Source organism: Delphinus delphis, chromosome 12 (assembly GCF_949987515.2).
Source record: "Delphinus delphis chromosome 12, mDelDel1.2, whole genome shotgun sequence".
Taxonomy (NCBI): Eukaryota; Metazoa; Chordata; class Mammalia; order Artiodactyla; family Delphinidae; genus Delphinus; species Delphinus delphis.
The window spans coordinates 27,379,936-27,524,114 of record NC_082694.2 but is presented as its reverse complement, the minus strand read 5'-3'; the positions used below and the strand labels follow the sequence as shown (position 1 = coordinate 27,524,114).

General features: G+C 40.6%; 6 protein-coding genes and 1 pseudogene across 12 annotated transcripts; 4 read left to right on the top strand and 3 right to left on the bottom strand.

Annotated features, from left to right (window-relative positions):
* The first annotated feature begins 12,459 nt into the window (after positions 1 to 12,459).
* On the top strand, positions 12,460 to 23,427 carry LOC132435649 (putative ALMS1-like protein). Its single transcript, XM_060027758.1, has 5 exons — positions 12,460 to 12,588; positions 13,643 to 13,826; positions 15,980 to 16,043; positions 22,036 to 22,135; positions 23,383 to 23,427. Exons 1-5 carry the CDS (start codon positions 12,517 to 12,519, stop codon positions 23,425 to 23,427), a joined length of 465 nt encoding a protein of 154 aa, XP_059883741.1. The 5' UTR covers positions 12,460 to 12,516.
* A 1,257-nt stretch (positions 23,428 to 24,684) lies between these two features.
* On the bottom strand, positions 24,685 to 25,291 carry NAT8 (N-acetyltransferase 8 (putative)). The gene is given in 2 exon segments (XM_060026367.1): positions 24,685 to 25,140; positions 25,142 to 25,291. Coding segments are annotated over 2 exon segments (606 nt in total).
* Positions 25,292 to 32,833: 7,542 nt separating this feature from the next.
* Positions 32,834 to 40,345, bottom strand: TPRKB (TP53RK binding protein). 3 transcript variants are annotated; one of them, XM_060027519.1, is made up of 5 exons: positions 40,198 to 40,345; positions 37,878 to 38,037; positions 36,847 to 36,969; positions 35,333 to 35,509; positions 32,834 to 34,422 (listed from the first exon to the last, which is right to left on the bottom strand). In XM_060027519.1, the coding sequence occupies exons 2-5, from the start codon at positions 38,016 to 38,018 to the stop codon at positions 34,336 to 34,338; spliced, it is 528 nt and encodes a 175-aa protein (XP_059883502.1). In that variant the 5' UTR covers positions 38,019 to 38,037; positions 40,198 to 40,345; the 3' UTR covers positions 32,834 to 34,335. The 3 variants fall into 3 exon arrangements, with proteins under 3 accessions (XP_059883502.1, XP_059883501.1, XP_059883503.1); XM_060027518.1 differs by lacking the exon at positions 40,198 to 40,345 and adding an exon at positions 39,927 to 40,163; XM_060027520.1 differs by lacking the exon at positions 40,198 to 40,345 and adding an exon at positions 39,538 to 39,802.
* An 8,739-nt stretch (positions 40,346 to 49,084) lies between these two features.
* DUSP11 (dual specificity phosphatase 11) lies at positions 49,085 to 76,347 on the bottom strand. 2 transcript variants are annotated; one of them, XM_060027756.1, is made up of 9 exons: positions 76,124 to 76,347; positions 74,657 to 74,732; positions 73,562 to 73,693; positions 70,453 to 70,576; positions 67,004 to 67,064; positions 60,761 to 60,807; positions 60,070 to 60,145; positions 59,659 to 59,847; positions 49,085 to 49,659 (listed from the first exon to the last, which is right to left on the bottom strand). In XM_060027756.1, exons 1-9 carry the CDS (start codon positions 76,222 to 76,224, stop codon positions 49,464 to 49,466), a joined length of 1,002 nt encoding a protein of 333 aa, XP_059883739.1. In that variant the 5' UTR covers positions 76,225 to 76,347; the 3' UTR covers positions 49,085 to 49,463. The 2 variants fall into 2 exon arrangements, with proteins under 2 accessions (XP_059883739.1, XP_059883740.1); XM_060027757.1 differs by having other exon boundaries at positions 49,088 to 49,659; positions 59,659 to 59,841.
* On the top strand, positions 63,386 to 64,048 carry LOC132435647 (RING finger protein 11-like; annotated as a pseudogene).
* A 4,554-nt stretch (positions 76,348 to 80,901) lies between the features above and the next one.
* LOC132434794 (uncharacterized protein C2orf78) lies at positions 80,902 to 99,782 on the top strand. Its single transcript, XM_060026366.1, is given in 8 exon segments — positions 80,902 to 81,001; positions 83,850 to 84,544; positions 84,546 to 84,597; positions 85,888 to 86,166; positions 86,169 to 87,029; positions 87,032 to 87,391; positions 87,394 to 87,782; positions 99,525 to 99,782. Coding segments are annotated over 8 exon segments (2,994 nt in total).
* Positions 99,519 to 133,894, top strand: STAMBP (STAM binding protein). Of its 4 annotated transcripts, none has more exons than XM_060027508.1 (10): positions 99,519 to 99,549; positions 101,414 to 101,631; positions 121,319 to 121,394; positions 121,707 to 121,802; positions 122,965 to 123,328; positions 124,375 to 124,499; positions 125,382 to 125,519; positions 130,897 to 131,009; positions 131,578 to 131,677; positions 133,237 to 133,894. In XM_060027508.1, exons 2-10 carry the CDS (start codon positions 101,429 to 101,431, stop codon positions 133,291 to 133,293), a joined length of 1,272 nt encoding a protein of 423 aa, XP_059883491.1. In that variant the 5' UTR covers positions 99,519 to 99,549; positions 101,414 to 101,428; the 3' UTR covers positions 133,294 to 133,894. The 4 variants fall into 4 exon arrangements, with proteins under 4 accessions (XP_059883491.1, XP_059883490.1, XP_059883488.1 ...); XM_060027507.1 differs by lacking the exon at positions 99,519 to 99,549 and adding an exon at positions 99,558 to 99,623; XM_060027505.1 differs by lacking the exon at positions 99,519 to 99,549 and having other exon boundaries at positions 100,728 to 101,631.
* The last annotated feature ends 10,285 nt before the right edge of the window (positions 133,895 to 144,179 follow it).

Below are 144,179 nucleotides of genomic sequence, written 5' to 3'. Positions count from 1 at the left end.
TAATCAAACTGTAAAAAATTAAATACAAAGAAAACATATTAAAAGCAGCAAGGGAAAAACAATAAATAACACACAAGGGAATCCCCATAAGGTTAACAGCTGATCTCTCAGCAGAAACTCTGCAAGCCAGAAGGGAGTGGCAAGACATATTTAAAGTGATGAAGGAGAAAAACCTGCAACCATGATTACTCTACCCAGGAAGGATCTCATTCAGATTTGTTGGAGAAATTAAAACCTTTACAGACAAGCAAAAGCTGAGAGAGTTCAGCACCACCAAACCAGCTTTACAACAAATACTAAAGGAACTTCTCTAGGCAAGAAACACAAGAGAAGGAAAAGACCTACAATTAGGAACCCAAAACAATTAAGAAAATGGGAATAGGAACATACATATTGATAATTACCTTAAATGTAAATGGACTAAATGCTCCCACAAAAAGACACAGATTGGCTGAATGGATACAAAAACAAGACCCATATATATGCTGTCTACAAGATACCCACTTCAGACCTAAAGACACATACATACTGAAAGTAAAGGAATGGAAAAATATATTCCATGCAAATGGAAACCAAAAGAAAGCTGGAGTAGCAATTCTTATGTCAGACAAAATAGACTTTAAAATAAAAACTATTACAAGAGACAAAGAAGGACACTACATAATGATCAAGGGATCGATCCAAGAAGAAGATATAACAATTGTAAATATTTATGCACCCAACATAGGAGCACGTCAATATATAAGGCAAATACTAACAGCCATAAGAGGGGAAATCGACAGTAACACATTCATAGTAGGGGACTTTAACACCCCACTTTCGCCAATGGACAGATCATCCAAAATGAAAATAAATAAGGAAACACAAGCTTTAAATGATACATTAAACAAGATGGACTTAATTGATATTTATAGAACATTCCATCCAAAAACAACAAAATACACATTTTTCTCAAGTGCTCATGGTACATTCTCCAGGATAGATTGTATCTTGGGTCACAAATCAAGCATTGGTAAATTTAAGAAAATTGAAAATGTATCAAGTATCTTTTTCGACCACAACGCTATGAGACTAGATATCAATTACAGGAAAAGATCTGTAAAAAATACAAACACGAGCTTCCCTGGTGGCACAGTGGTTGGGAGTCCGCCTGCTGATGCAGGGGACGTGGGTTCGTGCACTGGTCCGGGAGGATCCCACGTGCCGTGGAGCAGCTGGGCCCGTGAGCCATGGCTGCTGAGCCTGCACGTCCAGAGCCTGAGCTCCGCAACAGGAGAGGCCACAGCAGTGACAGGCCTGCGTACAGAAAAAGAAAAAAAAATACAAACACATGGAGGCTAAACAATACACTACTTAATAACGAAGTGATCACTGAAGAAATCAAAGAGGAAATTAAGAAATACCTAGAATCAAATGACAGTTGAGACAAGATGACCCAAAACCTATGGGATGCAGCAAAAGTAGTCTAAGAGGGAAGTTTATAGCAATACAATCATACCTTAAGAAACAGGAAACATCTCGAATAAACAACATAACCTTGCACCTAAAGCAATTAGACAAAGAAGAACAAAAAAACCCCAAAGTTAGCAGAAGGAAAGAAATCATAAAGATCAGATCAGAAATAAATGAAAAAGAAATGAAGGAAACGATAGCAAAGATCAATAAAACTAAAGCTGGTTCTTTGAGAAGATAAACAAAATTGATAAACCATTAGCCAGATTCATCAAGAAAAAAATGGGAGAAGACTCAAATCAATAGAATTAGAAATGAAAAAGGAGAAGTAACAACTGACACTGCAGAAATACAAAAGATCATGAGAGATTACTACAAGCAACTCTAGGCCAATAAAATGGACAACCTGGAAGAAATGGACAATTTCTTAGAAATGCACAACCTGACAAGACTGAATCAGGAAGAAATAGAAAATATGAACAGACCAATCACAAGCACTGAAATTGAAACTGTGATTAAAAATCTTCCAACAAACAAAAGTCCAGGACCAGTTGGCTTCACAGGTGAATTCTATCAAACATTTAGAGAAGAACTAACACCTACCCTTCTCAAACTCTTCCACAATATAGCAGAGGGAGGAACACTCCCAGACTAATTCTCCAAGGCCACCATCACCTTGATACCAAAACCAGACAAGGATGTCACAAAGAAAGAAAACTACAGGTCAATATGACTGATGAACATAGATGCAAAAATCCTCAACAAAATACTAGCAAACAGAATCCAACAGCTCATTAAAAGGATCATACACCATGATCAAGTGGGGTTTATTCCAGGAATGCAAGGATTCTTCAATATACGCAAATCAATCAATGTGATACACCATATTAACATACTGAAGGTGAAAAACCTATGATCATCTCAAGAAATGCAGAGAAATCTTTCGATAAAATTCAACACCCATTTATGATAAAAACCCTGCAGAAAGTAAGCATAGAGGGAACTTTCTCAACATAATAAAGGCCATATCTGACAAACCCACAGCCAACATCGTCCGCAATGGTGAAAAACTGAAACCATTCCCACTAAGATTAGTAAGAAGACAAGGTTGTCCACTCTCACCATTCTTATTCAACATAGTCTTGGAAGTTTTAGCCACAGCAATCAGAGAAGGAAAAGAAATAAAGGGAATCCCAATCGGAAAAGAAGAAGTAAAGCTGTCACTGTTTGCAGATGACATGATACTATACATAGAGAATCCTAAAGATGCTACCAGAAAAATACTAGAATTAATCAATGAATTTGGTAAAGTAGCAGGATAGAAAATTAATGCACAGAAATCTCTGGCATTCCTATACACTAATGATGAAAAATCTGAAATTGAAATCAAGAAAACAATCCTATTTACCACTGCAACAAAAGGATAAAATATCTAGGAATAAACCTACCTAAGGAGACAAAAAACCTGTATGCAGAAAATTATAAGACACTGATGAAAGAAATTAAATATGATACAAATAGATGGAGAGATATACCGTGTACTTGCATTGGAAGAATCAACATTTTGAAAATGACTCTACCACCCAAAGCAATCTACAGATTCAATGCAATCCCTATCAAACTACCACTGGCATTTTTCACAGAACTAGAACAAAAAATTTCACAATTTGTATGGAAACACAAAAGACTCCGAATGGTCAAAGCAATCTTGAGAACAAAAAACGGAGCTGGAGGAATCAGGCTCCCTGACTTCAGACTATACTACAAAGCTACAGTAATCAAGACAGTATGGTACTGGCACAAAAACAGAAAGATAGATCAATGGAACAGGATAGAAAGCCCAGAGATAAACCCACGCACATATGGTTATCTTATCTTTGATAAAGGAGGCAGGAATGTACAGTGAAGAAAGGACAGCCTCTTTAATAAGTGGTGCTTGGAAAACTGGACAGGTACATGTAAAAGTATGAGATTAGATCACTCCCGAACACCATACACAAAAATAAGCTCAAGATGGAATAAAGACCTAAATGTAAGGCCACAAACTATCAAACTCTTAGAGGAAAACATAGGCAGAGCACTCTATGACATAAATCACAGCAAGATCCTTTTTGACCCACCTCCTATAGAAATGGAAATAAAAACAAAAATAAACAAATGGGACCTAATGAAACTTCAAAGCTTTTGCACAGCAAAGGAAACCATAAACAAGACCAAAAGACCCTCAGAATGAGAGAAAATATTTGCAAATGAAGCAACTGACAAAGGATTAACCTCCAAAATTTATAAGCAGCTCATGCAGCTCAATAACAAAAAAAGAAACAACCCAATCAAAAAAATGGGCAGAAGTTCTAAATAGACATTTCTCCAAAGAAGATGTAGAGACTGCCAACAAACACATAAAAGAATGCTCAACATCAATAGAGAAATGCAAATCAAAACTTCAATGAGCTACAGAACACCTACTGGATTCAGGCAGAAGACCTCAGACCTCCCCAAAGCCAAGAAACTCCACACGTACCTGCGTAGGGCAAAAGATAAAAGAATAAACAGAGACAAAAGGATAGGGATGGGACCTGCACCAGTGGGATGAAGTTGTGAAGGAGGAAAGGTTTCCACACACGAGGAAGCCCCTTCGTGGGCAGAGACTGCAGGTGGTGGAGGGGGAAAGCTTCGGAGCCGCGGAGGACAGCGCAGCCACCGGGGTGCGGAGGGCAAAGCGGAGAGATTCCGGAACAGAGATCGGTGCCGACCAGCACTCACCAGCCCTAGAGGCTTGTCTGCTCACCCGCCGCAGCGGGCGGGGCTGGGACCTGAGGTTCCGGCTTCGGTTGGAGCGCAGGGAGAGGACTGGGGTTGGCGGTGTGAACACAGCCTGCAGGGATTAGTGCACCACGGCTAGCCTGGAGGGAGTCCGGGGAAAAGTCTGGAGCTGCCGAAGAGGCAAGAGACTTTTTCTTCCCTCTTTGTTTCCTGGTGCATGAGGAGAGGGGATTAAGAGCACTGCTTGGGGGAGCTCCAGAGTCGGGCGCTAGCTGCGGCTAAAAGCGCGGATCCCGGAGACAGGCATGAGACGCTAAGGCTGCTGCCACCGCCACCAAGAAGCCTGTGTGCGAGCACAGGTTACTATCCACACCCACATTCCGGTGACCCTGTGCAGCCCGCCACTTCCAGGGTCCCGGGATCCATGGACAACTTCCTTGGGAGAACACACGGCGCACCTCAGGCTGGTGCAATGTCCTATCGGCATCTGCAGCCGCAGGTTCACCCCGCAATGCACTCCGTGCCCCTCCCTCCCCCCGACCTGAGTGAGCCAGAGTCCCCAAAGCAGCTGCTCCTTTAACCCCATCCTGTCTGAGCGAAGAACAGGCGCCCTCCGGCGACCTACACGCAAAGGCGGGGCCAAATCCAAAGCTGAGTCAGGGAGCTGTGAGAACAAAGAAGAGAAAGGGAAATCTCTCCCAGCAGCCTCAGAAGCAGCGGATTAAAGCTCCACAATCAACGTGATGTTCCCTGCATCTGTGGAATACATGAATAGACAACGAATCATCCCAAATTAAGTAGGTGGACCTTGAGAGCAAGATCTATGATTTTTTCCCCTTTTCCTCTTTTTGTGAGTGTGTATGTGTATGCTTCTGTGTGAGATTTTGTCTGTATAACTTTGCTTCCACCATTTGTCCTAGGGTTCTATCCGTCCTTTTTTTTCTTAATAATTTTTTTATTTTAATAACCTTATTATATTTTATCTTTATTTTATTGTACTTTATCTTCTTTCTTTCTTTTATCCTTACTTTCATCCTTCCTTCCTTCCTGCCTTCCTCCCTTCCTCCCTCCCTCCCTCCCTCCCTTCTTTCTTTCTTTCTTTCTTTCTTTCTACTTATACCAATTCTTTCTTTCTACTTTTTCTCCCTTTTATTCTGAGCTGTGAGGATGAAAGGCTCTTCGTGCTGCAACCAGGAGTCAGTGCTATGCCTCTGAGGTGGGAGAGCCAACTTCAGGACACTGGTCCACAAGAGGCTTCCCAACTCCACATAATATCAAAAGGCCAAAAATCCCAGAGATCTCCATCTCAACACCAGCACCCAGCTTCACTCAATGCCCAGCAAGCTACAGTGCTGGACACCTTATGCCAAACAACTACTAAGACAGGGCAACAACCACACCCATTATCAGAGAAGCTGCCTAAAATCATAATAAGTCCACAAACACCCCAAAACACACCAACAGACGTGGACTTGCCCAACAAAAAGACAAGATCCTGCCTTATCCACCAGAACACAGGCACTAGTCCTCTCCACCAGGAAGCCTACACAACCCACTGAACCAACCTTAGCCACTAGGGACAGACACCAAAAAAAACGGGAATACGTACCAGCAGCCTGCAAAAAGGAGACCCCAAACACAGTAAGATAAGCAAAATGAGAAGACAGAAAAACACAAAGCAGATGAAGGAGCAAGATAAAAACGCACCAGACCTAACAAATGAAGAGGAAATAGGCAGTCTACCTGAAAAAGAATTCAGAATATTGATAGTAAAGATGATCCAAAATCTTGGAAATAGAATGGACAAAATGCAAGAAACAGTTAACAAGGACCTAAAAGAACTAAAGGTGAAACAAGCAACGAAGAACAACACAATAAATGAAATGAAAAATACTCAAGATGGGATCAATAGCAGAATAACTGAGGCAGAAGAACGGATAAGTGACCTGGAAGATAAAATAGTGGAAATAACTACTGCAGAGCAGAATAAAGAAAAAAGAATGAAAAGAATTGAGGACAGTCTCAGAGACCTCTGGGACAACATTAAATGCACCAACATTCAAATTATAGGGGTTCCAGAAGAAGAAGAGAAAAAGAAAGGGACTGAAAAATATTTGAAGAGATTATAGTTGAAAACTTCCCTAATATGGGAAAGGAAATAGTTAATCAAGTCCAGGAAGCACAGAGAGTCCCATACAGGATAAATCCAAGGAGAAATATGCCATGACACATATTAATCAAACTGTAAAAAATTAAATACAAAGAAAACATATTAAAAGCAGCAAGGGAAAAACAATAAATAACACACAAGGGAATCCCCATAAGGTTAACAGCTGATCTCTCAGCAGAAACTCTGCAAGCCAGAAGGGAGTGGCAAGACATATTTAAAGTGATGAAGGAGAAAAACCTGCAACCATGATTACTCTACCCAGGAAGGATCTCATTCAGATTTGTTGGAGAAATTAAAACCTTTACAGACAAGCAAAAGCTGAGAGAGTTCAGCACCACCAAACCAGCTTTACAACAAATACTAAAGGAACTTCTCTAGGCAAGAAACACAAGAGAAGGAAAAGACCTACAATTAGGAACCCAAAACAACTAAGAAAATGGGAATAGGAACATACATATCGATAATTACCTTAAATGTAAATGGACTAAATGCTCCCACCAAAAGACACAGATGGGCTGAATGGATACAAAAACAAGACCCATATATATGCTGTCTACAAGAGAACAATTTCAGACCTAGAGACACATACAGACTGAAAGCGAGGGAATGGAAGAAGATATTCCATGCAAATGGAAACGAAAAGAAAGCTGGAGAAGCAATTCTCGTATCAGACAAAATAGACTTTAAAATAAAGACTATTACAAGAGACAAAGAGGGACACTACATAATGATCAAGGGATCGATCCAAGAAGAAGATATAACAATTGTAAATATTTATGCACCCAACATAGGAGCACCTCAATACATAAGGCAAATCCTAACAGCCATAAAAGGGGAAATCAATAGTAACACACTCATAGTAGGGGACTTTAACACCCCATTTTCACCCATGGACAGATCATCCAAAATGAAAATAAATAAGGAAACACAAGCTTTAAATGATACATTAAACAAGATGGGCTTAATTGATATTTATAGGACATTCCATCCAAAAACAACAGAATACACATTTTTCTCAAGTGCTCATGGTACATTCTCCAGGATAGATTGTATCTTGGGTCACAAATCAAGCATTGGTAAATTTAAGAAAATTGAAAATGTATCAAGTATCTTTTTCGACCACAACGCTATGAGACTAGATATCAATTACAGGAAAAGATCTGTAAAAAATACAAACACGAGCTTCCCTGGTGGCACAGTGGTTGGGAGTCCGCCTGCTGATGCAGGGGACGTGGGTTCGTGCACTGGTCCGGGAGGATCCCACGTGCCGTGGAGCAGCTGGGCCCGTGAGCCATGGCTGCTGAGCCTGCACGTCCAGAGCCTGAGCTCCGCAACAGGAGAGGCCACAGCAGTGACAGGCCTGCGTACAGAAAAAGAAAAAAAAATACAAACACATGGAGGCTAAACAATACACTACTTAATAACGAAGTGATCACTGAAGAAATCAAAGAGGAAATTAAAAAATACCTAGAAACAAATGACAATGGAGACACGATGACCCAAAATCTATGGGATGCAGCAAAAGCAGTTCTAAGAGGGAAGTTTATCGCAATACAATCGTACCTTAAGAAACAGGAAAACATCTCAAATAAACAACCTAACCTTGCACCTAAAGCAAATAGACAAAGAAGAACAAGAAGAACCCCAAAGTTAGCAGAAGGAAAGAAATCATAAAGATCAGATCAGAAATAAATGAAAAAGAAATGAAGGAGATGGTTGCAAAGATCAATAAAACTAAAAGCTGGTTCTTTGAGAAGATAAACCAAATTGATAAACCATTAGCCAGATTCATCAAGAAAAAAATGGGAGAAGACTCAAATCAATAGAATTAGAAATGAAAAAGGAGAAGTAACAACTGACACTGCAGAAATACAAAAGATCATGAGAGATTACTACAAGCAACTCGAGGCCAATAAAATGGACAACCTGGAAGAAATGGACAAATTCTTAGAAATGCACAACCTGCCAAGACTGAATTAGGAAGAAATAGAAAATATGAACAGACCAATCACAAGCACTGAAAAAATATGAACAGACCAATCACAAGCACTGAAACTGTGATTAAAAATCTTCCAACAAACAAAAGCCCAGAGCCAGATGGCTTCACAGGTGAATTCTATCAAACATTTAGAGAAGAGCTAACACCTATCCTTCCCAAACTCTTCCACAATATAGCAGAGGGAGGAACACTCCCAAACTCATTCTCCGAGGCCACCATCACCTTGATACCAAAACCAGACAAGGATGTCACAAAGGAAGAAAACTACAGGCCAATATCACTAATGAACATAGATGCAAAAACCTCAACAAAATGCTGGCAAACAGAATCCAACAGCTCATTAAAAGGATCAGCTCATTAAAAGAATCAAGTGGGGTTTATTCCAGGAATGCAAGCATTCTTCAATATATGCAAATCAAACAACGTGATACACCATATTAACAAATTGAAGGAGAAAAACCATATGATCATCTCAAGAGATGCAGAGAAAGCTTTTGAAAAAATTCAACACCCATTTATGATAAAAACCCTGCAGAAAGTAGTCATAGAGGGAACTTTCCTCAACATAATAAAGGCCATATGTAACGAAACCCACAGCCAACATCATCCTCAGTGGTGAAAAACTGAAACCATTCCCACTAAGATTAGTAAGAAGACAAGGTTGTCCACTCTCACCACTCTTTTTCAACATAGTTTTGGAAGTTTTAGCCAGAGCAATCAGAGAAGAAAAGGAAATAAAAGGAATCCAACTCAGAAAAGAAGAAGTAAAGCTGTCACTGTTTGCAGATGACATGATACTATACATAGAGAATCCTAAAGATGCTACCAGAAAAATACTAGAGTTAATCAAAGAATTTGGTAAAGTAGCAGGGTACAAAATCAATTCACAGAAATCTCTGGCATTCCTATATACTAATGATGAAAAATCTGAAAGTGAAATCAAGAAAACACTCCCATTTACCATTGCAACAAAAAGAATAAAATATCTAGGAATTAACCTACCTAAGGAGACAAAAGGCCTGTATGCAGAAAATTATAAGATGCTGATGAAAGAAATTAAAGATGATACAAATAGTTGGAGAGATATACCATGTTCTTGGGTTGGAAGAATCAACATTTTGAAAATGACTCTACTACCCAAAGCAATCTACAGATTCAGTACAATCCCTCTCAAACTACCACTGGCATTTTTCACAGAACTATAACAAAAAATTTCACAATTTGTATGGAAACACAAAAGACTCCGAATGGTCAAAGCAATCTTGAGAACAAAAAACGGAGCTGGAGGAATCAGGCTCCCTGACTTCAGACTATACTACAAAGCTACAGTAATCAAGACAGTATGGTACTGGCACAAAAACAGAAAGATAGATCAATGGAACAGGATAGAAAGCCCAGAGATAAACGCACGCACATATGGTCACCTTATCTTTGATAAAGGAGGCAGGAATGTACAGTGGAGAAAGGACAGCCGCTTCAATAAGTGGTGCTGGGAAAACTGGACAGGTACATGTCAAAGTAAGAGATTAGATCACTCCCTAACACCATACACAAAAATAAGCTCAAAATGGATTAAAGACCTAAATGTAAGGCCACAAACTATCAAACTCTTAGAGAAAAACATAGGCAGAACACTCTATGACCTAAATCACAGCAAGATCTTTTTTGACCCACTTCCTAGAGAATTGGAAATAAAAGCAAAAATAAACAAATGGGACCTAATGAAACTTCAAAGCTTTTGCACAACAAAGGAAACCATAAACAACACCAAAAGACAACCCTCAGAATGGGAGAAAATATTTGCAAATGAAGCAACTGACAAAGGATTAATCTCCAAAATTTATAAGCAGCTCATGCAGCTCAATAACAAAAAAACAAACAACCCAATCCAAAAATGGGCAGAAGACCTAAATAGACATTTCTCCAAAGAGATACACAGACTGCCAACAAACACATGATAGAAAGCTCAAGATCATTAATCATTAGAGAAATGCAAATCAGAACTACAATGAGATATCATCTCACACCAGTCAGAATGACCATCATCAAAAAATCTAGAAACAATAAATGCTGGAGAGGGTGTGGAGAAAAGGGAACACTCTTGCACTGCTGGTGGGAATGTGAGTGGTTCAGCCACTATGGAGAACAGTATGGAGGTTCCTTAAAAATCTACAAATAGAACTACCATATGACCCAGCAATACCACTACTGGGCATATACCCTGAGAAAACCATAATTCAAAAAGAGTCATGTACCAAAATGTTCATTGCAGCTCTATTTACAGTAGTCCGGAGATGGAAACAACTTAAGTGTCCATCATCGGATGAATGCATAAAGAATATGTGGCACATATATACAATGGAATATTACTCAGCCATAAAAAGAAGCGAAATTGAGCTATTTGTAATGAGGTGGATAGACCTAGAGTCTGTCATACAGAGTGAAGTAAGTCAGAAAGAGAAAGACAAATACCGTATGCTAACACATATATATGGAATTTAAGAAAAAAAACGTCATGAAGAACCTAGGGGTAAGACAAGAATAAAGACACAGACCTACTAGAGAATGGACTTGAGGATATGGGGAGGGGGAGGGGTAAGCTGTGACAAAGCGAGAGAGAGGCATGGACATATATACACTACCAAACGTAAGGTAGATAGCTAGTGGGAAGCAGCCGCATAGCACAGGGAGATCAGCTCGGTGCTTTGTGACCGCCTGGGGGGGTGGGATAGGGAGGGTGGGAGGGAGGGAGACGCAAGAGGGAAGAGATATGGGAACATATGTATATGTATAACTGATTCACTTTGTTATAAAGCAGAAACTAACACACCATTGTAAAGCAATTATACTCCAATAAAGATGTAAAAATAAATCATAATATGATTCCAAAACAGTTTATATCACCTTTCATCTCTGCTTGCGTTGTCTTTTGCATTCATTCAGAGCACTATCTTCAACAAATATTTTTACATAACGATACTTGTTAAAAATGTGTCTCAATGATTGTTTTGAATATTTTACCAGATTTATTCATTTATTTATTTATTTTGCCACACTGCGCGGCACGTGGGATCTTCGTTCCTCGACCAGGGATCGAACCTGTGACCCCTGAAGTGGAAGTGTGGAATGCTAACCACAGGACCATCAGGAATTCCCTATTTTACCAGATATAGATATGAAAATTATAGATCTTCTCAATTCGTTTTCTTTGCAGAATAGAAAATAAATGATTAATTTTTTTTAAGTTTTCATTTACTGACTTGAATATACCTGTCAATCGAGTCTCAGGGCTCTTCCCAGAGATAGTTGTGATCGTTTCCCTTAGGTATCTTGGAGATTGTGAATGGTGTCAGAAAACACACTCGAGATGTTGGAATGACTTTCCGAACTCCAAGTTCTAGCGAGGCTACAGTAGAAGAGGACAGTGATGTGACTTCTTGGTCAGAAGAAAAGATAGAAGAGAAAAGGCTCCTTACCAGTTATCCTGGGGAGAGAAAGTTAAGGAAGAATAAGCAGAGCTGCTGGGAAGGTCAGTTTCTAATTCTGCTTTCTCAGTAGAAAAACTAGTGAATTTCAAGTCTTTTGCAAAGCTAAGATTCTTTGTTTCTAAATGATTTAATGTTGACCCTATCTTTCCCCAGCACCACCTTGGCAAATTTTGAAAGTACAGTCATCCCTCCGTATCTGCAGGGGATTGGTTCCGGGACCACTCATGGATACCAGAATCCATGGATGCTCAAGTCCTTTATATAAGATGGCATAGTACTGCCCCCTGAACCCAAGGATTCTGTGTACATGGATACAGAGGGCTGACTGCATCCAACACTACAATTCCTGAGTCACACCTGCAGTTAAGCAGACTCCAGGGCCTCCTGGTGGCCGCTGACAGCTGAGTCCCTGAGAGCCTATATTATGCACGTCTCTGATGAAAAAAGTGAAAAATCTTCTTTTTTTCTTAAAAATAATTCCTATAGGAGTTTCATGGTTTGTTCCTGTGGAAAATGTGAAGTCTGGTCCTAAGAAGGAAAACCTGCCCAAGTTTCATGACGCTTGTGTCTCCTGGTTTGTACCAGTAACCAACACCACACCTTGGAGGGAGCCACTACAGGAAAAGAACTGGCAAGGACAGCACATGGACAGCCACAGTTCACTAGCAGGCCCAGGCAGAGATCCACTGAAGCCATTTGTGAGAGCAACCCTACAGGTACAATGACATTGAGTTAATTTTAGCCATATGTTTAAGAAGGAAGAAGGGGCAAGATACAAAAGAGTTAAACCCGTGACTGGCTTTCTGAAGTATAGTCAACTGATCCTCGTTTCTAGCACCTCCACAGTTCATCTGTTCTCACACTCGTTAATCAAAGGCTGCCTTACTGTTAGCCGTTATAAATTGTGCATCACCCTCAGTATCTGGGGCAAGGCACTAGAAGGGAGGATGTTGTGTAGCTGCTCATTGGGTTTGTAGATACATACCAGCACGTGGAGTGCAGTAGAGGCCTGATGTTTGCGTCAGCCTTATATTTGTTCCTGCATTTACATAACTCCTATTTCTGCTTAACACAGGGTTTTAAAGGCACCAGCTCTCTTCTTTATAAATACCTGGGGAGCTAAAGGAAATGTTTTTGTTTTGTTTTTAAATTTCATTTATTTATTTATTTTATTTTTGGCCGCATTGGTTCTTCACTGCTGTGCGCAGGCTTCCTCTAGTTACGGCGAGTGGGGGCTACTCTTCCTTGCTGTACACAGGCTTCTCATTACGGTGGCTTCTCTTGTTGCAGAGCACAGGCTCTAGGCGCGCGGGCTTCAGTAGTTGTGGCACAAGGGCTTAGTTGCTCCACAGCCTGTAGGATCTTCCCGGACCAGAGATCGAACCTGTGTCCCCTGCATTGGCAGGGGGATTCTTAACCACTGCATCACCAGGGAAGTCCAGAAAATGTTTTTTTTTAATGACGTATTTCTTTGAAGGGAAATTAAAAATAGCACAACGGGCCAAGCTTTATCCCATCAACACTGGGGAGAGTTGTCATTGCCACAGTCTTAGTTCTTGGCTTATTCCAAAGGCATTTCTCTGATCCCTCTGATTTTCCTACTGGAGCTTTCCCGCACAAGGAGTTGTTAGATAATTCTTCAACTCTAGATATTTTCTATAAGTTACAAACAGGCTTTCCAAACCTGTTAGGCAGGTACTGTTTTTTCTAGGCCCTTGGAGAAAAGCCTATATCATTAATGTGAGGTTGGGGGCTTTTTCTCCTCCTCAGGAATCACTGCAACTTCACAGACCTGACTTCATCTCCCGCTCTGGGGAACGGATAAAGCGCCTGAAGTTAATAGTCCAGGAGAGGAAGCTGCAGAACATGTTACAGAGTGAACGGGAGGCACTGTTCAACACTGTGCAAGAATGGCAGGGCCACCGGGACGCCATGCACCTGCTCCCTAAGAGAGGTATACTCTTCCTGTTCACTTTCCTATGACTTGGTAGAGAGGGCAAGGTCTGCTTCATGCAAGGCAGCACTGCTCAGTGCCAGGCTAGTTACAGATCAAAAAGTGACCTTTTGCTTGTTGAGACTCAAATCTCCTTAGGTAGCAGAACCGACCCAATTTAGCTCTCAGCATTTTCACAATCCAAATAAGCCCAGTTACTCTTGCTCTGTCATTACACTTTAAAAGTGAGAGTGTGCAGTGAGAATGGTGTTTGGGTTTGTTTTTGTTTGGGGGGTGCCACGTGGCTTGTGGAATCTTAGTTCCCTGACCAGGGATTGAACCCGGGCCCTCAGCAGTGAAAGCACAGAGTCCTAACCACTGTACCGCCAGGGAATTGCCAAGAATGGTGTTTTTAAAAACCAGCTCTGTCACCATGAGCAAGTTAGTTCCAAACGTATAATGTTTTGAGGGGCTTGGGGCTGATTCCAGGCTTGCCTTCCTCATAGGGTAGCAATAATAATAATAATAAATACTTATATAGCCCTTATGTTTTGTCCAGACATTGTTCTTGTTTAATGCTTCCAGAACCTCTCTGAGGTGATACTATGAATATCCCTATTTCACAGATGAGAAAACTGGGCCAAAGAGAGATTAAGTACCTTGCCCAAGATTTACACACCTGTTAAACTGGGATTTGAACCCTGGTGGGCTGGTGCTAGAGTCTATTCTCTTAACAATTATGCTAGATGTAAGATCTCAATAAAATAATATGTGAAATCCATGAAAACTATAAAGTACTACCTAATGCTTTCATCACAGCCTTACCTGTAAACTGGTCAGTGTTTCAATGCACACTGTCTAGTCTGTGCCACAGTGTTGTGTCTTCAGAAGCCTCAGGCTGCTATCATAGTCATCATAGTCTAACCCTGGCCTTGGCCTTGGCCATTACTCACCACCCAGCACTGCCAGCTCAGGGTAGGGGTGCAAAGTCCCAGCAGCTCCCTCTCACAGTTCTTGAGCAACACAGCCTTCCTTATTAAGGCACAATCCCCTGTTACTGATCCCCTAAGTGTCGGGGACCCCTCAATGGGTCCTCTGCCTAGAGTCACAAATGTCAATTGAATGAGACCAGGTTCGACATAGCAGAGCATAGACTTTATTCATTGATCAAGGAATGGAGAAAGGAGAGCTCATGTTCTAAATATACTTTCTCCCTGAAGGGAGCAGAGTAAGGGATTTTAAGGGTTAGGAGGCAGATAGGTCATTAGGGCTTGAGGAAAGGGGTGGAGATTTTCAGGGGCAGCCGGGGCCAGCCAGGGCATGCACAGTCTTCCATGGTCCTTTGCACATGGCACAGATTGTGCCTAGCAGAGTACAAATGCCCCCTTTGAGCAGAGATCATAGCATGGTAACGAAGCAAAGGTAACTTTTGGACACTTCCAGGTTTCATCCGCGCACGCTTATTGTTATGGTCAAGTCAGAACTGGTTTGGGGGAGTTCACCACTATATATCTCTCAAAGCATGTATCTTTCAAAGTACAGCTGCAAAACACCTCTGCCAAATGCCAGGTACTTTTGAAACGAACACAAAGATAAATCAGGGCAAGTGTCCTTCAGCTCTCAGGGGCTGGTATGGAAACAGAGAGATAAATCAAGTCACAGGTCCTTCAGTTTTTAGGGGCTGGTATGGGTGACACCACCACTGCTACTCAGCCATAAAAAAGAATGAAATTTTGCCACTTGCAGCAGCATGGATTAACCTGGAGGGTATTATGCTTAGTGAAATAAGTCAGAGAGAGAAAGACAAATACTGTATTACATCACTTATATGTGGAATCTAAAAAATACAACAAACCAGTAAATATAACAAAAAGAAATAGACTCACAGATATTGAGAACAAACTAGTGGTTACCAGTGGGGAAAGGGAAGAGGGGAGGGCCAAGATAGGGGTAGGGGATTCAGAGATAAAATAAATAAGCTACAAGGACATATTGTACAGCATAGGGAGTATAGCTAATATTTTACAATAACTATAAATGGAGTATAACCTTTAAAATTGTGAATCACTATGTTGTACACCTGAAACTTATGTAATATTGTAAATCAACTATACCTCAATTAAAAAAAAAAAGACACAGTCCATTAAAAAAAACCCTCTTCTTCTTTTGCTTAGACTTCCTGGCTGCCCAAAAGAAAAGGCCTGTTGGAAAGAAGGAAATGATTCAGCGGTCTAAATGGTATGGCCAAAAGAATAAGTAACTATAAAAGTATAAATCAGGCCACCAAATGGTCAGGAGCTATAGCTTGGCCCCAGAATAAAGGCATTATGCTCTAGGTAAAAAATTATGAGAGATAAAAAAACCAACAAACAATACATTATGAGAAAATTAGTTATAAAAATAGTTTCTCACTTATGGCACTAAAAAAGAAATGAAAAATAGGAGATCATGGTATGGATGCCTCATATATAAAAAAGACAAAGAATCGCCACTAATTTGTTTGCCTTAATCAGGCTTGTGTTTGTTAGAAACAAATATAAATAAAAAATATTTTTAAATAAAAGTAAATATCTGGGGCCTTACATCTAGGCAATCCTTTTACTAGGAATTGTATCCAGTACAATGAGAGATAGGGGAATAGTTTCCAAGACACAGTAAATTAGGCTTAAAAAAAATCAAGTTTCAGAAGCATGTGTACACTGCCACCATTTGTATAGTCTTTAATAAAAAAGTATTTGTGCTTACATAGATGCATATACTTGTATATGCATAGACTATCTCTGGAAGGATACCCAAAAAATTGGTAATAGTTGTTGCCTTTGGGACAAGGAACTGAGTGACTGGGGTACAGAGGTTGGAGAAAGACTAATTTTTTACTTTTTAAAATTTTGTGCCTTTGCATTTACTAGCAATTAATTAATTAGAGATATGCATATATTGCTCATGAGACTGCCATAGAATAACTAAGTTAATGGTTGGTTACCTCTTAGGGGGTCATTGGAGACTTCCTTTAATAAGAACAGTTTTATAGTTGGCATAGTGCTTGAAAACAATTTATCTTAGGTAATTAAAGCATTCCTCTTGAAGTCTTTTTACTCTCCATTTAGTAAACCATTTCCTTATAGGTATTTCAAAGGGATGCTTTAATCAAGTGGTTCTCAAAGTGTGGTCCATGGGCCTCTGGAAGTTGCTGAGGCCCTTTCAGGGAATTTGCCAGGTCAAAACAAATTTCAAAATACTACTAGGATATTATGTGTCTTTTTAACTGTATTGACATTTGTACAGATGATGCAAAAGTAATGAAGGGAGGACTAAAACTGCTGATGCCTTAGCACTATTTGGGACAGTGGACCAAACTGCTAGTCTAGTTGGCATTTTATTCTTCACAGCCACATGGCAGCAGTGTAATGGAAGTACACATAAAGCACTTCTGCTGCATACCAAGATACGATGATTGGTTCAAGGAAAAGCCTTGGTTTGTGTACTGAGCTGAACTAGCTGCCTTTTTCATGGAACATAGGTTTTACTTGAAAGAATGACTGATAAACTAATTATTCCAAATTTGGTATATGACAGATATTTTCTTGAAAATGAGGAAGTGAATCTGTCACTTCTCCAGGAAAACAGCTGACAGTATTTATTGCCAAAGAGAAAATCTGAGCTTTCAAGCAAAGAATAGAATTCTAGAAAACTTGTGTCTACTAATATGAGATTGACTATCTCCCAGTACTTAGACTTTTCTGATGAGATCAGCAGTGACATAAATAATTGTAATATTTTTCATATTATATAAGTAAATATGTCAACATTTAAACTACCACTTGTCAAGATTTGGTATAGTATCAAGAAAATCAGGGAATTCCCTGGTGGTCCAGTGGTTAAGATGACGCTTTCACTGCTGAGGGCGCAGTTTCAGTCCCTGGTCGGGAAACTAAGATCCTGCATCCCGAAAGCTGAGCGGCCAAAAAAAAAGAAAATCAGCAATTATCTGAAAAGAATATTAAAATACTCTTTTCTTTTCCAATTACATATGTGTGTAAACTGGATTTTTTTAATGTACACTTTAACCAGAACAACATATAACAGCAAACTTAATACAGAAGCAAATATAAGAATTCAGCTGTCTTCTGTTAAACCAGACATTAAAGAGATTTACAAAATATGTATAACATGCCACTCTTCTTATTTTTGTTTTGAAAAGTATATTTTATATGTTAGCATGTAACAGGCTTATTTTTTAATAAATTAAGAAAAAAGTTTTTTTATTGAAGTATAGTTGACTTACAATATTAGTTTCAGGCATAAAACATAGTGATTCAATATTTTTATAGGTTATACTCCATTTAAAATTATTACAAATAGTAGCTATGTTTCCGCATGCTATACAATATATCTTTGTTGCTTATTTATTTTATACATAGTTTGTATCTCCTAATCCTATACCCCTATTTTGCCCCTCCCTCCTTCCTTCTCCCCACTAGTAACCAGTGGTTTGTTCTCTGTATTTGTGAGTCTGTTTCTGTTTTGTTATATACATTCATTTGTTTTATTTTCTGGACTCCACACATCAGTGATGTAATACAGTATTTGTCTTTGTCTGACTTGTTTCACTAAGCATAATACCTTCTAGGTCCATCCATGTTGTTGCAAATGGCAGAATTTCATTCTTTTTATGGCTGAGTAGTATTCCACTGTATATACGTACCACACCTTCTTTATCCATTCATCTGCTGATGGACACTTAGGTTGTGAAATAAGTATTTTTTAAATTCTTTTTAAATGTTTTAATTTCTAATACAGTAAGTATCAATAGATAAAGTCCACATTCACCAAAATTGCCCTCAATTTTTAGGAGTATAAAGGTGTCAAAAGTCCAAAAACTTTGAGAATTATTGCTTCATTCTGAATGTCACAAAATTTAATTAATGGACATTACATAGTGTTCATTGTGTGGCAGCTAATAACACTCTCACCTCAGCAAGAGGAGTCCTTGCTATATGGGACTATGAAGCTTGCCTGCAAGAAGGTAGGGCATCTTCTGAAAGGTATCTGTGCTTTAAAATATAAGTATAGTTGTAGGGGTGGATTAAGTACCCATCTTCTAGGAAGAGACATGTTTTAAATTGATACATTTTCATTAGAGTACTTCTGTTCCATTTTATTTCTGATATGGCCCCCTTTCAAAGACGCCATCTACTTCCATGTGAGAATCATAGAGTTGAATGGGATCTTAAAGATCATCTAGTCTACCTTTAACTTTTAGGAAACTGTAACCCAGAGAGAGGTTGCCAGGAAGTCAGGGCCAGAGCTGGGGTTAGAGTCCGGCAGCAGGCTCCCCACCCAGTACTCCTTCAACTGTATCATGTGGCGGACTTGGAGCTCTGGAGCTCTGTGTTACTCATCATCTTTTCCCAACACCTACCTCTACCAAAGATGTTTAAATGTTTCTGATAAGAGAAAAGATTTGGAGAAGAGAGAACCTGACTCTCTTAACTTGAAGCATTTCTTCCAGTGTGTCCTTTAAGAGAAGTGTTTTCACTAACTTATTAATGCGTATATTTGGGTATGCGCCAGGCACTGGACTAGGTACTACAAATGAAAGATAGTTGACTCCAGACCATGAGCAGACAGACAGTCCCAATAGTATGTAGTAATTGCTTTCAAGGATCCATTTACAAAATGCAATTTCTGGCTACTCTGATTAGCCCGACTCCCAGCTTTCCAGCCCTAGAATACAACCTTTACTGGCCCAAGCGGATTTTCTCTTCACATCACATGTTCTCCTTGGGATAACTTGTCTTTTTCCAATGGACTTTGTTATCCCTTCTCTCACCATGACTTTCTTTCCAGCTTTACTGTGATATAATTGATATTTAACATTGTATAAGCTTAAGCTATGTAATGTGATGATTTGACATACATGTGTATTGCAAAATGTTTACCACAATAAAGTTAGTTAACACATCCTTCACCTCACATAATTACCATTTTATTTTTCTTGTTGTTGTTATAGTGAGAACATTAAAGCTCTACTGTCATAGCAACTTTCAAGTATACAGTGCAGTGTTGTTAACTACAGTCACTGTGCTGCATATTTGCTCCCCAGAACTTATTCATCATAAAACTGGAAGTTTGTACTCTTTGACCAGTATCTCTCCATTCCCCCATCCCTCAGGTCCTGGCAACCACCATTCTGTTCTCTGTTTCTGTGAGTTTGATGCTTTTAGATTCCACATATAAGTGAGATCATACAGTTTTTTCTTTCTCTGTCTGACTTATTTCATTTAGCACATTGCCTTCACGGTCCATATATGTTGTTGCAAATGGCAGGATCTTTATCTTTTCTTATGGCTATTCCATTATATGTATATATATCACATTTTCCATTATATATATTCCATTATATGTATGTTCCATTATATGTAGATATATATATATCACATTTTCTTTATCCATTCATCCGTCGATGGACACGTACGTTTCCATGCCTTCACTATCATAAATAGTGCTGCAATGAACATGGGGGTGCAGATATCTTTTTGAGATCATGATTTCATCTCCTTCAGCTATGTACCCACAAGTGGGATTGCTGGATCATACGGCAGTTCTATTTTTAATGTTTTGAGGAACCTCCACACTGTTTTCCATAGTGGCTGCACCAGTTTACATTCCCACCAACGGAGCACATTCTCACCTCCTCACCAGCATTTGTTATCTCTTATTTTTTTGATAATAGCCATTCTAACAGATGTGATGTGCTATCTCATTGTGGTTTTCATCAACAGTGACTTTTTAAAATATATGTTTGTTCTTCTTTGATCTCTTTCCTGACCTCCACTTTTGTGTTTTCATTTAGTGATTATCCTCACTGTGTCCAAAGTGGAACTACCCATTTTCCTCTCCCACACTTACTTGGGCCACCCACTCACCCACTGGAAAAGCTGGGGAGCTATTGCCTCCAGCTCCGTGACCCTGCACTGTACGTGCAGTCGGCTAGTTCGTCCTGGAGACTCGCCTTCATGATCGCTCTGGAACCCATTCTCCTCACTGCCTTGATGCGGGCTTAGCCTCCTCTCTTGGAGGACTGCTCTTCTCCCCCTTCTGCTCTTTATCTTCTCTAATCTCTTTTCCACAGAGCCGCTACATCATTATCAATGATTTCTTTTTCAGATTATAGAAAACTTTGGAAAATATAGAAAAAATCAGAAAGAAGAAAATAAATGTCATTCATAATTCTTCCATCTAAACATAACTAACACTAGTCCTGTTTCTATGGGGATTTTGCAGAGACCTGTGTTAACACACTTCTTTCTCCCCAGATTGTTTATCATACTATATATACAGGTTTGTAGCCTGCTTTATTTTGCTTAACATTGTATTGTGAACGTTTTCCCATAGCATAAAAACTATTTGAAACATTTTATGCTTTGTAATAATTTTATTATAGCCCATAATTTGTTTAACTGTTCTTTTGTTGGAGATTTACATTATTTCCAGTTAGAGTGTATTTATCAAATGAATGTTTGATCATGTTCCTCCCTACTTAAAATCAGTGGCATCCAGTTCCTGATAGGACAAAGCCCAAGGTTTTCACATGGCTATGAGACCTTCACCCCATCTGCTTCCCTCCTGTTCCCCTACACTATCTCCGTGAAGCCTTGACTCCCTTCTTACCAACACTCCCTTCTCCCCACCTCCCCTTTCTGTTCCTAACTATTCTTCAAGACCTACCTCAAGCTTAGTCTCTTCTCTGGTCTTCCTTGACCTCCTTCAATCAGAATAAGTTCTGTTTCTTTTCCTATAACTCTATGTAGCATTTTGTAGATATGATGATATTGTATTTTCTTTTCCATTATTTTTCATGCTTAAAAATATGGTAGTAATACGAAGTCATTATCTTATATTGAAACCATACATTTTTCCATATAGAGTGAAAAGAAGTTCATCTCCACCCCTCATTCCACTTCTTTCCCATAAGTAACCACTATTAGCAGGATTTTATTATGTTTTTATCTGTATCCCTTTTCAGATCATGAGCACTCCAGGCCAGGGTTCTTTGTGTCCAATTGTCTAACAAGAAGCAGGGCACACAACAGGCCCACAGCCTGTCTGAGGGACTGAGTGCCTGGAGAGCAGTAGAGCTTAGGGAGATGTGGGGAGGAGTGATCGTGTGCCTCTGTGGTCAGGTGGCCTCACTGCTTTCTGTCTTCCCATCGGTGCCATTTCTAAGGATTTATGAACAGCTTCCAGAAGTACAGAACAAGAGAGAAGAGGAAAAGTGGAGATTGGAATATAAGCCATACTGGCTGCAAGCCCAGCTATATAAAAAGGTCAGTCAGTCCTAGAGCAGGATTGATGAGATTTATCAGGGGAAAGAGAAATTGAGAAAAACACATCTGACCTATTTGAATTAACCACATTTGGAGAGTGAACTTAAGCTCATAACGCATTGTACCACTACTAAAATTTAGAAGATAAAAACACCTGTAACTAGAGTTCAAATCCAAAAATCTAGAAAGGCAAATCCGAAAAAGGCATCTTCCAGGGACTTCCGTGGTAGTCCAGTGGTTAAGACTCAATGCTTCCACTGCAGGGGGCACAGGTTTGATCCCTGGCCAGAGAACTAAGATCCCACATGCCGCATGGCACGGCCCCCCAAAAAAATTGTTTTAATGTTTTAAAATTGTTTAATAAATAAATAAATAAGGCACCTTCCAGGCATACATTTGGAATGAAACCAAATTTCATACTTGGGTGTCAGTTTAGACGCCATGCTGGAAATGCCCACACCTTTCAGAACTAATGAGTTTTCATCCAGAGTCCCAAATGATAGTTTTATGCCCCTTATGGGTGAATCATATACCACTAGAACTTTTTAAATAAATTGGAAAATGTCCAAGTGTAGCATACAAGTTGGCAGTTTGGGTACTCAGAGCCTTGAAGCCACTACCATTTCCTGCCCACAGCCCCAGTAGAATCAGTGGTACTGCAAGTTTTAGAACCTCACAGGCCAGGGGACTTGCTACCAATTAATTCCTTGAGAAAGCAGATGGGCCACTATGCCTGAAGGTCCAGATCCTTCAGTGTTCTCATTTCTTTCCCAGCCCCCTCACTTCACCCCCAGAGGACTCTGAAAGTCAGAAACCAAGAGACGAGTTCATACCAGACTGATGTGGGATTGGAGAGCTGCTTCTGGAGCACATACTGCAGCTCAGGCTGGGCTCCCTCAAGTGAGGACACCCCAGGCACTACATGGCCTGTCTGGTGTGTCAGCATCACAAGGCCAGGCCTCTTATTGTGCTTGTGTGTTTGTGAACTGATGGATGGATTAGTCTATTAGGATTATATTAATATTATATTTCTGTATAGACTATAATAGACTACAGATCATCTTCCCTAAACACTTCAGGAAGTATTTTTTGTATAATTACCATAGTTTCTGTAGCTGGGAAAGAGAAACAAGATTTGGGGAGAACGACACTGGTCTCTTCAGCAACATGTCTGGGGTGAGGAGTGGCTGTCTGCCTCTAGTGGCAAGAGTATCTAACCTCTTTCCTGCCTTTCTTTTCTTCCACAGAAAGTGACCAATCAATTCTTGGGGAGAAAAGTTCCTTGGAACTGACATAAGTATTTTCCTCAGAGCCTTGGAATTATATTTTATCAGCCTGGAGGAGCACAATCCTTACTTTTATGAGTCTGGTTTAATAAAACTTACCTTGTTGTCCATGTGTAATTTAGAAGTAGTAACCTTCTGAAGAGTCTTGGGTAGAATGATGACTAAGATTATTAATGGTTTAGGAGCAATACTTTCTCCACAGTGGCCTTGCCCACAGGGATGTTTGTTACAATGGTATTATCTTAATTCTAGGCAAGAGTAAGTCCCTTTTTGTTTGTGTTTTTATAGAAAATAACTTCTGATTGACTCATAGTAAAGCAAGCAGCAGAGGGTTATTTATTTCCCATCTGTAGAGGTGCAGGGAGCTATGCAGTGTCTCCCTGAGGTGTGTGGGGAACTTCAATCTAAAAGCACCAGTCAAGGAAAAGAAATACAGCATAACACGGTGAGAGCCCTTTTGTTGACTTGGTGTCAGGCAGTGTCTGGTTAGGGTAGCCATCAGATGGGCCCAGAGACTCTCAGCAGACACAGGTGCCTTGGGTCCAGAGATACCTCCTAGCCTCATTCCAGCTTCCTTCGGGAACATTAGCCTTTAGTAGACACAACTCAAGAGGCAACAGAAGCTTGACTTAAATCATGACCTGGCCCTGGCCAGTGGGATGTGGGTTGTGCCACTTCTAGGTCTAGTCCATGTCAAATCCCACACTCTGCCCCTGGCTGCCTTTCTTGCCCTTCAGCAGCGACCTTGGAGGCCATAGCAGACTGATGGCATCATTGGCCCTGATCCTTCTCACGTGGATTCTTCTCACACTCCTTCTCCACGCCCTTTCCACATGACTTCGCATTTCCTCTCACTGAAGAGGCAGGGCATGACACCTGGAGATCTAAGGGGTGGCCCAGCTGAGCTCAGCCTAAGCTGCTGACCCACAGACTCATGAGCTAAAAAAATGTTTATCATTATTTTGTGGTGGTTTTTTATGCAACATTCTCGTGGCACTAGATAAATGAAACAGTAGCAACCCCAAAAACTGAATGGAGCAGAGCCACCCCACCACCAAGGCCATCGGGTTCCAATGTGAACAAGCAGTAAGTTTTTACTGTGTCGTCGCAGTGAGACTTCAGGGTTTGCTTATTACTGCAGCAGAGCCGATCCCTCCTAACTAATCCACAACGACACAGATCATAGGCCCCCTTCTTGCTCCAGTGCCTGAGAGACCTGAGCAGAGGGGAGACGGTAGATAAATTGAATTGCAGGGACAGCAACTAGCCTATAGCTTGTGGAGAAGAAAAACTAGCCCATCTTCCAGAAGCCGAGGCGCTGGTAAAGGGCCAGGGCAGAGTACTGCAGTGTGCTGGTGCTGTAGCCCTGGTGCCACACAGACTCAGACAGTCCTGACCAGGGCTTTTACTTATCACCTGACCACGGTGCTCCAGGGCCACACGTAGGTGAAGCAGCTGCAACTGCTCATTCCACAGGGTGGCCTTCTGAATGGGCAGCACTCCCACCATGCCCACCACCTGCCCCCCAGACTCAACCACCCAGAAGCAGGAGCCACTCTCACTGAAGTAGGATTTGGTGATGTCAGACATGTCTGTGTGCAAAGACATGACCTCAAACTGGATCCAGGGGTGTTCGGCAAGAAACCTCAGGGCAACAAGGAGGGCGGGGCTGGCCACGAAGTCCAGGACCCAGGAGCGAGAGACCAGGAATAGGGCAAGGGGCCCCCGCAAGCAAGAGCACAAGGGTTCAGGGCAGCTTTAGGATGTTGTGGAAGGTGGTGGGAAGGTGCTCGGTCATCACCTTGGAGAACAAACCCACGACCCATTTGCGATAATTTTCCTGGTATTTGTGGATTTGATAAGGAGCCATGGAAGACTTCTGTGTCTGGATCTCAAAGTTCAAGAGAGAGGTAGGAGTCCCTGTATGACTTCCTGGCAGCCCTGGGGGAGAGAGAAGAAGCCATGTGAGTGGCTTATCCTCCCACCCCCCAGAACCGGGGATGACCCTGCTCAAGGATGTGTCTTTCTGCTTACCCAAGAGGAAATAGGCCACAACCACTGGGAGAAGGTGTAGAGTCAGCAGAAAGGTCTGCATTTGGTCCTGTCTCCATGTATGACCTTGGGCATGTTCCATAATCTTCTCCAAGAACCTGCCTTCTGAAGTTGTTTAGAGGATTTAATAAAATAACATATACAAATCTCTGGTTATGAAGTACCCTCCCCTCTCCCTCTTTCCCCTTTCCCTGGCTCTCAGCTTCTCCATACATTGGGGTGGCACCATGCAGCAGCCAAGCATGTGTCCCTCTCCCAGGGACCATACACTGCAGTGGTCCTGTGTTTCCAAGTACAAGTTTCAACAAAGGCTTCTTCCCACTTGTTTGCAAATTTTCAGGCTGCTGAGGTAGCATAAGAGCCAAACACCAAAAATAGACCAGCCTTGAGAACCAGAGGAGGGTCCAGAGCTCCAGGCCACACCTAAGAACACTGTCCTTCCACCCATAGCCTCTCACCTGCTACCACAAGAGCCTTGAGTGTCCAGGGCAGCCGCTGCCCTCAGCCTCCAGCTGGCATCCAGGAGAGACTGCAAGGGCACGCTCCACTTCCAGGCCCTGGATGGTACCTCATTGGCCAGCTCCTGGATATTCGTTCATCATAAATCCCAGGCTCAAGTAGCTGGGCTATGATGGAGCAGGGAGTCCATTCTGCACTCTCTGATCACTGGGGAATCAGCCTGGAGGGGGCACGCAGAGTCTGGAACAGCTCAGGAATCCTTGCCCTTGTGGACGGCCTACACCCCACACCATGGCAGTTCACCCAGCACCTTGGTGCTCCCTGATGTCCACCCTCAGCCCCTCCACACAGCTGCTATGACCCTGGGGAATTTGCCCTTCACCCTGTGCTCTGTCATCACAGACCAGAGTCCAAGTCCCCTGGCTCAGCACACAAGGTGCTTCACAGCTGGATGAGGGCAGCAGGGACCTGGCCATGCAGGGCCTATCATCCAGATTAGGAAGTTTGGACTCTATTCCAAGAACACCAGGAGGCCATTGCTATGTTTTTAGCTGGGGAGTAACATAACCAGAGGTAGGGGTGGGGTGTGTGGGGTGTGTCTATTACTCTGGCTACATGTGGAAAATGGATTGGAAGAGCCAGGAATGGAAGCATATATTCCCCTGCCCCCAGAGGCTAGCACAGCAGTCCAGGCAAAAGAAGGGCCTCCAGATACAGATATGCAGGCTGCTCGCTGTAAAAGAGCACCTCGCCCAAGAAGGCTAGTGGGAACTAAAGTCCATGAGCCCTGGCACAGAGCTGAGTCTGACCAAAGGAAAAGGCACCTTTTTCTTATTTGCTCAAAGGTGTCGCTGCTCACTGAACTGTGTTCCCAATAGGTTGTGTCTTTGTGAAGGGGGTGCCTTGTTCTATGTTCACAAAGGAGCCATCTAGGCTAGCAGGGGTCCTACGAGAGAAAGCAGTGACTTGGACTGGAGTTGGGCCATGGGTGTGACCTGGCCCACTTGGAGGTGCACTTTGGGGGCAGAAATGGCAGGAGTGGATGATCTGAGGATGAAGAAGTGGTCAGAGATGACAGCCAGATTTCTGGCAAGAGCATCTAGGAAGACGCTGGAGAGAGACCAGACTTGGAGAGACAGATCATGACCACCCCAAAGGTGCCATCCTGGCAGCTGGAATCCAGGGCTGGTGACGGAGACTGCTGAGGCCCAGATCTTTGGCACGCAAAAAGCCCACAAGGGTTTAACTAACATGAAGGGAGGGTGGTGAGCCATGGGTGTGTTACATTGTTTTCAGTACATTTTAATATTTTTTAAATGTTAAGCAAAACTTGAAGTAAGAATCAAAAAATCAAAAGAGAATAGAAGGCTCCAAAATACAGCTGAGTATCCCTAATGAGTCTATCTAATAACAACTAGTCAGAAACCTAATAGTCCAGCTGAGGGGCCAGAGGTCCTTGATCTGTCCCTGCCCTCTCTTTCCTGTATTCTCACCAGCTTCTGTGGCTTCCTCAACACCCAATGGCCTTGGTTTACATTCAAGCTTTTCAACCTTCCTCATAGCCATGAATAATGAGGAGGATTTATTGACATGAAAAATAATTGTCAAAATATAGCACCAACCTATAAAGGTTATAAAACAGTATGTTTTCATTCATTTTTGGAAAAATATAACAAAAGTAACTTATACACACAAGCATGCAGAGAGAAAAGTCTGAATGGTTACACCAAACATTGGCAGCATTTGTCTCTGGATAGAGGAATTATGGGTAATTCTCTGTGGAAGAAATGAAGTCTGGAAGTCTCAGCACATTCCAGACTCTTGGCCCTGCATGCAGATGATGAAACTGAGGCTTGGGAATCTACCTGTCTGCCTCAGCCAACTTCTTTATTTTATTTTAAATTTATTTTATTGAACTATAGTTGATTTACAATGTGTTAATTTCTGCTGTGCAGCAAAGTGATTCAGTTATACATATATGTACATTCTTTTCCAGATTTTTTTCTACTATGGTTTATCATAGAATACTGTATATAGTTCCCTGTGCTATACATTAGGACCTTGTTGTTTATCCATCCTATATATAACAGTTTGCATCTGCCCATCCCAAACTCCCAATCCATCCCTTCTCCACACCCCCTCCCCCTTAGCAACCACAAGTCTGTTCTCTATGTCTGTGAGTCTGTTTCTGTTTCGTAGATGAGTTCATTTGTGTCATATTTTAGATTCCACATATAAGTGATATCATATGGTGTTTGTCTTTCTCTTTCTGACTTCACTTAGCATGATAATCTCTAGGTCCATCCATGTTGCTGCAAATGTGCCTCAGCCAACTCTTTTTTTAAAAATATTTATTTATTTTTGGCTGCATCGGGTCTTAGTTGCAGCACGTGGGATCTTTGGTTGTAGCACACCGGCTTCTCTCCAGTTGTGGTGCACAGGCTCAGTAGTTGTGGCGCAGACTTAGTTGCCCCACGGCATGTGGGATCTTAGTTCCCTGACCAGGGATCGAACCCTTGTCCCCTGCATTGGAAGGTGGATTCTTAACCACTGGACCACCAGGGAAGTTCCCTCAGCCAACTCTTAAGAGTCTAAAGAGACCCAGCTAAGATTGTGAACTCCTAAAGGTAAGGCGGGTGTGTTATTTTATTCTATTATTTTAATTAACCATTTAAATGTGTACAATTCAGTGGCATTTAGTACATTCACTATGTTGTGTAACTACCACCTCTATCTAGTTCCAAAGCATTTTCTTTACCCCAAAAGGAGACCTGTTAGTCAGTAGGTAGTCACTCCCTATTTCCACCGCTCCCGAGCCCCTGGAAACCACTAACCTGCTTTCTGTCTCTATGGATTTACCTATTCTTGATGTTTCATTTAAATGGAAACACGTAATATGTGAACTTTGACGTTCAGCCTCTTTCACTTTTGTTCTCAAAGTTGACCCATGTCCTAGCATGTATCAGTTCTTCACTGCTTTTCACGGCTGAATAATGTTGCATGGTATGGACAGACCACATCTGTTCATCCAGTCATCCACTGATGGACACTTGAATTGTTTCTGCCTTTTGGCTATTGTGAATAGTGCTGCTATGAACATTCTGCACAAGTGGTTGTTTCAACGACTGTTTTCAATTCCTTTGGTATATACCTAGGAGTGGAATTGCCGGGTCATATGGTAAGTCTATTTTAACATTTTGAGGAGCTGCCAAACTGTTGTCCAGAATTTTCCTTTCCCACCAGCAGTGAGTCTTATTTGGTTTTACTATCTGCCTCGGCACTATGCAGGTACATACAGGGAAGGAGAGACAGCTGTTATTCACTGAGATATTAGATGCCTGGCACTGTGAGAAAGCACTTTTCCTACGCTGTACTATTTGATATTGGCAGCAACCTAAGAGCTAAGGTTGATACTGTTTCCATTTTACAAATGGGAAACCGAAGCCCACAAGCCTGAGACATCCAACCCACAACCCCATAGAAAATGGCAGGGTGGGACCCAAGCCTTGGCAGCTCTGACTTGAAGGCCTGAACATTTTGCTTTTTCAGTACCACATGCTGACCCCATCAGGCAGCTATCTGACAAGTGAATTATTAAGTGGTGTAAAGCACTGTATTCCAGGAGAACCAGCTCTGTCTGCTGGGATGCAAGAGTCACCTACAAGCCTCATTACGCCCCTATCACCAGCGGTCAGACCATACTTGACCAAATTCCAATACGTGACTAAGGCTCTGTTCTTTCTTCAAGATCCAGTTTAGTGCTACCTTCTCCATCAAGACTTCTGACCCCTCCCAAGCAGATGGATCTTGTATCTGCTCCCTCTTTGAAGCCTTTGCACTTCTCATTAAGCACTTATATCACTGTTAATTTGTTACTTGCTTAACAAGTAACTGTTAACTTATTACAGTTAAACAGTTACAAGTAACTGGATAAATTATTTTATTTTTATATTGCCTATAGGAGCCTGATTATAATAGGTAATTATATTTTTGAAATCACTGTTATTCCCAGAGTTGTGGGACCTGAGAGCAGCATGTCAATGAAATCCCATGCTTGCATTTATGAAGAACACTTGCCTAATAGACCAGCTCAGTCCAGAAATGGGCCAATGAAATGGAAGGTAGACAAGACTCATAGTGTTTTCGAAGCCTCAGAAAGAGAAGGAAAATGACCTGGAAAGAACATCATCTCCCCTGATCTCTCATTGGGGCTCCCAATAACCTAGCCTCAGGTCAATGCCCTGGTCTCCCACTGAGAACTCATAACTTAGACAAATGAGAGGAAATAACAGCAAATTATTTCAAGGGGAAAGAAAGTGGACTAATAGGTCCTTGGCAGGATGTTCAGAAATCCTAGAACAATGATTCAGCTCTACAGAAATGTTTCTAATCTAACCTAACCTTTTAACAAATTTAGCAAAAGGGAGATGCTATCAGCACTCAAATTAGGATAACTCGAGCTGATTTTACAGATATAGATCACCAGAGGGCCAAATTATGAAGGTGTGGATGGGTAGAGGGGAACCAGACGTGTTATTGCTCAGAGGCCTGAAGTGAGGCGGAGGGAGAGGTGACAGGAGCCTGACCCAGGAGTTGAGTAGCACAGACCGCCCTGAGAGGTTCAGGGCCAAAGCCAGCCTAGGGGTCCTTGCAGGGAGGGGCCAGGAGAATAAATACCCTGGCCTTGTTCTCCTGCTAGCCTCCCCCCTTCACACACACTGGCCAAACCCAAGTAGAAGCCATGGGGAAGGGAGGACCTCTTGCTGGGTACATGGTAAGTCAGCCTCCAGGGCAGAGAGAAGAGTGGAGAAAGATGAAGGGTGACCTGGAGGGAACAATGGGAGACTACTGGCACAGAGGATATGAAAACAAGAACAGGCAAATTTGATGAATACAAACTTTGCTCATTGCACCCAATCAACCTAGAGATCTGTGCTTTACTCAATATTGTAACATGGAGTACAGATGGCACGTCAGTCAGCAAAACAAAGCCAGGAGCAGAGAAGCAGCTGCAACCCCAGCACAGGTTCCAGGGCAGAGGAATTGACTACTGTAGTTTGCAGACAAGTGGAAAGGTCATCAAGGGGAAAAGCAGAATGAGAATGGCAAAAGGAGGCCTGAAATAACCTGTGAGCCATGAGGCTCCTTCTAAAAAGAAGGTGCAGGGCTTGGGAGCAGTTCTTGTAGTTCTTCTGAGTGTGTGGTGGGGAGGGGAATAGGGGATTAAAGACGATTTCACTGTAGTTACAGCCTTAGTTGTTCCCAAGACTGGGGAGATGGGGAGCAACAATGATTGCCTGGGTAACAGAGCCCCCTTCCCTCACCTTATCCCAGAAACAGCTGGCTTTTTACTTTAATACGTAACGCTTGACTAGGGAGCCAGATAAGGGTGTCCTACCAAACTGCATCCCTTTTCTGCCAGCACCAAAGTCCCTATAATTACAGCTTGCTTTTGCTGGGGAGCCTTTAGGCTCTGAAGCAACCTGGTTAATTTAGGAACAAAGAACGTTGTTCCTAAATTGCATCAATTATTTTAGAGAAAAAGCTTACGTTACCTTCTTTCCCAGGAAATGGCATTACTTTTTCTTTTTTCTTCTTCAGCCAAAGGCTCACAAAGAGTTGAAAACATTATAAATAGTTACAGAAATAACTATTTATAACACTTTCAAAACACTCTTCATAACAAACTAATAAACAGTTCAACTTCACCAGTAGTCTGACAACTCAAAATGGTGAAAGTGTTGAAAGGTTAAAAGGCATTGTTGGCGAGTCTGCTGAGACTGGCACACTTGTGCCAATTACAAGTGCAAAATTGCACCTTTCTGGTATTAAAAAATTTATATCCTCTTCCCTAATAACTCCACTTCAGGGAAGCTATCCTAAAGAAAGAGATGTGTACAGAGATTTATTTGCAAAAGCGAAGTGAAAAATTGAAAGCAATGTCATTGTATAAAAATAGAATTACATATGTGATGTTTCACATGGATAAAAACATGTTTGAGAGTGATGGCACGGGAAGAAGCAGTGTGATGGAGTCATTAGGAGCATAGAATCAGGGGTCACTCAGATCTGAGTTTTAATTTTGACCACAAGCACTTTGAGCTTTACAGCAGCTTTGACTCCCTAAGCTTCAGGGGAAAAGATGCCTTCATAATGGAGAGGTCCGGCAGGGGGTGGGGACCACCTTAATGAAGTGACCAAACTGTTATCGCCAATGATGAGGCCAACTGACATGATGTGCCTCCCAACAATACACAACTGGAAGGACACGAAATCTATCTACTATCATTCCCCCAAATTTTTAAACTGACTCAAATCATGAACAAACTCATTCTGAAATTCTGAAACACGTCTAGGGTACTCGTCAAAGAATGTCAACATCACTTAAAAAAGAAAGAAAGAAAGAAAGATTGTTCTATGGGACTTCCCTGGCGTCCAGTGGTTAAGACTTTTCCTTCCAATGCAAGGGGTGCAGATCTGATCCCTGGTCGGGGAGCTAAGATCCCACATGCCTTGTGGCCAAAAAACCAAAACATAAAACACAAGGAATACTGTAACAAATTCAATAAAGACCTTAAAAATGGTCCACATCGGGACTTCCCTGGCGGCACAGTGGTTAAGACTCTGTGCTCCCAATGCAGGGGGCCCACGTTTGATCCCTGGTCAGGGAACTAGATCCCACAGGCATGCTGCAACTAAGGAGCCTGAGTGCCACAATTAAGGAGCCCACCAGCTGCAACTAAGACCCGGCACGACCAAATTAAATAAATATTTAAAAAAATAAAAATACTTATGAATAAATATTTATAAAAAATGGTCCACATCAAAAAAAATCTTTAAAAAAAAGATTGTTTTAGATTAAAGGAGACTAAGAGACATAACAACTAAACACAATGTAGGGTGAAGTGCCATGAGGTCTGCAATTTACTTTCAAATATTTCAGAAAAGCAAACAAATGTAGCAAAATGTTAACAAATAGTGAAATCACATGAAAGTCACATGGATGTTCATTGTATTATTTTCAGTTGTTCTGTAGGTTTGAAACCTTTTGAAATAGAGTTCAGAGACTAAATTTGCTTCCTTGAAGGTGGTAAAATCTCTTAGGGTTGTAGAGAGGACTATGTGAGGCAGTGCATATAAAGAGCTTAGCGCAGCACCTGCAAGAAACGCTAACGATGTGCTTTGGTACCTTATTATTTATGACCACATTGGAAATACATGTTTGTCCCCTAAGGATTTCTACCTCTCCATTCTCTATCATGGTGCAGGATCGCACTCCCCCACCCCTTTTGATGTTGGCACGGCCATGTGACTGGACAGTGAAACATGAGATAAGCGATATCTGTCACTTCCACATGGGAGCTTTAAGAGCCACCATGTAACTCACAGCATAACTTCCAGCTGCGCAGTGACCCACAGAGCACATGCTGACATAAAGCCTTTGGCTGACTGGATTCCTGAGTCACTGCAATGAGTCTTCCTACTGATTCACAGTGGCTATGTGGAGTGAGCAAGACAATCTTTTGTCGTATGAAACCAATGAGCTTTAGGGACCCTAAATTACAGCCCAATCTAACCTAGGAGTCCAGAAACTACTGCCCTCTGGTCAAATCTTGCCCATCACTTATTTTTGTAAATAAAGTTTTACTGGGATACAGCTGTGTGTATCATTTATATACTGTCTGTGGATGCTTCAGCGCTACAACAGCAAGAGCTGAGTAGGTGCAACAGACACCATATGGCCTGTAGAACCGGAAATACGTACTACCTTGTCCTTAACAGAAAAGTTTGCTGACCCCTAACCTACTCTATCTTGACTGACACAATCATATTTTAAGACAAAATAGAAAAAAAACCCCAAAAAACCAAAGCATTTATAAAACATGACTTTTAGCTGTAAAACCTCGGGCAAGTTATTTATTACTTCTACAACCTTTTAGTTGCCTTTGTGTAAAATGGGAGTATTAACAGTATCTACCTCATATGATGCTGTGATAATTAAATGAATTCTTGCATGTAAAAACTTGGAACCAGGAGGCTTGGAACAGCAATGCTGGAGTAGCCAGAAGGAAGTGCAGGAATATGAGCTGAGGGATATAAAGTCATGAAAACAAGAACTCAGTACATTGTAGACACCCAATAAATGTTAGCAATTATTCCACTTACATAAAAATAAAATATATTTGAACAGAAACAGAAGACTAGAAGGCAGTAACAAATAACAGTAACCATGGTTATCTTTTAAAATATTAAGAGATAGGATCAGGAATGGTTTTATTTTTTTTCCTTTGTTACCATTCTGTGCTTTAAATTTTTCTACAACAAACATAATAGATTTTATAATCTGGAAAAAATAATGAATGGTTTTTATAATTGCTGAAAATTTTTAATATTTCTGTCATTTCACAAAACATCTTTTGTTGACATCCTACAAATGATACCATCCAATAACGTCCCAATTCTTTCTTCTTGTGAAGATAGTTTATATATCTGTAAAAATAAAAGACAGATTATGACATGCTGACATATTCATGTACTACTAATTTTCATTACACGAGCATGTATATGTGAATTAACTTATTACTCAATTATTGGGATAATGGTGTAAAATCACAATGTGTTTAAAGTTTGGAAAATAGATGACAATTCATCACTTACATCAAAAGTTTCAATTGCAGTTATGGTGATAACTCTCTAAACATAGAAATACATTTGTACCAGTTTTAAAAGCATACATCTAGACATTAACTTCATACTACATTGTGTAAGATATAGATATTTAAATGTACTGTGTAACATATAGATATTTAAAATTATCTATTCTTTTAAAAAGAATGCATTGGGCTTCCCTGGTGGCACAGTGGTTAAGAATCCGCCTGCCAATGCAGGAGACACGGGTTCGAGCCCTGGCCCAGGAAGATCCCACATGCTGCTAAGCAAATAAGCCCGTGAGCCACAACTACTAAAGCCTGTGCTCTAGAGCCCACGAGCCACAACTACTGAGCCCGTGTGCCACAACTACTGAAGCCCGCGTGCCTAGAGCCCGTGCTTGGCAACAAGAGAAGCCACCATAATGAGAAGCCTGCGCACTGCAACGAAGAATAGCCCCCGCTTGCCGCAACTAGAGAAAGCCCGTGCGCAGCAATGAAGACCCAACGTAGCCACAAATAAATAAATAAAATTATATATATATATAAAGAATGCATCAACTAAGTTTTTAATTATGTTACATAACCCTGCATTTCCAATTCTTTGCATCTATAATTATTTTTCAAGTAACTTTTAATTATATTAACCTTTCTTAAAAGTTAAAAATATATATAGAAGCATTGGCGTTCAGTAAACGAACAGTATTATTCCACATCTATCATGCTCTTTCTAAAAATACAGGCTTACAAACCTTTTTGACTTCCGTAATATTTGTTATTTCAGGGAGATTTTTGAGAGAAACTTGATGACCTTCTACCTGAGATATTAGGTATTCTTGATTTATTTGTTTTTCTCCCTCTTCAATATAAGCAATCAGAACTGAAGTGTCATTTGCCGAGATACCAAACTTTTTCAAGGCCTCTGAAATCTAAGGGGGAAAAAAAGACAATAAAACCAGTAGTTTCAACATCTGAAATCTCTCCCCATTTGTGCTCTTTCCTGGTCAGATTCTTATTTTTCATATCCTAATGGTTTTCTCTGTCTACAGTTTTTCAACAATCCCTTCCTAATATCTACCAGCTCTGCCTCTTGAGTACTCCCTGCTCAAAGTTGCACTTCATTCCCATAGACTTGGACTTGGCATGGCGCACAAACACCCACTCCCCCTGGACCTAAGTGACCCTCTAGCCATGCACTCCTGCCCTCTAGCCAGTCGGGACTGTTTGGGGCTCCCGTCATTTCATACTTTTTTGCCTGGGCTCACACTTTGCCCTCTGCCTGGAGTGCCCTCATCTTTCAAGGTCCAGTTCAAATGTCACTCCCCTTGCACTTTCCTCCTTACAGAATGAATTGCTTCTTTGTTCCCACAGATTTGCATTATTATTCCCATTATATCAATTATCTTAGGGCATTTGGACTTTGTCTTGTTCATCTGCCTTCCTCAGAAACATATTTGTTTCTTCTGCCCCTACAGCTGGAACAGACACAAGCTCAACAGATGTTTATGAATTGTACAGTCTCCTGAGTTATTTCAGTGATCTCAAAGAAACAATAGTAACCCAGTAATTTTCCCCCAGGTACTGCGGAATTCTATCACCACACATTTTATAAACTTTTCAAACATCTGTATTTGAAACTATGCCATGGGTTTCCTAACTTTTCTCTTGATGTCAGCACTTGATTGTGTTGTTAATAGTAGTAGTAATACTAAAACTTTGTCAGCAAAATTACATTTTTTTTCAAATGTGCCCCAGGTAGAATATTTTAAACTCAATAACTTTGATTACTATCAGTATCTCAAACCACAAACTCTTCCTATGCACTGGGTGTGTGAGCATGTGTTAAAGGGCTGTTCTAGGTCCCAGGCAGACTTCTGGTGTATGGAAAAGACATGGGTTCTATCCTCAAAGAGTTTATGGGGAGAACGAAAGATACACATGATAACACACAAATATCCATGCCTAATTTTTATCATTAGATTTAAATATCACTTAGAGTGATCTTCCTGACTCTATATGGTCAGGAAGGACAAATAAAACTATCCTCACTTAATTTAGCTAAACTTTAGTTTACTCATATGTGAAGTGACTCCAAAGCTTATTTGTCTAGTAAGAGGCAATACTAAACCTCAACTCTCTGTCCAGCATTCTTTCTTCACTATTATTTTTGTTTGTTACTAACAACAGGCTCCAACCCAACAATAAGTACAAAGGCTACCATGACAAGGTCAAAAGATATAAAGTAAGTAAATTCCATATTAATTACATTGTTATTTGGGGAAAGATTGAAAATAATTTCAGTAGATAGAGTTCTTGTCTTCATTTTTCCCAGTTTGTAGAGGTGAACTGCTTTGTTTGCTGCCACAAGTATCTGAAATGGATCGACAATCTATCAAAGAGAACAAAAAGAATTACATACAGAGAATCTGGAGTACTCTGAAGACATATGCCCTATATCATGGTAACTCCAGTGTCAGGCTGTTTTACTTCATCACAATTCCTACGGACTACATTTTCAAAATTTTCAAAATCTCAAGGGCCTACGGTGTTTAGAAAATCACAGAATTTTACAGCTGCAAGCAACTTAGGTAAATAGTAAAAAGTTTTAAAACAACACTTATTGAGGGCTATTATTATGGGAAAGGCCATATTCTCAACATTTTACCTTCATTTTCTATACTTCTCAAAACGACCCTATGATATCTGTATCATTATTCACATGCAATAGATGAGGAAACCAAGGCAAAGGATGAGTTGGAATTCCAGTTCTGTCACTTACCACCGAGGGAACCTGGGCAAATTCCTTAGTGTTTTATCTGTAGAAGCAGATAATCACCATACTTACTTCACAGGGTTGTTATGAAGATTAAGTGAGTTAGCGGTATATGTAAAGAACTTAGAACAATGCCAGGAACCAAATTAGCACTATATAAAGGTTGGCTACCACTTGCTCAAAGTCATAATAAATGGCATATCTGGGATTTAAGTCCTGCTGATTCTACCACTATGCAATGTCTCCTTTACAGAGATTTTCTAGTTCAGAAGAGAAGATGGAGATCCAGGCATCTGCCATCACATCAGAGCTAGACCACCTTTCACATCTCCAAGGGCAGGCCCTGGCACTTCGGCTTCTAGTCACTGTTAAATTCAAGGCTGGCCAAATCTGATTCCACTCTACAGCTTGGACAAGAACTTTTTGCCTGAAGATAACAATTTTAGGCTAACCTATTAACGTCATGAAAAATCATCATATTCTTAAATTCCCCATGTAGTTCACTCATTCCCACGAGTACTTACCACTGTAGGATTTATTAATGAGCCATCAATGGCACCTTCCATGGCCTTTTTTCTCAAGTCTCCAGCATTTTTTACATCTTTAAATAACAGAAGGGTCACCCTGTATTCGGGAAATAGGTCCAGCTGATGTGTTAACTGCATTTCATCGATAAGCAAGATTCTATTGCACAAGACCAAAAGACCAAAAGTTAACAACTGTAAGTCACTAACAAACAAATATCCTTACTAACAATTAAATATATTAAAGTAACTTGAATAATGAGATGTAGAACTGTTAAACTAGAAAAATCCACCCCAAAACATTTGGCATTCTCATGAGACACTGTCTTCCTAACCCTGCTGAGCTGTTTCTAGCTTCCTTTACCATTCCTGGGAAAGGATCAAGGTTGACACCTGGCCCCCTGGCTGTGCAGATAAGGCAGGCTCTGATGCATGGAAGAAGGGCAGCTTCCCAACAGACAACTAGGAGCAGAAAACCAAAAATTGTTTAGACCACAGGTTACTTATAGCATTAAGGAAACCTCACTCTAACTTGGTCTTTTTAGCTTTCTGATCTCACCATTTGTTTATATTTTAGCAGAACCTAGACACAAATATAAAGAAAATAATCTTATAGAAGAAAGTATGACACAACTCAAAGATATTCATTTCACACATGGGAATTTAGCCACGAGGGTACAATTCTTAAATAATAATACTGACCCTTTATAGACGTAAATTTAACAAGGACATAAAATACAAATAACTGGAAAGACATAATCTATCTTTGAAATGGAAAAACTAAGCACTGCAAAAATCTGATCTTTAAAACAATTTCAATTACAGTCCCAATGAGATATTTGGGTGAGGCAATTTTATAGGTTCATTTTATCCTTTCACCTAGGTTCCATTGCTAATATTTTTCTTAAGGAATAAATTGGCAATCTGAAGATTTATGTAATAAGATGTCCTTCTCATCATCCTAAGAGTAAAAAGTTGAAAACCTACCTAACTAGTAACAGGGGATTGGTTTTTACTAAACAACCACTAAAAACTAGTCTTGAAGAGTAGTTAAGGATGTGTAAATATAGCAATAAATAACATTAAGTACTTCACATCTGATTGGAAAACAAACACAAAATGTGACACAAATTGTGGGGTTTTTTAAAAGGTACACAAAAAGAAAAAATATTGAAAGAAAAATACAACAAAAAGTTATCCTTGACTTGCTGGAATTACATCTGATCTTTTCTGTTACAATCAGGAAAGAAGAAAATTTGTGAATAACGTCCTAGCACACAGCAGTTCAACCTTTATTATCATGATAACGTCCAATGGAAAAAAAATAGATACAGACAGAATGTATACCCAATTATATAAAAAGATGCACTCAGAAAGCAAAAACATAAAGGAAGCACACCAAAGTACGGCCATCTTGGATAGCAGAATTGCAGGTAATTTTTATTGTTTTCTATAAAAAATATTTTTGTGTGTATGTTCTGAAATTTCTGCAGTGTGCACACAAAATATAATGAGTACATATAACTAGGGAGGAAAAATTTTTTGTGGTTTTTGTTTTTACACTAGGGGAAAAAGGCCTCCTAGCAAACGTCAAATTGGTTTGTTTTGTTTTCTATAATTCACTCAGGTCAGAAACTTCGAATCATCGTTGGATACTAACCTCTCACTCAAATCCCATATCTAATCCAAAAGTCTTGTCAATTTTTAATTATCATCTCGACAGCTCCAATTTTCTCCTATACCCACTGCCACCACCGTAGGCCACCATCTCTCATCTACATCTGTGACCTCCTAGAAGTGGTCGCCTCACCATTCCTGCCCTCCTACCATCCAACCTCCACCCACGGGCGTTCCAAACTCAATGATCTGGCTTCCTCCCTCTTCGGCTTCCTAGCGCACCCCTCCCCTGATCGCGCTCATTCCGCCACCGCCGCACTCGACTTCTCAGCTTCAATTCACCAAGATCCCGCCCCCACGCGCCCTCTAGGACAGGCAGTTCCCCTGATGCAATCCTCCCTCCCTTCAACTCGCCGGTAAGAGCCCATTTACCAGCACGCCCAGAACCCAGGACTAGCTCCCTATTCTACGAGCTCCTCTGTCACAACTTTGATGAGTCGCGGCCTTATCGGGATGATGTATCGTCAGCTGATACATCAGGGAGAGACTACGCAGATCATTGCCGGGCTGCATCCTAGGGCCGGGCCTCGGGAGGCGCTCGATAAACGAGGAAGCCGAGGATCACACCCGTTGTCTAGAAAATGGGTGCCGGGACTGCGTCTTCCGTTCCCGCCCGGCCAGCTCTTGCTCGGCGAGGACTCACCGTCGCGTCCCTGTTCGTCTCGTAAGATCTTCCCCACGGAAACAATGCCCTGAACTTCCGGAAGATCGCCCTCAGCTGCGCCCCTTCTCCGCCCTCCCGGCACACCCTTCTTCCCCGGCTTGAATCGCATCAGCGGACGCGAAGGAGAGCCGGGGCTCCGTCCACCACTTCCGGCGAGGGAGGAGGCGAGATTCCTCCGGCAGGGCCGGAAGCTGGGGGATCCGTGGGCTCCGCCCGGTCCTTAAGCACCTTGACTTTGGACGAGACGTCCTCAGTTTCTTCCTGTGCAAAGAAAAGTATTGGCTTCAATGAGCTCTACATACGTCTCCGCTACTCGAGATTCAACAGTTCTTTTTCGAGGCAGGCGGGATTTAGTTTGCTTCTTGTTCTGGGTACGCTCACTGGGGAAGGATCTCCTGGAGCCGAACGCAGTCGGCGACCTACCTGAGGTACTTCAGAGAGAGGTGACAGTACGTTAATGGAGTCAACCTCTTCATCCAGCAGGCTCACAGATTTGACTTGTCATCCTTAAGTGTATCAGCCTCTAAAAGAGGAGGTAATCCGCTGAACAGGCTGTAGAGAATTATTTTCCATGTTTTTTATGCTTGGGGCTCATGTTGGTCAATACTTTTCTTTAAACAAAAAGACAGGTAAATAACAAATAGGGTGGATATATGCTATGGAGAAAAAACCAGAGGAAATGAGGTAATGTCAGGCCGTGGGTATTACTATTTTAAATAGGATGGTTAAGAAAGATCTCACCAAAAAGGGCCATTTGAACAGTGACTGGAGGAGGTCTGGAAGGAAGTTCTGTGTGTATTTGAAGAGCAGCATTCCAGGCAACAAAGAGTGTTCAAAGGCTGAGACAGATACGGCCTTAGCCTATTTAAGAAAGAGCAAAGAACCTTGTGGCTTGAGCACAGTGGGAATGTATATGAAAAAAAAATTGTTCTGACAGAAGACTGGAATCCAGATTATGTGAAGAACTCCAACTCAAAAATTATGAGCCAACCTAATTAAGAATAGGAGACATTTTTGAACACACTTCACAAAAGATATATGAAAGGCCAATAAAAACTTGAAAAAATGCTCAACATCATTATTCATCAGGGAAATACAAATTAAAAACATAATGAGATACTATTACATACCCGTAAGATGACTAAAATTTAAAAGACCTTAAAATTTTTAAATACCAAGTGTTGTCAGACATGTAGAACTAGAACCCTCACATGTTGCTAGTCCGAGTATAAAATAGTATAACCACTTTGGAGAAGAGTTTGGCAGCTTCTTAAAAAATTAAATGTGTTCTTACCATACCCAGCAGTTTCACTCCTTGGTATTTACCCAGAAGTGAAAATGTGTCCACACAAAGGCTTGAACGTGAATGTTCATAGTAACTTGACTCATAATAGCCCCAAACTGGAAACAACCCAGTGCCCAACAACACATCAATGGATAAACAAATTGTGGTAAATTAATGTCATGAAATACTATTCAGTAATAAAAGAAATGAACATACTTGCAACAATACTTGCAACATGGATGAATGTAAAAACATGCTCAGCAAAAAAGCAAGAAACTAAAATTATGTTACTGTATGATTCCATTTCTATAACTATAGGAATTGCAAATTTATTCTAGAGTGAATGAAAGCAAATTAGTGGTTGCTAGGAATGGGCAAGTGGGAGACACTGAAAAGAACCCCCAAGGGAACCTTTGCATTCACATGAAGCCAATGTTCTGTATCTTTTTTTTTTTTTTTTTTTTTTTTTTGCGGTTTGTGGGCCTCTCACTGTTGTGGCCTCTCCCGTTGCGGAGCACAGGCTCCGGACGCGCAGGCTCAGCGGTCATGGCTCACAGGCCCAGCCACTCCACGGCATGTGGGATCTTTCCAGACCGGGGCACGAACCCATGTCCCCTGCATCGGCAGGCGGACTCCCAACCACTGCGCCACCAGGGAAACCCCAATGTTCTATATCTTGATGTGGTGTTAGTTAAAAGGGAGTATGAATTTGTCAAAATTCATTAAATTATGTACTTTTAAAGAGTACATTTTATAAAATTATGCCCCAGTAAAGTCAATTAAAAAATAGACATAGAAAAAAAAAGTTGTCCCAGTTCAGTGACTTGTCTGTGACCACCAAAAGCTGGAAATGACCCAAATGTTCATCAAGTGAATGGACAAACTGTATATCCATACAATGGAATACAACTTGGCAGTAAAAAGGAAATCAACTATTGCTACATAAAATAACATGGATAAATCTCAAAATAGTCATGCTGAAAGAAAAAAGCCAGACATAAAAATAGTGTATACTGTATGACTCCATTTATATAAAACTAATTTATAGTGACAAAGCAAATCACCAGTGGCTTGGGTAGGGGGCCTGGGGTGGAAAAGGAGAATTACAAAGGGGCACTAGGAATCTTTGGGGTAATATCAATAGATGTGTTCTATCTTAATTGTGGTAATGGTCTCATGGATGTATACATGTCAAATTTATCAACCTGTTCACTTTAACAGTTGTACAGTGTATCATACGTCAATTATATTTCTAAAGCTGTTTTAAAAATCACAACACTACATCTGTATTAGAATAGCTCAAAGAAATGAAAAAACTGACAATATAAGTGCTGGTAAGAATGTGAGCAACTGGAACCATTCCTGTGTCATGTGAAAATAACCCCCCAAATGAAACTGTATTTCTTGATAAACTGTTACTTGATGTCTCTGTATTCCTAAAAGGTATAAATATTTGTAGGATCTCAATGTCAAGTCAGTGGAAGAGCTCTGGTACTTCTTGGTCTCATATGTGTGGTTGAAAAATTAATAGCTATGACTGCCAGATTTATTAACAAATAATAAATTTATGAATTTTATTATTTTAAAATTTTATTTATTACTTTTGGCTGCATTGGGTCTTTATTGCTGTGCACAGGCTTTCTCTAGTTGTGGCTTGCAGATGCTACTTTTTGTTGCAGTGTATGTGTTTCTCATTGCACTGGATTCTCTTGTTGTAAAGCACGGGCTTTACGTGCACGGGCTTCAGTAGTTGTGGCTCACAGGCTCTAGAGTGCAGGCTCAGTAGTTGTGGCGTATGGGCTTAGTTGCTCCATGACACGTGGGATCTTCCTGAACCAGGGCTCGAACCTGTGTCCCCTGCATTGGCAGGTGGATTCTTAACCACTGTGCCACCAGGGAAGTCCCTACATTTATGAATTTTAAATGTGTTACATTTGTCTTGCTGAGGTCCTCTAGAAAGCAGAACCTGAGGCAAGGATTAAAATGCTGGTATTTTATTTGGGGTATGTAGGAACAGAGTTGTGAGGGTGAGGAACAGGCTTCACAATGAGACAAAAAGCCACACAGTTGTTTGGTATATGTGTTCACTCAGCAGGCTGGACTTTCTTTGGGAGGCTTGAAAGGAAAAACCATTCCTGGGTGTAATCCACAGAAGGGAGAGAGAAGCGGGAATTTGCCTGCCAGGCTTCCTCCTGTCTTACACGTCTCATTAATCAAGGCTCCTTCCATGGAAGCCAACTCCTCTACACTTCTGTTCATCATCTCACCCTTCTCTGGCAGCTCAGAAAGCCAGAGTTGTGGCCTGATATGTAGCATTTCCTCCAACTCTAACATGGAGGGATGGCTGAGAATGGAGAGGGCTTGGTATGGAGGCCCAGAGTTTAACTTGGGCTCTAGTCAGCTTAGAGAGTGTTAATTAGGTTTGCTGGCAAAGGCAAGACCAGGGAGTGTGGTCCAGGTGGCAGATGGCATCTTCAGGGAGGAGGAGGAGGTTGAGGGAATCTGAGACCATTCTTAGAACCTGTGTTTCACATAACAGGAGATATAAATGAAATAAATGCTAAATAGTGATACAAGGTACCTTGTAGAAAAAGAGCATAATTCAGTAGGGGGGTAGGGCTGGGAGAGAAGGCTTTACTGAGGAGAGGGGGCTTCAAGAATGATTTGTTCACAGAGGCTGTAGGAGAGCCATTATAGCCAAGGGAACAACCTGAAAGACAAAGATACCGTGGCATAAACATGTACAATGTTGTGGTCAAGAAACGGCTGGCACACTGAAGAATGGAGTGGAACACAGCAGAGGCTTTGAAAAGTCAGCTGGGAGGCAGATCACACAGGGCTCTGACAAGGAGTTGGAAATGGAGTCTGAAGGCCGTAAGCCATCAAAGGTTTCCAAGAGGGGAATAACATTAATGAGCTTGTTTTAGGACATAATTCTGGGGCAGTTGTTAGAATTACATTAGAAAGGTGGCTCAGACAGGATCTAGATAGGGCCTACCTCCATAGCAGGAGTGTTTGTAGTTGATTTTGTGGGTCCAAATCATGACTTAGGGCACTGAATGGCCTACACTCCTGGGACATGAGGCATAAAAATCAAGCTTACCAGACTAAGGTTAAACCCAAAACCAACTTAAGTGGCAAAGTCTCATTACACTGGCTAGATTGAACTCATGCCTGTATCTCTACTCTTTACTTAAACCCTACCAAGAAGATAAGCCTCCTAAAGATTAAGAACTCACAAGAGGATGGGAGGGATGATGAATGGTAGACAGAGAGAGAGAGAGAGAGAGAGCAATAAAAATTTCAAATATATTAACTCTCAGAATGGAGAAAAATAAAACCTAATTGTGTGCAGCAAGGGGAAGCTAAACAAAAGTCAAGGTGACTGACCACCTTATTACAAGTCTACCATACACTTCCATCAGCTCTGAGTGCCTCAATCGTAAGTACTAAATGACAGGCAAAGATCACCAGATACTTCAAGATCACATCTAACAGGAGAGAAAGGCATCAACAAACAGGAAAAAACAAAAACAGCTGACACAGGGAACAGAAGAAACTTAAAAATTGATAACTTTAGAGAGAGAAAAGATAATGCATTCATTTAAAAAATAAAAGAATGAAGTGCCTGGGAAAAAAAACACTCAGAAAAGAAGAGCTAGCTCTTGGAGATTAAAAACATATAGCAGGGGGCTTCCCTGGTGGCGCCGTGGTTAAGAATCCGCCTGCCAATGCAGGAGACACAGGTTCGAGCTCTGGTCCGGGAAGATCCCACATGCCGTGGAGCAACTAAGCCCATGCTGAGCCTGCACTCTAGAGCCCACGAGCCACAACTACTGAGCCTGCGAGCCACAACTACTACTGAGCCCACGCGCCACAACTACTGAAGCCCGCGCGCCCTAGAGCCTGTGCTCGGCAACAAGAGAAGCCACCACAATGAGAAGCCCGCGTGCCGCAACACAGAGGAGCCCCCGCTCCCTGCAACTAGAGAAAGCCCATGTGCAGCAACAAAGACCCAGTGCAGCCAAAAATAAATAAATAAATTTATTTTAAAAAAAACATATAGTAGAAAAAATATGTATATAATATGTAGCAGAAAACCTAAACAATCAACAGAAGGGTGGACATAAAGCTGATAAAATTCTTGTGATTTAAAAAAAAAAGAAGGAAAGATTAAAAATGGAAAAAATATATATATATAATTAACTTAGAGGTACATTTCAGAAAATCCAATAGTCAACTAATAGAAGTTTCCCAAAAAGAAAATAGAGAAGATAAAGTGAAAAGAAAATTTCCGAGAACTGATGCACATAGCCTGCCAGACTGGAAGACCTCACTTAGTATCTAGCATTATGAATTTAAAAAATACCCACACTAAGTCCTATCATGAACTTTCAGGACACCTGAAACAAAGATCCTAAAGCTTGCAGAAAGAAAAATTACAGGTCACAAATAAAAGTTCTGGAATCAGAATAGCACAAGGCTTCAAACAGCAACAATGAACTATGGAAAACAATGAATAAATGCATTTTAAAGTGCTTACCTACAATTGTACATTCTATCAAACTATCAGTGCAGTGGAAGAATAAAATAAACCCATTTCAGACATGCAAAAGCCTCAAAAAATTTACATCTCATTAATCCTTGGGAAACCATGGAAGGATATGCTCCACCAAACAGGGAAGTAAACCATGAACGCAGCAGCTGTGGATCCAGGAAACAGAAGAGGGGTATAAGAAAGGACCAGGGTGAAGGCAAAGAGAAATCTCAGGGCAAGAGCTATGCCCCAGGTGTAGAGAACAACCAACGTGCCTGTCATGTGTTGAGCTGTGCTCCCGCAAAAGTCATATGTTGAAGTTGTCCTAACCACTTGGACTTCAGAATGTGACTGTACTTGGAGATGGCGTCTTTAAAGAGGTAAGTTTAAATGAGGTCATTAGGGTGGGCACTAATCCAATATGACTGGTATCCTTATAAGAAAAGGAAATCTGGACGTAGACACAGAGGGAAGACCATGTGAAGACCAAGGGAGAAGATGGCCATTTACAAGTCAAGGAGAGAGGCCTCAGAAGAAACCAGCCCTGCCAACAGCTTGACCTTGGACTTCTGGCCTCCAGAAGTGAGAAAATAAACATCTGTTGTTTAAGCCACCCAGTCTGTGGTACTTTTTTATGGCAGCCCTGGCAAACTAAAAACAGTGCCCAACCTAGAACAGGTCAAGAACAAGTCCAATCAATCCAGGAAAGATTTCAAACAAAAAAGAATCTGATGTGTTTACCCTATCCACACTGAGAAATGTTACAGTGGTGTTAGAGATCTGGAGGATGAATTAGTGATAGGTTCATAGGAAAAGACACAAACAAAAATGAAGGGGACAAAATGGTGTAAGAATGGAAACATACTCGTACACGATGGTTCAGAGGTGAATGATACTTACCTAGCAAATAACATAAACTTAGAATATTGATTTAACCAAAAGTTGGGAAATAACTATCCTGAAAAGATGAGGGGAACAGAAGTGTGTATGTGGACAGATGATGTGAAAGAGCTAAGTTCTCATCTTCCACAGTAGGAAGTCAATAGATAGTATCAGAAACTGAAAAATCAAGACGTGGTAATATACGCCTAGTATTTAAATATGGAGGCAAATATTAGAAAATAATGCTAAAATACTTTAAGTGGTTGCCTTTGGGTAGAAAATAATGCAAAAATACTTAAAGTGATTGCCCTTGGGGAGTGACAATCAGGGGATAGGGCAGGGGTGCTGATGGGAAGACTACTCTTTTTCATAGAAATCTCGGTAGAACTATTTGAATTTTAAACTATTGGGTTGGCCAAAAAGTTCGTTTGGGTTTTCCGTAACATCCTGCAGAAAAACCCAAACGAACTTTTTGGCCAACCCAATACTTACCTGTGTTTTTTTAATAAAATAAAAACTTTAAAAGCTTAAACAGACCACTAAAGACCTTTAAAAAAGGTTGCTCGTCCCTTTACCCAGAGGACTTTCAGTGGTGTGATGTGAGAAGCCGGAAACACAGTGTGTTGAAGAATAAATGAGACACGAGATAGCAAAAGGAGACTGGTTTTCAATAAGCTGTGTTGATAAATGAAATGGGATGGGGACAGAGAGGACAACACGATCAAAGAAGTTTTTCAAAGGTGGCAGTGCTTAAGATGACACTTCTGCTGGCAATGTCCTCCTCAGAAACTGCTTGCCAAGGAACTCCTTAAAACTATTAGATTAGCTGGACTCTGGTGGTTCTTTTTTTGCCTCACCAGTTGTCTTGCTGCGCCAGTATCTTTCCAAGGGAGAGTCCACGATGTATGCGAAGGAACAAATTCCACAGAGCAGCCTTCTGGCAAGAAGAACTCTTGTATCTCTGTTAAATGTGGCTGGCAGAAAAAAACTTTCTGAGCCACCGCCTAGATGAAAGGTAGCAACCTGACTGAGCTCATCAGACACAGACCAGGGAGTAGCTGAGTTAGAGAACTTCATTAGGGTCAGGTTCCACATGATGTTCATTTATAACACAGAACAGAGAAAACAACTATCATATGCAGTATCAGACTTTCCATGATACAACGCTTCAAAATCAGAGACTTAAAAAACGAAGCCAATTTGCCCAAGTATTCATCAAATATTTACCAAGGCTTATGATGTCATGACAGTTAGACCCTTTCTTGAGCAAACAAAGGTTTCTGGCTTCCTCTGCAACTAAAAATAATTAACACCTCCCACATGATCCAGCTGTGTGTTCCAGAGGTAAACTAGCAGAAGGGGCAACTTAGAAAAAGTCAAGGTCAAGGCACCATTCCACTGTGAGAGGTAAATATTCATCAAATATTTACCAAGGCTTATGATGTCATGACAGTTAGACCCTTTCTTGAGCAAACAAAGGTTTCTGGCTTCCTCTGCAACTAAAAATAATTAACACCTCCCACATGATCCAGCTGTGTGTTCCAGAGGTAAACTAGCAGAAGGGGCAACTTAGAAAAAGTCAAGGTCAAGGCACCATTCCACTGTGAGAGGCAAGTGGAGAAAGACTGCAGCAGGTTACGTTCAACAAAGAAGCAACAACACAAGGAGCTATGCAAGTCTCCCCAGATATTCCAGGCTTTAAATGTCGCACCCTATTCTGTTCATCAAGCAACATTTATAGTCTATAAAAGTTTTCAAGTTTTCTGAGTAGCTCCACACAGTTGATAACAATTACCCTGTCAGGTAAATTACCCAGCATTTAGCATTTACGCTTATCAGTTTGTCTCTCTTGCTCAATTGACAATCAATCCCTAAAAGTTTATCCAGTGTTAGATGGCGTATCTGACAATTCAGTGAAAGGAAATTGGTCAAATCCAACAATAGACTGCCAAAAGAAAGAAATGTCTAATCACAAAAATACTACAACTAATTACAGATAGTGATTAGGTTCTAAAGAGATTATCTCCTAGGTAGATTTTAATAGAAATCTTGAACAGTTTGGGGCCAGGGTGGTGGGGGGGAGATACCCTGATGATTGGGTAATAACAGAACATGACAAAAACACTATAAATTTTCTGCACACACACACATACATACACACACACATACATACACACACACACACACACACTAACATTACAAGTCTAGTCAGAAGGAAATACACCAGAAAAGGAAGATAGAATTTTTAAAAATAATTTACAAGGGATGTTCTTTATTACTTTTACCAGTTCTAAAATATCATCCTCCTTTAAAAAAATTTAAGACTGGAATGACAGATTATTTCCTTCACTGTTGTAAATACTGCAAATTTATCAGCGGAGCTAAGTATCAATATAATTTTTCCTTAAGCTTGAACACATAAGGGAGCACTAAAATAGATTGTAAACCTCATTTGACCTGATTTTATAAAAAGTCACTCTGGCTGTCTTCGGTCCTGTTCTGTCTCCAGGTAGATTTCCAGGGTGTGTTTCCAGGCTTGTGTCACTTGGTCCATCTATAATAGGTTGGATAGGGTAGTCTGTAGTAACTGCCAGGATACCACCTTCTGTTCTGCGCTGCTTGACTGCCATTTGGCTTTACATTCCAAGAGTACCTCCTGTGTAAACAGTCCTCTCCGTGGGGACCAGGAGGAGGAATATGGCCTCTCTGGTAAATGTTCTGATTCTGTGAAAATTTTCTTAAACAAAACAAAAGTAATACACCATTATTAGTTTAATAAATATATATAATAAGCTTTATAAAATTATACATAGATACTCTGGTTCTACTGTTTTCTACCTGCGTGATTTTAGCAGATAAAATTGCTTAATCTTTGGATTTCGTAGTTCTTTATAAAATAGAGCTAATAATACCTTCCATCTTCATGGATTGTTTTGAAGGTAAATTAAGATGATATACTTCAATTACCCACCACAATGCCTTGGCACACTGTAGGTTCCCAGAAGCCTTTCCATCTTTCCCTATAAATGCCCATACTATTCTAATCAGATACATTCTCTCCAAGTGTGGCAGGGTTGACATGAAACAGAATAAGCTATTTATTTTTGAAACCAGGAACCTACTTTCACTTCATAAGTAAATACATATATAAATTAATTATAAAATGTAGAAATTCTAACCTTGGCACATGCAGCAAATTTGGAAAATTAAAATTTAATTGTTTCAAAAGCAACATCAGTAAATCTAATACAATCATACAAAAGAAAATTTGGAAATCTGAGAAAAGCAAACACCCCCAAAAATCCCTCAATCCCACTTAATCTAAGTCAACTGGTTAATATTTACTTTTGGTCTTTTCCCCCCTAGCATCTTTTTTTGACTGCTGAATCATAACCTATTATTTTCACTTATCATAAGTAAGCTATCACTTTCAATGGTTTTATAAAATATCATAGTATGGATATAATAATTTACTTAGCTATTCTTCATCATTAGAAATGCAAGCTGCTACCAATTTTTCCACTACTGTAAATAATGCTGAGATTAACATCCCAGAACATATACAACTGTATCCTAAGCATCTAGTCCAGAGTCTGATACATAGTAGGGAGTTTGAGAAATGTGCTGAATGATTAAATGCACGTAGATTTTTCCATATTTTTAAGTATTTCTGTAACCTCATGGTGGAATTACCAGGTATGAACATTTTTATGGCTATTACAGTTATGTTTCAAAAGGGCTATACCATTTTTTAGTGCCCTGGCAATACAAGCAACCTTTTTGAAATGTTTACATCTGCTAAAAATGCCAAAATATCTTTTTGAAAACTGAAAGTTTACAATGTGCTAAAGTACTTTATTAACTCATGTAATAATCTACAACAATCCCAAGGTATATGTTATTAAAATTTTATTTATAATATTATTAAAATTTCCATCTAACTGATAATAAAATAGGAATTTAGAGATCTTACTCAAGAGCACATACAGGGGGGGTTCTGGGAAGATGGCGGAAGAGTAAGACGCAGAGATCACCTTCCTCCCCACAGATACACCAGAAATACATCTACACGTGGAACAACTCCTAAAGAACACCTACTGAACGCTGGCAGAAGACCTCAGACCTCCCAAAAGGCAAGAAACCCCCCACATACCTGGGTAGGGCAAAAGAAAAAAGAATAAACAGAGACAAAAGGATAGGGATGGGACCTGCACCGGTGGGAGGGAGCTGTGAAAGAGGAAAGATTTCCACACCCGAGGAAGTCCCTTCGTGGGTGGAGACTGCGTGTGGCGGAGGGGGGAGCTTCGGAGCCACGGAGGAGAGCACAGCAACAGGGGTGTGGAAGGCAAAGCGGGGAGATTCCCGCACAGAGGATCAGGGCCGACCGGCACTCACCAGCCCAAGAGGCTTGTCTGCTCACCCGCCGGGGCAGGCGGGGCTGAGAGTTGAGGCTCGGGCTTCGGTCAGAGCGAGGGGAGAGGACTGGGGTTGGCAGCGTGAACACAGCCTGCAGGGGGTTAGTGCACCATGGCTAGCTGGGAGGGAGTCCGGGTAAAAGTCTGGAGCTGCCGAAGAGGCAAGAGACTTTTTCTTCCCTCTTTGTTTCCTGGTGCATGAGGAGAGGGGATTAAGAGCGCTGCTTAAAGGAGCTCCAGAGATGGGCGCAAGCCGAGGCTAAAAGCGCGGGCCCCAGAGACTGGCATGAGACGCTAAGGCTGCTGCTGCCACCACCAAGAAGCCTGTGTGCGAGCACAGGTCACTATCCACACCCCACTTCCGGGGAGACTGTGCAGCCCGCCACTGCCAGGGTCCTGGGATCCAGCGACACCCCCCCCCCCCCAGAACGCACGGCATGCCTCAGGCTGGTGCAACGTCACGCTGGCCTCTGCCGCCGCAGGCTCGCCCCGCACTCCGTGCCCCTCCCTCCCCCCAGCCTGAGTGAGCCAGAGCCCCCGATTCAGCGGCTCCTTTAACCCCATCCTGTCTGAGCGAAGAACAGACGCCCTACGGCGACCTACACACAGAGGCAGGGCCAAATCCAAAGCTGAGCCCTTGCCAGCTGTGAGAACAAAGAAGAGAAAGGGAAATCTCTCCCAGCAGCCTCAGAAGCAGCAGATTAAAGCTCCACAATCAACCTGATGGACCCTGCATCTGTGGAATACACGAATAGACAACGAACCATCCCAAATTGAGGAGGTGGACTTTGAGAGCAAGATTTATGATTTTTTCCCCTTTTCCTCTTTTTGTGAGTGTGTAGGAGTATGCTTCTGTGAGAAATTTTGTCTGTATAGCTTTGCTTCCACCATTTGTCCTAGGGTTCTATCCGTCCGTTATTTTTTCTTTTCTTCTCTTAATTATTTTTTTATTTTTATAACTTTATTATATTTTATCTTACTTTATTTTATTGTACTTTATCTTCTTTCTTTCTTTTCTTCCTTCCTTCCCTCCTCCCTCCCTCCCTTCTTTCTTTCTACTTTTTCTCCCTTTTATTCTGAGTTGTGTGGGTGAAAGGCTCTTGGTGCTCCAGCCAGGAGTCAGTGCTGTGCCTCTGAGGTGGGAGAGCCAACTTCAGGACACTAGTCCACAAGAGACCTCCCAGCTCCACATAATATCAAACGGCGAAAATCTCCCAAATATCTCCATCTCAACACCAGCACCCAGCTTCACTCAACGACCAACAAGGTACAGTGCTAGACATCCTATGCCAAACAACTAGCAAGACAGGAACACAACCCCACCCATTAGCAGAGAGGCTGCCTAAAATCACAGTAAGTCCACAGACACCCCAAAACACACCACCAGACGTGGACCTGCCCACCAGAAAGACAAGATCCAGCCTCATCCACCAGAACACAGGCACTAGTCCCCTCCATCAGGAAGCCTACACAACCCACTGAATCAACCTTAGCCACTGGGGACAGACACAAAAAACAATGGGAACTACGAACCTGCAGCCTGCAAAAAGGAGACCCCAAACACAGCAAGATAAGCAAAATGAGAAGACAGAAAAACACAGCAGATGAAGGAGCAAGATAAAAACACACCAGACCTAACAAATGAAGAGGAAATAGGCAATCTACCTGAAAAAGAATTCAGAATAATGATAGTAAAGATGATCCAAAATCTTGGAAATAGAACAGACAAAATGCAAGAAACATTTAACAAGGACCTAGAAGAACTAAAGAGGAAACAAACAATGATGAGCAACAAAATAAATGAAATTAAAAATACTCTACATGGGATCAATAGCAGAATAACTGAGGCAGAAGAACGGATAAGTGACCTGGAAGATAAAATAGTGGAAATAACTACTGCAGAGCAGAATAAAGAAAAAAGAATGAAAAGACATGAGGACAGTCTCAGAGACTTCTGGGAAAACATTAAATGCACCAACATTCGAATTATAGGGGATCCAGAAGAAGAAGAGAAAAAGAAAGGGACTGAGAAAATATTTGAAGAGATTATAGTTGAAAATTTCCCTAATATGGGAAAGGAAATAGTTAATCAAGTCCAGGAAGCACAGAGAGTCCCATACAGGATAAATCCAAGGAGAAATACGCCAAGACACATATTAATCAAACTGTCAAAAATTAAATACAAAGAAAACATATTAAAAGCAGCAAGGGAAAAACAACAAATAACACACAAGCAAATCCCCATAAGGTTAACAGCTGATCTTTCAGCAGAAACTCTGCAAGCCAGAAGGGACTGGCAGGACATATTTAAAGTGATGAAGGAGAAGAACCTGCAACCATGATTACTCTACCCAGCAAGGATCTCATTCAGATTGGATGGAGAAATTAAAAGCTTTACAGACAAGCAAAAGCTGAGAGAGTTCAGCACCACCAAACCAGCTTTACAACAACTACTAAATGAACTTCTCTAGGCAAGAAACACAAGAGAAGGAAAAGATCTACAATAACAAACCCAAAACAATTAAGAAAATGGGAATAGGAACATACATATCGATAATTACCTTAAATGTAAATGGACTAAATGCTCCCACCAAAAGACACAGATTGCCTGAATGGATAACAAAAACAAGACCCATATATTTGCTGGGTACAAGAGGTGCACTTCAGACCTAGAGACACATACAGACTGAAAGTAAGGGGATGGAAAAAGATATTCCATGCAAATGGAAACCAAAAGAAAGCTGGAGTAGCAATTCTCATATCAGACAAAATAGACTTTAAAATAAGACTATTACAAGAGACAAAGAAGAACACTACATAATGATCAAGAGATCGATCCAAGAAGAAGATATAACAATTGTAAATATTTATGCACCCAACATAGGAGCACCTCAATACATAAGGCAAATACTAACAGCCATAAAAGGGGAAATCGACAGTAACACATTCATAGTAGGAGACTTTAATACCCCACTTTCAACAATGGACAGATCATCCAAAATGAAAATAAATAAGGAAACACAAGCTTTAAATGATACATTAAACAAGATGGACTTAATTGATATTTATAGGACATTCCATCCAAAAACAACAGAATACACATTTTTCTCAAGTGCTCATGGAACATTCTACAGGATAGATCATATCTTGGGTCAAAAATCAAGCCTTGGTAAATTTAAGAAAATTGAAATTGTATCAAGTATCTTTTTCGACCACAACGCTATGAGACTAGATATCAATTACAGGAAAAGATCTGTACAAAATACAAACACATGGAGGCTAAACAATACACTACTTAATAACGAGGTGATCACTGAAGAAATCAAAGAGGAAATTAAAAAATACCTAGAAACAAATGTCAATGGAGACACGATGACCCAAAATCTATGGGATGCAGCAAAAGCAGTTCTAAGAGAGAAGTTTATAGCAACGCAATCCTACCTTAAGAAACAGGAAACATCTCGAATAAACAACCTAACCTTGCACCTAAAGCAATTAGACAAAGAAGAACAAGAAGAACCCCAAAGTTAGCAGAAGGAAAGAAATCATGAAGATCAGATCAGAAATAAATGAAAAAGAAGGAAACGACTGCAAAGTTCAATAAAACTAAAAGCTGGTTCTTTGAGAAGATAAACCAAATTGATAAACCATTAGCCAGACTCATCAAGAAAAAAAGGGAGAAGACTCAAATCAATAGAATTAGAAATGAAAAAGGAGAAGTAACAACTGGCACTGCAGAAATACAAAAGATCATGAGAGATTACTACAAGCAACTCTATGCCAATAAAATGGACAACCTGGAAGAAATGGACAAATTCTTAGAAATGCACAACCTGACAAGACTGAATCAGGAAGAAATAGAAAATATGAACAGACCAATCACAAGCACTGAAATTGAAACTGTGATTAAAAATCTTCCAACAAACAAAAGCCCAGGACCAGATGGCTTCACAGGCGAATTCTATCAAACATTTAGAGAAGAGCTAACACCTATCCTTCTCAAACTCTTCCACAATATAGCAGAGGGAGGAACACTCCCAAATTCCTTCTACGAGGCCACCATCACCTTGATACCAAAACCAGACAAGGATGTCACAAAGAAAGAAAACTACAGGCCAATATCACTGATGAACATAGATGCAAAAATCCTCAACAAAATACTAGCAAACAGAATCCAACAGCACATTAAAAGGATCATACACCATGATCAAGTGGGGTTTATTCCAGGAATGCAAGGATTCTTCAATATACACAAATCTATCAATGTGATAAACCATATTAACAAGTTGAAGGAGAAAAACCATATGATCATCTTAATAGATGCAGAGAAAGCTTTTGACAAAATTCAACACCCATTTATGATAAAAACCCTGCAGAAAGTAGGCATAGAGAGAACTTTCCTCAACATAATAAAGGCCATATATGACAAGCCCACAGCCAACATCGTCCTCAATGGTGAAAAACTGAAAGCATTTCCACTAAGATCAGGAACAAGACAAGGTTGCCCACTCTCACCACTCTTATTCAACATAGTTTTGGAAGTTTTAGCCACAGCAGTCAGAGAAGAAAAGGAAATGAAAGGAATCCAAATTGGAAAAGAAGTAAAGCTGTCACTGTTTGCAGATGACATGATACTATACATAGAGAATCCTAAAGATGCTACCAGAAAACTACTAGAGCTAATCAATGAATTTGGTGAAGTAGCAGGATACAAAATAAATGCACAGAAATCTCTGGCATTCCTATACACTAATGATGAAAAATCTGAAAGTGAAATCAAGAAAACACTCCCATTTACCACTGCAACAAAAAGAATAAAATATTTAAGAATAAACCTACCTAAGGAGACAAAAGACCTGTATGCAGAAAATTATAAGACACTGATGAAAAAAATTAAAGATGATACAAATAGATGGAGAGATATACCATGTTCTTGGATTGGAAGAATCAACATTGTGAAAATAACTCTACTACCCAAAGCAATCTACAGATTTAATGCAATCCCTATCAAACTACCCTGGCATTTTTCACAGAACTATAACAAAAAATTTCACAATTTGTATGGAAACACAAAAGACCGCGAATAGCCAAAGCAATCTTGAGAATGAAAAACGGAGCTGGAGGAATCAGGCTCCCTGACTTCAGACTATACTACAAAGCTACAGTAATCAAGACAGTATGGTACTGGCACAAAAACAGAAAGATAGATCAATGGAACAGGATAGAAAGCCCAGAGATAAACGCACGCACATATGGTCACCTTATCTTTGATAAAGGAGGCAGGAATGTACAGTGGAGAAAGGACAGCCGCTTCAATAAGTGGTGCTGGGAAAACTGGACAGGTACAATTAAAAGAATGAGATTAGGGCTTCCCTGGTGGCGCAGTGGTTGAGAATCTGCCTGCCGATGCGGGGGACACGGGTTCGTGCCCCAGTCTGGGAAGATCCCACATGCCGCGGAGCAGCTAGGCCTGTGATCCATGGCCGCTGAGCCTGCGCGTCTGGAGCCTGTGCTCCGCAACAGGAGACGCCACAACAGTGAGAGGCCCGTGTACCCCCCAAAAAAAAAAAAAAAAAAGTATGAGATTAGATCAAATCCCTAACACCATACACAAAAATAAGCTCAAAATGGATTAAAGACCTAAATGTAAGGCCAGAAACTATCAAACTCTTAGAGGAAAACATAGGCAGAACACTCTATGACCTAAATCACAGCAAGATCCTTTCTGACCCACCTCCTATAGAAATGGAAATAAAAACAAAAATTTAAAAATGGGAACTAATGTAACTTCAAAGCTTCTGCACAGCAAAGGAAACCATAAACAAGACCAAAAGACAACCCTCAGAATGGGAGAAAATATTTGCAAATGAAGCAACTGACAAAGGATTAATCCCCAAAATTTATAAGCAGCTCATGCAGCTCAATAACAAAAAAACAAACAACCCAATCCAAAAATGGATAGAAGACCTAAATAGACATTTCTCCAAAGAAGATATACAGACTGCCACCAAACACATGAAAGAATGCTCAACTTCATTAATCATTAGAGAAATGCAAATCAAAACTACAATGAGATATCATCTCACACCAGTCAGAATGGCCATCATCAAAAAATCTAGAAACAATAAATGCTGGAGAGGGTGTGGAGAAAAGGGAACCCTCTTGCACTGTTGGTGGGAATGTGAATTGATACAGCCACTGTGGAGAACAGTATGGAGGTTCCTTAAAAAACTACAAATAGCGGCTTCCCTGGTGGCGCAGTGGTTGAGAGCCCGCCTGCCGATGCAGGGGACACGGGTTCATGTCCCAGTCCGGGAAGATCCCACATGCCGTGGAGCGGCTGGGCCTATGAGCCATGGCCGCTGAGCCTGCACGTCCGGAGCCTGTGCTCTGCAACGGGAGAGGCCATAACAGTGAGAGGCCCTTGTATCACAAAAATAAAAAATAAAAAAATAAAAAAATAAAAAATAAAAAACTACAAATAGAACTACCATATGATCCTGCAATCCCACTACTGGGCATATACCCTGAGAAAACCATAATTCAAAAAGAGTCATGTACCAAAATGTTCATTGCAGCTCTATTTGCAATAGCCCGGAGATGGAAACAACCTATGTGTCCATCATCAGATGAATGGATAAAGAAGATGTGGCACATATATACAATGGAATATTACTCAGCCATAAAAAGAAACTAAATTGAGCTATTTGTAATGAGGTGGATAGACCTAGAGTCTGTCATACAGAGTGAAGTAAGTCAGAAAGAGAAAGACAATACCGTATGCTAACACATATATATGGAATTGAAGAGAAAAAAATGTCATGAAAAACCTAGAGGTAAGACAGGAATAAAGACACAGACCTACTAGAGAATGGACTTGAGGATATGGGGAGGGGGAGGGGTAAGCTGTGACAAAGTGAGAGAGAGGCATGGACATATATACACTACCAAACGTGAAACAGATAGCTAGTGGGAAGCAGCTGCATAGCACAGGGAGATCAAGCTCAGTGCTTTGTGACTGCCTGGAGGGGTGGGGTAGGGAGGGTGGGAGGGAGGGAGACGTAAGAGGGAAGAGATATGGGAACATATGTATATGTATAACTGATTCACTTTGTTATAAAGCAGAAACTAATACACCATTGTAAAGCAATTGTAGTCCAATAAAGATGTAACAAAAAAGAAAAAAAAAAAAAGACCAAAAGACAACCCTTAGAATGGGAGAAAATATTTGCAAATGAAGCAACTGACAAAGGATTAATCTCCAAAATTTATAAGCAGCTCATGCAGCGCAATAAGAAAAAAACAACCCAATCCAAAATTGGGTAGAAGACCTAAATAGACATTTCTCCAAAGAAGATATACAGACTGCCAACAAACACATGAAAGAATGCTCAACATCACTAATCATTAGAGAAATGCAAATCAAAACTACAATGAGATATCATCTCACACTGGTCAGAATGGCCATCATCAAAAAATCTAGAAACAATAAATGCTGGAGAGGGTGTGGAGAAAGGGGAACACTCTTGCACTGCTGGTGGGAGTGTGAATTGGTACAGCCACTATGGAGAACAGTATGGAGGTTCCTTAAAAAACTACAAAGAGAACTACCCTATGACCCAGCAATCCCACTACTGGGCATATACCCTGAGAAAACCATAATTCAAAAAGAGTCGTGTACCAGAATGTTCATTGCAGCAATTATACTCCAATAAAGATGTTAAAAAAAAAAAAAAGATCACATACAGGGTGAACAGCAGAGCCAGGATGCAAACCCAAGTCCAGCCTGACAATCAATACACTGGACTACCTTGTCAAAAACTTGCTAAATTAATAGCAAAATAGCAAAAAGTATTGTTTAATTGTACTGAGGTTTTTCCTGTTTCCCATGTAAAAGTATGTTTGTGATTTATATGTTCAACCCCTTTGCAAGTTTCTCTACTGGAATTTTACCATTTTCCCTATAATTTGTATTTACTCTTTAAATAAAGCAACCTTCTTTATTCTGAAAACTATACCACTATTACTGCAGCCTAAGAATGTAAGATCCTTTCTGACACTCACATCAAATTATTGGCTTAAACTAAGTTTAAGAATCAATGAAAATTTCTAAGTCCTCTTCCCAACTGCCTCTGAAAAATCACCTATTCCCCCTCCTGTACTTGATTTTCCAGCCCTAAATGCAAAATATGGAACAAACAATACCTCCTGGTTGACACTGATCAGCAAGAAAACACCAGTTCTTCACATTATAATGTGTTTGCACTAATTTATAATATTAATTTCTATTTCAATTCTAGAAAAAGGGAAAGCAGAGATACCTTTCTGATTGCTGCGAATCTTGGGTCTGGGTACGGAAATGCCGAGATGTTGGGTAACCTGGGGTCTGATGTAGGTTATACTTCAGTCCTTGGTTAACAGACTTATTAGCTGTGTGAACTGGTTCCATCATACGCGCTGAGTCTTCAAAACCACTTGTTCTGGATACACTGGAATCCCGATTCCTCAAACAGAATGTTTCCACAAAATATTACTGGTCTGCAAATTCAGTAGCCAATTTAGTGACTATATTTTGGCCCGTGAAAATAACAATTCCATCCTCCCCCCATTCCTATTTGTTTAGGCTTCCTCGAGCAAGTAAACAAGCTATAAGAAGAAGGGATATGTGCAGCTTAAATTATATAAAAATAGATCTTCCTAACCACAAATATCACATATAAAATGCAACTTACTTTCTGATGGGACCATTCCGAAGGTCTTCAATGTAGTTTTGTCTTTCTAAGCAATGTCCACGGCTCCTATTGAATACTGAGGAACGGATGAATTGTTAGAGATAACTGTACAAAAAGCAAATCTTTCCCAGAGAAAGCAGATTAAAGATGAAATCCAGGGACTTCCCTGGTGGCACAGTGGTTAAGAATCAACCTGCCAATGCAGTGGACAGGGGTTCGAGCCCTGGTCTGGGAAGATCCCACATGCCACGGAGCAACTAAGCCCATGCACCACAACTACTGAAGCCCACGTGCCACAACTACTGAAGCCTGTGTGCCTAGAGCCCATACTCCTCAACGAGAAGCCACTGCAATGAGAGGCCCGCGTACCGCAACAAAGAGTAGCCCCCGCTCGCTGCAACTAGAGAAAGCCCGCACAGCAACGAAGACCCAATGCAGCCAAAAATAAATTAATTAATTAAATAAATTAAAAAAAGAAAAAAAATGCTGAAATCCACTGACTAATTATTCAGGCTGTTATATCTCGCTATTTCCAGATACATCCCTTTCAAAACTTTTGGTAAACGGTTATCTTATGTCTGAACAAATGAATTACAAACTTTTCTCTTTTTCCAAAACTTAAGAAATTCCCCTACACTTCTACCTTCAAATTTTATAAAAACGGAAAAGTAGTGACAACCCTTATACTTACATTCAATTGCATCATCTGGCCACATGCCTTCTACATCAATCAAATATCTACAAAACAACAAAATTCGAGTCATTTGTAAATAAAAAGAAAAGAAAATCAAGGTTTTGCAAAAAAGGTCCAATTTCGCTTTACAAATATAGATATAAAAATCCTAAGAAAGTATCAGCACATCTAATCAATAATTATTAAAGAATGATATATACCATGATTACAAAAAGGCTTTATTCCAAGGATGCAAGGATAACACAACTTTAGAAAATCTATTAATATAATTATTTACATTAATACAGTAATTTAATTAATAAATGAAAGAGAATAAAATACATGACCAAACTGGCAGATGTTAAAAAGTTATCTGATAACATACAACACTCAGTTTTGTTTTTTTTTTTAACACTCAGTTTTGATCAAAATGCTTTGTACACTCAAAACAGGAGACTTAATATGACAGAGTATTCATCAAGAACCAACAAATAACAAAAGACAAATTAGGATAAATATTAACATCATATCTAAAAAACCCTATCTAACCAACCATAGGAGCCAGAAACTTAGGAATCACCATCACTGACAGCTATTTCTCCCTCGCCCTCATCCTCAACCCACCACCAGTGCTAACAATGATACTGCCTACATACCTCTAGAATCTGTCCACATCTTTCCACCAAAATGACCACCATACCCTGGTCCAAGCCACCATTATGCCCAATTTCTACAAAAGTCTCCTAACTTGTTTCCTCGCTTCCACTTTCTCCCTGCGGTGTATTCTCCACTCGGTAGCAAAATGATAGGTTGAAAATGCAATTGGGTATGTTCCACACACTCACCTTCAACAAAAAAAGTTCAATGGTTTTCTATTAAAGTCTGAAACCTTAAACATAAGCCTGCACAATCGAGCTCCTGCCCACACTTGTAGCTCCATTATAATCACATGCTCCCCCAACAGCCCCACCTTCCTGGCCAGTTCCTCCAACACACCATATGCTTTCCTACTATACGGTCTTTTGCTATTCCTTATGCTCAGAAATCTCTCTCCAACGTCCCTATCTGCTTAATACCTACTCATCCTTCAGATATCAGCTGAAACATCCCTAAATAAACCTTCTCTAATCTCCATGATGAGATCAAATCCTCCCTAAGATATGCTCTCATGGTACTATGTTCCTCTCCTTGGCACTTGTCAGAGTTGTAATTCTACATGCAGAGTATGATTCTTGAATATCTATTCCCTCTCTGGACTGTTAGAATTCACAAAGGGCAGGTCAAGTCTCTTTACTCACAAAATGTCACAAGTCTTTTTGCTAGCCCCCAGCACAGTGCTTAAACATAACACATGCTCAATAAGTATTTCCTGCATGAACAACCATAAATTGGTACAGTGTAGCAACAACCACAAAAAGCGTAAGGGCACCAACTCTGATGCAGAAGTCCCATTCTGAGTGAAGTTAACTGAGACAAAGCATATATATTCAAAGGTGTTCACACAGCAAGGTTCATTACTTTGATGTTTTATAATATCAAAAACTTCAGACTTTTATATGTTCATCAGTAAGCAAAGGAAAAATGCAGCCTTAAAAAAAAAATAAACAAATGGGACCTAATGAAACTTAAAAGCTTTTGCACAGCAAAGTATAAACAAGATGAAAAGACAACCCTCAGAATGGGAGAAAATATTTGCAAACAAATCAACAGACAAAGGATTAATCTCCAAAATATATAAATAGGTCATGCAGCTCATTATTAAAAAAACAAACAACCCAATCAAAAAATGGGCAGAAGACCTAAATAGACATTTCTCCAAAGAAGACATACAGATGGCCACAGGGCACATGAAAAGCTGCTCAACATCACTAATTATTAAAGAAATGCAAATCAAAACTACAATGAGGTATCACCTTACACCGGTTAGATGGGCATCATCAGAAAATCTACAAACAACAGATGCAAGAGAGGGTGTGAGGAAAGGGAACCCTCTTGCACTGCTGGTGGGAATGTAAACTGATACAGCCACTATGGAGAACAGTATGGAGGTTCCTTAAAAAGTAAAAATAGAATTACCATGACTCAGCAATCCCACTGCTGGGCATATACCCAGAGAAAACCATAATTCAAAAAGACGTATGCACCCCAATGTTCAATGCAGCACTATTCACAATAGCTAGGTCATGGAAGCAACCTAAATGCCCATCAACAGATGAAAGGACAAAGGTCCGTGGACGGACCTAGAGACTGTCATACAGAGTGAACTAAGTCAGAAAGAGAAAAACAAATATTGTATATTAATGCCTATATGTGGAATCTAGAAAAATGGCACAGATGAACCGGTTTGCAAGGCAGAAATAGAGACACAGATGTACAGAACAAACGTATAGACACCAAGGTGGGAAAGCGAGGCAGGGCGGGGGTCGGTGGTGGTGAGATGAACTGGGAGATTGGGATTGACATATATACACTAATATGTATAAAACAGATAACTAATAAGAATCTGCTGTATAAAAAATAAATTTTTAAAAGTCAAAAATAAATAAAAATAATAAATAAATAAATTAATTAATTATTTTAAAAAAGAATGAGGTTGGAAGACTGTCAAAACAGCACACAGATCACACACTCAAGCCCCGGAAGATGAGGAAATGCCTTAAGTCCCCCACTTCGGATGACATCTCCCTGCCTCACAAGTCTCAGTCCGACTGGGCTAGCTTCGGCAAGGGGACGGAGCTGGATCAGGAGCCGCTGCTGTCGTATCTGGATCAAGTTCCAGTTTTGGTCTATCATCCAACACCTAGCCAGACTCGCCTAGCAACTCAGCTGAGAGGAACAAAATAGGAAAGAATAGGCCTCATACAGCATCAGCCTAAAGGAGTTTATGACCCTGGAAGAAATGGATCAGAAAAAAAGCCTCTCTCTAGTTCCCTGGTGGTGCACTGGCTAAAGACCCCGCACTCCCAATGCAGGGGGCCCGGGTTCGTTCCCTGGTCATGGAACTAGATCCCACACGCATGCCGCAACTAAGAGTTTGCATGCCACAACTAAGGAGCCCACTGCCTGCAACTAAGACCCGGTGCAACCAAATAAATAAATAAAATAAAATAAAATAAATATTAGAAAAAAGATCCGGGAGTGTGTGATCTGTGTGATGGACTTTGTTTATGACAACCCAATTTGATTTCTGCTGTGTATGCAGATCACCTGGGCTGTACAGATGACTGGCTGACGAGATCCTTCACGGGCCCCTCCTGCATGGAGACAGTTGATGCAGCACTGCTTTTGTCCTACGAGACTAACTGAGCCAGTGTCTCTCACCTGACTTCAAGTGAACCATCATTTTTGGTGGTTTTGATCTTTTCTCGTTGAGCCCAAAGATCCAGGGATTAGGAATTAAGATAATGCATGAAAGTTTCCTAAAAATTCCTAAACGGCTGCAGATGTTGGGGAAAAGTACGTGATATTTTAGAAATTTATGGGGAAAAGTAGGATGCTATTTTTATGTAAAGCCTTCACCCAGTGTTTAAAAATATAATTGTATTTAGATCTTATTATTGCTCTAGTACATAGGAATTGTATAAAGTGTTACAGCAGCTATATATGTTTAAATTGTGTCGAAGATTAGGATACAGATAGTGGTTGTTTTTCCTAAGTGAGATAACTTTCTTCTTCCCCCTACCCAAATTCTTTTCTGAAGTTGCTGGCATTTGGGTCAAGGTTTTATTAAAAGCTACATTTTATAACATTGGCACAAAAAAAGTAGTTTTAAGCTTGTTTGCACAGTTCTTTTTTTTTTTAGAATAAACATAGAGCATTTATTTTTTATTTTATAGGAACTCCACAAGTTAAGGTCCCATTGTTCTTTTGCTGTGATTGTTGTTACTATTGATGTTGCTGTTTTCTGTCTTTGCTGGTTCTTTCTAATCTACCATTTGTCGTTATTGGCATATAATCATCTCATGGTCACAAGATAGCTGCGGTAAAACCAAGTATCATATTCTCACAAAACAAGGAGGAAGCAGAAAAAGAGTCCAAATGGTCATTTTCCTAATGCATATTTATCTTTCTTCAGAGAAAAATATCATTCTCATAAGCACAGTAACAGCCTTCCCCTAATTACTCATTTGCCAAAACAGACTGATAAGACAATTCATGGCAAAGAGGCATATAATAATGACTGTCTTAGGCTAACAAGGATTTATCCACTAAAGCTGAATGCTTCACTCCTCTAAAAAATCATAAAGTTCTATGAGCAAGGAAGAACTACTAAGTGACTGTTAAGTAAACCATCAGAATTGTTTGTCCAAGACCATATGATTCATTTTTTCCATTGGAAATGGAATTCATTGCCTTAGGTCTTTTTAAATAGTGTACTATTACTGTTGGGGCTGGCTCTGTGCTTGAAAACCAGTTTATTTATAACCTGTTACAAGTGCTATATTTGTTTGCAGTTAAGAAATGCAGAGTGATCTCCTAGCTTGTAAGCAAACTGAGATTCATTGTCCCTCTTCTATAAAAAAATGAGTTAATGTGTCCAGAAACTAACTCTAGTAAAGTGGGGTTTAACATTACCCTTTCTTATGTGTTTCATCTGATTATTTTGGTTGTTAACATGGTGATAATTAAAAGTTAAGGTAAATTTTAAATATTAAGAATTCTGATTTATTGAGCTTGAGTTATGCCAACATGCTTATGTAAAAATGAAAGTGGCACCATGGTTAAACTGACAAACGTTTCTCAGTTGTAACAATTTTGATTTATTCTTTCCTGTGACCTCCTTCCCTGTTGTCTTCAACCACAGCAAAAGGATACTGCATGTCTTCTTATTGTAGTGCTGAGGTTACTGAAGTTATATAAAACACATCTGTCTGTTTCTTGGAAGGAAAGTCCTGCTAGTTGACTGACAATTGTAAGCAGGGAGAATTAAGATAAATGTGTTTCATGTTTTGCACACAAATGCAGAATTTGTATAATCATGACTTCACAGTTGTGATCTCAAAAAAGAAGGAATTTCTCCTTTATACTTTTCTTGCAATTAATGTAAGAACACTCTGAATCTCTAAGCTTCTGAAGTGTTAGAAGTACAGATGGGCTACTAAAGATGTAGTTGTAATGTTTTACCCATTTAGCATGTGTTTATTTTTCCTTATGTACTCAAAGGTGACATATTTGTTCAGCTCAGTGATATTATAGCTAAAAAAATCATTCATTAGTAAAAGGAGAAGCAATCTCAACCTAACAAATCAGAAGTGTTTCTTATTATTTTATACTGAGTTGAATATTTGACTCTTAACACTTTTCTACATACAAAACACAAGTCTCTTGAAGGGTTCTTCGTAAGTGCATTATAGAAGGATTTAGTATGTCATAAGCACTTAAAGATTTGACATTCAACTGTAGTAGTATCCATGTTGGTTAATTTTCTTACAAGCCCCATGATGAGTTTGAGAAAAATTGAAAGAATTAGAGTATCAGGTTCTATTAAATTGTTACATGTATCTTGCTTAAGTTTTTGTTCATTAATTTATATCCAACTACATAAAGCAAATTTGGGGAAAAACATATTAATAAATAAATAAGAATGAGGTCTCCAAATATTTTCATAGGAAGATGTCCACCATATATTAAATTATAAACCAGAATGTCTAAATACTATACCATTAAATCACATGTACTGTCAGTTCTGTATATCCAACCGTTCCATATCCTGCAGATATGGGAGGCCGACTATACTACACCATTTTACATACAGGACTTGAGCATCCGAGGATTTTGGTATCTATGGGGAGCCCTAAAACCAATCCCCTGCAGATACCAAGGGACCATTGTATATGCTTATATCTGCATTTTTTACGTCTGAAAAAATATGTGCTAAATTATTATTGGTGGTAACCTCTGAGTAGGGGGCAAAACTGCCTTAAACTTCATACATTTCTCTGACTGCATTTTTTTTTTTTTTTTTTTTTTGCAGTACGCAGGCCTTTCACTGTTGTGGCCTCTCCCGTTGCAGAGCACAGGCTCCAGACGCGCAGGCTCAGCGGCCATGGCTCACGGGCCCAGCCGCTCCGCGGCATGTAGGGATCTTCCCAGACTGGGGCACGAACCCGCGTCCCCTGCATCAGCAGGTGGACTCTCAACCACTGCGCCACCAGGGAAGCCCTTCTGACTGCATTTTTTGCATTCAGCTTACATTAGCTTACATTACTATTGCAAACAGAACAATTTAAACATGGTCTGCCTCTTGGGGTTGCAACTCACCTGCAGATGAGGTAGCCAGTCCTGTTTAAACCATGGGTACAGTGGACACCAATAAGTCTGTCTATAAAACAGGGAATATGGAATTAAGTAAGCGAAGTAGATACACTACAAAAAAGTTATACAATTTTCTGAAGAGTAGCATTTATTAATTACCACAACACTACCACTATCCTGAAAAGGAAAAACTCTGAAGAAAGGAGTGTTTTTGAAGGAATGTACTATGAAGAATTAACTACTATAAAGTCAAAATTCATTGTCTCTGGGAAATTTTGCATAGCCTCCAATCAGATGCAATAGTGTGGACTGGAGAATGCCCATCAGGAACTGATTTGACTATAGAAAAAGGGGGTGGGAAAAAAAAAACAGGCTATCAGAAGAAGAGAATTTGTTTTTGAGTGAAACAAATGGAATGCCTTCACTTTTAATGCTCAATATAAAAAAGTACAAACGGTTTCTGAAGGGCTCTTGGGGTCCCAAAGCACTTCCATTCCTTCTCTCATTCACTGCTCCTCACACGCCATGGGTCTATGTGCCTGTGGAGACCTTGGTTAAGTAGCACCGTTCTTATTTCACAATGAAAAAGTAAGGCTTGAGACGTAAGCCCAAGCTGCACAGCAGGCCAACAGAAAAAAGACTAGAATCGAGTCTCAGATTTTTCCAACTACGCCACAGTGTTTCGTGGTCCAGCACTTAAAAAAAATTATAAGAGAAAGTAAATAAAAAACAACAACACGTAGCTGATCTCTGCAAAAGGTATGTCTGTGACTAGGTGGTGTCTGGCATTTGTCATCTCCTGCCTGGATTACTACCGCCCTGCAATTCTAGCAATCTCTTTTATTTCAACTGATCCTCCACATGGAAGATGTTATCTTTCTAAAATATAAACTTGGCTGGATTGCTCTGTTGCTTAAAAATCTTCACTTAGCACAGAATAAAGCCCAAGTTTTTAGCATAGCATTGAGCACTCTTTATAAACAAATACCAGTGTGTCTCTCCAACTGAATTATAAGTTCAAACTATGACTTACAAGGACCTACATCATCCACCTCCCTCCTTTGCCCCGCCAGTCTCCCCTGATCTCATTCTCTACTGCCCTGCCCTCACTCACTTTCCCCTGTCCAGCCACACTGGCTTCCTTACTATTCCTCAAACATGCCAAGCACAGTCGTGCCTCAGGGACTTTGCACCTACTATTCCTTCTGCTTCAGAACACACCCTCCCACCCCATCTCCACTCTCCCAGAACACACCCTCCCACCCCATCTCCACTCTCCCAGAACACACCCTCCCACCCCATCTCCACTCTCCCAGATAGCCAATGGCTTGTTTCTCACTTCAAGGCTCTGCTCAATCGACATCTTAATAGAGGGGACTTCCCTGATCACCTACCACATTCCCTCACCTCTTCATCTTCTTTTGTTATTCTCCAAAGCATTTACCGCCACTTGACACTCCATGTATTTACTTATTTATTTATCTCTCTCCCCCACTAGAATGGAAAGTACGTAAGGGCAAGAACTTTGTTCTGTTCCTACTTCCTAGAACAGTTCCTTCAACTTAGAAGGTGTTATACAAATATCTGCTGAAAATCAATGTATGACTTCTTTGCCCTTTCACACTACCCTCTAGTCACACCAGAGGCTGCCCCTCCAGAGCACAAGTTCAAGCCCTGTGCCTTCTGTACCTGTCCCCAATACCTGGGCTGTCCTTTCCTCATTCCGGCAAAATCCTCTTCCCCCAAGCCCAGCTCAAACGCTGTCTCCTCAGTCAGGCCTTCCTCAATTTCTCCTCTATATTTCTGCTGCACTTGATTCTTCTATTATAATTAACCCACTTATACTCACTACATGTTTATCTTCCTAGATAACTGTAAGTTGCTACTGAACAAAGACTTCTACTCACCTCTGTATCCCCGTGCCCTAACAACAAACCTATGAGGCTCTCGGTGTTCACTGAAACAATTTATTTTCTGAGTCTCTACCAATTCTAGGGAGTGCATAGTATAGTCTCCTCCTCATTATCAGTGAGCCTGGCACCTGTGGGAGGGCCTTACAGCAGAGGAAAGTCACCAATGGATCATAACTAAGGTCCTGAGACTGCAATGGCAGACAGCATGGCGAAGTTGGCCCACTGCATGCAGAAGACCCACAGAGGAGTCAGCATATGCAATGGACTACACTTGGTATAACACGTGAACAATCAAGGTTTACAAACGTGTTCTCATGCACTTGTAAGGATCTTCTAGCCGACGCGGAGCAGACAGAACACACACAAAGGAGGCTGGAGGAAGGGAGTAGGCCAGCAGCTGCGCCCTAACATCTTAAGAGGTAACATTTCTGTGACTACAGTTTACACAAATCAGATAATTTGCCTCCTTTCTAGACACCCTGGTTATCACAGGCAAGACCAAGCCTCTCAAGTTTGAAAGCTAAAGTATAGGAAAGATCTGTGAATAGGGCTGAAGATATTTAAGAGCTAGTACCTGCATTAAGCAACCAGGTTACAGAATGAAAATTTATCTTGAAATTCCAGTCTCGCCCTCCTCTCTCACCTCCTATCCCCTATCTTCCCACCTCCATCTCTATTCCTTCTCCCCTACTCCCTGTTTTATGTATATATGTGCATCATTTTATATATACACGGAATATTTACTGTCTGTTATATTTATTTAATAAAGTGCACACTCCTCAGGCTAAATTTAGAAAGAGGACAAAATGAACACTTTCACATGGGCGTCAGTGGTGTTCCAAAGACAGAAGATTCCTCAGTCTTAAAACATGGCAAACACCACGTTCCTTCTGATAGTTAGATGCTAGAAAAAGGCAAGTGGATCCTTAAAATTCACACGCTATTAAGATCTACTATCAACAGAGTACATCTTAAAGCAGAAACAAGAAAACACCAGCCTTTTAAGTTCTTCCTGTCTGAAGATAAGAATAAGAGGTGGTAGTGTTCTTCCTCACTTGCACCCGAAGTGTAAAAGCGGCAAAAATATCTTAAACACATATATTATGAGGAAGCCCCTCTTCTGGTCCACTCTCTTTTGTTTTGCTTCTAGGGATCTGTCTCACTCCAAAACTTCGCTTTTGGTTTTCTTTTTTATATACGCTAAGAACCTGAGAGTCTTAACCTTTTCTTCCACCTCTCAACCAATAAATAGGACAAAAGAACATTTTTTAATGTATTTTTCCATTCAAAGTTTTAAAAAACAGATAAGTAAGCTAGTTCAGTTGATATTTCTCACAAAAATCACTTTCCAAACTAAATTGTGACCATAAACAGGAAAAACACCGTACTCTATTAGCACCATCTGACATTTCCACCTTAATGTTACCAAACACAACTTGACACTAATGTCAGAACTATTAAAAATGTTAAAAATCCCCAACCCCACTCAAAATGCATACCAAAGTTCAGGTAAAGGAAAAAAAAAACAAAACAACAACTCACCATTATCTTTATTTTCCTTCAAAAACCCATTAACAGCACACTGGAATTTAAAAATAGTGTCATCATCTGGCACCTGATGCCCAATTGTACAAATTTTTAAATAAGGAACAGTTTCTGGTAAGTCCTATAAGGCAAAACCATGAAAATATGTATTATTTCCTTTGTAGGGAAAGAATAAAAAATTAATTAGAGAAGGCAGAATATAAACCAGGAGAGTACATTAAACTTAGTATGTCAGTCATTCTGATAAGAGCCATTTTTTCCAAAGCTGCTTTAACCAGTAATTATCACTTGGTTTTCATTAAAACTGCAGAATGGACAGTTACCAGGCATGCAAAAGGAAAAGCAAATCTATGTGAATGAATGTACATGTAACTCAAAATGATATAAACAGTTCTACCTACATTTATGTTCTATCTTACATTTCAAGGGCATAAAGCGGCTGTGATTTAAGTAGAGTAGTAGAATACAGTCAGAAGAACTTGGATTCGAATTAAGAAACAGAGCAAATTTCAGGCATTGTTGAGAACTGGTATTCTTGGGGTGGGAGAAAGTAGACTATCAATAGAAGACAGAAAAGGATAAGTGAAAATTCTGTAGTTCTGAAAATAAATGGAAAGTAGCAGTATGAACCTATGATATATTTTATATTAAAAACAAACATACGTAATTCCTAGCTCTGAGCACTGAAAAAGTCTAGAAACAACTGATGTCATTTCAAAAGGACTCAGGAGTCACTGAGAAGCTCCAACTGGCCAAAGATAGGGCCGCAGTTAGAATAATAACTGTAACGGAGTCCACGGTGATAGGAATAAATAAAATTTTACAAAACTGGTCACCACTGGAGGATATTTGTGAATCAACTCATTATTTTGAAACCTGTTAAATAAAAGAAGAGAATCATGCCTCTACAACTGGGCAACCAAACAGTTGATTAGGGGAATCTTCTCCTCGTACAAATATACCCAACTAATAAGTGAAAAAAAGAACAACAGCATTCACCATTCTTTGAAGCCTCAACTGAATTAATGGATGTAGGTATGAATCATCAGTGACTGCTAATACCACAGAAAGACACAATTATATATGTCTCCATGGAAGAACACATCATCACCTATGAAACTGTCTTGCCAAAACAAAACATGCAAGCTTCATTCAGACCAACTACCAAGTTACAGGAAATAAAGGGACTGAAGAATATGTTACCAACACATGGAATGTAATCATCGACATCTAGATGGGACAAATTACCTGGTTTCTTTAAAAACAAAATTCAAGGAGGAAAAAAAAAGTGAGAGAGACATGGAAGGAGAACCTATAGATTAAACAAGACTTCAGAGACCTAACCATCCACGGCAAAGTGTGGACCTTATTTGGATCTAATTCAAAATTCTTATAAACAATTTTTTATGACATTTAGGAGACAACTGCAAATTTGAGCACTCCCTGGGTATTTAATATTAAAAAATGATATTAAGGAATAAAAGTCCTGTATTTTAAATGCACGTACCAAAAACGTACAGGTGTAATTACATGCTGTCTCGGAGCTGCTTCAAGATAATATGGAATGGGGTGAAACAGGTGGGGGTATAGATAAAACATGACAGCCATCAGTTGGTAAATAAGAAAGCTGGATGAGTTCATGGGTATACAAGGAACACTCACAGTATTTTGTATACGTTTGTATATGCTTAAAATTTGTGATAATTGTTTAAAAACAAGACGACACTGTAGAAAACAGTCTGGCACTTTCTCAAAGGTTAAGCGTAGAGCTACCGTATGATCCAACAACTCTGCTACTACCTACGCTGCACATCTAACAGAACTGAAAGCAGGGATTTGAACAAATATCTGTATACCAATGATCATAGCAGCATGATTCACAATACCTACAAGGTGGAAAACAACCAAGTGTCAATCAACCGATGAATAAGAAATTATGGTATATACACATAGTGGGATTTATTAAGCCAAAGAAGGAGTGGCATTTTGTTACATGCCATAACATGGATAAACCTTGAAAACACTAGGTTTAGTGAAATAAGCCAGACATAGAAGGACAAATACTGTAGATTCCACTTACACGAGGTACCTAGAATAGGCAAATTCATAGAGACAGAAAATAGAATAGAGGTTACTAAGGGCTGGTGGGAGGGAAAATGGGGTTGTTACTGTTTGATGGTTACAGTTTTTGTTGAGGATGATGAAAAAGTTTTGATTATAGACAGTGGTGATAGTTACACAACACTGTGACTGTAACTAATGCCACTGAACTGCATATTTATAAATGGTTAAAACAGATACTATTTATCTATATTTTACCACAATAAAAATAAAGAGGAATAACTGAGTTGAAATTTCAATTCTTCCTTTTCCGAGAGTCAGTTTCATCGTCTGTAAAATTAGTAATTGTAGTTGTCTATCCTCTGAGCTTAGTGCAGAGTAAGCACTCAGCAGGAGATATCAGTACTACTTCCACTTCAACAGCAAAGGATTGTTGTGAAGATTAACTAAGTCAATGCATGTGAAAGAGCTTTCTAAATGGCAAACTGATACAAATATTAACAAACATTAGGTGTTACTGTCTCCCAAGGCCATGGAACAGGTCAGAAGAAGGATAATTCTTTTGCACTGGAATGTCCTACATGGGCCAAGAGAATATATGGGTTCTGTACTATATCAGAAGGTATTAGGAAAAGAAAGCATAAACCTTAGAGAACAATTGTCTTTTACCGTGATGCTTAAACGTGCTCAGGCAACTGCTTAAAATAAGTGCTAAAGACATAATGGACATACCTTTCTTTCCTTTTAGACTACTACTATTTTTACTAAAAGTTTACTTCATTTTCAAAATATAGAACATGGAAGCTTATAGAATTTCTTAAGCATATCTAGAGCCTACTGCCAAATACTACAGTTCAATTCATATCTTTAATCTCATTTTGAAACAGCAATTACAAATGTGTATTTAAGGAAACCACTAGCTTCCCTTTTTGAACCCATGAAAGAAGGCCAGGATTCACCTTAGCATAAGATGATAACTACTGAATTACTATCAATTATTACAGTATCAGAAAGAAGGTCATTTTCAATTACGGGTTCCATTTACCTCTGGCTTATAATAGCGGCGAGTATATGTTAAGTCAATTATCAGCCCAAGTTCTTCATTCTGTTCTTGGATTTTGTTAAAAAGATCCAAGGGGGAAAAACATTCTTCTGGAGCAAGATTCTTTTCAAAACTCTGTCAGAAAGAATAAAATAAGAAAGAACATGTGTTTAAAATCCTTTATTATATTATCCATTTATTCAAACCCTGTGATGCTAACATATGAGATTAAAAGTAATGTCTCCTCCTCTGGAATTTACAAGCGATATTACAATCCTTTCTTCCAGAGAGATTAGAAGGAAAAAAATAAGTTCACTTCTATATATTTATTTCTAGGTTTGTTTATTTCATGTTGGTCTCCTAACCAGACTGTAAACTCCCAGAAGGCAGGGACCACATCAATTTTGCCTACCACTGTACTGCCAGCTCCAAGCAGAGTGCCAGAAATAAATACTTCTTGAATATCTACATATAGGAAGGATGGCTTTCACTGCTAAATATTCTTTCATGTATTTGGCTTATACATGTACCCTGTTCCATTGATCTCTTTGGTTATTCAAGTGTCAGCAACACACACTTTTTGTTAAATTAGTAGACTAGTTTTAGAGCAGTTTGAGATTCACAGCAAAACTGAGCAAAGAGTACACAGTTCCCACTTATATCCGCTCTCCTTCACCCCACACAGCCTTCCCCATTATCAACATTCCATATCAGTGTGCTTCAATTGTTAGTATTCATGAACCAACACTGAAACATCATTATCAATCAAAGTCCATAGTTTACTGCATTCATGGTACAAGTAAGTGACTATTTATTTATTTCTAGTATAGTCATCCCCAAACATTTACATACTGAGATACCTATTACTTTCTTAGAAATTACTTTATTCTTTATTTATAGTTAGGGCATTACATTGTTTTTTTAATTAAGTACAAAAGTAGGTTGTATTTATCTATGAATTCCATTCTGGATAGTAAAGGAGGTATTAAAAAGTATTCGCTAAAAAATAGGGAAAATGGAGTACGACGGGGTTGAGAGCTAGGGATCTATATGGTGAATTCAGATTTCTGGAAGCATACGGTATTAACTTTTGCTTACCTTTTTTAAAGGAACTTTGAAAGCAATGAAACGAGTCCCAGGCATCCGCTGTCCAACTGGGAGATAGTCTTTCCACCTGTTAATATATTTTTTGTTAGGCAAATTTTATGTTAGGCTGTCTCCCTGCATAGGATGAATGCGCCTTGAAAATGGAAATCATATCCCTCTAGGGTAGGTCCCTGTTCTTTCTGCTTTGCATTTTGCTGCTCCACTTATCAACCCCACCTAGTAATAACCTATACTTCCCTTGTTCCTGTTGTCCCATCTTGAAAACAGATAAAAGGTAACAAAACAATGCAAAGGTCTCAACAAATAAGGGATATCTAAAACCAGAGATGACCAGAACTTCTGTATCACTAATAAAACCTAGCCCGATGTTGGATACTAAGGTATCATTAATACATGAGTGTTGACTGAAATAGTTTAAACTCAATTTTTTCACTTCACAGTTTATTTTTAGTCCTCATACAAAACCTGATAATAAAATTCCTTAATGCTAGGAATCACAGTGAAAAATAATATCTGAACTGACTTCTGTAAGATGAGTTAGAACTAAGGTTAATTCAGTGTATCTGAAGCATTGAAAGTGAGGGCAAAAGTGGCACAAGATGGGGCCAGAGAAGCAGAGGATTCTAGACCACGCAGAGTCTTAAAGGCCAACAGTTTGTTTTCTCTTCTCAAAACAATGTTTCTGAGCGATGTTTATGAGCAATGTTCCAACTTGCTTTTAAGGTTTCTTGTATGAAGAATGGATTGGAAGATATATGGACACTAGTTAGGACCTCCTTGCAACAGACAGGCAAGTTCAGTATTAGGATGTTGAGGAAGAGCTGACAGATTCAAAAGAAATTCAGGAGATAAACTGAAGCGGGCTTAATGGGGTATGAGATGGAGGAAAGGAAGGTCTTAGGGAATTAAAGGGTTTACTGCACACATGAGCATCAAAATTAATCATTTGAACGTACAGAGGTAGATCTCTCAAGTAACACCGGTTAGGAAGCAACAGTACGCCCTTTATAATTCCTAGAGACAAAACAAATCAACTGTTTCAACGGAAAATTCGGCGGTACCGGTGCGTTTTTTCACTCAAACTTAGTTCCAGTTCCTATTACTCACATTTTCTGTGCCTAAACAACACAGCTTGAGGAACTGAAGGGGATTCCATCCTGGTAATTAAGGAGGGTCCCCAACACTGAAAGTCCCATCTTAAAAAGCAGTCCCCCTGCATTTTACCCGAGGAGCAATGGCCAGAGCCTCCCTTTTAAAACGATGGGGAGAAATCAGAACATCACACACTTCCTTTCAGCTACTGTGAACTGAGCCGCGAGACGACCAGTACCCCCCCTAGCACAGCGCGGACGGGCCAGCGCGCAGGGGCCACTGTGACAGGCGACAGCACAAGAGACGAAGCCCAGGCCCAGGGGCTCCGAGCTCCACCGGCAACGCCCAGGGGCCAAGACGTATTACCTTTCCGGGATGTGGTTTCCGCCCTTCTTCTTGGCCGACGAACGTCCAGAATATCCGCGACCCTGACCCCAGCGCCCGCCGGCATGATGCCACTGGCTCATGTGACCCCCAATATGCCGCCCACCCAACGCCAAGAGTGCCAAAGTCGCCAACCCGGCGGCCCCGGTGCCAGCACAAGGCCACGAACCACAGGCACCTAGGCGTTACCTCACGCAGCTCGCGGACCTCTTTCTACTGCGCATGCGCCACCGCTCGTCGAGATGACGTCATCACGCCGGCCGACTGAGGCGCTCGATTAGTAAAGAGAATTCTGATGGCTGCAATTCCCGCTTTAGCCGGAGGGTGGTAGCAGAGGTCCATTAGTTCTTGTGTGAACCCTTCCGAATTCCAATAATAGGGGACATGGAAAGCTGTCCAACTCTCCCAGTTTCTTGTGTGGTTGTTTCAGATATTTAAGTGCTTACATTCACACTTTTTGTATCTTGTCTGTATTTGTACGTAACGGATATCCTGTATTTTATATAAGAGCAGCATACTATACATAGTCTACAATCTGTCTTGGATAGTGATTTTCCCAGTCAATTTTTGCATACATCCATTCTATTCTCTTTAATAGCTGCATAACATTACATAATTTATATGACCAGTCCAATATTGATGGACTTTTAGTTGTTTTCAGTTTGGGGTTTTGTTTTTTGTTTTTGTCCTCTGTTACAGGTAGGCTGCAATGTGAACATCTTTATACATGTATACAGCTATATATGAATTTCTAGACATAGAATTTCTGCAATGAAAGAGATGCAAACTTAAAAAATTGAAAGATTTTTAATCAATCTAATCTGCCTAATCAACCTTGCAAAAATATTCTATCAGGGTGGACCAACTGAGATAACAGTTATGAAAGGGTTTTCCAATGTTTAAAATTCTCTTCCCACTTCAGAAATAATTACAATAAAATGTTACTCACTGGTGACAAAAAAAAAATTCTATCAACTTATACTCCACTCACAGTGAAACATTTATTGGGTTTCTATTATGAGCCTGGTATCATGCTGGAGGTTGACAGTATGGATTTACATTTTAGACAATACCAAAAAATGCCTGAGAGAGATAAGAGTGGAGCTCAAGTATAACATTTCCTCACATTATCAGGCATAGGGATCTGTACCTGTTAGAAAACCTATGAATCCTGCCACAAGTGGAACGGCAAAGAACAGCATGTCCTACAGTAGGTCTGAAGGTATAATAGCATACTAAATTCCATTGTTATTTATAATAACAACTGTTTTTTGTTAGTTTTAGTTTCTAATTTCTGAAAGTAACTTACATACACTGTTAGTAATCTTCACAACCATTTGAGCTGGGTCAACTGAGTCAGGAAGGTCAGAATTATTGAATGAATGAATGAGTAAAAAGACCACTAGCTTTAACATATCTGGGACAGTTATAGTCTAACCAGGTTTCAATCCACAAGCATTTATTTACAATTCTGAAAACTTCCACGTAATTACAAATGGGACAAGAGTAGTAAATTACTATTTGGATAAAAAAAGATACAAGTTAACACAACATAGTTTACAAACTTACAATTAGGCACATTCAATTTGGTGCTAAGTCATAAAATATTCTTTTGCAATTTATGAAAAATATCCAATAGGCATGTAATGGCCAAAATGTACAAATGATACAAATATCTATAGACATGACAGTGTACAAATTGTGACATAAATCTATCAGAAACTAGAAAATCTATGTTGGTCCTGCTAAAAGATACAGGCTTTGGGTGGGAACACAAAAAAATCCAGACCTGGCCATAACAGGGTTTCCAGAAAGTATGAGAACTAGCAAAGAGTAGGCCTCTGGATGCGAGTGGGTCGAACATGAAATAAAACAATGCCTTAATGGGTATGTAGTAGGCTGGGATGGAAAATATAGGAGCAAGGGATATTTGGGGAATCAGGGAGCTAAGTATTTGACAATAACAAAATCTACCAGTATCTGATAGGGCCTCAGGTACCATGTAAGGGTTTGAGGGATTCCAGTATTTAATTAAACCACAATGTGACAATGGGAAGAATTAAGGACAGCCTCAGGGATAGATGAACTGGGGATGTTACACAAAGACATGTCTCAGTTAACCTGATGGGTTCAAAATGCAGGAAGTGGGTATACGGGACAAGACAATACCCTAACTGTAAGAATAAAGGTTTAGGTCAGGGTAGGGCCTGATGTTGCTAAGTGTTGAAATAGAGCTCTTTAGTTTCTTCCTCCTATATGTAAGATTCTTTAGAGGTTAAAATGATGCTCAACCTGCAAGCTAAAGTTAAATGGCTGGAACTAGGGAGAGAAAATAAGTTACATAGGCTCGGAACCAGGAAAAGCCTAACTAAGGGTTTGCCTAAATAGAATTGAATGTTGGGACTGAATATTTTAATATGTAAACATTTTACTGATACCAAAATGTGTCTTACCACACTTCCCCCAATCTCACACCACCCACCCTAACCTGCAGTAGCTATGGGTCCCTTGATTTCCATGGAAATACAGAGAAAAGAGACACTGATCTGGCTTGCAGGTATTCAGTAAGTTGTTAGCCTCACATCACATATTAGTATCATGTAAGTAGGCCATCTGAAGTAGGAAGCTTAGGGGAAAAACCTTGAAAAACACTTAAAAGCTTAAGCCACATCTCTATACTACAACACCTTTCACAATTTCTTCTCAGATAAGCATCATCCCCATCAGTGAAAAAACTCATATCTCATAATAGGAAAAACAGGCCTGAAAATTAAATGTGTGTCTTTGGAGGTCCCATCTATGGGATATCTTCCTGGTACTAGAAAAGTCCCCAGAAAGATCAATCTTTGCACCCCTCCCTGAAAGCTTACCACCAAGGAAAATGACTAGATCCATAGATTTCCTCCCTCAAACCAGCTTACCTCACATATAAATCATTAGCAACTCAGCCCTTACTCACATCACCACAGTCACAAGAGTGGTTAGGGAGCAAAGCACCAACCACGGGAACTAAAACAGAGGCAACCCAGGCCAAGCTGGGCTGATGGCAGATGTCTGCTCCTTACGCTTGGGTGCATAATGCGACTCACCGCAATGCCTTTTTCACAGACCCTTTTTCAAGTTTCTCCACAAAATCCAACAGGTCAAGTTCGTTCATGATGCTTCAAGATAAACGATCGTCAAGAGAAAAACATGCAGTATGTCTTACAATGTTGGAGTCCTTAAAAATATGACAAGGAAATAACCATGCAGACAAAACCAGAACATTTTAAAAAAATCTGTGTTCTACAAACGTACCAGTGAATGCCATTAATAAGGTACTATGAGAGAAAACAAAATGAGAAATATATGTAAGACTGTTCCCTTTGGTGTACAGAATTCATGGCAGTTGCCGCACTATCGAGCTACTTACATCTATGACTGTCTGTTCTGGTAATACTAAATGAGGCCAAAGTGTGTCAACTTGTTTCCCACAGAAACCAAAAAGTCTACATGAATCTCTTTTCTCCTGTGCCCTTTCACCTTATCTGCTCCCAGTTCTCCATGAACGTCCGCTTCCTTCTCTAATTATTCTCCTCTTCATTTTGCTTGGCTTTGCACCCACGCATGCAAGACAGAGAATCCTAGAGGTCCAAGATTCTAGAGTGGCTGTTTGCAAGGGGGTGGAGATTACAGTAACTGCCACACTGTATATACTTCTGTGCAAAGAAAAAGGGACAGTATTCAGAATGTCTCTCACATATAAAGGAGCTGGATGGCAGGATACCTGTGTGGCCCAAGGAACTAGAGGCAGCAAATTATGGGCAAAAGAATTGCAACCAAAGGCTGGAAGAGGAAAGCTTTGCAAACAGCTGTCTCTAGCTCTTTGGTATTTGCTTCCAGTGGGCAGAGTCTGTTTTGAGAAGCATCAAGCACTGAAAAGAAGACTCCTGCTGCTGGAAGTTGACAGAAAGTAGCATCCATGAGGGTAAGAATGCAAGATCAACGCTTGTCCTAGAAACAATGCCCATAATGGAAAAAAAAAAAGAAAGCAGAAGAGAAATGTAAGTCACAAGTCCAACCTGGCCCAGCCTAGCCCAGCCCAAGGAAGGTAGGAGTCAAGGAGACGAAACTGAAAGAGAAGAGCCTTGGACCACAACATTCTCCACAAGGTACACGCAACAAACTTCACCCTACGCTTTAACCAAGTTACAAGAAAAACTTCTTAATCCCTACTTTTTCTCCATAAAAGTTGCTATAAGTTCACTAATTAGACAGATATGTTTTCAGAACAACTGTAATAGTTCAACTAGATGGCTCTTTCCTTCCTAAGAATATTAATTAGTTATATATATATATATAGCTCTAAGTATATGATACATAGAATATAATACTCTATAGAATATAAGTAACTGTTAGTTAATGTTATTAATGAACGTCTGTAAGAAATGTTGCAATGATTTCCCTAATATAAGAGCCTGGGGGAGGTAAATCTGTCTTCTAGGATTTCCTCCCCAGAGCTCAGAAATTTAGGTGTTGTTTTAGCTCTGCTACGCTCTCTCCACCCATCCCCGCCTTCCTGTTGGGGATCGGACCTCCCTATTGGCTATCTCGTACCTGTAAACTGCCTGCTTTGTGACATCATTCTCCTACCAAACCTACTACCACTTGGTAGAGTCTTGGGGTTTCCGTGGACTTGTCTGTAAATAAATTTGGATCATCACAAGTGAGCGGTGACCAGTGACAAGTGACCAGTAACCAGTGACCTTTGTACTGGACACATGCGCCATTCAGCTGCAGCCACTCAGACATCCTCTGGTGTTGTCTCTTCATCCCTCATATCTGCAGTTGATGTTTCCTTTTCTTCTAGGACCATGTCAGGTAAGAAAAGAAACTTTTTAATTTTTTTCGTTAGATTTATTTTGCCCCTAAATTTACTAGTAGATTCAAAATAGCATGGAATAATGAGGGAAAGTATTGAACTAGAAGTCTGGAGACCTAATTTCAGTTTTGACTTTGGCATTTACTATCTGTGTGACTTTGGACAAATCATTGACTGTCTCACAAAGCCTGATATTTTCCTTATCAGTTACGTTAGAACACTACATTGCTTGATCACTCTGATCCCTTTCTTTTCTAATATTGAGCCTTAAAGGGTACCCTTGTAGAAAATGAAATCAGAGACTTCTCAAGAGTGTTTCAACAGAAACATAGAAAAGACAGGTGACATAGAAAACTAGCAATATATAGCAAGATGTTTCATCTCTAAAGGTCTCCCTCCACTAATATTTCGACTAGTTGTAAAGAGAAAATAGGGAGAGAGGATGGAGGGTACTGGGCTATAGGGAGGCACAGAGTCAAACGTAAGGAAGTTTAGGATTGTTTTCATCAGCACAGGCCAACAGGAAAAAAGAGATAGGAAAAAAAATAAGAATGAAGAGGGAAAGCATAGAGGAGCTCTCAAGAAAAATGTAGTTTGCAATGGAATGTTGATGGGAACCAAAGATTTTAAATTAAAGCAGAAAGAGCATAGAGTGAAATCTGCTCAGAGCAGGGCAAAACAAAGTTTATTGTAGCAAATCCTTATTTTAACAGACTAAGAGGAAAGTAAGGACAGAACAGGGTATCACCAGGAAAGGCAGCTTACCAGAAAAGTCATACTCAGTATTTTTTCTTTTATTGCCTCTCTGAATACAGTTGGCACTTGACAGTTTTGAATATAAATATTTTAGAAATATGTCCTGGAAATGATGCTTCCTATAAATAGGAAACCAAAGTGGTTATCTAGGGGTTTGCTTTTCAATGTTTGATTCTTTCTAATTTTTAAACTATGTAGACATTTTACTAATTAAAAATTTTAAATGATATCTTCTAAATTGAATCAGAAGGACTATTTCCCTTGTGTGATATGTAGGTTCTAAGGCAAGGTTGCTTTTCATCTTTACAGTTCTTTCCTTCCTAACACAGAGAGCACATTGATCAACAGCCATCGTTCGTTTTTAGATCTTAGCTACTTACGAAGAAAAAGATAAAGTCAAGCCCCACATGCCTAATTCCACATGAGGGAATTCGCTGGCGGTCCAGTGGTTCGGACTCGGTGCTTTCACTGCCAGGGCCATGTGGCGCAGCAAGAAAAAAAAATTCCACATTTATCTAGAACAATATTGTGGAGTCCTTTTGATGTTTTTACATTTGAAAATCTTTTTTAATTGGATTCTAGTGATGATGGTTTTTTTAGGTTTTGGGATGTCATCTTCTTGGATGTTGAAGATGATTATAATCTAAGTTCTAGGATAAATAAAAAAACCATCTTGATACTTTTTAAGCTTCCTTTCTGCTTATTGTATATTTCTATTCTTTGAAATATATATTTCTACCAGGCTTAATACCTGTTATTGCTGGGTAAAAATATGAATGAGAACAATGATGAAATTCTTTTACACTTATTATTTTGCTGTCTGCTTTGTACCAGTTTTCATTGAAATACTTGTCTGCATATATTGTGGCCCCCTATACATTCACGTTGATTGAATTTTGTTGCTTGTTATGCATTTTTACTGATATATCTTCTGTGTCTGTATGTATTGGCTAAAAATCCATTCAAAATCACATTCTACCGCGTTTTTTGGTTAATAGTATTCACTAAAATAGAGTGGGCAAAATTCACTTTCATATTATTGCATGTATGGTACAGAATGTCATTTGTTAGTAAACTCATTATGCTTTGATACTTGCCACATACCCAAGTTTTCATTAATATCTATGTATTTCTTTTTCATTATGTAATATGTTTTTCATGATTTTTCTTTCTAGAACTTATTGTATCTTCCTCCATATAAATCATACGCTATATATCAGCTTATTCATGTATTAATTATTACTGCTATTATTATTGGTGGTGCTGTTATAACCACTTTATAGATGAGTAATCTGAAGTAAGCAGATAACTTTTTTGTTTCCAAAAGCACTTAAGAAATTCACTTTCAGGTAATCATTTTGAGGTAGGATGAGAAACCAGGCTTTAAGAGGGTAAAAATGACTCTTTAAATTTACCAGTTGGACTGAGCTATATGTGAACTCTAGGTAATAGCATGGGAACTCCACAAGCAAAGTGAGACACTGAAGATGACAATGATAATAGCTGTACTATTTTCTAACGGACAAAAAAAATGCCTATATTATAAGTTCTACTTCTCCCGCTTTCTGGCAGTATCATGCTCAGAGTAGCGTCCTGGCAAGCAAGTCAGGATACTTAGGCTCTGAAACCTGGTAAGGATACTAACATAATGAGAGAAGTTGAACAAGTCAACCTGACCTCTCTGAGTCTCAGTTTCCTTCTTCATGAAATGAGACTGTGAAAATAGAAGTTCTCTAAGACCTCCTAGTTCTAAAATGCTCCCAGTCTACGAAACAGCATAGAAGTCCATACTAGTTCAGCCTGAAAGGAAAGATAGGGCAGGAAGAAGGTTGCTTCCAGCCTAGAGAACAATGTCTGAGCCATACCACTTGGGTCTTCTGTGCCCAACATGGGAGCACAGGCAGCTAATACAGAAGAGTGTAAAACTGCTCAGTCCTTGCCACCATCATAACGGTCTGATTTTTGGTTTCTCAGTAAGTATTGACACTAGAGGTATCCGGATAGCAAGAAACTTAAGATAATGCTATTCCTCAAACATAGTGAGAATTTATCAATCTCCCTGATGTTTTCATTACCCTCTTGTTCTTACAAAAAATTTCCAAAATCCATCTCTACTTGGAACTCTGAATTCTCTGCAGCACTCTCTTCCTGGGGTGAGCAATGCAACTTCCCTAACAGGAAGTGTCTGCAACTTCTCCAGAGTCTCTGCTCCTGCCGTCAGTTTGGCATCAACTATGGCTACCTCCTTCCAGACACTCATGGGTAGTGCCTACCTTCACCAACATTCTAGCACAACTATGTTATCTGGAGTTACTGACCAGAGCCAGAGCACCACTTCAGCTGCTTCCTATCCAGGTGTTCTTGACTGGGACATCACAGGAAGCACTGAAAAGAATTCTCCTTCACTCGGAGACTTTACTCTGGCAGTCACTGACCAGCACACAGCTGCTTCTTCCATGTTTACGGCAGCCCAGTATGATAAAACTGCAGACACCAATAACATGGTCCCTCTATATCCATCACTTTCTGCCAGGCTTGCTCAGGGAACACCATCTCAGATTCCAGACTAGGGACACAGCCTGTCACTTCCCTACCAGGAAGGAAGCCAGGTATATTACTATAACCAAGGCACATTGGGGTCTTTACTGAATGGAGAACTTGGCTCCTGCCTGCAATCCTATGGCTCTGTGTCATACACAGGAAGTAGGGCCTCTGTGCAACCAAAAGTGGTTATGGTACTAAAGGAGATTCAGCCCACAAATATCCAACCACCAGCTTCCACCTCTTGGAATCTACTACCCTGTGTCTGCTCAAGCCATCACAGAAACAAGTTTTCAAGGTGAGTACAAACAGCAAGAAAGTTGAACAATGAGGTCAGCATTCAAAAATAGGGTCAAATCTACAGCTGGGAAGTGGTGTACAGACAGGTAGAATTTAGGTCCTGAGCCTTTAATGACCACTACCTTTGCTCAGGGCTCTCTGGTTTTAGACTCATATAAGAACACCTAGGGCTTCCCTGGTGGTGCAGTGGTTAAGAATCCACCGGCCAATGCAGGGGACACGGGTTCGAGCCCTGGTCTGGGAAGATCCCACAGGCCGTGGAGATACTAAGCCCATGTGCCACAACTACTGAGCCTGCATTCTGGAGCCCGTGAGCCACATCTACTGAAGCCCACACGCCTAGAGCCCGTGCTCCGCAGCAAGAGAAGCCACCACAATGAGAAACCCACACACCGCAACCAAGAGTAGCCCCCGCTAGCCGCAACTAGAGAAAGCCCGTGCACAGCAATGAAGACCCAGTGCAGCCAAACAAATACATACATAAAATAAATAAGTTCAAACAATAAACAAATTAAAATAAATTAAACAAACCAAAAAAAAAAAAAAAGAACACGTAATGCATGGGGGAAGGTGGGAGGGACACTGTAAAGGTCATCTATGCTACACGTACAAGAACCCCGAGAGCATACTAATAGGTACCACATTTTTCACTGCTGCAGCCAATCATTCCCCCTGTACTACCACACTGTCTCACTCCCTTCCCTGTCCTACTGCTAGAGTCTCTTTGGAAGGTGTTTCAGAACTCTTGTTATGATAGTGACAGTTTAACTGTCCTCACTTCCTTAATTTATACCAGAATTTAAGACCTTGTGGTCCGAGATCCTGTCCAGAGCAAGCAGGCTAAGACTCTGTCTTTGTTTATATATTTCATCATGAAGGGTCTACTCCCTCTCCTAATTCATGGTGTGAAGTGTCCTTAGCCTCTCAGGAAAGTGGGGAGAATTGAAAGGACTCTATATGAGAATGCTAGACTTTATAAAACATTTCATTTTTTAAAAATAAGACTCATTTTTAATTGATTTATAACAATCTTATGAAATACAAAGAAAGCCAAGAATCAGTGACATGAAATGATCACCAGTAAGAATTACAACAGTCACCCCTTATCTCATAGCATAGGGCACTGTCCATGATCCTTAAGAAGAGTTACTAGAAATGCCTTGCCCGTCTTGCCCCTAAACACCAACACAGCAATCATGTACCTTGAAAGGTACATGATTGCTGTGTTGGTGATTAGGGGGAGCATCTCACTTACCAGGGACTGACTTCTACCTTGATTCCTTTGTAGGGATGGAGACTTCCCTGGTGATGAAACATTCCCTGGTATTGCAACCTCCAAGCCAGACATCTTGTGTGACACAAACTCAAGAACTCCCCAAGTCCTGCAGGAGCAGAAATATTCAGATACTTGAGAGTAACCCACCACCTGAACTTGGGGACATTTCAGGGACAGCTCCAGTCCAGAGCGCCAGTAGTCTCCTGGCCCTGCCTCCAGCTCCAAGCCAGAGACAAATAGAGAGTGAGCACTTGGAGGATATTAAAACAAAGCTTTCAAAGCCTCTGGATGCCTACAGATCCCAAGAGAAAACCAAGAGCCTCCACTACTCCCTTTAGAAATCCCTGATATTCACCGGCTCCTGGCCTGCACTGATGCATCCCCTTAGCCAAGAGGAGCAGCTGCTTCTGAAAATGCTGATCTGGGAAAGAACAGCCAGAGTCTTGAGGACCCAGGGACACCTGAAAATGGGATGGAATCTAGCAGTGGTTTTGCAGACATTACTACACTGGCGGAGGATATTCACCTTCCCCAGCTCTTTTTTTCTTTGAAAGATCTTGATCAATCCAAAGGTCCCAACGTGATCAAAGCCAAAGACACCAGAGCCATTAAGGTGAATCAGGTGCAGCAAAAGCCAAGTGTCATAAAGGTTCCCTCTGCTCAACCCAGGAAGAACAAACATAAAGCCTCTGAGCCTATCAGTGGTGCTCCCAAGGCCAAAATCCAGCCAAAGAATCCAGAGTGCCTGCTAGGGGGAGAAGTGCTTCTATGCCATGCTGCAGTCAGGGACAGCGCTCCTGTGACCACGGCCAAGCATTCCAAAGGCAAACCTCAGAAAGCTGCATCCAGAAAGATCAGCAATACTCAGAGCCACGGGCAGGAAAGCACCTCAAGGACCAGACGAAGGAAGAAGGCTGATGAGAAAAAGCAGTCAGGGAACAAAGTCAAGGCAGGAGAGAAGCCAACAATTCCCCAGACGAAGCAAAAGGAACACCAAACTGAGCTTATCCAAGAGAGCTTTAAAAAGCCTCGAACCTCCCTAGGCATGTGCAGGCTGGGGTCTGTGAAGGTTCTTCATGCACTGGGGGAGAAGAATGATAAGAAAACTGGGCTCTCTTCCTGTCGGGTCTTGGGAAATTCAAGCAACCCTAAACACCCCCAGCTATCCAGCCATGGAGGTATACCCCACCTGAGGGTAAGAGTCCTGAGAAAACTCAAGTCGAAGCCCAGAAACCAGACAGCAGTGCTGAGAAAGAGTGTCCATCTCCATCCCAGTAGGAGCTGCCGCCTCCTGGGAAGGTCAAGTTGATACCTCTGCCGTTTTCTGCCTGGGACAAGCCTCAAGCTCGACCTGCTCCTCGGAGGCCACAGTCTCTGGCCTCACATCGGCCTGCTCTGGCTGACTGTGCCCAGCCTGCTTCTACTAACTCAGCTCAACCTCCTGCAGTGAGTTCATCCCAGCCAGCTCCTGCCTCTTTGCCAGGTCCTGCCAAACCATCTCAGCCAACTATGACTAACCAACCCAACCGGGTTGGACCGACCATACGCAGCCTAGTGTCCCTCAGTCTGCTGCTCCTAGGCCTGCACGCTATGGAACTTCATCTTGCACTTCTCTCCAGCGGGAGCCTGTTCCCCCTGCTGTGACTAAGCGCCAGTCCCCACCCAAGCTCCAAACCCCATTTCTACTCCAAGACTTCAGCGAGCAACCAGTTCCATGGAGGGAACCCAATGTTCCTGAGCCAGTAATGTCAAAGCCCATCGAACACGAGCAGAGGCCAGAGCGGGAGGCCATGAAGAGACGGGCTCAACAACAACATGAGAATGCTGCCAAATACACCTCTTTGGGGAAAGTGCAATTTTTCATTGAGAGGGAAAAAGAAATGGAAATTGCTGACTACTACGGATATGTAAAGTAAGAGCTGCTAGGAGTGTGGGTGCCACCTTGGGGACCAGCTGCTCTTCCATATACAGATAAGACAGGTACAAATTTCTCTATTTATTTTGATATATTTTAAAACAATAAAACTGAATAAATAAATGTAATAGAATTAATAGATGAGTAATAAAGCTTTTGAATCTTGAGATGCTGCTAACTGTGGCGTGTTTTAGCTTTTTGGTTTGTTTGTTTGTTTTTGATGGGGTTGGAATCAAAGTCTGCATGAGAAAGGAAGGACTGAAAGTTGGATGGGAGAATGAAGGAAAGGGGAAGAAAGGGGTAAAAACTGAGGAAAGAGGAAGGAACTTGGCCCAGGGCTAGGAAGGCCAAAAGAGATTTATGGATTTATGAAAGGAAGCAGGAGTGAGGATGAAATGGAAGAAGTAAAAAGCAGGGTCAGAGGTCAGGGTTGAAAGAACCAAATTTGAGTAGACTTGAAGATGACAGAAGGTGAGTCTAGGTTTACTAGGAGAAACAGAAAAAGTCTCTTGGGGAGGTTGGCCTTAAGTCTCACAACCACCAGATAGGTATTTAAGAAAACAGGAGGTTCAGGACACATCTCTGAAAGGTTTGAGTTGCCTTATCCAGGTGTGATTATAGTGGGGGGACAGGGAAATCTACCAGAGAGGTGGCTACGGCTCAGAGTTATCCTAGGGGCAGCTGACGACAGGGGCACAGCCAAGGAACTGCTGCATCACGAGGCCCACGAGTAGGCCCTGGTATGTTAATCACGATGTACTCAACATCTAAGCTCCAGGGCAGCCAATGCACTCTTCAGTTAATCCTGGCCACAAAAGGCAAGGCCAGTATTCCTGTGCCACTTCACTTAGAGAGGTGCAGCAGAGGGCTGAGGTCACATCGTGTGTGCAGGTACAAGGCCTCAATTTGAGGCCCAAATGCCTCCAAAGTCCTCAGTATTTGTAAGTGCCTGCAGGCGGCCAACCTGGCTTTCAGAGGACAGCATCCTGAGGTTACTGGTCGACGAGATCAAACTTCTGGACGGGCCTAAATATTAACTTGCGGGGCTTCTTCCGTTGACCAGGGCGTGTGCCGCCTTCTGTAAACATCACCATCTACTGAAACGCATGAGAAAATCCGACGGAAGCGTCCACTCTCACGGGTGAGAGCGGTGGGGGCACGCACACTGGGCAGCCGCTCCAACAGCCACAGGACCCAGGCGCCCAGTGGTTCACAGGCTCCCTGTGAGGCCTCGTGGGGCAGGTCAAGGGAGTGAGGATGGGAGAGAGCGGCAGGGGTGGGCGTCAAAAGGAATGCAGTGGGGAGAAGGGAGAGATGGAGACAGTGGATAGTGGATGGTGACCATGGGAAAACTGGCAATTTTCATTTTCAACATTAATTTTTTGAGATGTCATTCACATGCCATAACATTCACCTTCTGAAACTGCAAATTCAGCGTCATTTCGTACATTCACAAGCCTATGCAACCATCACCGTCATCTAACCCATCACGTTTTCATCACCCCACAAAGAAGCCCCTGTAACCATCAGCAGACCCTCTTCATCCCCTCCTCCTTCAGTCCCTGCAACCATTAATTTCCTTTCTGTTGCTATGCTTTTGCCTTTTCTGGACATTTCATGACATAATACAAATGGGACCACTGTGTGTGGCTTCTTTCACTTAGCATAATATATTCAAGTTCGTCCATGTCGTAGCATGTGTCAGTACTTCATTCCTTTTTATGACTGTAATATTTCACAAATACACCACATTTTAAAAATCCATTCATCCATTGATGGGCATTTGGGTTTTTTACACTAATAATCTCCATTTATTGACAGTTTATTCTGTGCCAGGCAGCACCAGGCTAAGTTACTGACCTTATTTCACAGATAAAGAGGCTTGGAGAGTGTGAAGAGTTTGCCTAAGATTAAGAGCTAGCAACTGGGGGAACTGGGGTTTGAACTCAGGCGAACTTCAGAGGTAATAGAGTCACATGACAGAACATTAGAAAAGGTCCACAAGGGTATTCAACGAAAAGTCACCCTTTTCCCCACGTGCCCCAGCCACACATTTCCCTCCTCAGAGACATCTGCTTTTGCCGTGCTGTGGATCCTTCCAGAGAACTATTTATACCTCAACGTGTATGTATCACAATTTATTGACTAATCTGTCCCACTGATTTGAAATGTCACTTTTATGGTATAATAGATTCTTATACATTTTTATGTTACTCTTTTCAGAGCTGTCCTGACTCTTTTTTGCCTATCTTTTATGTTTGCCATTTCTCTAAAATTCTTTTTATCTTCTTTTTGATTAAAAAAAATTTTTCCTTTTCTTGTTTGTTTCTCTCAAGACATTATCCATTATGTTCATTCACTCGTATTATTTAATTAATTAATTAATTTATTTATTTATTTTTGGCGGTGTTGGATATTAGTTGCAGCATGTGGGCTCTTCCTTGTGGCTCGGGGGCTCTCTAGTTGTGGCGCATGGGCTCCAGAGCACGCGGGCTCAGTGGTTGCGGCATGCGGGCTTAGTTGCCCTGCAGCATGTGGAATCTCAGTTCCCCAGCTAGGGATTGAACCTGTATCCCCTGCATTGGAAGGTGGATTCTTAACCACTGGACAACCAGGAACTCCCCACTCTTGTATTATTTTAAATTTAGTCTTCATTTCTGAAATTTTTTTCTTTTATTTTGAATTCTGTCCTGAGTTCTATCATCTTACCTAATTCTGATTTATGCTGTTCTTTCACGGTTTTTTTTATTATGGTAAAATATACATAAAAGAAAATTTATTATTTCAACCATTTTCAAGTATACAATTCAGTGACATTAAATACATTCACAATGCTGTGCGACCATCACCACTATCCAAATTCAAAATAATTATGTCTAAAGATTGAGCAGGACCTCAGAAAGATGGAGGCAGCAGCATAGTTTCTGAATCTCTCCAAACCCTTTCATGGAAGAAGATCAACTAAAACCAAACACCCATAGGTGGCATTTATCAGCATTTACCTTTTCCAGAACTTTTTCACCATCCCAAACAGAGACTCTAGAGCCATTAGACAGTAACTTCCCATTCCCTCCTCGATCCATGTTCTTTCATCTTTTCCATTGTTTTTCCTAACATCTTTTAGCCCACTTTGAAATAATAGGTTACAGTTTTGTTTTTTTTTTTTTTTTTTTTTTTTTTTTTGCGGTACGTGGGCCTCTCACTGCTGTGGCCTCTCCTGTTGTGGAGCACAGGCTCTGGATGCACAGGCTCCGGATGCGCAGGCTCAGCGGCCATGGCTCACGGGCCCAGCCGCTCCGCAGCATGTGGGATCTTCCCGGACCAGGGCATGAACCCATGTCCCCTGCATCAGCAGGCGGACTCTCAACCACTGTCCCACCAGGGAAGCCCTAGGTTACAGTTTTGATCTGTTTTGTGGACCTGTCTTTTCCAACTTGATTTTATTGTCTGAAGAGATGCTATTCTGCTCCTTATTCTCTTTTTTCTTACACTACCTCTGTATGGGATTTGATCCCAATCCTTTTTTTTTAATTGATTTTTGGATGAAAAAAGTTTTAAAGCACTTTGAAAAGGAGGTGCGAGGCCATGTGGAAACGTGTTCCTCATGGCTGTTTCATCAATGCTTCACTTATACTGTTTTGAAATAACTCTTTTCCAGGAGGCATAAACCAGTGGGCTTTATCATTGGACAGAGTGCAGAGAAAGGACCCCACGAAAGCTGATCACCTTAGCAAAAATGATTTAGTTATGATTTCACCCAGGATTGGTCACAACCAGCCTGGGAAACTCAATGAACTAGAGACAAGGTATAATGTCATCTTTCCTTCTCTCTACCTCAGCTCTCAAGGATTGGTCACCTACATGTTATTCATAATTATTAGTTGGTTTCTGTTCATAATTACTATCAGAAGACACAGCACTTATGGGCCTAATTACATTGCCCGGCTACGCACCATTCTTCTTCATTTTGGCTTCCTGTCCACCAGCAGGAACCTGATTTATTTTTGTTCTCCCTTCACCACAGCCCAGTAATTTTTGTGAATGACTCTCAGTCTCACCAGAATCTGTATCTCTCACTCTGCCCCAACATCCCACCCCATCATTCGCTCCCTGAAGTGTACTTTAGAAATTTAGGTAAACTGGATATTTTAACACGGTTCACCATCTCTTATGAAACCAGAAGAAGAGCAGCTCTCTTATGGAACGACGGAGAACTTGTAAAGATAAAACACCAATCTGCAGGAGAAAGGGAAGAAAAGAATGATGGAAATAGTTTCCTGAAAACTGTTTTTACATTATGTTTTGTTTGTTCCTGGTAAATAAATTGAAATCTTCTAAACATTAAAAAAAATCTAAACCACTAAATTCAATAATACAGGAATATAACTTTTTAAAAAAAATTTCTTTGGCTGCGCAGCATGTGGGATCTCAGCTCCCCAACTAGGGATTCAACCCATGTCTGCTGCATTGGAAGCACCAAATCTTAACCTCTGGACCATCAGGGAAGTCCCAGGAATATAACTTAAAGGAGAAGTTATAAACCCCTTGGTTATATGAACTGGAGATTTTTAGTAAGAAGTCATGTATTTTAAATGACTTGGAGCTTTAAAGAAAGGAAGGAAGGAAGGAAGGAAGAAAAAAGAAAGAGGGAGTTCCTTAGTGGGCAGTGGATAAGACTCCAAGCTCCCAATGCAGGGGGTCCCGGGTTCGATCCCTGGTCAGGGGCCTAGATCTCACATGAATGCTGCAACTAAGAGTTCGCGTGCCACAACTCAGGAGCTGCAACTAAGGAGCCTGCCTGCTGCAACTAAGACCCAGCACAACCAAATAAATTAATTAATTAAAAATATATATATTAAAAAAATAAAAAGGAGGTGTGATTGAGAATTGCTTTTCTAACTTCACAGAATTTCTGTTTGTCTGTTTTTTTAATGTAGTATTCAAAAACACAGTGGCTTACTTTCGGAGGTTTCCTGGCTCTGCTGCCCTCCCTGACTTTTACCAAGACATTTCCCTTTATGCCTGTTTTTCCTCCCAAAAGTTTCTCTTCTGTGTGGGTCACATCCTGGAAAGGAGCTCTGGCTGCTCAGTTTGATGATGTAGAAGGGCTAGACTGCTCCATCCCTTTGGACTATTCTGGGCCCCTTGTCCTTACTCACGTTAGAGTTTGGTAAAATCTCTCCCAGTCAGCTGCTGTTCTCATATTGGCCCACAGTGCTTTCCAATGAATACCTGCTGGCATTTTGAAGGACTCCTGTCTTCATGTCCATCAGATGCTTGCTCCTGTCTGGCACTTCCTTTGGTGCAGATGCTGGGACCAGGCAGGTCTCTGTGGGTGGTGGTCTGACACACCCTCTTGTTTTGGGGTTTCTAGTTTCTCGATAAGTGTTACCCATGGGCACTTGGTTTTGGTTGATCTAGTTCCATGAGAAGGTTTGGTGAGATTCAAATGATGTGCAACTGCCTCCATCTTTCTGAAATTCTGCTCCATCATTTGCCATAATTACTTGAAATGTGGGTTTCTATAATTTTCAGTTTCCCGAAGCAGAGCCCCATTTACACTACCCTCGTTAGGACTCTGGGTCAGAAGAGGCTTTCTGAGTCTCCTCTGTCTGATGTCTCATGTGTGTATTTGCTCAGTCCATGTTTTGAATAGGAAGTTAAAACACAACAATCTAAAGGGCTCATGGGTTGGGGGACATTTGGCCACCATGAGAGGTGGAGTAAGCCTGTGGGCAGGGGGAGAGTCTGAAGGCAGGTCCTGGTCAGGAATGTGTATCTTTTCCTTCCCTCTCTTCCTTCTCTTTGATTGACTTTCCTAAGCATGTACAAAATGGAATCTCCAATCTGCCCTCCTCCCCAGCAAAAGACCTGGTCCATGCCCAGTTTTCTTCATCTCAGTTCATGGTAATATCATTTTTTCGGTTGCTCAGGCCAGAGACCTTCGAAATCACTTGACTCCTCTTCTTCCCTGCCAACGATGCATCAGCAAACTCTGACTGCCTTACCTTTGAATTGTATCTAGAACTTGTGCACTTCTAACCACTTTCCTCCATTTCCACATTAGTCCAAGCCCCCATCATTTCCTGCCCAGATTACTAGGATAGCCTCCCAACTCAGAAGCTTCCCAAACTTTCTAGATTTACAGAGCCTTTGGTGTCTCACCTCTAGGCTAAAAGCAATACTTAACAGTCCCATTTATTAACTAGTTGGGTGCCAATAATTAATAAGCATTTATGTTTGCAGTAGGCTGGATAACGACCACACAAAGAGATCAGATCCTAATTCCTCAAACCTATAAATATTACTACCTTATTTAGAAGAAGGATCTTTGCATATGTGATCAAATTAAGGATCTTGAGATGGGGAGGTTATCCTGGATTATCAGGGTGAGCCCTAAATGTAATCATATGCATCTTACAAAATGGAGGCAGAAAGAGATTTGATAGAGACAGAAGAGGGAAAGGCAAAGTGACCATGGAAGCAAAGACTGGAGTGTTGCAGCCACCAGCCAAGCAATGCCAGCAACCACCAGAGGCTGGCAGAAGCAAGGAACGAAAACTCCCTCAAGAGACTCTGAAGGGAGTGTAAATCCTACTGACACCTTAATTTTGTCCCAGTGGTATTGATTTCAGACTTCTGGCCTCCAGAACTGTGAAAAAATAAATTTCTGCTTTTTTTTTATTCTATATATTTTAATGAATTTAGTCACAGAAATTACTCAGTTGCTGACAATTGCTACAAATGCACCTAAAGCCCCTTTATTTATAGCAATTTAACTAGGACAAAACATAAGTAGAAATACATCAGGAAAGTATCATTTCACATTGTTTGACTGAATACACAGCACTTTGAAAATTGAAGAGTATGGCTCTGTTCAATGTCACCTTAAACGTGTGTGAATAAATACCTTATAGTATATCTGTAATTTATTATTTTCACTTGTGTTCCACACTTGTACCTTATTAGATTTCTGTCACCCTCAAAGAATGCAACAGAATATTAGGAAGAGGCAGTTCCAAACTCATAATAAATTTTTTAAAAGAAATTGAAATGGTCCCTTGCTTAATTTATACTATGAAATACAAGTGAATTTTCAAAGGCAGTGGAAAACTTAATGCAGGAAAAATATGAAGAATACTCCAAGTTTTGACTTTGAAAATGTTTGGGTAATGTAAAATATAAAATGATTCACAAACAATACCTTAACTTTATTGTACCATACATCATGTAGTGCATGCTGTATTTATCAAAGCATATTTAATTTTGAACTGAAGCTTAGCATTTCATTATTTTTCTGTACTGTACAGTGAATAATACTGATAAACTTCTGCTTTTTAAAGCCACCAGTTGTGGTGACTTGTTAGAGCAGCCACAGGAAAAATGCCCCATTTGCACAATGATACAATGCTCCAACAACTAGGTAGACGTTTGAAAAATAATACATGTGAATTAAAAGGAAAATATTTTTATTTCACTCTGAAATAACCACAATTACTTGCTAATGGAATGTGGGGGACTGTTGGGCACTGTACAACATCTCAAACCTTAGAATTAAATTGGGTGCTGCCAGACTCATTTCCTGCTCCACACTGATCTTCAATTAGTACTTGACTTTTGTTACAACTACTGCCCAAAATCCCAGGTTCACAATCATATGACAGCATTGAAAGGAATATAGCACAACCTAATGCTGAAACTGTGAACTATCTACCAGCTAGAAGCTCACGTGGTATCTAACAGATGTCAAATATTGCTGTGAATCCTTCAAAAATTTTAAATATCCTGCTATAGGCTGGTGAATTTATGTGGTGTCCTGGGGGGCGCCCCAGTGTACCTTGTGAACCACAGTCCTGACTGGCTTTCCTATTCCCACCCTTGCCTGCCTAAAATTTGTCAACACAGCCACTGTAATGATCCTTTCAAAACATTAGTCAGATCCTGTCCTTCTTCTGCTTGAACCCTCCCATGGCTTCTCATTTTTCTCAGTGTCAAAGCCAAGGTCCCTGCAATGGCCTATGTGGCCCTACCTATATCGGGGGTCAACAAATAAACAGCCAGACAGTAAAAATGTTAGTCTCTGTGAGCCAGATTGTTTTTGTCTCAACTATTCAACTCTGCATTGGTAGCATGAAAGCAGCCATAGAAAATATGTAAATGAATGGGCATGGCTGTGTTCCAATAAAACTTCATTTGCAAAGACAAGTAGTTTGCTGAGCCCTGATGTACATGATCTATTGCTATGTTCCCTGTCACTCATTCCACTCCCATCATGCTCAGCCCTTGCTGGTCCTTAAGTACATCAGAGAGCTCCTGGCTCAGGGCCTTTGTACTTGCTGTTCCCTGCCTGCTGTTACCTCCAAGTCTTTACTCAAATCTTTCCAATGAGGGTTTATCTGACTACACTATCTGAAATTACAACTGTCCCCCTGCACTTCTCCTTTCCTTCAATCTGATTCCCTTTACAGAGCCCACTTCTCCCATGGTATTTAGAATCTTCTAATATACTATGTAATTACTTATTTATCACATAATTGCTTGTAATCCATCATTCCCTCACCCATCGCTAGAATATAAGATCCTTGAGGGCAGGGTTGTGTTTCTTTTTGTCTGCTTTGTTGGCTAATATATGCCCAGTGCCTTGAACAGTGTTTGGCACAAAGTAGGTACTCAATAAATAGTTGTTGATTGAATAAATGAATGAATAAATGAATGTTTTTCAAGGAGTATAAATACAGCAGTATGCAATTCTTTATCTTGCGATCAAAGTTATAGTGTTGGTCATATGGCAATATTTTTGTAAATAAATATGTAAACCAAATATAAAATGATAAAATCCCTCAACCCAAACTGTACAACTCAAATAGTCCTAAAGTTTCTTTTCTCATTTAACTCTTGTTGAAATTTTCAACCTTGAGAATGGCACTCTTACTTAAAACAAAAGGCTCTCAGCTATCAGGAATAAATCGTATAACTCACAGCTAACTAGCAGGTAACAAAGGAAGAAAATACGTCTAAAATAAAATTGACTGCTTATGCACAAATTTAAGCATTAATTGTAATAATACACACACATTTAAAACCTTTACAAGCATACATTAAAAACTCATTTTCCTGGGACTTCCCTGGTGGTCCACTGGTTAAGAATCTGCCTTCCAAATGAAAACAAAAAAGAAGCTGCCTTCCAATGCAGGGGACACAGGCTTGATCCCTGGTCGGGGAACTAAGATCCCACATGCTGCGGGGCAACTAAACCCGTGCCTCAGCTACTGAGCCCACATGCTCTGGAGCCGATGCATCACAATTAGAGAAGCCTGCGCACCACAACGAAGACCAGGGCAGCCAATAAATAAATAAATAAACAAACATTGTGCTTGCATGATATATCTTTAAAAAACAAAACAAAACCTCATTTTCCCAGCTAGATATTTTTCTTGGTGACAGGAGACACTATTCTTCAAAACAAACTACAGGTGGAGCCCCAAACCTCAGATTCACCTCAATGTTACTAGTTTTACTGTAGCCTTCTCAAGGAACAACTTCTTCATGAGGTAATTCCAACTCCAACTGAAAAGGAACATAATTTCCATGCATTCATAATATACACATGTGTCATACATATATTTTTGTCCCCATTGCTTTTCACAGTGACCCTTAGAGATTAAACACTCATTTTCAATACAATTTTATTGGCATTGTGACATTAAAAAGTTAGTGTTATGTCCTTTGCTAGGCAAAAAACAGTTGTCTAATATCTCAGGCCAACAATTTTGTGTAGAAAGTAACATAAACAAACTGAAATTTTCAGAAGGAGCTTTCTTTTCCCTGATTTAGAAACCCTGGTAAGTTTAGCCAGGTTTTCAGATCAGCAGTCCCTCTTTGAATGTTGGATTTATGTGGGTGTGATAGAGGGGCTATCTGGCAGGAAAATCCTACTCAAAATCAAAATAGTAGTTCTTTCATAAGATTCAAAATTTTAAGTTAATAAGACAATGAGGCAGAAGATCTTTTTTATTATAGCAACTATTTTTAGAGTTTAAAGAAATTGTGGGTATTCTTCTGGACAGCAGTAGGACAAAGCAATTCAATTACTGGGTAATACAATCAGACTCCAAAGCAAACGGGTTTCTATTTCAGTTTTAAAGCATTTAGTACTTGTTAAGCACACCCATTTATGAAATAGTATGTGTAGATAAATAGAAAAGTACTTGCCAATTTTGCAGAGGTCAAAAGCAAGCAAATTCACTGATATTATATAGTGGTCAAGAACAAATGTATATTGATATAATATTTCTAGACAATCTTAAATATTAAACTTTGTTCTTTAGTCTACTAATATTTTTTAAAATTTATAAAGCTGAATACTATACATTGGAGCAGGGACAAATTCAAAGGTAATATTTAACAAAATTCAGACTAGAAATTGAAACAGCTTTAAATATTAAAACATTTAATGAATATTATGATGACCAAGAACTAATATTGCTAAACTAAAACAAATGTGCACCTGCTTCTTATGTGATGGTAACCCCATGAACAGAATCAGTTAATCCATGAAAACATACAGAGAAATTTCTAGTAACAAGCTGATGAAGTCTTTTCTTAATGAAGATTTGAAAGGCTTTCAGTTTGAAAAGGTAATAGTTGTAGAAGATATGCTTTTCAAATTTACGGGTAAAATTTTGTTGTAATATATGCTAAAAAAAAATTAATGATTTAACCAGTATTCAAAAAAGAAAGTGAGGGGCTAAAGTGGTGTGCTAAAGTCTACAAAATGAAATTTACTTTTAGATCCTACTAGTGGAAACCACTAGAATGCTTGCTCCCCAAATACTCTTCCTCTGGAAACCTTGCCACTAACAAGGATGGACCCTAACAGCCAATGAGTCTAATGTGACCTACCTCTCTGGCCACAAAGATTTAAAACAGAACTGGACATTGAGTTTCTGAATGTGGCAATGAACAAAATTACGGTGAAATCAAGAGCTGAGACTTGAGTAATTTCTAAAAAAATAAGGGAATGGAAATTTAGAGAAAGTAAATTTCCACATAGAGAAGACCCGAGGATATGTATTTAGCAATAAAAATAAAAGTAAAAACACAGCTCATCTCCTGGTTTTCCAATGACTTAGTAGTATATATAGGGCATTGATAGACTGGTGGGATAGTGTTCAACACCCAATCAATTCTGATAAACCTCATACAGTTTTCTCCAGAGAACTGGGACAAGGTAGCTTTTTAGGACTGACATAATCATTTAACATACCTCACAAATGTGAAGGACATGAAGGCATGGGGTAAACATGAAAGTTGCCAGTCTAATTCCAATAAATGTATGATTTATGTAATAGATTTTATCTGATTCCATACTTTCTAAGCTTTTCTAAGGGATGTTGTATTACAACTTGTGTAGCCTTTCACATGGTGGAATGCATCGGTGGTTAGTGCAGACATTTTAGGTTAGCGCAGACGTTTACTGTGTCCGCGCTAACCTAAAAATAAAAGCTGGCTTGGTCGTTGGGTCCTTTAACTATTTGTTTCCCCTTTCTTCCCCGTTGGTTTTGTTTTACCAATGTGGCCGCCGACCCGCTCTCTCCTCATTGGTGGGTTTTTCCGCAGGTGGCAGCTCTAGCCCCGCCCACCAGTCGCCGCCCCTTGCCCTAAGTTCTTGAGAATTAACCGATAGACCAGAGGGAGGGGGCGGGGTGGGCGCCGGATGTGACGTTTCCGGAAGCGCCGAGTGTCGACCGCGGGGACAGGTGGGGAAGGGTACCGGGAGTATGGTGGGGCCGGGCTGCTGAGCGTGGTCGGACTCTGGCGGGGAGCGGCCACCGTGAGTGTGGGGCCTGCAGCCTTCTCCTCCCCGCGACCCCTGCCCGGCCTGCCGCGCGCGAGGCCCCTGACGGCTCTGGTTCCCAGCCGGGCCCAGCGCGTCCCCTCCTACCGCACGCGAAAGACCCGAAAACCTTTGCTGATTTTTGCCGGGTGTTGACAACTTGGGCTTGAGTGCCTTCGAGAAGGGGGCGTCACGCAGTTGTCAGGAGGTCCCTCTCCACTGTATATGCCTCCTTCGCTCGTTCCTGCTACTTCCTTTCGCCTCCTCCTCATCTTTCCCCCTCGGTTCTTTACGCCACCTTCCCCCCTTATTTACGGATACTGCATCTCCTCCCTGGAGTGTTGCTCAGCTTGTAGCTCTGGGCACCACTTCCTGGCCTCGGGAGGGGGTTCCATTCTCTACCAAAAGATCCTCTACCAAGAGGGACTGAAGAGCAACAAGCTTGCTCTGCTTCAGTTAGCTTTGATGGGCTTGGCCCTGAGTTTAGTAATTAGACAACTTGGGGAGGTTTTAGATTTGCTAGTAGCTTTCTGAGCCCCTAAAAAAGCTCCCACAGGAGATGGAATACCTCTACATCCCTGGTAGTCCCCACAACTTTTGTACTATTAGGGTGTTTGAGAAGAAGGTCGGTGGAGGAAGTGTGACCTAGAGATAGAATTGGCCCGGAGAAGACCATCTCTGAGGGAGGGGTTGGAATGGAAAACAAAAGCAGTGGATAGACAAATGAAACTGAAATGTCAGGATTTCTGGGCAGATAAGAATCCCGACTGAAGCAAAAGATCTCTGTTGGGAATGAGTAAGGTTTAAGATTAAAATGAGGCCAGTTGACACAGAGCCTTGAATTCCAAAATCTGCTGTAGCTTGTATATTCTGCAGCATGCTGGTTAGGATGTGCTGTAATTCAGTATGTATCCAATTACCAGAATCTTTTTGGAAATGATAGTAGAGTGGTATCTGATTGGAAGTTGGAGTCTGATTCTAACAGCAACAATATCAAGAAAGATTATAGAATGACTGCAATCTGAGACCCAAGGAGGGAAAACTTTCAGGGTTTTTTGTTGGTTTGTTTTTTGCATTTCAAGTTACCTTTGTGTCCTTTTGTTATTCAGAGAGTACTTAGTCTTTGAAGATAGATTTGAATAAATTGTTTTCTAGGTCTAAATTCCTTGCCCTGAAATGGTGAATGATGTTGTAGGTTGACTGGAATAGTGGTTTCATGAGCAGAGTTGGGATAATGAACATTCATTCCCACACCATGTCCTCTAACTAACCGTGTGCTCAAGTCAGTTACCCTCAGGTTAAATGATCAGCTTGAAGTCAGTTATCATCATGAAAGTTCATTGAGTATACTCTGCCAGGTACTGGAGTGGATGGAAGTGGGTAGCTGGGAGGAGAGATAATGGAAAAAATATAAGATACTGGCCCTCTTTTTGTGATGCCAAGGGCAGGGCTACCTAATGACATGGAATGATTAGCATTAAGAGAGAATTGAAACGCTAGTGGCTCATTATAGTTATACTCTTTGTACCACCTAATTACGGTGCAGGGATTATGGGTTTTTGAATCTGCCAATCCTTTCGTCCTTGTGATATGGGCTTCCTTGAGGGTCTCAGGCTTCTTGTGGGAAAGAGACCTTATTTGATATGAGCTACAGCATGTGGTATGTTTCTTTTAATTTCTTTGTAAGGTAGAGGTTTGTGGGAAAAACACAGTGTACTAGGCTGTGCTCGGCTAATGGGGGCCTTGGTGTTGATGCCATCTTTTTTTTTTTTTTTTTTATGTTTCAGAACTTCTTGGTCCTGATGTCTGACCGTGGAGATGTGAGCCTCCCACCCGAAGACCGGGTGAGGGCTCTCTCCCAAATGGGTAGCGCAGTGGAGATAAACGAAGACATTCCACCCCGTCGGTACTTCCGCTCTGGAATGGAGATTATCCGAATGGCATCTATTTACTCTGAGGAAGGCAACATTGAACATGCATTCATCCTCTATAACAAGTATATCACGTAAGACGCCTCCAGTTTCCTTTTTCTTTTCCGGTGACTGATGCCTCACTCATTCTGTCCTTGTGCTCGTTTATTTCAGCTCAGAATTGCTAAAACTAGAGAACTTTACAGCATCATTATCATTAATCATTTTTGCTAGCAGCTCCTACATATTGGCTGTCCTTGACATTCAAAGACATGAGTACTGAAAGTGTTATTTTCATGACTCAGTAATTTCATGAGTAAGAGACCTAGCTCTTTGGCTTGTGCCCACATGGCCCAGCTGTTAGACAAGAGAGTTGGTGTTTAAACTATACATGTTTTGTATTGATGAATGTTTTTCGCTGTCCTCTCTCTATTAAGACAGCCAATCAGAGAATTATTGTTGAAGTTTAACAGAGCCCAAATTCCTCACCTCTGCTTATTTTGTAGCAAATTGAATGACTCAGGAAAAAGTTTTTTTCTTACCCTTTATCATAAGCATAAAAATCATCAAATAAATAGTGATCACCTACAGTTTGTATAGCTCGTCATAAGACCTTTCCCTTGAGTTGCTTAGCCTCTTGCAGCAGAAATTAAAGATTTCAGTTCAGTTAACAGGAACAATTGCTAAAGCCCCAGTGATATTGGAAAAGATGTCTAATTTAGGAAGGGAATAATGTTAAAGGGTCTCATTTATAATTTCTAGTTTTGTTCTTTCATGATACCAGGATCTTAAAATAATAATAATTACAGTGTATTTGTATGGCTCTTAAATAGTTTGTAAAGTATTTCACCTGCATTATTTCACTTGATCTTCACAGTTCTGCATACATTGAGTAAGGCACATCATCCTCCCATTCTGCATAGGAGGAAACACCCTCCGGATTTAGTGGTAGGCTTTGTTCCACAGTTTGGAGTGACAAAACCTGGATTTTCTTAACTTTTAATTCAGGATTCATTCTACAACATAGGTCCTGTTCTTTTTGTTTTCTTTTTGGTAATGTTTAATAAATTGAAGGTAGTCTTTTGAGATCATAGTCTTGAGCCACACTAATTTTTGGTTATTTTTTATTGTTTTTGAATAGGTAACATGTATGTGTAGTACAGAATTCAGAAGGCACAAAAGGGTGTATATTTAAAAACTAAATCTCCCTACCACTCCTCTTTTCCCCCAAACCTTTAGCTCCCCTCCCCAGAGACAATCACTCTTATTAGTTTCTTTTTTTTTTTTCTTTTGCGGTACGCGGGCCTCTCACTGTTTTGGCCTCTCCAGTTGCGGAGCACAGGCTCCGGACGCGCAGGCTCAGCGGCCATGGCTCACAGGCCCAGCTGCTCAGCGGCATGTGGGATCTTCCTGGACGGGGGCATGAACCCTTGTCCCCTGCATTGGCAGACGGACTCTCAACCACTGCGCCACCAGGGAAGCCCCTTATTAGTTTCTTATATGTTCTTCCAGAGATGATGTATGCCTATCAATTATATGATATTAAGTTTTTGATCACATGCTACTCTAAAGCAGAGTGTGTCACCTTTGGTGTTAATGACATTTGGGGTTGAATAATTCTTTGTTGTGGGGAGTGTTCTGTGCATTGTAGTGTGTTTAGCAGCATCTTTGGTCTCTCTGCTCGCTAGATGCCAGTAGAACCCTTTACCCCCTAGTTGTGACAACCCAAAATGTCTCCAGATATAAACTAATGCTTTTTAAGAGGCAAAACTGACCCAGTTGAGAACCAGTACTCTAAAGAAGAGTAGGTGTGAGAGTGGATTGCCTAGAATTCATATTGTAAATTTAGAATGGAGAAAAGGGACTGCTATTGTTTTCTTGTTAGGTTTAGAGATAGTGTCTGTTTCCTCAGAGATCTTGCATCCATCCATACCATAATGTCCTGTTATGTGGCCTCAATGTTGATAAAGTTTCGTAGAAGTATAATTATATTTCTGCCTCTCTTTGCTTTCATGGTTTTTCACTCCTAGGCGCAATGGGCACAAAATTTATTTTCCTGAGAAGTTTCTTGCTATTGTCCCACTCTTCATATACTCTGCTGCTGGTAGAATTAGTATTCTTGTATATTTCCAGTATTCTTGTAGGTAGTTCTCTCAGAATGAGGGGCACAATTCTTTTGGGAAATCGTAGTTGAGAAAGTTCAGTAGAATCATGGAATCACTCTACCAGGTATTTTCTGAAGGGCCCTCTGGGTCTTGTTGTCCCACATAGAAAGTGCTTTGAGGGTGAGGACCGTATTCATTCAAGAAATATATATTACATATACCTACTATCTACTTGACACTGCAGTAGGTCCTGAATACGTAGTAAGTAAACTGGCCCCTGCCCTTATTCTTCTTATGGGAGAAGACAGTATACAGGTAAGCAAATAAATATACAGTTCACAAAATGCGGAAAATGCTGTGGAAGCAACAGAGAGTGCTGGGACAGGGAATAACCAAGGTTATCTAATTAAATAGAGTAACATCTGTCTGAGAAGGTAAGATTTAAACTGAGACTTGAAGGATGCCATAGAGTTGGTCATTCCAAAAGCATAAAGCAGAGCATTTAAAACAGATACAGCTGTGTATTCAGAAGCTCTCAGGTAGGGAAGACCTTAGTGTGTTCTGAGGATTGAAAGATCATTGTGTTTGGAGTGTAGCAAGTGAAGAGGGAGAATGACTGCAGATGAAGTTGGAGAGGCAGGCGGGGCCAAATCACGCAGAATCTTATAGGCCAGTGAGGAGTTTACATTTTATCTTGAGAGCAATAGAAAGCCATTGAAAAGTTTTAAGTGAGGTTGTGACCTAATCTTACTTATATTTTAAAAATTAAATTTTGCCTGCTATGTGGTAACTGGTGGAGGGAGTGTCAAGAGAGAGGCTGGTAGGTTGAAGGAACATGGTGGACTGGAAAGGAGCAGACGGATTTGGTATTCTGGAGATAGAGTCCATGGAACTTACTGATAATTTGGGAAAGAAGATGGCATCAAGATTGACCTCAGTTTCTGCCTTGAGTAACTTAGGATTTGCTGGTCCATTTATTGAGATGGGGAGAGTGGTGTTGAAAAGGGGTTGGGTAATGGGAAGATTCAAGGGTTCAGGCCTGATTTTTTGACCTGTTAAGGTGTAAAGTTTAAGTTACCTGTGAGATATCCAAGTAGAGATGTCCAGTAGGAGGTTGGATGTAGCAGTCTGAACTCAGAGGAGAGTTCTGGGTTGGAGATACAAGCCCAGGAGTACTCAACATATAGTTGGTTCTGAAGCCATGAAAACTGCTGAGAGCTTGTAGTGCAGTGGTTCTTAATCTGGGGTCCAGGAACCCACAGGGATTCATTGATAAAATTCAGGGTCCATGAACTTGGTCGGAAGAAACTTTTCTTGTTTTTACTAACCTCTAACTGAAATTTAGCACTTCCTTTAATTTTGAATATAGGCGTCAAACCACAGTATTATTAATATTTGTAGTTTTGTCACCAGTAGAAATCAAGATATTTTTATATTAAATTATGATTGTTGCTGGTATCTCAAAATAACATTTATACTTATCACTACTTCAGAATTACAGTACAGAGTTATTAAACCCACAACTACATCCTGTTTTTTAATGTATTAACAATGCATTAATAAGTAAGCACATATCACAATTTTTTAATATTTTGAAAACTGCATTACAGTAGAATTGGGCTTTTTGTAATGTTTCATAATTTATATTATATCTTTAAAAAATTATTCTGAGAAGGGTCCATAGGCTTCATTAGATGCCAGAAGGATCCATGGCGTATTAAAGTATCAAGAAACCTTTCCTCGAAGGAAGGTTTGAGAGGTAGGAGGAAATCTAGGAAATCCATCACTTTGTCATGGGAGCCAAAAGAGGTCAGTATTTGCAGGACAGTGGCCAGCTGTGTCAGATGGGCAAGATTTGGGTTTGATGTCATGACGTGGTCAGTAATCTTGGTAAGCAATTTCACTGGAAGGATTAAAGATTGGAGTGGGTTGAAAGGTGAATGGACAGTAAGAGAGTAGAGACTGTGAGTATAGTCCAGAGATCAGAGAACTTTTCCTGTAAAAGGGCCAGATAGTAATTTTTTTTTATCATCTTTATTGGAGTATAATTGCTTTACAATGTTTTGTTAGTTTCTGCTGTATAACAAGGTGAATCAGCTATACATATATTCCCATATCCCCTCCCTCTTGCATCTCCCTCCCATTCTCCTTATCCCACCCCTCTACACCTAGAGAAAACACCGAGCTGATCTCCAACTGCTTCCCACTAGCTATCTGTTTTACGTTTGGTAGTGTATATATGTCCATGCCACTCTCTCACTTTGTCCCAGCTTACCCTTCCGCCTCCCCGTGTCCTCAAGTCCATTCTTTACGTCTACATAGAGACTAACCCTTGGGACCAGAAAGTAGTGGTCTATTTAGTGGACACATCGCTGCCAGACACAGATGTCTGGATTCATGATTTTATGTCAGAGTATCTGGTAGAGCTTTCAAAAGTCAATTAATCACTGCTTCTGAGACCTTGACAACTGATTCAGATTTTTTAAGCAATAACAAAATGTAGTAGGCTTTAAAAAAAAAAAATCTTACCTCTGCTACATAGGTCTGACTGCTGTGAGGGATTGAAAAGAATATGCCTATGTTTGATGAAAGATATTTAACAAGTATTGTTTTAACAGAGTTGACTTTTCAAAGAGAACTGCACTTGAATTATTACTATAATATTAGAATAAAAATGTTTATCAATAAAAAAATACTTCAAGCTTTTTTATTTGTGTCCTGCCCCTATTTCTTCAGAAACTTTTTTTTTTTTTTAGATTCCATATATATGTGTTAGCATACGGTATTTGTTTTTCTCTTTCTGACTTACCTCACTCTGTATGACAGACTCTCAGTCCATCCACCTCACTACAAATAACTCAATTTCTTTTCTTTTTATGGCGAGTAATATTCCATTGTATATATGTGCCACATCTTCTTTATCCATTCATCTGTCGATGTACACTTAGGTTGCTTCCACGTCCTGGCTATTGTAAATAGAGCTGCAGTGAACATTGTGGTACATGACTCTTTTTGAATTATGGTTTTCTCAGGGTATATGCCCAGTGGTGGGATTGCTGGGTCATGTGGTAATTCTATCTGTAGTTTTTTAAGGAACCTCCATACTGTTCTCTATAGTGGCTGTATCAATTTACATTCCCACCAACAGTGCAAAAGGGTTCCCTTTTCTCCACACCCTCTCCGGCATTTATTGTTTGTAGGTTTTTTGATGATGGCCATTCTGCCTGGTGTGAGGTGATACCTCACTGTAGTTTTGATTTGCAGTTCTCTAATTATTAGTGATGTTGAGCATCCTTTCATGTGTTTGCTGGCAATCTGTATATCTTCTTTGGAGAAATGTCTATTTAGGTCTTCTGCCCATTTTTGGATTGGGTGGTTTGTTTTTTTGATACTGAGCTGCATGAGCTGCTTGTATATGTTTGAGATTAATCCTTTGTCAGTTGTTTTGTTTGCAAATATTTTCTCCCATTCTGAGGGTTGTCTTTTGGTCTTGTTTATGGTTTCCTTTGCTGTGCAAAAGCTTTTAAGCTTCATTAGGTCCCATTTGTTTATTTTTGTTTCTATTTCCATTTCTCTAGGAGGTGGGTCATAAAGGATCTTGCTGTGATTTATGTCATAGCGTGTTCTGCATGTGTTTTCCTCTAAGAGTTTGATAGTGTCTGGCCTTACATTTAGGTCTTTAATCCATTTTGAGTTTATTTTTGTGTATAGTGTTAGGGAGTGTTCTAATTTCATTCTTTTACATGTATCTGTCCAGTTTTCCCAGCACCACTTATTGAAGAGGCTGTCTTTTCTCCATTGTATATTCTTGCCTCCTTTATCAAAAATAAGGTGACCATATGTGCATGGGTTTATCTCTGGGCTTTCTATCCTGTTCCATTGATCTATATTTCTGTTTTTGTGCCGGTACCATACTGTCTTGATTAGTGTAGCTTTGGAGTATAGTCTGAAGTCAGGGAGCCTGATTCCTCCAGCTCCGTTTTTCTTTCTCAAGATTGCTTTGGCTATTTGGGGTCTTTTGTGTTTCCATACAAATTGTGAAATTTTTTGTTCTAGTTCTGTGAAAAATGCCAGTGGTAGTTTGATAGGGATTCCATTGAATCTGTAGATTGCTTTGGGTAGTATAGTCATTTTCACAAGGTTGATTCTTCCAATCCAAGAACATGGTATATCTCTCTATCTCTTTGTATCATCTTTAATTTCCTTCATCAGTGTCTTATAGTTTTCTGCATACATGTCTTTTGTCTCCTTCGTAGGTTTATTCCTAGGTATTTTATTCTTTTTGTTGCAATGGTAAATGGGAGTGTTTCCTTAATCTCTCTTTCAGATGTTTCATCACTAGTGTATAGGAATGCCAGAGATTTCTGTTCATTAATTTTCTATCCTGCTACTTTACCAAATTCATTGATTAGCTCTAGTAGTTTTCTGGTAGCGTCTTTAGGATTGTCTATGTATAGTATCCTGTCATCTGCCAACAGTGACAGTTTTACTTCTTCTTTTCCTATTTGGATTCCTTTTATTTCTTTTTCTTCTCTGATTGCTGTTGCTAAAACTTCCAAAAGTATGTTGAATAATAGTGGTGAGAGTGGGCAACCTTGTCTTGTTCCTGATCCTAGTGGAAATGGTTTCAGTTTTTTCACAATTGAGAATGATGTTGGCTGTGGGTTTGTCATATATGGCCTTTATTATGTTGAGGTACGTTCCCTCTATGCCTACTTTCTGGAGAGTTTTTATCATGAATGGGTGTTGAATTTTGTCAGAAGTTTTTTCTGCATCTATTGAGATGATCATATGGTTTTTCTCCTTCAGTTTGTTAATATGGTGTATCACATTGATTGATTCGCATATATTGAAGAATCCTTGCATCCTGGGATAAACCCCACTTGATCGTGGTGTTTGATCCTTTTACTGTGCTGTTGGATTCTGTTTGCTAGTATCCTGTTGAGGATTTTTGCATTTATGTTCATCAGTGATATTGGCCTGTAGTTTTCTTTTTTTGTGACGTCTTTGTCTGGTTTTGGTATCTTGGTAATGGTGGCCTCGTAGAATGAATTTGGGAGTGTTCCTCCCTGTTTTATATTTTGGAAGAGTTTGGGAAGGATAGGTGTTAGCTCTTCTCTAAATGTTTGATAGAATTCGCCTGTGAAACCATCTGGTCCTGGGCTTTTGTTTGTTGGAAGATTTTTAATCACAGTTTCAATTTCAGTGTGTGATTGGTCTGTTTATATTTTCTATTTGTTCCTGGTTCAGTCTCAGAAGGTTGTGCATTTCTTAGAATTTGTCCATTTCTTCCAGGTTGTCCATTTTATTGGCATATAGTTGCTTCTGGTAATCTCTCATGGTCCTTTGTATTTCTGCAGTGTCAGTTGTTACTTCTCCTTTTTCATTTCTAATTCTATTGATTTGAGTCTTTTTCCCTTTTTTTCTTGATGAGTCTGGCTAATGGTTTATCAATTTTGTTTATCTTCTCAAAGAACCAGCTTTTAGTTTTATTGATCTTTGCTATTGTTTCCTTCATTTCTTTTTTATTTATTTCTGATCTGATCTTTATGATTTCTTTCCTTCTGCTAACTTTGGGGTTTTTTTGTTCTTCTTTCTTTAATTGCTTTAGGTGTAAGGTTAGGTTGTTTATTTGAGGTTTTTCTTGTTTCTTGAGGTAGGATTGTATTGCTATAAACTTCCCTCTTAGAACTGCTTTTGCTGCATACCACTGGTTTTGGGTCATCGTGTTTTCATTGTCATTTGTTTCTAGGTATTTTTTGATTTCCTCTTTGATTTCTTCAGTGATCTCTTGGTTTTTAGTAGTGTATTGTTTACCCTCCATATGTTTGTATTTTTTACAGTTTTTTCCTGTAATTAATATCTAGTCTCACAGCATTGTGGTCAGAAGAGATACCTGATATGGTTTCGATTTTCTTAAATTTACCAAGGCTTGATTTGTAACCCAATATATGATGTATCCTGGAGAATGTTCCATTAGCACTTGAGAAGAAAGTGTATTCTACTGTTTTTGGATGGAATGTCCTATAAATATCAGTTAAGTCCATCTTGTTTGATATATCGTTTAAAGCTTGTGTTTCCTTATTTATTTACATTTTGGATGATCTGTCCATTGGTAAAAGTGAGGTGTTAAAGTCCCCTACTGTTATTGTGTTACTGTCGATTTTCCCCTTTTATGGCTGTTAGCCTTTGCCTTACGTTCTGAGGTGCTCCTATGTTGGGTTCATAAATACTTACAATTGTTATATCTTCTCTTTGGATTGATCCCTTGATCATTATGTAGCGTTCTTCTTTGTCTCTTGTAATAGTCTTTATTTTAAAGTCTATTTTGTCTGATATGAGAATTGCTACTCCAGCTTTCTTTTGATTGCCATTTGCATGGAATATCTTTTTCCTCACTTTCAGTCTGTATGTGTCCCTAGGTCTGAAGTGGGTCTCTTGTAGACAGTATATATACGGGTCTTGTTTTTGTGTCCATTTAGCCAGTCTATGTCTTTTGGTTGGAGATTTTTTTTTTTTTCTCCTTCAACAAGTATTTATTGACCATATATGTGACAGGTCACTTGGGATATTACAATGAACGAAACGAAGTCTTAACTCTCATGGAGCTTTTATTCTAGTGTTGAAGACAGATAATAAAAATATATTTTTCAAGTGTTTTTAAGTGCTATGAAGCAAAGAAGGGAGCAGAGTGACTGAGAGGTTCTGTTCAATATAGGGCAGCCAGAGAAGGTGACAATTGCTCTGTTAATATTAACAGTATTAATCAATATTGTGCAATAAAATTATCAACTATTAAGCACTTTTTTTGGTGCCTGCAAGAATAAAGATAACAATATTTGAGTACTTCTAGTTCAAGGCATTATTTAACTTACCCTTACAATAAATCTGAGGTCGGTATTATTATTATTTCTAATTTACAGTAGGCAAAAGTGAGCCTTAGAGAGGCTCTTTCAGTTATCTGTTGCTGTGTAACAAAGCATCTCAAAGTTACCGACCTAAAACAACAACTTATTTGCTCATAATTCTGAAATTTGGTCAGGGCTTGATGGGGCCAGCACATCGGCTCACATAGATGGCTTGACTGGAGCTGAAGGATGCACTTCCAAGGTGGCCTCATAAATATGGTTGGCAAATTGGTGCTGTAAACTGGAAGCTTAGCTGGGACCACTGGCAAGGGGCTTCACTTATCTTCCACATGGCCTCTCCAAATAGCAAGGTTGGGCCTCTCACAGCATGGTGGTCTCAGTGTACTTAGACTTATTAAATGGCCACTAACTTCTTAAATGGGCACCCTAGGGCCAAATGTGGGAGCTACCAGGCCTTCTTAATACCTGGGCTCAGAAGTCTCAGAATGTTTTTCTTGCCATATTCCATTAGTTAAAGGTCACAGAGCCAGCCTAGATTAAAGAGGAGGGACTACTCAGGGTCATGAATGCCAGGAGGCTTGGTTCACTGGGGGCTACCAATGTAATTGAATACTACAGTTTGCCCTTTGGTCTCTAATGATTTATGTTCCTCCTACACGTACAATTATACTCACATATCCCACTACTTCCAAAAGTCTTGTTCCACTTTTACATTGGCTCAAAATCTAGGATCTACCTGTAATCTTAGCTCATGGTACTAAGCACCTCCCTGTATGTTTAGGCCAGAATCACTCATTCTCCTTAATTCCTCTCACTTTCTCCTTGCACTTCAACCAAGCAACCTATATCATTGACTTTACTTCCTAAATATCTCCCTAATCCCTAATCCTAACCCTAATCAGTTCACTTCCTTCCTTTTCCACCTCCTCAATTCTAAGCTACCATAATTGCTACCTGGGCTACGGTGAAACTGGCAGTTGTCTCCGTCATTCTCTCTTGCTCTTCCTTAATTCAGTGATTCTCAATGAGGGTTGATTTTGCCCCTTGGGGACATTTGGCAATGTCTGGAGACTTTGGTTGTCTGAACTCCATGTGTGGATACGTCTAGCGTGGAGATGCCAAGGATGCTGCTAAACATCCTATAATGTATAGGACAGCCCCCCACACAAAGAATTACCCATCGCAAAGTGTCAATAGTGCTGAGATTGAAAAACCCTGCAATCTTTTCTTCACCAAGTATCCAAAGGTCTTTTTCAAATGTAATCATGTCAACACTCAGCTGAAAAATCTTTGCAAGTCTTCCTACTGATTTTAGGTTAAGAATGTGAACCCCTTTCTTTCTGGTGCATAGGGTCCTCTATAGGGTAGCTCCTACCGGGCTCTTTAGCCTCAGCTTGTGCACTCATCTCTTTGCTTTCTGTGCTCTAGCCACTTGGGCCTTCCTTCAGTCCTATACATATTGCATCTCACTATGGGACCTTACTCACGCTCTGTCAGAATGCTCTCCCTCCTAACACCCCCCATCCTGACCCTAATTCTAACTGTAACAGAAGAACGAGTGCAGGTGTTGGGGGGAGCTGGCATCTGGGAGAGATTCAGAGGCTCCATATTGATGATTCTGGAGTGCTGAGTGAGGCCACTAAATATACCTCTCTGCTCTCCACTCATTATACAGAATCTTTTTAAAAAGGCATGATGGGACCCAGTGGGGAGGCTTGCAGCTGAATGGAGCAGTGAGGTGGGAGCCTGGCATTGCTGCCCTGAGAGGTGCACTGAGCAGTGCAGGCCCTGGTGGCTCCCAGGCTTCTGGTGCTCCCTACATGGGAATACAGTGATCCTGTCAGAAGCAGAGACTCCCAGGATCTTTGTTAACATTACCTGGCCTTTGGTTGGAGAATTTAGTCCACTTACATTTAAGGTAGTTATTGATATGTATGTTCCTGTTACCATTTTATTAATTGTTTTGAGTTTGTTATTGTAGGTCTTTTCCTTCTTTTGTGTTTCCTGCCTAGAGAAGTTCCTTTAGCATTTGTTGTAAAGCTGGTTTGGTAGTGCTGAATTCTCTTAACTTTTGCTTGTCTGTAAAGGTTTTAATTTGTCCTTCGAATCTGAATGAGATCCTTGCTGGGTACAGTAATCTTGGTTGTAAGTTTTTCCCTTTCATCACTTTAAATATGTCCTGCCACTCCCTTCTGGCTTGCAGAGATTCTGCTGAAAGATCAGCTGTTAACCTTATAGGGATTTCCTTGTATGTTATTTGTAGCTTTTCCCTTGCTGCTTTTAATATTTTTTCTTGTTATTTAATTTTTGATAGTTTGATTAATATGTGTCTTGGCATGTTTCTCCTTGGATTTATCCTGAATGGGACTCTCTGTGCTTCCTGGACTTGATTGCCTATTTCCTTTCCCATATTAGGGAAGTTTTCAATATAATATATATATATATGTATAATCTGTATAATCTGTATATATATATATGTATAATCTGTATATATATGTATAATCTGTATAATATGTGTATATATATATATATATATGTATAATCTCTTCAAATATTTTCTCAGTTCCTTTCTTTTTCTCTTCTTCTTCTGGGACCCCTATAATTCGAACGTTGGTGTGTTTAACGTTGTCCCAGGTGTCTCTGAGACTGTCCTCAATTCTTTTCATTCTTTTTTCTCTATTCTGCTCTGTGGTAGTTATTTCCACTATTTTATCTTCCAGGTCACTTATCCGTTCTCCTGTCTCAGTTATTCTGCTATTGATTCCTTCTAGAGAATTTTAAATTTCATTTATTGTGTTGTTCATCATTGTTTGTTTGCTCTTTAGTTCTTCTAGGTCCTTGTTAAACATTTCTTGTATTTTCTCCATTCTATTTCCAAGATTTTGGATCATCTTTACTATCATTACTTTGAATTCTTTTTCAGGTAGACTGCTTATTTCCTCTTCATTTGTTTGGTCTGGTGGGTTTTTGCCATGCTTCTTCAGCTGTGTGTTTCTCTTTCTTTTCATTTTGCCTAACTTACTGTGTTTGGGGGTCTCCTTTTTGCAGGCTGCAGGTTTGTAGTTCCCACTGTTTTTGGTGTCTGCCCCCAGTGGGTAATGTTGGTTCAGTGGGTTGTGTAGGCTTCCTGGTGAAGGGGACTGGTGCCTGTGTTCTGGTGGATAGGGCTGGATCTTGTCTTTCTGGTGGGCAGGACTGTGTCCGGTGGTGTGTTTTGGGGTGTCTGTGGCCTTATTATGATTTTAGGCAGCCTCTCTGCTAATGGGTGGGGTTGTGTTCCTGTCTTGCTAGTTGTTTGGCATGGGGTGTCCAGAACTGGAGCTTGCTGGTCATTGAGTGGAGCTGGGTCTTAGCGTTGAGATGGAGATCTCTGGGAGAGCTCTCGCTGATTGATATTACATGGGGCAGGGAGGTCTCTGGTAGTCCAATGTCCTGAACTCAGCCCTCCCACTTAAGAGGCTCAGGTCTGACACCCGGCTGGAGCACCAAGACCCTGTCAGCCACACGGCTCAGAAGAAAAGGGAGAAAAATAAAATTAAATTAAATTTAAAAAAGTTATTAAAATAAAAAATAATTTTAAAAATATTATTAAAGTAAAAAATTATAATAAGTAATAAAAAAAGAGAGCAACCAAACCAATAAACAAATCCACCAATGATAACAAGCATTAAAAACTGTACTAAGATAAACATAAAAATCAGAAACTAGTCTGTTCCATGCAGCAAACCCCAAAGTCTACAGTTGCTCCCAAAGTCCACGACCTCAGTTTTAGGATGATTTGTTGTCTATTCAGGTATTCCACAGATGCAGGGTACATCAAGTTGATTGTGGAGATTTAATCTGCTGCTCCTGAGGCTACATGGAGAAATTTCCCTTTCCCTTTGTTCACACAGCTCCCGGGGTTCAGCTTTGGATTTGGCCCTGCCTGTGCGTGTAGGTTGCCAGAGGGTGTCTGTTCTTCACCCAGACAGGAGGGGGTTAAAGGAGCGGCTGATTAGGGGGCTCTGGCTCACTCAGGCTAGGGGGATGGAGGGGTACGGAATGCAGGGCGAGCCTATGGTGGCAGAGGCTGGCGTGTGTTCTCCTGGGGAAGTTGTCACTGGATCACGGGACCCCGGCTGATTAGGGGGCTCTGGCTCACTCAGGCTAGGGGGATGGAGGTGTACGGAATGCAGGGCGAGCCTATGGTGGCAGAGGCTGGCGTGTGTTCTCCTGGGGAAGTTGTCACTGGATCACGGGACCCTGGCAGTGGCGGGCTGCAGAAGCTCCAGGGAGGGGAGGTGTGGATAGTGACCTGTGCTTGCACACAGGCTTTTTGGTGGCTGCAGCAGCAGCCTTAGCGTCTCATGCCCGTCTCTGGGGTCCGCGCTGATAGCGGCGGCTCGCACCCATCTCTGGAGCTCGTTTAGGCGGTGCTCTGAATCCCCTCTCCTCGCACACCCCGAAACAATGGTCTCTTGCCTCTTAGTTCCAGACTCTTTCCCAGACCCCCTCCCAGCTAGCTGTGGCGCACTAACCCCTTCAGGCTGTGTTCACGCCGCCAACCCCAGTCCTCTCCCTGGGATCCGACCTCCGAAGCCTGAAGCCTGAAGCCTGAGCCTCAGCTCCCCGCCCCCGCCCGCCCCGGCGGGTGAGCAGACAAGCCTCTCAGGCTGGGGAGTGCTGGTCGGCACCGATCCTCTGTGCGGGAATCTCTCCGCTTTGCCCTCCGCACCCCGGTGGCTGCGCTCTCCTCCGCAGCTCCGAAGCTTCCCTCCTCCGCAGCGCCGAAGCTTCCCCCCTCCGCCACCCGCAGTCTCCGCCCGCAAAGGGGCTTCCTAGTGTGGGGAAACCTTTCCCCCTTCACGGCTCCCTCCCACTGGTGCACCTCCCATCCCTCTTCTTTTGTCTCTGTTTTTTCTTTTTTCTTTTGCCCTACCCAGGTACGTGGGGAGTTTTGCCTTTTGGGAAGTCTGAGGTCTTCTGCCAGCGTTCAGTAGGTGTTCTGTAGGAGTTGTTCCACAGGTAGATGTATTTTTGATGTACTTGTGGGGAGGAAGGTGATCTGCCATCTTGAAGGTCCTCCCTGTCAGTAGCTTTTCAGTCAGCGATACTTCGTTTTCTTTTCCTTCGTGCTTAATCTAGTTTCATTTGCTCACAGGGTGTCCCGTGCAGAGGTCTTGACCCCAGCACTTCAGACCAGAGTTCGTAGGGCAAAGTGGCTGCACCCAACACCAGTAAATATTTTTGGCTTTGCAGGCAATTTGATCTCTGTTGCAACTTCTGCTTTGTAGTGTGAAAGCAAGCCATTGATAATACACAAATGAATGGGTGCCGCTGTGTTCCAATGAAACTTTATTTATAAAAACAGATGGCCAGCTAGATTTGACCCGCTAGCCGTAGTTTGCCAAGCCCTGGCATAGACAGCTCTTTGGAGAAGTTGGGCAGGAAGTAAAGTGGAAAACTGAGGAAGTAATTGAAAGGGACAAGGAGTACATGAATGTGCGTGTGTACATGTACGTGTGTGTGTGCGTGCGTGTGTGTGTGTGTGTGTTTTAAGATCGAAGATTCTAGAGCATACTTTTTGCTGATGGAAAGGATACTGTGGAGAAGGAGAGGCTAACGGTACAGAAAAGAGAGTTTCAGTGTAGAAATAAACTCTTATATAGGCAAGAGGGAGTAGGATTAATGGTACACGGATGCTTAAGAAGTTGTTTTTTTTCTGTGATTTGGTGTTACTTTGAGTGATATGAGTATCAGTGTTAACAACAAGACCGATACGGGGAGTCTGTTCCTGTATGTGGTGTTCTGCTTATAGGACCATTTAACATGATGAACTAGGCCTAGAGGAGAGTTGAGTGAGAGGAGGGTAGAATGTATTACTTAACTTGTTAGATTTGGGGTTTAATTTGGGACTTTGTTGGATTGGCTAGACCTGGATCAATAAATGTAGCTACCTTCATTTTTCCTGCAGATATCTTCAAGGCCCTAACTGATTCTGTGAACTGACAAGCCCTAGGAGTTGCAAAAAAACTAGCTCAGTATTCTTGGTCAGTTTTTCTACCGCAGTTTACTTGGTATATTCCTGTCAGTTAACAACGGCTCACTTTGGCAGTTATTACACTGAGGAGAGAGGAGGGAAGAGGGTAGGCCTCTACCTCACCACTCTTCTGCCTCCCCCCCACTATTGAGTCATTGTTCTAGACCTTTTGCATACTTTAGCTCAGGATTTTAAAGGCATGTTTGTTCTTTTCCCTTGAGCAGTTCAGGCGTCTTAATTATCTCAAGCACATTTTCCCCCTCAGAGGTTTCCCCTACTGTAGGAATGCTTTGCCTTTTGCAGACCCCAGTATAGAAGAAGGATCTTCAACATATTAAATCAGTGCATATTTTCATGGTGAGCACAGACAGTAATCCAGGCGGTGGATTCTTTCGCAGCTTTTTATGGTCATCGACTAGGCTGCATAGAAGAGAGTTACAGAGGACTTAGGATATTCCTGTCTGCTGTGTGAGCCCCCTACAACACAGACCTGCTTTCTGAAAATGGCCTGTCACCTGTGTTGAAAATGTTTACCACCAGGATTGGGGCTTATGGACTGAAGAGGGTTTTCATTTGTGCTCATGCTCACTTTGCTGACTAACTTTTAAGATTGGAAGAAATTAGAGCCCTTAATACATCCATGTTATAGAATTTCTGCTTGACTTTTTAAATTATTTTTACACAAAAGTAATATTTGTTCCTGATTAAAACAAATTTTTTTCAAACCATACAGCAATGGAAATATTAAAGTGAAAAGAAAATTCCCATCCACCAGAGGTAATCACTGTTATGTTTCTTGTGTGTTTATGTGTTTGTTAAGAAAATATGCCCATGCAAACACATGGGCTCATGTCTTTATCCTTTTTTCTTAAAGCCTGAATGAGATCATACAATATACTATTTTCTACAATTTGCTTTCTTAACAGTCATATCTTTCTGCATCAGGACACATTGATCCAGCATCTCATTCTGCCTTAGGGCTGTTTCTTCTGCCTGGAACAGTCTTATCCCAGATATTGTCATGGCTTACTCTTCCAGTCCTTACTTAACTGGTACCTTCTCAGTGATGCCTTCCTTAGCTGCCCTATCTAAAAGCTCAATCCCTTCTCTGTCACTTCTATTCCCCTTCCCTATTAGTGACTTTTTCCTAGCACTGATTATCTATAATACTTTTTATTTTATCTTATTGTCTGTTCCCCCACTGTAATGTACACTCTCTGGTGGGGAGGAATTTGTGACTGTGACATTCACTGCCAAATTGCCAGCCTTTATAATAATTCCTGACCCCACAGTAGATTCTCAGTAAATATTTGTTGAAGGAAAGAGTGAATGGTTATGTTGTTTTTCCACATTTGGGTACACCATAATTTATTAAATAATCCCCTACTGATGGTCATTTAGGTTTTCAGGTTGCCCTACTTTTATGAACAATGCTGTATTGAACAGTTTTATACATATATTTTTGTATTATTAGAGGATAAATTCATAGAGGTGGAGTTGTGAGTTTAAAGGATATACATTTTTTTTTTTTTTTTTTTTTTTTTTTTGCGGTACGCGGGCCTCTCACTGCTGCGGCCCCTCCTGCTGTGGAGCACAGGCCCCAGACGCGCAGGCTCCGCAGTACGTGGGATCCTCCCGGACCAGGGCACGAACCCACGTCCCCCGCATCAGCAGGCGGACTCTCAACCACTGCGCCACCAGGGAAGCCCTAGGATATACACATTTTAAATTTTGAATACTTGGTCTCCCACTCCCCTTCCTCTCCTAAGGAAAAAGGTATTATCAAATTACAGTCCTGCTAAGAGTGTGTAAGGATACCCATTTCTCTATGCCCTTGCCTACACTGATTGTAATCAACTTTTAAGCCTTTGCCAATCTGATAGATGAAAATGATATCTCATCTTAATTTGAATTTCTTTCATATGTAAGTAGAGTACCATTTTATATAATTATTTACCTTTTTATTTACTTTTCTGTGTACCTCTTTTTTTCTATTGTTCCATTAGTTTGTTTTGCTTGTGTTTCGCCAACGCATCTTTGTTTGCTTTGGTACATTTCCTGTCTGTAGGCTGCAACCAGATATAACCCAGAGAACAGTATACATCTGGGCCACAGCTATTCTCTGCCTAGAAAATTTCTAACCCTGGTGTTAACATCTTCATCTCTTCTTCTTGCTCACGTTTTTATTTATTAGTAAAAGCAATCATATAAACATATAGCAGATGTTGGCTATGTGCTAGGCACTGTGCTCAGCATTTTCTTTATTTTTAAAAATCTATTTTAATGTCATAGCAGCCCTATCAGGTAGTACTAGTTTGTCTCTGTATATATAATTTATATAGAGAGAGAAACTGAGGGATAGTGCTGGAGATCACACAGCTAGTAAGTGCTTAAAGCCAGGATTTGAACCTAAGCAGGGTGGCTCCAGAGCCTGCCCTCCTAACCACCAAGCTCTGTTGCCTCCAGTGTGGGCAGTGGGTTATGCTGCCCATTCTGTTTTCAGGAGATGCTTCTGCCCATATGTCCCTATTCAGAAAATTGACTACAGTTACTGAAACAAGAGAAAGGTATTCATGTTCAGGTCTGGGAGTTTTATAAGTTAGTTTTCATTACATGGTTCAAAACCAAAATAATAAAATGAAAGGTATATAGTGAAAATTTTCACTCCCACTCTTGTCACATCTACTCTATTTCCCCTGTTCTCTATTTTTGCTAGTTTCTGTATATACTTCCTGTGTTACTTTATATACTTATAAACAAAATAAATGAATATATATACATGCACACAGGCATACCTTGTTTTATTGCACTTTACAGATACTGCATTTTTTACAAATTGAAGGTTTGTGGCAACCCTGCATTGTCAGATGATTCTTAGCATTTTTTAGCAATAAAATATTTTAAATTAAAGTGTATATGTTTTTAGACCTAATGCTATTGTACACTTAATAGAGTACACTGTAGTGTAAACATAACTTTTTTATGTACTGAGAAATGAGAAAACTTATGTGGTTCATTTTATTGCAACATTTGCTTTATTGCAGTAGTCTGGAACCAAACCCACAATATCTCTGAGGTGTACCTATATATAATTTTCCCCTTTCTTACATATAAGGTAGCATGTTATATATACTTTTTTGCACTTTGTTTTTTCACTCAGCTCATCCAAAGGTTTTAAGACAATTTATTCATCAGATATTTTTTCAGTGCCTCTTTATACAAGGCACTGTGCTGGCTTTAGAGGAATATACAAAGAAGCATGAAACAGAAATCTCTGGCCTCAGGGACTTTACAGTTCTTCAGGCTGAGAGCATAAATAAAAATAAAGTGTGGTGTTTATATGACATGTTACTTTCTTGACTGATTGAGGCTTCAATACATAGCACACTTAGCCTGCTGAAGGTAGTGAACGTGTACCTTGGTCTTTCGAGTTACTGAATAATAGGTCTCTTGAGCACAAGATCTATGCCTTATTTATCCTAATATCCTCTTCAGGACTTTATGGTTGAAAAATGAATCTGTGCTTGTTTTAAGTATAGACTTCAAGGAAACTTTTAATTCATTTTTCATGAACCCAAAGGACAATTTTTAGAATTGTTTTGATTTTGGAATTCATCCCTGCCTGAGGGGTCTTATGAAATTGGATTGAAATGAAATTTTCATGTGCCTAATTAGAACAGAAGGAGGATGGTTCATCTATAGACGGTGTGTTTTGGTGGGGATCTTCTTTTCCCTTTACTGAGTTTTCCTCCTTTGTTTCCTCCTACCCATGGGCAGAAAGTGAAAAAGAGTCAGTTAATCCCAACTACATAACAGTGTTTTGTGGCTGTGGGCAAGCTACCCTCAGTTTATTTGTTTTGGGTCTCAGCTTGTGTTTATTACAACGTAATTCTATTGAAAGACATCTTTGTTCAGAACCCCTCCAACAGTTCTGGACATTCCAGGAGCCATGAGGAGGCAGTACGATATAGTGGTTGAAAGAGTAGACTCTGGAACCGGCCTGCTGGCATTGAATTCTGAACCCTCCGTTTTGGCTATGACAAGTTACTGAACTTCTATTATTTTCACCGTCCCCAAGTAGACATCATAAATGTTAGAGGTCTATGAATTGATTCAGTTTATTTTTCCCACTGAGCTTTACAGCCAAGGACAAGAACTGAAAGAGGAAATCTAGCACTTAATGTTTCTCTAAGCACTTCTCATCAGAGATCATAATACACGTTACACATGGAACATGCACATATTACACACATATAACACATGAACTGTCTAAGCATCTCAGTGCTTAATCTGGTGCAAGGAATATTCTTCTTTGATGGAACATGAATCCCAAAGAAGAAAAGCCAGCATCAAAGGTCACACAGAGTTAGAAGTAGTAATAGAATGTGGGTTTTCTCTTAGCCTCCTGTCCTTGGCTGCCAAACTGTTCTCTGAAGAATGATTTGTGAGAGGCCTTTTCCTTTGGAAGCCTGTTACTGTCACAAGAAGAAAAGAATCTCTTTGGAGGTGTATTTTGGGGCGCAGGATAGGCTTTCCTCCCCATCGTTTTTGTTGTAGGAGTCTGGTGCTGCTGCACATCTGATTTGGGAGAAGAGGGAAACACTCTGTTGCTCTTTACAGGGCTAGAGATGAGTGGGGAACATGGCCTGTCAGGGTGTTCCTGTTATCCCTGCATGCCTGGAAACCCATCAAGTAGTCTCTGCAGGGTAAGGGAGTTGCATTGCTTCAGAGTCTTTTGGACATTTGGACATCTTCTTTGCATCACAGTCAATCTGATCTGTTCCCTTAGGCTCTTTATTGAGAAACTACCAAAGCATCGAGATTACAAATCGGCTGTCATTCCTGAAAAGAAAGACACAGTAAAGGTGGGTCTTCACTTTAACTGTTGCCCATCTAAAAGCTTCAGAGAAGCACAAACTAACTCCAAAATATAAGTAGCAGTATCTGCATCTGAGCATCATATCCTGCAAATAGGAGATAAGACCATTTCACTAGATCAGTTACGAAATATCTGGTATGGTAGGAGGTATTTTAAATTAAATTATTTAAATTTAAATTATTATTTAAATGTTTTTAGAAACATTGTTGCCATTGCCAACTTGACTTCAGTCTTTTTACTTCTCTACTTAATTAGCGGGCAATTGTTCTAACTCCCAGTTTTTGATTTTGTGTCTCAGAAATTAAAGGAGATTGCATTTCCCAAAGCAGAAGAGCTGAAAGCAGAACTGTTAAAACGATATACCAAAGAATATATAGACTATAATGAAGAAAAAGTGAGTATGTAATAGCAAAAAAAAAAAAAAAGGAAATTATTTTGGTTTCTTAGGCTGTGACCTAGGATTCTAATAGATATTTCAACAGATCTTGTGATTTTAATGTGATATTTTACTTTATTGGCAAAGACCAGAAACTCAAAAAAGGTGTTTAGGCTGAGGGTTCTAATACAGATTTAGCCTGTTTATCTAAGAGGATGACTTGAGGGACAGAATATCTATTGCTTGTCTGCTATGTCTAGAGCTAGAACCTAAGAACAATGAAAATCGCACTAAAGTATAAGGTTTTTAGATCAGAGAATTTGGGATATTTGATACACATTTGATTATATCCAACATAGGATATACCTGTTTATAATAATTGGGGGTTTTTTTCAAGCTATTTTCAAATGATTCTTGTTAGGAAGAGTCAGTTAAAACACATGAGAAGCTCTGAGACAGTGTCATTGGTCTGTGTCAGGTGAGAACACACACTGCAAGCACTTGCACATTCTTTTGTACACTCTACTGAATTCTGTTCTGGACTCTGATGTTGAAAATTAGCAGAGAGGTGAACAGCTATGTATTTCTACGGTACCCTTAGAGTACCTTAGTGAAATGAGTGAAAATGAGTGAAAACCTTCATGAAGGAGATTATTCCTTGATGTTTCTTAGTAGTTTAAAATGTCACTCTATATTGGACCAATCACCAGAAAAATTTCAGAGGCTTCATTCAGGGTCAAAATTCAACAGAGACCCCCAACATGGCAGTTGTAAGTTTAGATTTGGTTCTGTTTCACAGCCTTACTTGGGATACAGAATGTATACATGGCACACCAGAGGCTAAAATTGTATGATACAGATTATGAGGTGCAGACAGTAAGTTGCCTTGAGATTTTGGTAAAGAAGAAAATGCATTAGTTAAAGTCATTGGGAAAGGGTACCAAGAGGATCAGGACTTTAACTGTTTTTGAAGAATAGGTGTATGGTAGTTAGATAGACAGGAGCAGCAGCTGTTCCATGGGTGTAGAGGTACTAAGGGAAACATGAATTCTGTGTTGGGAACTCACGCTAGAGCAGAAGTACATTTGGGGCAATCTCCCTGCTGAAAAGCCTTGTCCTTCTAAGATGTGAAGTCACTTGAGTATAAAGTGTTAGCCTAACTCGTATTCATTCTTTGTAGAAGAAGGAAGAGGAAGAATTTGCCCGAAACGTAGCCATCCAGCAAGAGCTGGAAAAGGAAAGACAGAGGGTGGCACAACAGAAGCAGCAACAGTTGGAGCAGGAACAGTTCCATGCCTTTGAGGAGATGATCCGGAACCAGGAACTAGAAAAAGAACGACTGAAAATTGTACAGGAGTTTGGGAAGGTGGACCCTGGCCTGGACGGCCCACTGGTACCTGACTTAGAGAAGCCCTCCCTAGATGTGTTCCCCACGGCACCTGTTATATACACACAGCCTTCGGACTGTAATACAACTGTAAGGCCTGCCAAGCCACCTGTAGTGGATAGATCCTTGAAACCTGGAGCATTGAGCAACTCAGAAGGTAGTGAATTCATTTGCTTCCGTACTCTTCTATCTCAGCTGCAACCAAACAGGGTGTCATTGCAGGAGATTCAGCTACAACTACCTCCATGATACCACTCATTAGGCTCTGGTCACAGAAATCCATTTGATTAGTATTACCATACTGTGTTCTATCACAGCTATATTATAAAGTGGACTTTGCTTAAGACATATAGTTTACCTGGGCCAGGTCGATTTTCTGAAGAGCTAATAACATCCTTGAAAGTCAGACCCTCAGCTTTTAAGGGTTATACAGAGATTTGAAATGTTCAGTGAACTAGAGACCACTGTTGACCTTTTGTAAAGGAAATTTGAGATTTATAGTACCACTTTACAGTTCAACCACTGACCTTTAAATAATAAAAAAGAGCTACTGACTTGTGCTTGCCCTGCAAATGTTCCTAATTGGTAAGGAGTTTAGTCAAGGTAAGTATTGTATGTAGTCAGTGATAATTCAGTCTAGCCATAAAAAACTGTTGAGTCTTTCCTCCTCTCACCAATGTATGGCTATCTGAGAAAATAACAATAGTGGCAAAATGATGAGTATGCCTTGATTAATAGAATAGATCTTTTTGTTAGGAATTGTCTTTCAAGTAGTCATGTAAGGAGTTCAGCTTTGCAGAAGATCCACTTAAAAGCACAAGGTAAGAGTGGGCAAGGGGTACTGGACTCTTGAAGCCTGGCCTTCAGGTTTCTCCCCATGTACTAGGCAGGATTGTCTCTCACTATTATTCCTGAATAGCTCAGAAACTTCTTTTAAGCAGTAGTTTACCTTTGTGTTAACTTGAATGATTAAAGCCTCTTTTCTTTTCTTGAAATAACATACTCCCAATGGCTGTAGCAAGAGGTTGGAGAAAAGACTTTACAGCCCTTTTTCTTCTGCCATAAGGATGAGATCCCCATGCGCTACCTACAGTTGCGGGACCCCAGTGATTTAGCATTGCTCTCCCAGGGCTGCCAACTCTGAGGTCTGCTTGGGGAGGCTGTGCCCCATGATCTCAGACATTTCTTCTTTCTCCATTACAGCTCCTACAATCGATGGACTGCGCCACGTGGTGGTGCCTGGGAAGCTCTGCCCACGGTTTCTCCAGTTGGCCAGTGCCAACACTGCCCGGGGAGTAGAGACATGTGGAATTCTCTGTGGAAAACTGGTAAAAGACAAATGCTTTCCTGAGCTGAGACTGTTTCTTCCCCCTTGGCCTCCTCTGACTCTCAGAGAAGATACCCAGGGTCAGTTACTCTTTGTGCCAATCCTTCTGCCAAAGAGCCATGGGCAGCATAATGCAATGTCACCTTGATTTTAGTGACCCTGTATTTGATTGATTTTCAAAGTCCCTTGAACTGAACTGATTATTTTAATGCCAGTGGTAAGAAATACCTAATTCTAAACTTGGTAGGAAGATCCTGTGTATTAGCTTTTGAACACCGACTTTATGGCAGGACCTGGGAATATGAAATATGTAAGGCACGGAGCATGTGTCCGCAAAAAGTACCCCAGCACTTTGGAGAGATGGGAGATATACACCAAAAGATAGATAGTATGTTGACTAGTATGTACAATAAAGGCACTAGGAATTATGAGGAAAGAAGGATCATTAAATGGAGGTACTTAAAGAATCCATTACTAACTGCTGAATAAATAAACACCTAAGGTGGAATAGACTTCAACTGAGCTTTAAAGGATGGGAAGGGCTTAGGGAAATAGTAAAAGGAAACTACTCTAGACATGAACAAAGGAAGAGAAATGGTACTATACCCAGAGCTTCTTAAGAATCATGAGTAGACCTGTTTGGCTGCAGCAGGAAATTCCCACAGGGCTGTGGGCATCTGTGGCTTTGCAGAGGGCCCCAAACAATGTACTTGGGCAGTCAGGGTTGTGAACATGACTGACATAAGGGACTCACCTCACTTAGAAGACTCATGCTGGGGGGAAGGGCCTTCGCTTGTATAGATGTTTAACTTTCCACTGCTGTGACAGAGTGGGGTTGCCTAAGTGCCAGGGAATTGTGATGAGCTGTTTTCTCATTTGACAGATGAGGAATGAATTTACCATTACCCATGTCCTCATCCCCAAGCAAAGTGCTGGGTCTGATTATTGCAACACCGAGAATGAAGAAGAGCTTTTCCTCATACAGGATCAGCAGGGTCTCATCACACTGGGCTGGATTCACGTAAGCAATTCCGAGCTCTCCAGGGGTTCGTCTCCTCTTCTCACATGATATTATAAACACACTGCTTATTTTTGGCTTGGAGCAGAGTGAATTGTATCCAGACTATTTAGATGGTTGTACTTCCCTCTGTTGGATGCAGACTTGACTTCCCTAGCATACGTAACTGCTTGCACCACAGTATTGATTTCCGGGCATTACTTAGGGCTTTTTAACTTAAAATTTTTTAATGGAAATGAACCTGTTTCCCTAAAGTCCCAATTCCCCTGTGAGCGTGAACAGTGATAGGATGCTAGCCTAGAGTATATGTGGACCTTGACGGTAGAGGCTATGCCTTACTTCGTACAAATGATGTTCCTGAAAGGTATATAAATCAAAATATTTTAAATGAGCCAAGGAAGTTAATTCAGATGCCCCCATTTGGTCTTTCTTAAAGCAGCCTATACCTTTACATAAATCAGAAGGGCCACGAATATAGGAGATTTTCAAGTGTCTGCATGTCTTAACAGTCTTCTGGTAATATTCAGGTAAAATATAATTCCATCCCTAAAGATTACTTCTTAATTTTTCTTTCTATTACTTTTCAACCCCTCATTCTCATAGACCAAGCTGTTTTCCATATTGTGTGACAGGGTTACATAAAAACAAGGCAGCTCATTTCTGGATTTGGGAAGATTGCACACACTTGTATGTTAGAATTTGGGAAATACTGACCTGTGAGGCAGTCAGTGTGCCTCTGTCCTTTCATAAATATTTGCCTTTTATTGTGTATCCCCCATTATCTTACATGGGGAGTAGAAAACTTGTACCTTATCCGCCAGGGGATACAAATTTGAGTAAGATACGATTTTAGTCTCATAAAGGAGACTGACATATAGACAAGTCATAACTCTTCATGTGAGGCAGAATGTGCCAAGTGCCTCAAGAGGTGCAAACAGCCCTGTGGAATTCAGAGGAGGGAAGGATCACACCTGGGGTGATTTTCTAGAATTTTGACGAGGTGAGCCAAGGGAGAGTTCCATATGGAGGGGACAACACTGGAATAGGCAGACTGTGATCCTGCAGCTTTGAGTGGTCCAGTTTTCTGGGGCTTATGGTTCATATCAGGAAACAGTTGTAGGTAAGCTTTCACATGATACTTTAGGAGCAGTGTTCTGGAGGGTTTTGGGTGGACAGGCAGGATAGTTCTGCTTTTTAGTGAGGAGGTTGAAGCAGGGAGATCATTTAAGAGGTTAATGTGATGATAAAGTCTAATAATGATGAGAGCTACGGTGATAGCAGTGCATTTGGGAAGGAAGAGATAAATGTAGGATTTCAGAGGATGTGGGGAATGAGTAAGAGAGGATGATGAGTAAGTGATGACTTAGAGATTTCAGGCCTGACTCATGGGGGTGGCAATGATTAATCATCTCATAAGCAGAAACAGAGGCTCCAGCAGGAGAGCTTACTTGGAAGTGGGGCAAATGGTGTCTTCCGTTGTGAGTATTTGACATTATATTGGTGGAGGTAATTATCAGGCAGTTGGAACTTGGGAACACGGTCTAGGTGGGAAAGAGAACCGGGAGACCTCTGCATACAGCTGACCTTGGAAGCCTTGGAACTGGAGGAGGGTGGAGAACAGGAAGAGATTCACTGGCAGCTTGAAGGACAGGCCACTTAGGGGAGCGTAGGGAGTAGTCAGTCATGAAGCGAGATGTCAGAGAAAGGTGAGGGGAGTGTTAAGGCGCAGATGCCAAAGGAGGAGGAACATCTTAAGAAGAAGCTTCAGGATGTTAACTATGTCACATGCTGCAGAGAGATGAAGACTTGTATGAGCCCTTTGGATTTGATGAGGTCATTGATGACCTCAATTTAGTGGGTTTTATGCAGATTAAAAAGGTTTAAGAAGTAATGGATATTGAGGTTGTGGTGATAGTGAAATATATACTGATTTTTTGAAGAGCTTAGCACTGACTAAAGGAAAGGAAAGAGATGGAATGGTGGCTTAAGGAATAGCCAGGTTGAGAGAGTTTGCTTGATTTATGGTTTAGTGTGAAAATGTGTTCTGTTTTTATTTTGTTTTTTTTTAAACCTTTATATTTGAAATGTGTATAAGAAAGTACATAAAATAAACGTGCACTTTAATGAATCATTAAACAAACATCTGTGCGCATACATTACCTAGGTCAAGAAATAGAGCGTCGCCAGAAGCACACTCCCACCTCCATGTCCTGCCCAGTTACCCTTCCTCTCTGGTATAGATAGTCCCTCACTTGACATTTCTGGAAATTCTTTGCTTTTCTTTATAGCTTTACCACCTAAGTGTGTATCCCTAAACCCAATAGTTTAGTTTTGCCTGGTTTTGAACTTTATATAAATAGAATTGTATAATATGTATTTTTTTGTACTTGGCTTCTTTTGCTCAATTTTCTTTTTTTTTTTTTTTTTTTTTTTTGCGGTACGCGAACCTCTCACTGTTGTGGCCTCTCCCGTTCTGGAGTACAGGCTCCGGATGCGCAGGCTCAGCAGCCGTGGCTCACGGGCCCAGCCACTCCACGGCATGTGGGATCTTCCCAGACCGGGGCATGAACCCGTGTCCCCTGCATCGGCAGGCGGACTCTCAACCACTACACCACCAGGGAAGCCCTTTTACTCAGTTTTTAAGGTTCATCTGCATTCTTGTGTATAGTTGTCTGAACATTTTTTTTAAAAAATATATTTATTTATTTATTTATTTATTTTTGGCTGCGTTGGGTCTTCGTTGCTGAGCGCAGGCTTTCTCTAGTTGCAGCGAGCAGGGGCTACTCTTTGTTGCAGTGCATGGTCTTATTGCACTGGCTTCTCTTGTTGCAGAGCATGGGCTCTAGGTGTGCAGGCTCAGTAGTTGTGGCACACAGGCGGGCTTAGTTGCTCCGCGGCATGTGGGATCTTCCTGGACCAGGGCTCAAACCCGTGTCGCCTGCATTGGCGGGCGGATTCTTAACTACTGTGCCACCAGGGAAGTCCCTGAACATGTTTTTAAGCCCAGTGAGCTGGTGGAGTATAGTGGAGCCTGTGCAGCAGATGTCAGAGGTCAGGAGAGACAAGGTAATGGAAGATAGGAAAGTATTAAATCAGAAGTACAAAAAGGGAGTCATCTTCATATGGGGGAGAAAACACTCACTCCTCTGAGACAGAAGTGAAGGAAGAAAGAAAGATACCGAGAGATTTTTGAGGTTATAATTGGAGGGGTTGAGGGAACTCATTTTAGGTGATCTTGCTATCAACAAGGTTGAAGTCTAGATCCACTGCTTAGCAGGAGGAGACAGATAAGTTTAAAAACTGGAGAAGATGGGGAAAGTTTGGAATAATTTCTGTTTAGACTTCAGGTAGATCTTAGCCACAAATGAGTAAAAGGATTTTTAATATCAGTGGGGGCCTAGCTAGGAAGAAATTTAGAGCCTAAATTGATAGTATTCCAGCTTTTTTTCCCCATGATATTTCTGTAGCATTCCTTCCTAACTTGGGATTGAAGGCAAACAAAAGCAGACCATAACGTTTGCTCAGATCTTAAAATTGGCAAGAGGAGAAGGCAAAAGGTCAGTTCTTCCTTCTGTACCTTGCCAGCTATATAAATCAGGTTCCCTGGTCAAAAACTTTGTATGGTCATGTTTATCACCAACTATTGTGTAACCCCCAACTCAGTATTCAAGGCACTCCTTCACCTTGTCTTACCTGGCATTGCTCTCCTGTGGCTGCCCTACTCATCCAGGCACCCAGGCTACCCTGGGCATTCACTCTCCTCACTTATTTCTGCTCCTTTAGTGTATTGTTTTCTCTTCATAAAAATGCCTGCCTCTGTCACCAGCATGGTGGACACAGTGAGCGTAACTGTTTTTTCAAGAAACTTGACTGTAAAGGGAAGGAGAGAAGGTACAGTAGTTAGTGGGGAGCGGAGGCTCAAACAAGATTTTTTGGTTTAGTTTAACAATTATTTATTGATCCCCTGCTATGTATCTGTATATCATCTTTCTAGCTAACCCAACTTTAGATTGGAGGCCTTCATCAGCTTGTGTAGGTCTTATTTGTTCTCAGTTAAAATTTCAGGCTGTAACCATGGGCTGTAGGGTGTTGGCACAGGCTGTTTGTCCCTAACAGTCTATAGGATCATATTCGTATTAGGTAGAAACTGTTTCTCCCTTGTGGTCATGAAAGTTCTTTCCTTCCCCATGCAGACCTGTGTGTAGATTTACTGTCAGCACTCAGCTAACATGTTCCTGTATTGCAGACCTCTTCCACAATGAGCTGGTCACAGCATTCTATGCAGTTGTGCTTCTCAGATGAGGCTGCACATAAGAATCATTTAATGAGCTTTAAAGAAAAAAATTTCCTTCTCAGGATGGATATTTCCAGGGTGGGGTGCAGGAGCCTGTGCTTTTGACAAGTTCCTCAGAAGCTTCATTTTTTGCACAACAGGGTTGAAAACACTGGTCAAGGGCACATATTTCTTTTCTGTGCTTTTCTGTCAGTAAAGATTGGTGGTCTTTTTGAGTCATATTGGGTCTTTCTTTTTCCATCCTTGTTATCTCACACCCCCTCTGAGATGAACGTAAGTCATTATATGGTCCATTTGTGTACAAAGAGTGTGATCAATGAAACATTAAATAACTGTGGGATTCCAGTGGTTAGGACTCAGTGCTTTCACTGCTGTGGCCTAGGTTCAATACCTGGTTGGGGAACTAAGATGCCACAAGCCACGAGGCGTGGCCAAAACAAAAACCATTAAGTAACTGAAAACAGATGAGATAAACAATGTAATTTAGATGGTGCTTTAACTGATTACCCTCAAAATTCAATATCTTGGTCTTTTTCTCAAATAAGACAGGGTCCTTTGTGTGATTTAACTACCCTTCTGAAATCCCAGTAACCCTCTGCCTCTCATATCCTTGAAAGATATGCTTTAACCACAGGACAGCTTTTGCTACTTTTGCCTATAGAGCCCCAGACTCATGCTTGACCTTTTAACCCCTCCATCAGGAAGAAGAATCATTCATCTAACTGTGCTTTGTTAAGTCCTTGACTTCTACTAGGTTGTTGTATTGGGCAGCATGTACTGTCTGATCCAGTATGGGAGACGCCATTGTGTTGAGAGAGCTTGTGAGTAGCCAGATAAGTCTTGATGGTCAATTAGAAATTGAGTCTCTTCACATACTCATGTTACACTATACTCGTTTACAGTGCTGGGAAGGAGGTTCATTACTTATTATGAACTTCAGGCATATTCCTCATGGCTGCTAATGGCTTTGTACGTAAGGAGATCGTAGCAAGTTATTGAGAATTACTTGGCTCTACCTTCCTTCATGGGCCAGGCTTGACTGTGTATTCTCGCTGAAGGGGTCCCTGCCTTTTTTTCTCTTCTCAGACTCATCCCACGCAGACCGCCTTCCTCTCCAGTGTTGACTTACACACTCACTGCTCCTACCAGATGATGTTGCCAGAGTCGATAGCCATTGTTTGTTCCCCCAAGTTCCAGGAGTAAGTACATAGGGTGTGGTTCAGGGTTTTGCAAGGAGATAGCCGGGGAAAAGCCTCAGAGGAAACATTCTCCATTCTTAAGACCTTGTTCTCTATAAAATATATAGATTGTGGTATTGATTGGCTTTTTAAAAAGGCTTCCTTTTAAGTCCTATATCCTGATAAACCTACTCTAACTTGTTTACAAAAGTATCCAAGCAACAACCTAGATGCTTTTATAAGAAAAGGACATAAAAAATTTGAAGTGTTTGACTTGAAGCAGTAGGAATTTCAAGAGATTGATATCAGAATAGAAAATTTCAAAATCCAACAGATTATCTCCAAAAGTTACTTTTTCATTCTAAATCCTGTTATTTACTATGAATTCTCCCAGTAAAAGTAGCGTAGTGGCGGTGATGAGTCATTCTCTAACTGATTCATTCACCAGAGAAGAGACCTATGAGCCAGCATACTTTTGAGGCTGTCTCAAAGTGAGCTCTTCACTGCTCTGTGTGTGTGTTTGTGTGTGTGTGTGTGTGATTGAGGGGACACCTTTGCTTGATTCTAGATCTGCTTTTTCTTATTTCAGAACTGGATTCTTTAGACTAACTGACCACGGACTAGAGGAGATTTCTTCCTGTCGCCAGAAAGGATTTCATCCACACAGCAAGGATCCACCTCTCTTCTGTGTATGTATCTATGTAGAAGAAATCGGAGCTGTGCTTTAACCAGGCAGGACAGTAAGAGCTGATGAGGCACATTGTCCTTTGTGACACACATAGAAGATCAGCCTTGTCACTTATTTTTCCAAATCTTCCTAATAAAAACATACATGGGAAGCGGTGTGGGATAGGAAGGAGTTTGAGTCTTAGCTCTGCTACTTAAGGACTGTGTGTCTTTGATCAAGTTACTTAACCTTCCTGGGCCTCAGCTTTCTCATCTGTAAATGAAGATGATAATAATAATAATACGTACTTGAATAGGGTTATTGACAGGATTAAATGAAGTGATGCACAGAAAGTACCAAGTGCAGTAGCTTGCTTATTAAATGTTAGGTTTTTTCCTTCATCATCATCAGTTGCTAAGCCTGCACTTCAATAAGAGATTTGAATTCAAAAGAAAAAGCCACTTAAGTATATTTAATTGTGGAATATTGCTTTTAATTTGATTTTAGATAACAGGGATTTTTATGACCTTATTAGAAAGTTTTTTTCCCCAAGTGGTATTCCGTGAGTAAAAAGTTTCAGTTGCTGATAAGTATGTTTCAATTTTTCCCCTCAAATCTAATGTGATAGTATTGCTTCACTCCATGCTGGCCATGGAGTATTATTATTTCTTTTGGGTTTCCTGAAAAGTGACCAATATGGAAAAGGGAGTCAGACCCTTGTCACATAAAAGAAACTGGGGGTGTTTAGGAGAGAACCCCAGGGAGCATCTGAGAACTGACTATAAGTGTTAGAAGAATTGTTGTATAAAAAGGTATTGGGTGTGACTCCCAGAACTAAAACTTAAGACCCTGTGGGATGACAGTTTTCAGCTGAGTATGAGAAAGAACTTTCTGACAGACTTGTTCACAAATAGGTTAGCCTGCCTTGGAATATAATAAATGTCTAGGTACCAGGATGTTGAAACAGAGGCTATACAATCCCCCAGAAATGCCTAGGCTTTCAGTTAGGATGAACCCTTATGCATGCCAAGAGGGAGTATTCCCCATGTGAGAGTAGGTGTACTTTATTATCTGGTTGACATAATAACCCAAAAAACTGCAATGAATTCAGCAGTTATTTAAAATAAATGTATATTTTACGAATGACTCTAGAATATACATACATTTGAAAAATAAATGAAGGTATATGGGCCCACATTGATTCAGGCTACAGCCTATTGATTCTGGGTTGGTGGAAGTAATAATTCCCAGACCCCTTACCATAACAGCCATTTAAGTAGCAGTCTGGCTGCCAGCCTGGGAACCACTAGCCAGAATAAGCATTGTAAATAGGAGTTTTGTTTGTTTGGGTTTTTCTTAAACATATATATTTATATATCATGACAATATACAAAAGATATAAGAAGTTAGGCAGTGAGCTGCTTATTGTAAATAGCTTTTAAACTTGCTTTTCAAAGATAAGAAAACACACAGGAAGTTAAGTAAAAGATATCTTCCATGACTTCAACAAGTAAGGAGTTTTAAAGATGACTTTTCAGAATTTTCCAGGACTTTCCCTTTCTTTCTTTTTCCCTGTTGCAGAGCTGCAGCCACGTGACTGTTGTGGACAGAGCAGTGACCATCACAGACCTTCGATGAGAGTTTGACTCAGACACTTCCCAAGAACTATAAAACCATATCGGTGTACTGGTAGCCCCTTAATTTAAACTTTCCAGAAAGCTCTGGAAGCTTTTTAAAACAGAATAGAACGTATCACCTGGGGGAGAACTGATTTTCTATTTCTGGTTTGAAAAGAAATAATTGAATATGTTTTTTAGGCACATCTGGAAAATAGCATGATCATGCTAAAGCAACTTTTCAGTCTGCCTGTAACTAAAAAATTAAGTTGAAAATATGTTGTAATGAACACTTATATACCCTTTGTTCTAGATTCACCAATTGTTAACATTTTTTCCCCTCTCAGAGATCCTTCTAATTTCTCGGCCAACTTGTTTATTGTTTACCTTTGGACTAATTAAGGGCATCTATGCAGAAATTTGGAAGCCATTTAGAAAATCTTTGGGTTTTTCTGTGGTTTATGGCAATATTAATGAAGCTTATCATAAGGCTGAGGGAGAGCTTGCTGTGTTTGACCAGATGGTGAGGCCCAAGAACCCTGAAGAATGATTTTGTCAGGAGTTATTGTTATTTAACAAATATTTAGGGATATTTTTTCTTCTACAATAAAATAACAACTATATATTTTTTTGTGCTCTAGAATGATCTGTTGGATCAAGCATTGTCTAGAGAGGTTAACTAAATGGTCTGGTTATTTGGGGAAAGGTGAGGGGAGAATGGAATTTGAGATGTACCAACATTGAAGGTATGTCCCAGTTCACTTTTAATTGTTCAGTCTTTTCTCTCTGCCTTTTGCCATCTTCCAGGACTGTGAAGTCATCTCTGTTCTTTTGGTGCTATCTCAAGTCGGTCATCCCATTCACTTCCTCCTTATGCCCTAAAAGCTTTCAGCTGAGGATAATAGAGCCTTTGTTTGGAGTACCAGGTTACACTCCAAATAAATGATTATATTCCCATGCCACCCCACCCTGCTGGTTTTATTGTGTTGGCTCTTCCTTTCTGACTTAGGCAACATCTAGGAAGATGTTTGAAGCTGCAGTTGATTCTGTATTTTTTCTATGAGCTGAGCCTAGTGTTATAAGGTGGCCCAGAAATTAATGGTATTGTTTGTGTCCTCTCTGGTCAGGGCAGGAGAGTAAATGCCTTGGATAGGAGAATGATTTCTTTTTGTATCAAAATTCTGTGGTAAAGAAAATTTGCAAATGTATGAAGTTTTGCTTCATCTTAAAATTTTGTGTCCCGAATATATTCAGTCTTTATTGCTTAGGTTAGCAGCCCTTGAACTTTTCCCCCAAAAGCCAAGTGTCTATATTCTTGTTTTTCTCATAAGTTCTTAACTCCAAAGATACTAGAAGTTCTTTGTTCTGCAGTTTCAGAGTAGGTGGGAATGTGGAGGTAGGTGGGTCTGGGCAAGGGAAAGAGAACCTCTCTGGTCACTGCCCTCCTTTCCTGCCGTAGCCCCAGCGGCAGCCTGGACTGCTCCCTTTGCCCTTAACAGTCCTACAATTGCCTGGCCCTGCACTTTCCAGGAAATTCACCCCTTCTTTCCATTCTCAAGGCTGCTGCTTAGTTTAGGATCTTATTACCCCTTACTTGAACTATTGCAATAGACTTTTTACCAGGTCTCTTTGTTTTTAGTGTTTCTTGACTCCAGTCTTTTCTGCCCAGTACAGTCAGGAGAAGTTTCCCGCATTACAGCCATCCTCATGTTTCCTCACTTGCTCAAAAACCTACAATAGCTTTCCACTGCTTAAAATCTAAATTTAGCCCTTATTCCAAACCTTCTACATATGGCCACATAAAGCTCTTACCCCTGACTACACATTCAAACACCTGGGGAGCTTTTTAAAAAATACTGATACTCACACTCCACCACCCCCCAACCAGTGAAATCCAAATCTCTGGAGAGGGACCCCAGACATTGTTTGTTTCTGTTTTTGTCTTTTAAGCTGCTAGGATTCTCAAGTGCAGCCAGGGTTGAAAACCACTGTATTAGTCATTTATACTGGGGAGTTTTGAACTGATTCATCAGTCTCTGCACATCATAGATATTCAGAAAATGTTTGTTGAACCAAAGTGAACTGTATCATAGATTGCAACCACATTGATCATTTACTGTTTACCAGATCGCCACATTTTCTTGCCTCCACACCTGTGCAGAAGAAATCTCAGTAAATGGATGGGTGCAGGAAATCAGTCTGCAGTTGTCCTCTTCAGACCTGCTACAGTCTAGCCACGAAAGTGGTACTTTGCACAGGCCAGCTTTAGTGTCTCACTTCACCCTACATCTGTGGAAGAGACATGCTATCAAGCCAGCTCACAAGGAAGCAGGGAGACTGGATAGGGCAGTGAGAGAAAAGGAGCCAGAACTGTAGGGAAAGGAGGAAAGGAATATTGTGAATAAAAGGAAGTCAGACCACAAAACCTGAGGAAAGAAGCTTGTATTGAAAGGGTAAAAACTACTTGATAAAGAGACTGACTTCTGGGCTCCTGAAAGCCTTTCCACTCTCCCAAGCCACACAAGTGCGATACTTACTGGTCTGGACTGAGTGGAGAGAGAGAAGCAGTATCTGATTGCATCCCAGCTGGCCTCAGAGGCACAGACCCTCCAAAGTGCCGTGGGCCAGGTGCAGAGACGCTGGTGAAGACTCTGCTGGGGGTCAGGGCAGGCCTGGGTTTTTTCAGCTGATTACTTCCACGTACTCCTAATTGAATACCACCAAAGAGGAAGAAAAAAACCACTTAAGCCTTATAATGCTCTCTTGGGTGCCAGACACCTTAAAAGCCATGGTGGGAAGCATTCACTAGTGGGGGGGATCATTCCCTAGTGTCATGGTGGATACTTGTTGTTTGAGAAGCAAGGGTTTCCACTTCCATTTGGCACCCCAGAGTTTAAAATCATAATGCCTATCCCCTTTGACTTTGGTCATCTCTGGGTTTCAGTTACCCCAGTGGAAGGAGCTTTTCATGTGGGGGTTGACAGGACTGGAGACCGCTAGGAGCAAAGCCTCAATGACATGAGGGCCCAGTGAATCCTGTGACTTTGGTCTGCTTCAAGTGGATTTTGAGAACAGTTTTCAGATCAGACCAGATGTTGTTCCCTAGAAAACAGTCCAGTTTGTATTGTGCCTCCCAGCCCCTCCCCACTATATCTCAGTATATTAACCCCACCTGGGTTTGGAGACCAGTTTGTTCAAGGATCTTTCAAGTGCGTGAGCCCGGAGTGGAACTTCAGAGGCAAGACTTCTTTCTTTTTGTGAGGAGCTTTGCTTGAGGCACTGAGAAGGCCTGTTTGGAACACTGGAGCATTATCCTCTTGAGAGGAAGTGCCAGGCTGAACATTAAAGACTTTGCTTCTAGGCTCAACTGTTCATTCACCAGGAAGTCACTGAACTTCCCAAACTTCTTTAAAATTCTGTGAAGTGGGATCAGTCTAATATACCTACCTCGAATGAGGATAGAATGAACTCCATATGCAACTATGAGAGTTGTAAAGATGCTATTCAATATAAAGATTTAAACTACTTGTTATTTGTATCTCTGCAAGTGTTAGAGTTGAGGTGCCGTTACTTCTACCTGCGAGACCTCTACCTCCTCCAGCTTCCAGCTAGAGGACTCCTCAGATAGATTCACATTCTTTATCACTAACAGAGCCTCAGCTCCAAATATCTTTTCTGGTCTGCCCTGATGTTCTGAACTGGAAAACTGAGAACCTCAAGAATCAGAAGAAACATTCCAAATTTCTACTCATTTCCCTTAAGACCCAGAGCAGAGCCAGGACCTAAAGAGATTGCACCGTATCTTTTAACCCTTGGTTCCATCCCACTCTTGTTTGAACCTCCCACTTTTGTTGTTCCAACTATTTCTTGAGGTGAAAGAATTGGAAGAGAACTTTGATCCTCTTCACAGAAGTCTTTATTCTTTAGTCCAGGGTTGAATTTTTTGTTAACCTTTGCCTACTTGGGGTTAGAAGTGGGCCTTACTCTTACAGGATAAGCCCCGCATCATTCATTGTGCCTGTTGGATCCAGAATCCAGCCCTGTCGCACTGAATAACCATGGACTTTTGTGTCCTTTGGTGATTAAACCTGCTTCCCTGAGGGCTTGGTTCAAGTTCTACCATCAGTGTCTTCTTGAACTGATAAATTCACTCAGGGCTTCCTTCTTTGAGCTCCAGTGGCACTTGTGGCCTGTTTCCCACAATTTGGTATGTGTTTTTTTGCTGTTTTGCAGTGTTTTCTTATTGTTTTATGTGAGTCAGGTCACTGAACTGTCATGTAACCTCATGTCATGTAAGGATAGGACCATGTTTGCTTTCTAGCACTGTGTTGAGTGCCTTTCGGTCAGCACAGTACTTCCTTACTTTCTTTTGCTGAGCCCTTCCTTGAAATAATGTCCGTGGTGTTGAGCCGTGTGTTAGAAAGCCAGGTGGACTTGTGCCCTAACCTCCGCCTTTGGGAAGCCATCTTACTGCCTTGACTCAGACATTGTATCCTGAACCTGTGCCGCCACCCCAGTGTCACCTTGTGCCAAAGGTCTGAATACAAGCAAGAGCTCTCAGAAGAGGGAGCCAGCATTTAAGCTCCTCTTCCAGCTGCCAGGACAGATGACTGTGCTACCCAGCGGGGTGGGCGGGGGAAGATGTGCCTGGACTAAAGTCTGAAAGGCGGAGGTCAGAGACGTAGGAGGAAACCAAGAGACAGTGGTGACAAAGTCACTACTATCTCGTCACAGAAACCAAGGAAAGCAACAGTTTAAAAAAGGGGGAGGTGAGTGGTACCAAATGGCTCAGGAGAGGTTTTCTGGGCTAAGGACCAAGATGAGTCCATGGGATCTAGCAGTTAGCAGAGGTCTTCCCTGACAACCCCATCTAAAACACCTCCACCCCGGGACTTCCCTGGTAGTCCAGTGGTTAAGAATCCACCTTCCAATGCAGGAGACACGGGTTCAATCCCTGGTCGGGGAACTAATATCCCACATGCCGCAGGGCCGCTAAGCCTGTGCACCGTAACTACTCAGCCCATGCGGTCAGGAGCCCATGGACCGCAACTAGAGAGAAGCCCGCGCGCCACAACAGAAGATCCCACATGCCTCAGTGAAGATCCCGCATGCCACAACTAAGACCTGATTCAGCCAAATTAAAAAAAAAAAAAAACTATCTAAAACCAAAACCAAAAAAACCGTCTCCACCCCATCATTCTACCGCATCTTCTTTACTGTCTGCATACTGTCATTAGCTAAAATCATCCTGTTTATTTCTAGCATATATATATACATATATATATATAGAGAGAGAGAGAGAGAGAGAGAATACTCTGTGAAAACAGCAACTTTTGTCCTGTTCACTCTTGTATTCTCAGCTCCCAGAACAGTGCCTGACCATAAGATAGGAATAAATGCACAGACTTATCCAAAGTCACCAGCTAATAAGTGGGACAGCTTTGGTTTTTTAAGGAACAGAGCAATAAATATGCACACAGTTTGAATAATAATTTTAAAGATTTAAAATTTAATTTAAAACTTAACAAATTTAATTTATTTTAATTAAGTAAATTAAAGTTAATTTGTTTAACCTTTTATGATTATAGAAGGTTACCTCTTAGAAGGTAAAAGAAGAAAAGCATATGAGAAAATAAAAACTACATATGTAGCCATTTGTCTTTATTTAGAGATGAGTGATAATGCAGTATCACAAATTGAAACTTCTGAACTTTCTACAAATTATACAGAGAAGGAAATTTAGAACCTTAAATGCTTTAATATTTAATAAGAAAGAATCAAAAGGTATGAAATAAGCATTTGACTCAAATTAGGAAAAAGAATAACAAAATATGCTAAGAAAGCCAGGAGGAAGGAAAGGATAGCAGATATTGCTGAATTTATAAATAGGAATCTTGGTAGATAAATTCACAATGTTATTCTTTGAAAAAATAAAGTAAACAAAGAGGAAAAAATATATATACAAAATTAGAAGTGAACAAAGGGATACAACGAATGCATATTTTAAGAAAGTCCTATTATAACTAAGGTAATGAATTTGCATCTCAATGAAATTGTTAAGAAACAGATCTCCAGAACTTTTTCATCTTGCAAAGCTGGAACTCTGTACCCATTAAACCACAACTTTCCTTTTTCCCCTCCCCCGAGCCCCTGGCAACCACCCTTCTGTTTTCTGTCTCAATGAATTTGCCTTCTTTAGATACCTTATATAAGTGGAATCATACAGTATTTGTCTTTTTTGTGACTGGCTTATTTTACTCAGCATAATGTCCTCAAGGCTCATCCATGTTGTAGCATGTGTCAAAATTTCCTTCCTTTTTAAGGCTGAATATTCCATTGTATGTATATACCACATTTTGTTTATCCACTCATCTGTCAGATGACACTTGGGTTGCCTCTACTTCTTAGCTAATGTGAACAGTGCTTCTGTGAACATGGGTATATAAATATCTCTTGCTGTTTTTAACTGCTGCAGAGCATAGGAAAATAAAAAAACAAGCATATTTCATTTTTGTGAACACAACCTAATAAATCATATACACATATATTTCACATCAACCTCAACAATACAGATGCAAATTTCCTAAATAAAAGCATTAATAAATTCATCAATATAGTGAAGGAATAATGTATCATAACTGCCAGCATTTGTTGTGCATCCCCATTTAGAACTTGTACATGACCCCCCAGCTAGTAAGTGGTGGGCTAGGATGGCAGCCCAGGTCTGCCCAACCCTAGAGCCCATGATGTATTTGATGAGTTTGTTGAGAAGGTAACGTTGGCCCCACAAAAGAAGTCTACTAATATAATACCTCACAGAAGAAGGTCAAAAGAAAATAAAGACCCAAGACTCTTTCATAGATAATAATAAAGTATTTGACATGAGAATCAACATTTATTCTTTATTTTTCAAACTCCCCTAGTAAATTAGGAAAGAAAGAAGCTTTGTTAACATGATAAAATATATCCTCTGAAACAACACCCAGCATCATTCTTAATAAAGAAATAATGTTAGGGACAAGACAAACCCTTTCTAACTACTGTTATCTAACAGTGTTCTGAAAGGATAATCTAGCCAATGTACTGAAGCAGAATAAAGAGTATACCGGAAAAGAGACACAGTTTTTGGCTGCAAACTAAGTATCTACCTAACAACCTAAGGATAGGGCTTCCCTGGTGGCGCAGTGGTTGAGAGTCCACCTGCCGATGCAGGGGACACGGGTTCGTGCCCCAGTCCGGGAAGATCCCACATGCCGCGGAGCGGCTGGGCCCATGAGCCATGGCCGCTGAGCCTGCACATCCGGAGGCTGTGCTCTGCAACGGGAGAGGCCACGGCAGTAACCTAAGGATAATCAATCATTAAAAATGGTTAGGCCTAATAAGAGCAGCAAAATTGTCCACTAAAAGATATATATATATATATATATATATATATATAAAACTTCTTTGTAGCTTTCTAGTACAGGCAATAGCCAGTTGTGATTGGGAAAAAAAAATTCTCATTCACCCTGGCAACCAAAACTATGAAATACCTTGGAACAAAATTAGCAGAAAATCTTCAGGACTTACATAAAACTAAGCTGTACAGAGGGACATGAAGAAAATAAATGGAAAGACATATTCTATATTCCGTGAAGGGAAGATTTAATGCTTTAAAGATGTTAATTCTTTAATTAAACCATAAATTTAAATGAAAGTCTACAAAAATTTTATTTTTTAACTTGAAAAGATTATTCTAAAATTAATCTGGAATTGGGACTTCCCTGGTGGCACAGTGGTTAAGAATCCACCTTCCTGGGCTTCCCTGGTGGCGCAGTGGTTGAGAGTCCGCCCGCCGATGCAGGGGACACGGGTTCGTGCCCCGGTCCGGGAAGATCCCACATGCCGCGGAGCGGCTGGGCCCGTGAGCCATGGCCGCTGAGCCTGCGCATCCGGAGCCTGTGCTCCGCAACGGGAGAGGCCACAACAGTGAGAGGCCCGCGTACCACAAAAAAAAAAAAAAAAAAAGAATCCACCTTCCAATGCAGGGGATGTGGGATTGATCCCTGGTCAGGGAACTAGATCCCATGTGCATGCTGCAACTAAGAGTTTGCATGCCACAACTAAGGAGTCTGTGAGCCGCAACTAAGGAGCCTGGCTGCTGCAACTAAGATCTAGGGCAACCAAAATAAATAAATAAAAATAAATAAATGATTTTAAAAATAAAATTAATCTGGAGTAAGTGAAATAACCATTTTTCAAAATTGAAAGATGAAGAGTGTTGGGGGAAATTTTATTACCAGGTAATTCTTATAATAAACTTATAAGTTAAAGTAATAGCATACTGGTGGAAGAATAGGTTAAGAATTAGCAAACTTTATTGTTCAAGGAGATAAGACAATGCTGTAGATGGCATGGACCGTATCTTGATGGAATTTGGTGTTGGTATGATGCCAGTGGCTTTTTTCAAGGCAAAGTGAGGTGAAGAGAGGAGACAGAGGGGTAGAGAAGCTAACTACAGGGAATGAATGAGAAATAGCTAAGAATAGTCTTACTTTCTTTAGTCTAGGTGATGTTTTCACTTCTTTCACCCAGTAATAACCCATTACTATTTGTCCAACACAAGTAACTTCCTATATTCTCACTCAGGCCTAGGAAGAAGAACAGAAATAACCCGTGGGCCACTGTGGGAGTTCTTTTTTGGAGTTGCCGAAGGCCACAGAACTGCAAATGAGTGGTGTCAGACTTCCCAACCCACACTCAACCACGGTGCGGTACTGCCTTCCTAAAATATGTATAGATATATGCATTCATTAAAACTATGGGAAAGAAATACACCAAAATATTAATAGTAGTTTTCTGTAGGTGATAGAATTATGGCATGATTGCTCTCTTTTTTTCCCTCCATACTTTTTTGAGTTTTCCAAATATTCTACAGAGAACATGAATCATTTTTATATTGGACAGAAAGGACAATGCCTACTATTTTCAGAAACCAAAGCTCCACTGCCCCTTCAATGTGAGAATCAAGCCAAGACCTTATTCTTGGACGGCATCAGTGAAAGGGCCTTAGGAATGCTCTTGGGCACAGCAGCAGAGGCATGTCATATATGGAAACCTTCCATGAGGGTGACCTCACCACTGGAACCCATTCAAAATAAACCTTGCTGCAAGGGCTAGCAGCAGAGATCTTTGGACAAAACCTGGAGGATGGAAAGCTAAGAAAGAATTGACCTAAAGAAGACAACCTCCGGGCTTTGTCCTGAAGAACTCCTGTGCATCCATCTGGGCTTACTGGCAGATCTCCCCTGTGCTCAGTTCCTAAGGAAGGATTACTTTACCTCACCTCGCCCTCCTCCAAAAACGAACTCCCACAGAGGCCCAAGGGTTATTTCTGTTTTTTTTTTTCCTGGGCCTGAGTGAGAATATAGGATGTTATTTGTGCTGGACAAATAGTAATGGATTATTGATGGGTGAAAGAAATGGAAACCTCACCTAAACTAAAGGAAGTAAGACTATTCTTAGATATTCCTCAGTCATTCCCTGTAGTTAGCTTCCCTACCTCTCTGTCTCCTCTCTTCATCTCCCTTTGCCTTAAAAAAAGCCAATAGCAACATACCAAAGCACAATTCCATTAAGATATGGTTCATGCCATTATAGCATTGACCCCTTTGCCACCTTGAACAGCTCTTAACACCCCTGCCTACCATGCTTAAACATCTGTGTCTAGAACTTCTTTCACCCAGCTTAGTCTTCTATACCTTTCCATTGGCTTAGGAGTTTTAAGTTATTTTTAATTGAACCATAGTAGACTCAGGATAAGTTCACACAAATATTTTACTTCCCAGTCCCAGTGTTGCTCTGCAAGCACAAGGCCTCTGATATGGCCCTAGGAGCTTCAACGTGGCCTAGGAAGAGACCATATAATGAGAACAGAATCCTGTGTTGGTTTGAATTCTTTTCATTGTGCTTACAGAAAACTCAATTCAAACTGGTGTTCAGGCATAGCTGAATCCAGTGCCCATTATCATCAAGGCTCATTTTGTGTTCTTCTCTTAGCTCTTACATACTCAATATATGTTCATTTAATTACATTTTTCCAATATGGTACTTTTGACAGCTATAGGTTTATAACCTATTGTCTTGGTAAATCCAGCAGGAAAAAGAGAATTTCTATGTCCAACAGTTCCAACAAGTCCTGGCATTGAGTCGTTGGGTCATGACTTTGGTCATGACTTCATCCTTGGACCAATCACTGTGGCCAAGGGGATGGAATGCTCTGATTGACCAGGCCTGTGTTGTATATTTATACCCCATCTGAACTATATGCACTAGGAGTGGGAGAACATTCATTCTCCAAAGAAAAATCTTGATGGCATTAAAGGGAGGAATGGATGTTGGGCAGGCAAAAGCAACAGATATCTACAATAAGTGCCTAGAAGAAAAAGCTAGGGCACCATCACCACTGTGGGCACAATGACCCAAAGTGAGCAAGCTAATAAAACGCAAATGAAAACACCAAGTGCTGTTGGCTTTAGATAACAGCAGCTGGACTATGGGGTAGTAACCCTTTCACTTCCCAAAAGGTGGGTCACACATCCAGACCATGGGTCATTTATTTAATTTGCATTTATTGAACACCTACTGTGTGCAGAGCCCTCTTTAAAATACACAGGAAGTAAATGTTATACTCTCTGTCTTCAGGGAGAAAATAACGGAATAAGATAAACTATACTCCCATGAATTAGCACAAGACCAATTTCTTCGTATCGATTCGTACACAGAATGAACACCAAATCTGTTCGTGATTACTGAGGGAACCCAAGTTAAGGAGAAATGAATGTTTTCATCTTAATTTATTTATACTCTTAATTTATTTATACTCTACTTAGGTAATTTAATTTATACTCTGTAATTTTTTTGTATTCC

Excerpts from the sequence above, each read along its gene's own strand:
- LOC132435649 (XM_060027758.1), top strand. The coding sequence starts at position 12,517 with ATGGACAGCCACAGTTCACTAGCAGGCCCAGGCAGAGATCCACTGAAG. Across the intron at positions 12,589-13,642 it reads TTGTGAGAGCAACCCTACAG|GAATCACTGCAACTTCACAG; the intron begins GTACAATGACAT and ends TCTCCTCCTCAG. Across the intron at positions 16,044-22,035 it reads ATGATTCAGCGGTCTAAATG|GATTTATGAACAGCTTCCAG; the intron begins GTATGGCCAAAA and ends GCCATTTCTAAG.
- STAMBP (XM_060027505.1), top strand. The coding sequence starts at position 101,405 with ATGTTTCAGAACTTCTTGGTCCTGATGTCTGACCGTGGAGATGTGAGC. Across the intron at positions 121,803-122,964 it reads TAGACTATAATGAAGAAAAA|AAGAAGGAAGAGGAAGAATT; the intron begins GTGAGTATGTAA and ends CATTCTTTGTAG. Across the intron at positions 125,520-130,896 it reads TCACACTGGGCTGGATTCAC|ACTCATCCCACGCAGACCGC; the intron begins GTAAGCAATTCC and ends TTCTCTTCTCAG.
- TPRKB (XM_060027519.1), bottom strand. The coding sequence starts at position 38,018 with ATGCAGTTAACACATCAGCTGGACCTATTTCCCGAATACAGGGTGACC. Across the intron at positions 35,510-36,846 it reads ATCTTTCCCCAAATAACAAT|ATTTCAGAGGCCTTGAAAAA; the intron begins GTAATTAATATG and ends TTTCCCCCTTAG. Across the intron at positions 34,423-35,332 it reads ATATTACGGAAGTCAAAAAG|ATATATAAACTATCTTCACA; the intron begins GTTTGTAAGCCT and ends TTATTTTTACAG.
- DUSP11 (XM_060027756.1), bottom strand. The coding sequence starts at position 76,224 with ATGAGCCAGTGGCATCATGCCGGCGGGCGCTGGGGTCAGGGTCGCGGA. Across the intron at positions 73,694-74,656 it reads TCAAAGTTCCTTTAAAAAAG|AGTTTTGAAAAGAATCTTGC; the intron begins GTAAGCAAAAGT and ends TCTTTCTGACAG. Across the intron at positions 59,848-60,069 it reads CGGAATGGTCCCATCAGAAA|TTTGAGGAATCGGGATTCCA; the intron begins GTAAGTTGCATT and ends GGAAACATTCTG.